Below are 144,179 nucleotides of genomic sequence, written 5' to 3'. Positions count from 1 at the left end.
TTCACTGATTCTCTGCTGTTCGACAAATGAATGAGCAGGGATATCTATCATCTAAATGATTCAATATATTGTCACCACTAGGGGGCAGAAAAGTCCACTAATCATTTCCAAACTAGGGCCGTGATTCTCCTCGTCCGCTACGCTAATTTTTTTTCGTGCAACGGGCTGGGAGAATCACATGGGGGGGGTGATGCGTGGGATTCGTGCGAGAGTTCGCGCCCCACTAGCGTCTCCCAGCGTCGGATTTCCCCAGCGTGGTCTGCATATGGGAGGCGATCGATGGAGCTGGGGGATCCCGCTGCCACTCTGCCATTGCGATCGATGGGGACAGGAGGGAGGCCAGCGATCAGGACAGGCTGGGTATGGGTCTGCCGGGGGTGGGGTGGAGGGGGCAGGTGGAGTCTGTCTGCGGGAGGTGGATTGGCACGACAGGCGGCGGGGGGGGGGGGGGGGGGGGAGGAGGGGGGGCAGAGCTGGAGATCAGGGCAGGCTGGGGGGATGTCAGTCGGAGGGAGGGTCTGTAATCTGTTTGGGGGGAGGGCAGGGGATCAGCATAGCTCGGGGGCGGGGGAGGGGGGGGGGTAACTGTTGTGGGACGGGGAGCTGAAGATCGGGCGCTCCGGCACAGAGGGGGTGTTGGGGCTGGCTCAATTGTTGGGGGGATGCCGTGGGGGAGGGCAGAGGGGCAGCATTGTGGGGGTCGCGGGGCTGGCCAGCAATCGAGCTGGTCAGCAATCAGGAGGCTGACAGTGTTGAGCCATTGAATTTTAAGGATATTCACACTGGCGGCCTCTGCAATGCACAGTGTGAGAGATTCTAGCGTGAACTCACACTGAAAAAACCAGCGTGAATTACTCCAGGTTTTCCACAAATTCAACACTTGGAATTTTTTGGGGAGAATTCCACCCAAAGATTTTCTTTCAGAAGACCAATAATACAGGCTCAATTAATGAAGTTGAATGATTTCTCTATGGTTTGCATTTTACTTTAATTCAAGCCTTTGCAGACAGGATGATGCAAATTGATCGATTATATTTCATACTTTTGAATTTTCACTTAATATTCTCTCAAATAAGAATTAGTCCCAGTCAGAATGCAGGCAGCTCCAAGACCTGATTGGCAAGCAATGTCTTCTTGTATCAGCTGCTTCCTTTCTGGCATATCTTGCTTCACAAGATGATGGATCCAGTCAGACGTTACCTCTAAGCTGCCCAATGCCTTGAGTCCAAAGATGTGCGGGCGAGGTTGATTGGCCATTCTAAATTGCCCCTTAGTGTCCCGGGATGCATAGGTTAGAGGGGCTAGTGGGTAAATATGTAGGGATATCGGGATAGGGCCTGGGTGGGATTGTGGTTGGTGCAGACTCGATGGGCTGAGTGGCCTCTTTCTGCACTGTAGGGATTCTATGATCTATGATCTCTATGATACCACTCAGAGATAGGACTGAACCAGTGCTTAAAGGCCAACGCTTTTAGAAGAATGTTGCTTCGCTCAGCTTTTTTGACTTAATTGTTTAATTTATTTTTAAAAAGGTTATCTCCAGCCATGCTTAACAAAGCTCCCACAAAATGACCAGATTTCCGGTCCCACACTGCTCTCATTATTAATATAAGAACTAAGTTGTTGAGGCCTTTCGGGGAAATTGTATGTTAGCTATGGGGGAGGGGTGGATTTACAAGGACAAAAAGCACAGACCAGGTAACAAACCTTGATCATAGAATCCCTACAGTGCAGGGAGAGGCCATTCGACCCATCGAAATTGCACTAATAATAATCCCACCCAACCCTATCCCTGTAACCACACGTATTTATCCTGCTCGTCCCCCTGACACTATGGATCAATTTATCATGGCCAATCCACCAAAACTGCACATCTTTGGAATGTGGGAGGAAACCAGAGCACCTGGAGGAAACCCACGCAGACACAGGGAGAATGTGCAAACTCCACACAGTCACCCAAGGCCGGTATAGAATCCAGGTCCCTGGCGCTGTGATGCAGCAGTGCTAACCACTATGCCACCGTGATATGCATCATGTCTTCCAACCATTGTCTACACTTCCCGCTGCCTCAGAAAAGCAGCCAGCATAATTGAGGACCCCACGCACCCAGGACATACTCTTTTCCACCTTCTTCCATCGGGAAAAAGATGCAAAAGTCTGAGGTCACATGTAATTTTCTATGGTTCTATATATGGTCCAAGTGCAGGTCAGTGGGACTAGGCAAAAAATGGTTCGGCACAGACAAGAAGGGCCAAAAGGCCTGTTTCTGAGCTGTAATTTTCTATGGTTCTATGGTTCTATACCAGCCAACTCAAGAACAGCTTCTTCTCTGCGACCTTCAGACTTTCGAATGGACCTACCTTGCATTAAGTTGATCTTTCTCTACACCCTAGATATGACTGTAACATTACATAATGCACCCTCTCCTTTCCTTCTCTATGAATGGTATGCCATGTCTGTATAGCTTACAAGAAACAATACTTTTCACTGTATACTAATACATGTGACAATAATAAATCAAATCAAAGAATTTATTGCATTGAAAGGGGCTATTTAGTATTATTAATGTTCCACATGAGCCTCTTCTCACCTTCCATCACCTGCCCCTATCAGCATATCCTTCCATTACTTATCTAACTTCGACTGAAATGCATCAAGGCGCCAGCTACTCTTTGTGCAAACAAGTTCCACATTGTCACTCTAGTCTGTGACTAAAAGAGTCTCTCCTGAATCCCTTGTTGGATTTATCAGTGGATCTCTTATCTTTATGTCCCTCATTCAGGACGTCTGTATTTACTCTAACAAACTCTTCTACAGCTCAATTGGAGAACTGTATCCAGCTCTGGGTGCCATACTTGAGGAAGGATGTGAAGAGAGAATACAGAGGAGATTAACGAGAATGATTCCAGGGATAAAGAGCCATCAGGATAGATTGGAGAGGTTGGGACTGCTTTCCTTGGAGAAAAGAGGGCTGAGAGGAGATTTGATAGAGGTGTTCAAGATTCTGAGGGGGATGGACAGGGTAAATAGTGAGGAACTGTCCCCTCTCAATGGAGCATCAGGAACGAGAGGGCACAGATTTAAAACAATGGACAAAAGGAGTAGAAGTGATGTGAGGAAACAATTTTTACCCAGAGGTGGTTGGAGTCGGGTACAAACTTGCTGAGAGGATGGTGGAGGCAGGGTCGATCGAGGTATTCAGAAGGGAATTGGATAGATATCTGAAAAGAAAGAATGTGCAAGGTTATGGGGATAAGACAGGGGAATGAGACTAGATAGAGAATCAGTGCAGACTCGATGGGCCAAATGGCCTCATTTTGCACTGTAAAGATTCTTAGAACCCCTACAGTGCAGAAGGAGGCCATTCAGCCCATTGAGTCTGCACCGACTCACCAAAAGAGCATCTTACCCAGGCCCACCCCCCTGCCTTATCTCCATAAGCCCATTTATTTACCATGATTAGTTCAGCTAACCTACACATCTTGGGACACTAAGGGGCAATTTAGCATGGCCAGTCCTAACATAACCTGCACAACTTTCAGACTGTGGGAAGAAATTGGGGCACCTGAAAGAAATCCACACAGACACGGGGAGAAGATGCAAACTCTGCACAGACAGTGACTTGAGGCCGAAATTGAACGTGGATCCTGGGTGACAATTCTGTGACCGTCCCGATTGCCAGTTGGTCAACCCTTAATTCTCTTTTCTAGATAAAAGATCCCGAACCCAGACAGCTGGATTCTTTGTTATTATGTCATCCTTCGGTACGTCTTCTTTTGCACTTTCTCTATTCTTCGATACCCTTGTTGTAAAATGAAGAGATGAAGTTTGAACAATTAAAGTTTATTTATTAGTGTCACAAGTAGGCTTACATTAACACTGCAATGAAGTTACTGTGAAAATGCCCTAGTCGCCACATTCCGGCACCTGTTCGGGAACACGGAGGGAGAATTTAGCATAACCAATGCACCTAACCAGCACGTCCAAAACTAAGGGTCATAGTTTGAGGATAAGGGATAAACCTTTTAGAACTGAGGTGAGGAGAAATTTCTTCACCCAGAGGGTGGTGAATGTGTGGAATTGACGGCCACAGAATGTAGTTGAAGCCAAAACTTTGTTTGATTTCAAAAAAAAATTAGATATAGCTCTTGGGGCTAAAGGGATCAAGCGATTTGGGAGGAAGGGGGGGAATCAGGATGTTGAATTTGATGATCAGCCATGATCAAAATGAATGGTGGAGCAGGCTCAAAGGGTCGAATGGCCTACTCCTGCTTCTAATTTCTATGTGGGTGCAATACTCGAGGATGCAAAGGCATTGGAGAGCAAACAGAGAAGATTGCCAAGAATGAATTCAAGGATAAAGAGCTGTAGCTATCAGGATAGATTGGAGAGGTTGGGACTGTTTTCCTTGGAGAAAAGAGAGCTGAGAGGAGATTTGATAGAGATGTTAAAAATCCTGAGGGGGATGGACAGAGTAAAGAGTGAGGAACTGTTCCCCCTCAATACAGCATCAAGATCTAGAGGGCACAGATTCAACCTATGTGTGGGAGGAAACCGGAGCAGCCGGAGGAAACACACGCAGACACGGGGAGAACATGCAGACTCTGCACAGACTGTGACCTAAGCCGGGAATTGAACCTGGGCACTGTGAGGCAGCAGTGCTAACCACTGTGCCGCTCTCTTTAATGTAACATAAAGTAAAACAAAACTTGGTATCGCTGCAGTTCAGTTTACCTGATTTGATCCTGGGATCTTGGGCTGACTGATAAAGTGCCAAAAGAAAACTTGAAGATTCATCACTAACCACCCCCCTCCTCCAAGTGTCTGCATGTGTCGGATAAAGTAACGAGAGACAGGAGATTGTTTCAATGACATTGAGAATGTCCTTGGGCTTTACTCTGATGATCAATGACACCATCCAACTCCTGGAGTGTTGCTGTTCTGTAATGTATTCGGGAACCAGCTTCATCCTGCCAGTGATGTGATTCACCCTGCGTCCAAGCTGGAAATTCTAACCAAGCAGCAGAATCTTAAAGAAAAGAAAAATATCCTGCACTCTGAAAGTATGAGATAAAGGCTGGGATTTTACCAGTCTGCTGGGTGGCAGACAGCTGTGTTGTGCCTAGGGTTGCCAACAATACAAAATAGGCTGACATTCTCCAGGAGTGGAGAGGAGGATCAGCCTCCAGGATACTTGCTGTGTGTGGCCCTGGAGAAATATCATAGGGACGTTAAGGGGCTTCTTTTAAAAAGAAATTGATCATTTCTCTGTCCCAGATATAAATTGTTGAAAATAGAAAACAATGGCCGTTTGGTTGACAGTCAAGCATCATCTGATTGGGTAATGATTCTTCTTGCTTTCCAATTGGTATCAGAGAGCAGTGTGTCACAAGGATGGATGTGTGTACCCTGAAGAATGGTAGGACATTGGGGGGCAAGTCACATGATGAAACCTCCAGGAATACATTTAATCGCAGTTGGCAACCCTAGTTGCGTCAGCTCCCTGAAGTTATGTTATTTTTTAAAATTTAAATTTATTTATTAGTGCCACAAGTAGGCTTACGTTAACACTGCAATGAAGTTACTGTGAAAATCCCCCAGTCGCCACACTCTGGTACCTGTTCGGGTACACTGAGGGAGAATTTAGCACGGCCAATGCACCTAACCATCACGTCTTTCAGACTGTGGAAGGAAACCAGAGCACCCGGTGGAAACCCATGCAGATACGGGGAGAATGTGCAGATTCCGCATGATGCACTATCAATCGAGTCAAGACGAGTTGTGAGCAAGACAAATAGGCTTTTATTAGCAAGAACGTGGAGCCATCCCTGTCAGTGATCTGGTCTGTACTGGAGGTAAGGGGGAGGAGCCACCGCCTTTATACCTGGACCAGGGGGAGGAGACTTGGGCGGAACCGACATGGATGTGCCACATATACAGGTACTGAGAAATACTAACTACGGTGGTTAACCACTACAGATAACAGATAACAGTGGTTTACCACACCGCACAGACAGTGACCCAAGCCGGGAATCGAACCTGGGTCCCTGGCGCTGTGAGGCAGCAGTGCTAACCACTGTGCCACCGTGCCGCCTCATACCATGGTGCTGCTGCTGGATATTTTAGCAGCGGGGGTACTGGATCCAGAGAAGCTGCCAACTCCAAGGAAATGGGGTGGGGTGGAATTCCAAGGAACAGCACCAATCACTGTACGTGACCTCAATCGACATTTGAGCCTGTCAAACACGGAGGCTTATGAAACATCCTGCTCAAATTTGACTGCCTTTAGAAGTTTGTCACTGTTCTTCACGATGACCTGTAAGCTGTGACCCTCACTAAAGGAACCCAGTGCAACCCTTCCCCCTCAACCCTGTCTCAGTGAAAACCAGCGTCAAACTAGGCTGCGTCATCGCACCAGGCCTCTTCCCCATTTTCCTCGCTGCAATGCCTCACCTCCAACAAATTACCTACATTTACTGAGATAAAATAGAATAGGTCGGGAAACATCAGTAGAAAGGGGGCCACAGGCAGCCAAATGGGAGGAGGATGGTGTCTGAGGTAAAAGAGTGGAGGCTTTGCCACTGAGTAATGCAAATTAACCCAATACTTTGAACAATCTCACAAGGAATCAAAGAACGAGACCATTTGGTCCATCATGTCAGTGCTAGCTCTTTGTGAGAGCTATCCTATCGGTCTTCTTCCCCCAGACGTTCCCAATAACCCTCCCAGCTTCTCTCCTCCGGATTCTGACACACTGCAACAACCTCCAGCAGATTTTGTTTTCTCTTTAGTCCCGAATTTTCTGTCAGTGGGTTTTCTGCGGAACGTTCCATTCGATTAGGGAGCTGGACTAAACTATTGCTGCCCTCTGGTGGATTTCCTTGCACATGTATTGTAACATTACTTGAATCGTAAAATCATAGAATCTGTACAGTGCAGAAGGAGGCCATTCGGCCCGTTGAGTCTGCACCGACCACAATCCCACCCAGGCCCTATCCCCTTAACCCCACATACTTACCCTGCTAATTCCCCTGACACGAGGGTCAATTTAGCATGGCCAATGAACCCAACCCGCACCTGATAAATTCATTTTGGCAAAACATCAAAATCTCTGTCACTGCTACAGAAACAAAATAAATCAACTACGTGCCTGCACATGTCCCATGAAGTTCACCTCCGTAGCTTTAACCAGACCATTGGGGAGCACGGTGGCACAGTGGTTAGCACTGCTGCCTCACAGAGTCAGGGATCCGGGTTCGATTCCCGGCTTGGGTCACTGTCTGTGCAGAGTTTGCACGTTCTCCCCATGTCTGCGTGGGTTTCCTCGGGGTGCTCAAGTTTCCTCCCACACTCCAAAGACGTGCTGGTTAGCTGCATTGGCTGTGCTTAATTCTTCCTCAGTGTACCCAAACAGGCGCCAGAGTGTGGCGACGAGGGGATTTTCACAGTAACTTCATTGCAGTGTTGATGTAAGCCTACTTGCGACACTAATAAATAAACTTTTCTTCTTCGAAAGTTCATGTACACATGGCTAGTTATTGCAAATGTTGGCTGCATTTATATAGCCATCTATATGATATAGTAAAAACATCCCAAGGTGCTTCACAGAAGCATTATCAAACAAATAGGAAGCCAAGGACAGAATTTTCCGGAGCTCCCACCCGGTGGTGGGTTTAATGGTGGGCTGTTGGGTGGGGAACAATGTGGCAGAAGCTGAAAAATTGGTTTCCCGCTGGGCTAAAATGACGGCGGGAAATTACACTCCCATCCGTCATGGCGGCTTCCCATTCCCACCAGAGGGCGGCGTGAAACCACTTTGCATCTCATTAATGGGGTTCAGATGAAGCCACGACTGGAATCACATCCCCGACCACTCACCATCGGATATACCGCGCCACTGACATGATATCACGCCAGTTTGGAACAGACACACAAGGTGTACACATGTCAGACTTGCCTGCAAGAAAGCCAGGGGCAGCTTGCGGACAGCTGGAGGGAAGCTGAGGACCCTGAAATGTTTATCCGGCAGTGAGGATACTTCAGTTGCAAGCAACAAAAGTACTAACTTCAGAAAGTGAACCAAAGAAAAAGGTTTAATAAAGAAACTTCATTATTCCAACAGTTGGGTCCACTCCCTGGACCACACAAGCTCCCCACAATTCCCATCTGCTTTCTACTTATACCGGGTCAGCTGACCGCCACATGATTTTACAATTAGTTACATTGTCTACTGAGTCAGCTGACCCTCACAGCATGTTACCATTGGTTACATTACAACATGGAACACCCGGTGCATCAATGAGTGGGTGAAGCAGCTACCAGGTGGAACTTCCATCTGCAGGGTCTACCAGGAGGGTGGATCTTCTCCATTAATGGTAGAGAAGCTGATGCCTGGGCACCTTTGGCCACATATGATAGCGGCCATCCAGCCCATTGCAACATCCAAAACTCAGGAGTACTTAATTAGGCCAGGGTTACACGATACGACACCAATTTCCACAGCCCTCCACAGTGGGGAACATTCCCGGTTCCCACCCCTGCCGTGGGACCTAGTCCTGGAATGGGAAGTTCCACCCCAGGCTGTAAAGGGTTAACATCAAAAGCCCCCATTGCTGATGTAACAATGATGTAAAATCACATGACTGGATAAGTTTAACTTTCAAGGCTTACATTAACACTGCAATGAAGTTACTGTGAAAATCCCCTAGTCGCCACACTCTGGCGCCGGTTCGGGTACACTGAGGGACAATTTAATTTGGGCATTGCCCCTAACCCGCATGTCCGTTGGACTGTGGGAGGAAACTCACACCGACACGGGGAGAATGTACAGACTCCACACAGACAGTGACCCAAGTTGGGAATTGAACCCGGGTCCCCGGCGCTGTGAGGCACCTGTGCTAACAGAGATCCAGAGGAAGGACAACTCCCAGCCTCGTGCAGAATTCTTAAGATGTACGCAGAGCTATAAATAAATAATAATGGTTTTAACAAATTACAGTCTCAAGCAGCTTACTTTGGGAGAACAGACAAGCCTCAAAGGACCCCATTTAGATCCCGAACATAAGACGAGACACAAGGCAATAAAGAGATTTTAGCACTCGTGAGAAAAAGGACAGAATCTAAAGGAGGAGCACAAAAGGAGGCCATTCAGCCCTCCAGTCCTGGCTCTTTCAAAGAGCAATCCAGTTAGTCCCATGCCCCTGTTCTTTTATAGAGTCATAGAGGTTTACAACATGGAAACAGGCCTCCAGCCCAACTTGTCCATGCCACCCTTTATTTTAACCACTAAGCTGTTGGCCCCTATCCCTCTCTACCCACCTTACCCATGTAACTGTCTCAATGCTTTTTAAAAGACAAAATTGTACCCGCCTCGACTACTACCTCTGGCAGCTTGTTCCAGACACTCACCACCCTCTGTGTGAAAAAATTGCCCCTCTGGATCCTTTTGTATCTCTCCTCTCTCGCCTTAAACCTATGCCCTCTAGTTTTAAACTCCCCGACCTTTAGAAAAAAATGTTGACTATCTAGTTGATCTGTGCCCCTCATTATTTTATAGATCTCTATTCGATCTCCCCTCAGCCTTCTATGCTCCAGGGGGAAAAGTTCCAGTCTATCCAGCCTCTCCTTATAACTCAAACCATCAAGTCCCGGTAGCATCCTAGTAAATCTTTTCTGCACTCTTTCTAGTTTAATGATATCCTTTCTATAATAGGGTGACCAGAACTGTACACAGTATTCCAAGTGTGGCCTTACCAATACCTTGTACAACTTCAACAAGACGTCCCAACTCCTGTATTCAATGTTCTGACCAATGAAACCAAGCATGCCGAATGCCTTTTTCTCATATTCCTGCATTCTTTTCCTTTATGTATTTACCAGAATCACCTTTGGAAGCTAAATTTGAATTGGACTTTATCATCTTATCAAGCAGCGTGTTTCAAGTCCAGACCACTCATTTTATAAAAAGATTAGGACAAAGAGGTAAAATTGAAGGGCCATCTTGAAGGACAAGAGGCAAGGAGGCAAATGGGTTGCGGGAGGGAATAGACACGGGCCTCGACTTGGAGGGACGATCTCTCAGATGGTTGTTGGGTTGGAGGGGGATTGCACAAAAAGGGAGGGCTCTGGTCAGAGAGGGATTTGAAGAGGAGGATGAGAATTTAAAAATTGAAACATCGCTGGACCAAGAGCCAATATGTCAGCACGCAGGGGGATAGGTTAATGGAACTTATGGACAGCACGGTGGCACAGTGGTTAGCACTGCTGTCTCACAGCACCAGGGACCTGGTTCAATTCCCGGCTTGGGTGACTGTCTGTGTGGAGTTTGCAAGTTCTCCCTGTGTTTGCATGGGTTTCCTCTGGGTGCTCCTGTTTCCTCCCACAGGCCAAAGATATGCGGGTTGTGTGGATTGGCCATGCTAAATTACCCCTTATTATCAGGGGGACTAGTTGGGTAAATGCATGGGGTTATCATAGAAACCCTACAGTGCAGAAAGAGGCCATTTGGCCCATCGAGTCTGCACCGACCACAATCCCACCCAGGCTCTACCCCCATATCCCTACACATTTACCCGCTAATCCCTCTAACCTATGCATCTCAGGACACTAAGGTGCAATTTTAGCATGGCCAATCAACCTAACCTGCACATCATTGGACTGTGGGAGGAAACCGGAGCACGCAGAGGAAACCCACGCAGACACGAGGAGAACGTGCAAACTCCACACAGGCAGTGACCCAAGCCGGGAATCGAACCCAGGTCCCTGGAGCTGTGAAGCAGCAGTGCTAACCACTGTGCTACCGTGCCGCCCTATGGGGATAGGGGGATAGGGCCTGGGTGGGATGTGGACAGTGCAGACTCGATGGGCTGAATGGCCTCCTTCTGCACTTTAGGGATGCTATGGATTCTATAACTTGCTGTGAGTTGGGTTCACCAAGTCGTGGATGAGCTGAAATCTACTGAGGTTGGAAAGTGGGAAGTCAGCCAAGCGAAGATTGTAAAAGTCCAGCGTAGCGGTAACAAAGGGATAATGTGAAACCTCTCTCCTTTATCCATTGTATAAATGTCTCCCAAACCCCCTTTTATTTTCTAAAATAGCACTTTTCCCCGGATATTTCAGATGGGTAATGTTGAGGTAAATCTACAAAATAAGGATATTAGCTGGTATTTTTCCAAATGGCATAATTTAATTGCCATCATAGTTTCCAGTACAAAGCCATAATTTGCACATTCTCAATTAACACCTCCTATTCCTTTGAGTTACTGGACAAAACATTATTAGATTCCAGTTATGCTCATTCACTGGTGTAGATGGATCTGAATGCTGATTTCTATGTTGAGGTCCAATGATACCAAACCATTCACAAAGTTCACATATCTGAAGTCTCTCATTCGGCAATGGTGAAGTTCTATTTACATAGACAAATTGTTTTGCTAGATCGGGCATCTCCTTCTCCATTACAAAGTAAAGTATTTCCGAGTCGTATTTGATTTGATTTATTATTGTCACATGTATTAGTATACAGTGAAAAAGTATTGTTTCTTGCACACTATACAGACAAAGCAGACCGTTCATAGAGAAGGAAAGGAGAGAGTGCAGAATGTAGTGTTACAGTCATAGCTAGGGTGTAGAGAAAGATCAACTTAATGCGAAGTAGGGCCATTCGAAAGTCTGATGGCAGCAGGGATGAAGCTGTCCTTGAGTCCGTGGTAAGTGACCTCAGACTTTTGAATCTATTTCCCGATCGAAGAAGGTGGAAGAGAGTATGTCCAGGATGCGTGAGGTCCTTAATTATGCTGGCTGCTTTTCTGAGGCAGCGGGAAGTGGAGACAGAGTCAGTAGATGGGAGGCTGGTTTGCATGATGGACTGGGTTTCATTCACGACCCTTTGTAGTAGGATAAAGCTTTTTATTTAACTCCTGTTAACAGTGGCACTGTAACAATTGTACTGTAACATCCCTTCTCTGTAGGAATCAGTGCAGTACTGAATGGGTGCTGTATTGTTGTTGGGCCCAGCTTTTGGGTGAGATGGTAAAATGAGACAGTCCTCCCCCCTCGCTCCCCCACCAGCTATGCTCTCCAGCAAATGTAAAAGACGCCAAGGCAGTATTTTGGAGAGAAGACGACTTCACGCCATTGTGCTGGCCAATATTTACCACTAAAACAGATTGTCAGGTCGTGAGACTTTGCTCTTACTGTGTGCAGATTGGTTGCCCTGTGTCTTACCGTATCATTGGAGCTGCCCTTCAGAAGTACGGCATTGGCGGTAAATCACTTTTGGAGGACCCTGCAGTCATGAAAGGTGCTATACAAATGCAAGTTCCTTCTTCTTGCCATTGAGTTTCCAGAAGCTGAGTTGGGGAAATAATGGTGAAATAACATTGTATTTCAGTGAAATATGCTTCAGCAGGCATGTAATCTTCTCCAATACAATGTCCCCAAAAATCCCAGGTAGAATCATTTTGAAATGATGTGAAAACTAACTCTCAGAATTCAATAGTGACTGACACCTGTCCTTGCTGCAATGCTATTGCGGACATAGGAATGTGGAAATTAGAAGCAAAAATAGGCAATTCAGCCGCTGAACCCGCTCCGCCATTTAATATGACCATGGCTGATCTTATCCTGGTCTCAATTCCACTTTCCAGCCTGCTCCCCATTGCCCTTTATCCCGCTTTCCATCAGAAACACATCTATCTCTTTCTTGAATCTGCTGATTGATTCTGCCCCCTCTGCACGCTGGGGCAGTGAGTTCCACAGATTCACAACCCTCTGAGAGACATCATTTCTCCTCATCTCAGTTTTGAACCTACATCCTCCCACTCTATGGGCAGGATTTTCCGGCTGCGCTTGCCCCGAAACCCGAAAATCCCGCCCGAGGTCAAGCGGACCTTTGCGGGGTCCACCCTCCACCCATTACAATTCCCGTGGCGGGTGGGATAAGAAAATTCTCCCCCATGTCCATGATCCCTTGTTCTGGACTGTCCCACAAGGGGGAAACAATATGTTCCCCTTTGTCATCTTGCAGTCAGCAAGCACTGAAAATTCACTTTCCACTTTAATTCTCAGCCATTATATAATTATATCACCAACTTGAATGTTTGTGCAGGCAAATGAACACTGTGCATCTAAAATAATCCTTGTAATGAAAGAGTCCAAAATTCAATGTGATCCAATGCATCGGTGACTATCGCCAGAACTCTACCGTCTCATCTGCCACAGAGCTGGCAGGGGTCTGACCACGGAAATCTCTGTTGACCTCGGGCAGGAATCTCCGGTCTCGCCCAAGCGAGGCCATAAAATCCCATCCTATGTTTTGCAAAGTTTTATGTACATACGCAAATTAATACAACCGTATCACTTGATCATCTGTCCATATCTGCAGTGAAGCAGGGAACAGATGTGTTTGCATCATTCAGCTGCACTAATAAAGAAATTTTGACCGCACAGATGCATCAGAGAATGAGAACTCACCTGCTATCTTTTGGGTACATGTCACTTCGGTTCCCAGATCTCCTCGTCATTTTTCAGTTAATTTCGTTTTGTCTTTTCAAGGGAACGAGTCCCTCATTTTTTTTTAAACCACTTTTATTTAACTCTTAGGTTGCTGCAAGACATTTGCACCGTGCCTCCAGCTAGATCCTTCTCAAGACTGTATTAAAATCATCCAGTGACAGCGGAAATAACTGCTTTGAAATAAACACGTTCAGGAGATATTCTTGGGAGCCATCTACAGTGAAGTGATGCCATTTGATTTTCATATAGCAAGCAGTCCCTACTGCTTAACGCAAAAAACGGGACTACCAGTGTGCTATGTTCAATTGAATCTTAACCTGGTGACACATGATGATTGCCATGCTGTTATATGACCCAAAATATCATCCCTACAAAATTACTTCAAATTTACAGCACAGAAACAGATCATCACCTAACTGGTCTATGCCAATGATTATGCTCCACACGAGGCTTCTTCACTTCATCCTAACAACATATCCATCCTCCCTCATGTACTTATCTAACTTCCCCTAAAATACATCTGTGCTATTGGCTTCAGCCACTCCATGTGATAGTGAGTTCCACATTCTCATCACAATCGAGCTAGAGAGGTTTCTCCCGAGTTCCTTATTGGATTTATTAGTGACTATCTCATCTTTATTGTCCCGAGCTCGGAACTTCCTACAATTGGAAATTTCCACAGCTAACCCTGTGTAACCCTTCTGAGGAAGGATGTCCTTACTATAGAGGGAGCGCAGCGAAGGTTTACCAGGCTGATTCCTGGGATGGCAGGTCTCTCAAATGAGGAGAGACTAAATCGGTTAGGATTATATCCACTGGAGTTTAGAAGAGTGAGAAGGGATCTCATAGCAACTTATAAAATTCGAACAGGATTAGACAGGGTGGATTCAGAAAGAATGTTCCCAATAGTGGGGGAGTCCAGAACTAGGGGTCACAGTTTGAGGATGAGGGGTAAACCTTTTATGATTGAGGAGAGGAGAAATGTCTCCATCAAGCGAGCGGTGAATCTGTGGAATTCACCACCACAGAATGTTGTGGAGGCCAAAACGTTGTGTGATTGCAAGAAGAAATTTGATATAGCTCTTGGGGTTAAAGGAATCAAGGGATATGGAGGAGTGGGGCGGGGCGGGGGGGGGGTGGTGGAGGCGGGATCAGGATATTGAATTCGATGATTAGCCATGATCAAAATGAATGGCGGAGCAGGCTCGAAGGGACAAATGGCCTCCTCCTGTTTCTATTTTCTATGTTTCTACGAAAGCCTTTTGTAACTTCAAAGACCTTACAATGTAACTCCTTAGTCTTCTCTTTTACAGAGAACCCCAACTGTGCATTCTTTTCTGTTATCATACTTTTATTTTCTACATCTTATCTTATTACTCTTTTTTGTAACTTAAAGGCCAGAATTGCGCTTGGCTTCTAAGTGTGGTTTTAAGAAATTAATTTTCATTTATTGTTTATAATTACCATAATTATTTTCACTACAATGTGATACGGCGGCTCTGTGGCACAGTGATTAGCGTTGCTGCCTCACAATGTTAGGGACCTGGGTTCGATTCCCGACTTGGGTCACTGTCTGCACGCTCTCCGTGTCTGCTTGGGTTTCCTCCGGGTGCTCCGGGTTTCCTCCCACAGTCTGAAAGAAATGCTGGTTAGTTGCATTGGCCATGCTAAATTCTCCCTCAGTGTACCCGAACAGGCGCCGGAGTGTGGTGACTAGGGGATTTTCACAGTAACTTCATGGCAGTGTTATTGTAAGCCTACTTTTGACTCTAATAAACTTTAAAACTTAAAAGAATGCGGGAAGAAGTCATTCTGAATGCGTGCTGCATTATTTGACACATCAGCTGAGCACTGAATGCAGTTTGAATGACAAGAATAGTTCAACTTTTAATCCAGACTGAATAAAGTGCTACTGTTGTGGAGAAAGTACAAACTTGCCTTGACAGAATACCTCAGTCCACGCTCAGGATACCCCACAAGTACTTCACAACCAATCTACTACTTCTGAAGTCCAGTTTCTTTTCTGGAGTCAAATTGTGCCCAGTCTTTGCACAGCGAGAACCCACTACAACTTGTGGGATGTTTCACTTCATTTTTGGCTTATAGTTAATTGAAGAATTTTAGCGAGGCCTCCCAAGAGAATGTCTTCTACTTCTCCATCTGTTGCCATGGGATCTTTGATAACCTTTGCCCCCTCTGTTTAATACCCTTATTCAAAGACAAGACTGCTGATAATTCAGCACTCCCTTAATACTGTACTTAAAGTGCTAATTATACACTCGCTACCTCACGTGAAGCTTAAAACCACAATCTGTTGCCTCAAAAGCAAGGCTACAACATCTAATCCTCTTGATTAAAAGAAAGATTAATTAACTCAAAGTGACAGTCATCTAAATTTATTTTCAGTGATAATTACCATCAACGAGGTGGAAACTTATGTTTCTTAATACAAAGTTGGTGAATAAATGAAAACAAAAATCAAGTTATTAAGGGTTCTACTTGTTTAGATTCATTGGGAATCATTCTTCTGAATGCATAGAATAGAAGCATAGACTTCTGTACTATTCTACAGAATCATAGAATCACACGGCACAGATGGAATTTTCTTATGAGGAGAGGTTGAGTAGGTTGGGCCTGTATTCACTGGAGTTTAAAAGAATGAGAGGCAATCTAATGGAGATCAGCCCTGATCATATTAAATGCTGCGGCAGGCTCGAGGGCTGCATGGCCCACTCCTGTTCCTAGCTCTTATTGTCTTATGTAGGATTCTTAGGGTGCTTGACAGGGTAGATGCTGAGAGGTTGTTACCCCTTATGGGAGAGTCTACGACCACAGGACATAACCTCAGAGGAAGGGGTCACCCATCTAAGACAGAGATGAGGAGGAATTTCTGCTCTCAGAGAGGTAGTGTGGTATTCTTTACCACAGAGGTCTGTGAAGGGGTTAAAAACATTGAATGGAGCAGAGTTCCCCCAGAGATTAAGTACAGCACAGTTCCCTGGGAAGCTGCTGTGGAGATGTTTCAGTGCATTTCCCACACTTACAGCTGAGCATCACAAACAGGCTGACCAGGGGACAGAGGGTGAGATCTCTGATAATCACAAGCCCATAACAGCAGTTGTGAATATTGTAACCATGTAGCTGTACCTCATTAGTAATAAATCATTGTAATTAGACAATTATATATAGGCTATAACTGTTTAACTATATTCACCTATAGAAAGAAAGTAATCAGAACTATTAGTTGCATTTGGATATCAATGCATTCAGCACAAATGTAAACTTGTGATTGGTATATGCAAATTACTTCTAAGATAAGCAAAGATATAATTGTGCATGCCATGTATCACTCAGTAAGTCTGTACACCATCCTGTGGAAGGCAGACTTCCTTACTATAGCACGAATAAAGGCTGATTTAAAATTCTGAAATTTCATCTGTTCTATTGAGGGTGCAAGGTACGGGTTTGCTGGGTGGCGGTGAAATTCTATATCGTTAGGGTTAGGGTTAAGTCATTAAAGTATGTTCAAGCTGAGATAGACACAGTGGTGGCACAGTGGCACAGTGATTAGCACTGCTGCCTCACAGCGCCAGGAAGCCAGGTTCAATTCGGGCCTCAGGACACTGTCCGTGTGGAGTTTGCACTTTCTCCCATGTCTGCGTGGGTTTCCTCCCACAGTCCAAAGATGTGCAGGTTGGGTTGATTGGCCATGCTAAATTGACTCTTAATGTCGGGGGGGTTTGGCAGGGTAAATGTGTGGGGTTACAAGAATAGGGCCTGGGTGGGATTGTAGTCAGTGCAGACTCAATGGGCCAAATGGCCTCCTTCTTTACTGTAGAGATTCTATGACAGATTTTTAATCAGCAAGGGAATCAAGGGTTAAGGCGGGAAAGTGGACTATCACATCAGATCAGACTCGATGGGCCGAATGGCCTGCTTCTGCTCCTACTTCTTCTGGAAGCCATTTAGTCCACAGTGCTGGTACTTTCTTGGTGAGAGCAGACTAAGAGCAAATGGGCTTCCAGGATTCCTCCATTGCAACATTGATCAATGAGAAAGGTTCCTTTTAGGCTGTACGGAGAGTATGAAAGGCACTATACAAATGCAAATCTCTCTTTTACACGGCTTACCAAATAGACGAATGTAAGAGCAACTGCTTGTTCTACGACCCCATGCACGCCTTCTTTCACAGAGTGTCTGACAGCAGTCCCAGCAGCAGATGGTATAAGGATGATCTTTTCAAATCTCATTGAGCACCGCCAGAACATTTTATGAAGGATTCAGCAGCTGTCCTTAACAACTGGAAGAAAAGCAGCTCAGAACCAGGTGCAATCCTCACGGGTCTTTTCCCCAAAGTTCTGGGAAGCGTGCTGAAGCGTGAAAGTGAGAATTTGCTAATGGCACGAGTTAACTAACCAAACTACCTCTGCCAAAAGCAGCTGCGGAGAAATAAAGCACAAAATCTGCCTTGGGGGCTTGGGAGATGGTGAGACTTCTCCCATTTTCTACATCAACACTCAAAAACATGCTTCAAATCTGAATCAACAAGTGGGATGATGCTTGACAACTTATTTAGCATAGTGGGCCATCAGGAGATTTTCCAGTTGGTTAAAAATGGTCCAGTTTGCCTCAAAGCATTGTTACCATCTCCGCAGAGACCTATAACTTTTTAAAAGTTTCGAACTTCCAGTTGACAGCTGAAAGAATGGCATAGCAAAACTTCACTGTTTTAAGACAGTCAGAAGTCTCACAACACCAGGTTAAAGTCCAACTGGTTTAGTTGGAATCACGAGCTTTTGGAGCGTTGCTCCTTCATCAGATGAGTGGAGAGTTAAGTTGACAAACACAGCGTATATAGGGAAAGACACAACTGCAGGATAATTACAGATTTGTAATTATATTGCAATTGTGTCTTTGCTTATATATGCTGTGTTTGTGAACTTACCACTCCACTCATCTGATGAAGGGGCAGCACTCCGAAAGCTCGTGATTCCAAATGAACCTGTTGGACTTTAACCTGGTGTTGTGAGACTTCTTACTGTGCCCACCCCAGTCCAACACCAGCATCTCCACATCATGTTTTAACACTGTTCAAGAGATTAAAAAACACCATTGGCTAAACACTTTTTCTTTTTGTAGGCAACTTGTAGTTCAAACTACAGAGGTGAACTTTCCCCTTTTATACTTGGCGCTCACAACACTTCACAGAATTAGAATCCTTATAGCAAACTGTCCATAGTGGCTCCCAGCTTCCAATGGATTCCCATATCCAACGCCCCCCACCCCCCTCCCCCCCATCCCCTTCACAGAGTTGTAACTTTGAGTGATTGTCTCCAAGTGCTTTCCAAGGCTTCTGGAGAGTTTCTACCACAGGCAGTAAAGCCTGTTTCAATGACTTTTCTTTCCCCTGTCTGTGCCAGAGCAAATTTCCCAGAAGCTTTACATGGCCGCAGGATGGGTTTCTTCGACTAGAGATGTCCCCCTCCCAATTCCAGCTGTGGCAGCTCACGAATGCAAGCAGCATTTTCATTCTGTAGACCATATTGAACCTCTGCCTGTGATATTCATTGATTTGTAGGTCCCTGGTGCTGAGAGACAACAGTGCTAACCATTGTGCCACCATGTCTCCAAATTCGCCCTCAGCTAGGAAGGGAAGCCTGTAACCCGATCTCAAAAAAAGGGTTCTTCTGCCCTTTTCCACATGGCAGTGGAAAATGCCTGTGCATTGAGGGAGAATTTAGCATGGCCAATACACCTAACCAGCATGTCTTTCCGACTGTGGGAGGAAACCAGAGCACCCGGAGGAAACCCACGCAGACACAGAGAGGACATGCAGACTCCGCACAGACAGTGACCCAAGCCGGGAATCGAACCTGGGTCCCTGGTGCTAAGAGACAGCAGTGCTAACCATTGTGCCACCATGTCTCTGAACTCGCCAGTGTCTAGGAATCCCCAGTCCCGCTTCTGTAAATGAAGATTTGGCTGAGCGGTGGTGGGACGTATAAGACTGAAGAATTCTAGTCGCAGATTTTGGGAGATTTAGGATCTGCCCATTATGAAGTTAGAGACCATTGCCATTGTCTCCAAGCATAAATACTACAGCCTCAGCCAGAAGTCATGAAGGAAAATATATATTTATCTCAGCTTGGCTATTTTATAAAACTATTTTATTCTTAAAATAAACCAAGGATGTACCCTAACTAACCATGATTCATACCAGAGGAATTTCTAACTTTCAGAAACTAGCAGGAAGCTCATTATCGTTAGAGGTGCTAATGCTCTTTGTGATTGCAGAATATCAAATTCCAAAGAAATAGAATCACAGACTCCCTACAGTGAAGGAGGTCATTGAGTCTACACTGACTCCCCGAGGGCATCCCACCCTATCCCCATAATCCCACGTATTTACCTCGTTAATCCCCTTAATTTACACATCTTGTGACACTAAGGGGCAATTTAGCATGGCTAATCAACCTAACCTGCATATTTTGGGATGCTAATGGCAATTGAGCACGGCCAATATACCTAACCTGCACATCTTTGGACTGTGGGAGGAAACCCACCCAGACACAGGGAAAACATGCAAACTCCGCACAGTCATTTCAGACGAGAATCGAACCTGGGTCCTGATAAAGTGAGGCGGCTAACCACTGTGCCACCCACCTATTGCGCTTACATTTCTAAGGCAGAGCACTGGCCACGGATACAGTCACTGGAACTCCACCACCTCGCCCGGCGCAGAATCGGAGCAGGCGAGGGTCCTACAACGGAAATCTCCTCGGGCAGGAATTTCCGGTCTCGCCCAAGCGAGGCTATAAAATCCCGCCCAGTCTGTCTACAAAGGGCAAGAGGGACCGGGACTCCTCTGTTAAAAACCTCAAGATTCTAGATCTGCGACAATACATCCTTTGCCCAACACTCAGGGGATGAAGTGGGGGATATAAAACATGACCTCTCCCAAGCTGCTAGCACCTGTAACATTGCTGTGTGAAACTGAACCCAGGCAATCCAACATTATTCCATCTGACAGCTAACAGCAGAAAGAGGTCTGCCCAGGTTAATTGCCTAACCCTCATCTGCACTGTGTACTACTGAAGCATTGGAACTCCTGTATCGATGCCTATCAGCCTCATTCAACTCCAAGTGCCTTCTCCCATTAAGGAAGTCCGCCGATCGCCTTTGCAGCAATTTCAGCCTGCTAACCACTGAAGTAATACACCATTTGATTCTGGGCTCACATGAAACCATAACTCTTATTTTTTTTATCACGGTCTTACCCTAACCCCTTCCGTCCCCTTATTCCTCTTTTATTGTACGAGTGCAAAATGGCTGTAACACTACATTCTGCACTCTCTTGTTTCCTTCTCTATGAATGGTATGCTTTGTCTGTATAGCCCGCAAGAAACAATACTTTTCATTGTATACCAATACATGTGACAATAATAAATCAAATCAAATCAAAAAGGGGCAGATCTTGCAAAACCCTTTCCTGCATTGTGTGCATGAAGTAAACCAAGAACAAAGAACTAGCGACTAGGAGATTTTCACAGTAACTTCATTGCAGTGTTAATGTAAGCCTATTGTGACAAAGAACAGTACAGCACAGCAACAGGCCCTTCGGCCCTCCAAGCCTGTGCCGATCATGTTGTCTGCCTAAACTAAAACCATATGCACTTAGAGTCCGTATCCTTCCATTCCCATCCTATTCATGTATTCGTCTAGATGCCCCTTAAATGCCACTATTGTACCTGCTCCCACCACCTCCCCAGGCTGCACCATCCTCTGTGTAAAAAACTTGCCTCACACATCTCCTCTAAACTTTTCCCCACACACCTTAAACCCATGTCCCCTAGTAATTGACTTTTCTACCCTAGGAATGAGCATCGGACTATCCACTCTGTACATGCCACTCATAATCTTGTTAACCTTTGTCAGGTCGCCCCTCAACCTCCGTCGTTCCAGTGAGAACAAACCAAGTTTATCCAACCTCTCCTCATAGTTAATACCCTCCAGACCAGGCAACATCCTGGTAAACCTCATCTGTATCCTTTCCAAAGGTAGTGTGGCAACCAGATTTATACACAATATTCCAAATGAGGCCTGACTAAGGTTCTGTACAGCTGAACTCTAACAATCAAACACCCAGGCTTAGTGTCAGCCAGAGTGCCGTCATGTGACCCCCTCATTTGCCCCGCAATTTAAAGCTAGTCGCGGGGAGGGGAGGGGAGGGGGGGTGGGGGGTGGGCGGCGGGAGGCACAGTGGTTAGCACTGCTGCCTCACAGCACCAGGGACCTGGGTTCGATTCCCGGCTTGGGTAACTGTCTGTGTGGAGGTAGCACGTTCTCCCCGTATCGGCGTGGGTTTCCTCCAGGTGCTCCGGTTTCCTTCCACAGTCCAAAGATGTAAGGGTTGGGTGGATTGGCTATGCTAAATTGCCTTATAATATCAGGGGGATTAGCTAGGGTAAGTGGAGATAGGATCTGGGTGGAATTGTGGTCAGTGCAGACCCGATGGGCCAAATGGCCTCCTTCTGCACTGTAGGGGTTCTATGATTCTATGATCATTTTTAAAACTTGATAATTGACATGGTGCGGGATGTGTGGACATCCTCAGCTCCCGATCCTCTAAGAATCAGCAGGATTAAAGAATTGTAAGAAATAGGTTTCTATAGAATCCTACAGTGCAGAAAGAGGCCATTCGGCCCATCGAGTCTGCACCAACCACAATCCCACCCAGGCCCTATCCACATGTCCCCCCACTAACCCCTCTAACTTATGCATCCCGGGACACTAAGGGGCAATTTAGAACGGCCGATCAACCTAGCCCGCACATCTTTGGACTGTGGGAGGAAACCGGAGCACCCGGAGGAAATCCACGCAGACACAGGGAGAATGTGCAAACTCCACATAGACAGCGACCCGAGCCGGGATTCAAACCCACGTCCCTGGAGCTGTGAAGCAGCAGTGCTAACCACTGTGCTACCGTGCCGCCTATGTAGCTATGAGAAGTTGCTCAGCAGTTTGCCTGAGCTAATGATCTTGTTACGTAAGGTTTCTCATGGGGGATTTTTATCTGGCCAATGGCACAAATGTAGAATCAGGCCTTTCTATAGGCCTGGCTGGCCCTGATAAAAGGTGAGGGAAGAAACTTCATGGTTCTTATATCGAAACAGACTGCCTTGGAGAAGATAACAAAATGAACATCCAAGAGAGAAAACAAAAGAACAGTCTCATGGCATGAGATCCTAGGTGAGGGAGGGGGGCAATCTTGAGTATCTACTCCCATGTAATTGGACAGTTGGGTCATTGTAATTAAATAAATGATTGACAAGAACGTTCCCCTGGTCCCTAAAATAAAATATATACACGGGCAGTAGAGAAGGGAAGACAGATGGGTGAGAGATCCATGGTTGATTCATGCCAGCTTCAGCTCAAGACCTCAACCAGTCAATGACTGAATAAGAGATCCATTACCACAGGCTGCAAAGATCAAACTGCTCTACCTCCTCATCTACTGATCTGACCCTGCGCCATTCTCACCTGTTACAAGTCACATGTCAGAGTCACAGAGATATACAGAACGGAAACAGACCGTTCGACCCAACTTGTCCATGCAACCAGGTTTCCTAAACTGAACTGGATGGAGTTTGCACATTCTCCTCGTGTCTGCGTGGGGCGGCACGGTAGCACAGTGGTTAGCACTGCTGCTTCACAGCTCCAGGGACCTGGGTTCGATTCCCGGCTTGGGTCACTGTCTGTGTGGAGTTTGCACATTCTCCTCGTGTCTGCGTGGGTTTCCTCCGGGTGCTCCGGTTTCCTCCCACACTCCAAAGATGTGCGGGTTAGGTTGATTGGCCATGCTAAAATTGCCCTTAGTGTCCTGGGATGCATAGGTTAGAGGGATTAGTGGGGTAAATATGTAGGGATATGGGGGTAGGGCCTGGGTGGGATTGTGGTTGGTGCAGACTCGATGGGCCGAATGGCCTCTTTCTGTGCTGTAGGATTTCTAAGATTCTAAGATTCTAAGTCCAAAGATGTGCGGGTTACGTTGATTGGCCATGCTAAAATTGCCCCTTAGTGTCCTGAGATGCGTAGGTTAGAGGGATTAGCGGGTAAATATGTAGGGATATGGGGGTTGGGCCAGGGTGGGATTGTGGTTGGTGCAGACTCGATGGGCCAAATGGCCTCTTTCTGCACTGTAGGGTTTCTATGGTTCTATGGTTCTAACTAGTCCCATTTGCCTGCATTTGACCCATATCCCTCTAAACCTTTCCTCTCCATGTACCAATCCAAATGTCATTTTAATGCTGTAACAGTACCGGCCTCTGCCACCTTCTCTGGCAGCTCACTCCATACTTGCACCGTGTGTGAAAAAGTTGCCCCTCAGATCCCTTTCAAATCTTTCCTCTCTCACTTTGAACCTATGCCCTCTAGTTTTGGATTCCCCTACCCTGGGGAAAAGACCTTGGCTATTCACCTTATCTATGCCCCTCGTGATTTTATAAACCTCTACAAGGTCACCCATGTCTATCATGTCCATCCTCATAATGCATGTTTGAACTCTCAGTCCTCTATTGACCACTTGAGCTCCCCCTCCCTTCCTCCCCTGCCACCCCTTGACCTGATTGGGTAATTTGTGACCTTTGATCAAGTCTTGCAACTCAGCTTGGCATAGCTGGCCACTGAGGTATCTTCTACCTGTTCCATGCCCCATATCTTTCTCAACTGTGCACGCAAAAGATGCTAAGAATTTAATTATTAAGGTTTGGCATTTGAGAGATGAATAGTTTCAATTTTGTTTGTTGACATATTTTTGTGCCCAAAGAAAAATATAACAAAATGTAGTATTTTATCCTTGGTTTGTTACTTATTTAATACTCGATACTCACAATGTCAACTTTTAGCTAGTTCCAATTTTGTCTGATGTTGGAGTGAACTATAACTGTGGGCTATGTGCCAACTTAAATCTTCTAAAACATATTTTTGCTTCCTTCAGAAAATGGAATTTCTGCAAAAAAATATTTGTTGCTGGCTAAAGATTGCAATGAATCACCCCTCCGTTTTAATTCTTGTCATCTTATACCCCTCAGGGCCTCGATTCTTTTTCATTGTTCTGATCCAAAACACTCAAATTGGGTGACGCGGTGGCACAGTGGTTAGCACTGTTGCCTCATAGTGCCAGGGAACCGGATTAGATTCCCGGCTTGGGTCACTGTCTGTGCGGAGTCCGCACGTTCTCCCCGTGTCTGCGTGGGTTTCCTCCTACAGTCTGAAAGACATGCTGGTTAGGTGCATTGGCCATGCTAAATTCTCCCTCAGTGTACCCGAACAGGCGCCGGAGTGTGGCAACTAGGGGATTTTCACAGTAACTTCTTGGCAGTGTTAATGTAAGCCTACTTGTGACACTAATAAATAAACTTTAAAACTTTAAACTGACCAGTCTTCCTTTACTAATGTTTGTTGATCTGTGTACTTCTGACATTTTCTAGTTTTCCTTAAATTACCCAGCATTTCTCATGTTCACTCGTTTGTGTAAACTGGAGTACGACAATGATGCATAAGGGGCTTGAAGATTGTTAGGAACAATGTACAACCAAGTTTACTTTATATTTTTGTTAAGAAAGATGCCACGTGGTTTCAGTTTAATTTCGAGAGCTTGGTGCCAGAAAGTCTGAGGGACCCCTTGCTAAAAGGTAAAGTATTCTGGATTTGTTTAAGAACGTGCATATTTAGTGAGGTTTCACAACCCTTGAAGTGAAGAGATTAGCTGCAAACGGATTAGCAGTTTATTGATTTTCGAGGGGAAAATATAAGGTAGGAAAAAAGCTATACTGTCGCCTAATGACAGGGATACGATGGAGCAGAGATAAACAGGAAGGAGACTCAAGTGTGTATATAAGAAAGGGAAGACATGACCTCTAATTTCCCTGACCAGAAATACTGCAAGGCTGTTGTGGATGGTGTTTAGGGAGCACGTGTGTGTTTTGCAGTTGAAGCAATAGTAAGTGTGGTTTGGGTGTCTTGGAGAGATACCAGCTGGAGAAAAGCATTTAGTGAATGCTCAAAAATCCAGAAGAAAATTGTTTATAACTGAGCCAGTTCAAACTAGAAGCCTTGGTCTTCAGATAGCGGTAAAGCTTCACTGGGTTTTTGTGCCTTTTAAGAGTAATTCTAGGATAAAAGGTTTGAATCATTTTCTGGTGTTTGTATCGAGATCTTTCCAACTCCTTTTAACTGCAGTAATATTGTTCATTTTCCTTCTTGGTTAATACATGTTTTATTCTTTATGTTAAAAGTTTATCATGAATCTCTTGTGAATTTGTTCAGTAACTTTCCTCTAATTTCTAAAAAAAATGTTAAGCTCTATCAAGCCAGGTTTCACCTCAGGATCAGACTTGTCCAAAATTATCAGCTGGAATTGTAACAAGAAGATGAATGCTCATGTCCGGGATGTATTTGTATTGACCTCAATAGTGAATACAGGCAAACATACCTTTTTGAAATTAATGAATTCAATGCTACATAATAAGCTCCCAATTTTAACCTACTCAGCTTCATTGAGTAAAGTCATCTTGGGGAACAGAGATGAGAAAAGCGAAAAAATACAAAACAAGACAGTTGATCTATAGACTGCACCTCTTCTTAAAACATTTATCATGTACAAAGATAGGGTTTGGGGAACAGTATCCCGCACACTTTTTCTTATATTTCCTAAGCATTTTGTATGCTGATGTGACTTTACTAAAGCCCTGTCAGGAGTAAGTTTGCAATGAAATAAATGGGAAAAGTCCAGCTCCTTGCTTTTATGTTGAAGTGGAGATGCAGTGGCAGCTAGCAAAGCATGGCAACGTAATTCTGATACCTACAGGTAGCAGAACTCCCCTACTTTGTAGTATAGAATGTTGTTGACGTTAGGATCAGCATGTTTCTGTAGTCAACAACACTTTGCAGTGGAGAAGCACATTTAGACAGCAGTAGAGTGGGTATGGTAGCAGTGAAGAAAGAATTCTTTCTGGTCGTACCACAGCTTGGTATAGCTCCTGCTTTGTCCAAGACCGCAAGAAACTACAAAGGGTCATGAACAAAGCTCAGACCATCACGCAAACCAGCCTCCCATCCATTGATACTGTCTACACTTCCTGCTGCCTCAGAAAAGCAGCCAGCATAATTAAGGATCGCATGCACCCTGGACATTCTCTCTTCCACCTTCTTCCGTTGGGAAAAAGATATAAAAGTCTGAGGTCATGTACTAACCGACTCAAGAACAGCTTCTTCCCTGCTGCCATCAGACTTTTGAATGGATCTACCTTGCACTAAGTTGATCTTCCTCTACACCCCAACTATGACTGCAACACAACATTCTGCACTCTCTCGTTTCCTTCTCAATGAACAGTATGCTCTGTCTGCATAGTGCGCAAGGAACAATATTTTTCACTGTATACTAATACATGTGACAATAATAAATCAAATCCAATCAGAATCAAATCAAAAGAAGAAACTTAGAAGCTATTGAGTTCCTCCTTCCCACTAGGAAGCCATCCTTACCATAAATTCACAGTACGGCAAATTGATATTTCATCAAATGGAAAGCATCAAATGAATTGGGAGATAAAAGTATAGACTGAATTTCAGCAATGCTCTGCAGCTTCAAGCTTTATAGTGCATACTTGATGAAGAGCAGGAGTCCTAGGTATTCATTCAATAAAACAAACACTAAAGAGATTACCTAATCACTATCCCATTGTTATTTATGGGTGCGGCTATATACAAATTGGCTGCCCCATTTCCGACATTACAATGATGACTACATTTTTAAAAGCATTTCCATCAGTTGTAAAGCACTTTGGTAAGTCCTGAGATTGCGCAAGGCATTATATAAAGCACACACGAGGAAATAGGTTTCGCAAAATCTCAGCGATGCACAGGCAAGGGAAATGTAGCAATGTGGGACTGTGCACCATGTTGACAGCGGCAAAAAAACCCAGCATGGAATAATCTAGAAATCGTACTGGGCAAGGAACAAATGTTGGTAAAAGCACTGCTTATTCATTACTTTAACTATGCTTCACAAAGCTATCAATAACAAGCAAGAGTGCTTCAGAATCATAGCAGCTTCATCCTTCAATGAATGACAACAACACTAATTTAAAATAAAAGAATATGTCTTCCTTGAAATGGGTGGCAGCATTTCAGTTTTAAAAATAATGAATACAATAAAAAAACAGCAATTTTGTATAATGGATGGCATTTACTGATGCATTGCTTATGTCAGAGCCCAGGGGAGACAGCAATACTTCACAGTCCACAGCAAGTGCACAAGACAATTCTATTTATTGATGGAAATTTAAAACGGTATTTTCAGTTCCTTTACCATTTCTAGGCATCTTCAAATCCAAGTGCAAACTTTATTTTTATTCATTCATGGGATGGGGGCGTCGCTGGCTGGTTCAGGATTTATTGCCCATCCCTAATTTAAAAGTCTTTGTTGTGAGTCTGGAGTCACATGTAGGCCAATCCAGGTAAGGACAGCAGATTTCTTTAAAAGTTTAATAGTTTATTTATTAGTCACAAGTAGGCTTACGTTAACGCTGCAATGAAGTTACTGTGGAAAATCCCCTCGGCGCCACACTCCGGCGCCTGTTCGGGCACACTGAGGGAGAATTTGAGCACAGCCAATGCACCCAACCAGCACGTCTTTCCGACTGAGGGAGGAAACTCCGCGGAGCACCCGGAGGAAACCCACGCAGACACGGGGAGAATGTGCAGACTCCGCACAGTGACCTAAACCGGGAATCGAACTTGGGTGCCTGGCGCTGTGAGGCAGCAGTGCTAACCACTGTGCCATTTCCTTCCCTCAAGGGCATTTGTGAAAGAGATGGGTGGTTTTCACAAACCGCTAATGGTCATTAGACTTATTTTTATTCATTCCAATTCTTTTTTCAATTGAATTCAAATTTCACTATCTACCATGGTGGGATTCGAACCTGGGTCCCCAGAACATCTATCCTGGGTCTCTTGAATTCCAGTCTAGTGACAATACCACTATGCCATTGCCTCCCCTGGGTATCACAGGATTAGAAATTGTCATCTTGGGGGTAAATTTTCCAGTCCTGCCCGCCACGGGCATCATTGGAAAATTTGGCAGACCACGGTCTGTTGACCTTGGGTAGGAATTTCTGATCTCAGGGTGGGAGTGAGCAGAAAATCCCGCCTTTCTGTTTTTAACCATGTGGACTGGTATTCATGGCATGTCCGATGGAGAGCACACAATTTTGGTGCTCCCACTTCATTTTCACGATTGCAGTGTGGCCCTAAGCGGATCCTGTGCTGCAGTTTTCTCTCCGCAACACTACCAGCGAACGCTGTGACACAGTGGTTAGCACTGCTGCCTCACAATGCCAGGGACTCGGATTCAATTCCGGCCTTGGGCCACTGTCTGTGTGGAGTTTGCAGGTTCTCCCCGTGTCTGCGTGGGTTTCCTCCAGGTGCTCCGGTTTCTTCCCACAGTCCAAAGTTGTGCAGGTTAAGTGGATTGGCCGTGCTAAATTGCCCCTTAGTGTCCAAAAATTTGTAGGTTAGGGGATTAGCAGGGTAAATGTGTGGGGTTACAGGGATAGGGCAAGGGTAGAACATAGAACAGTACAGCACAGTACAGGCCCTTCGGCCCTCGATGTTGTGCCGAGCTTTGTCCGAAACCAAGATCAAGCTATCCCACTCCCTATCATTCTGGTGTGCTCCATGTGCCTATCCAATAACCGCTTGAAAGTTCCTAAAGTGTCCGACTCCACTATCACAGCAGGCAGTCCATTCCACACCCCAACCACTCTCTGAGTAAAGAACCTACCTCGGACATCCCTCCTATATCTCCCACCATGAACCTTATAGTTATGCCCCCTAGTAACAGCTACATCCACCCGAGGAAATAGTCTCTGAACGTCCACTCTATCTATCCCCCTTATCATCTTATAAACCTCTATTAAGTCGCCCCTCAGCCTCCTCCGCTCTAAAGAGAAAGGCCCTAGCTCCCTCAACCTTTCCTCGTAAGACCTACCCTCCAAACCAGGCAGCATCCTGGTGAATCTCCTTTGCACTCTTTCCAACGCTTCCATGTCTTTCTTAGTGAGTTGACCAGAACTGCACACAATATTCCAAATGTGGTCTCACCAAAGTCCTGTACAGTTGCAGCATAACCCCACGGTTCTTAAACTCAAACCCCGTTAATAAACGCTAACACACTATAGGCCTTCTTCACGGCTCTATCCACTTGAGTGGCAACCTTCAGAGATCTGTGGATATGGACCCCAAGATCTCTCTGTTCCTCCACATTCCTCAGAACCCTGCCATTGACCCTGTAATCCGCATTTAAATGTATCCTCCCAAAATGAATCACCTCGCACTTGTCAGGGTTAAACTCCATCTGCCATTTTTCGGCTCAGCTCTGCATCCTATCAATGTCTCTTTGCAGCTTACAACAGCCTCCACCTCATCCACTACTCCACCAATCTTGGTGTCATCAGCAAATTTACTGACCCACACCCTTCAGCCCCCTCCTCCAAGTCATTGATAAAAATCACAAATAGCAGAGGACCCAGCACTGATCCCTGTGGTACACCGCTGGTAACTGGTCTCCAGTCTGAAAATTTTCCATCCACCACCACCCTCTGTCTTCTATGAGATAGCCAATTACTTATCCAATTGGCCAAATTTCCCTCTATCCCACACCACCTTACTGTCTTCATGAGCCGACCATGGGGAACCTTATCAAACGCCTTACTAAAATCCATATATACGACATCAACTGTTCTACCTTCATCTACACACTTAGTTACCTCCTCAAAGAATTCAATCAAATTTGTGAGGCAAGACTTACCCTTCACAAATCCGTGTTGACTATCCCGGATTAAGCTGCATCTTTCCAAATGGTCATAAATCCTATCCCTCAGGAGCTTTTCCATTAACTTACTGACCACCGAAGAAAGACTAACCGGCCTATAATTGCCAGGGTCATTCCTATTTCCTTTCTTGAACAGAGGAACAACAGTCGCCGCTCTCCAGTCCTCTGGCACTATCCCCGTGGACAGTGAGGACCCAAAGATCAAGGCCAAAGGCTCGGCAATCTCATCACTTGCCTCCCAAAGAATCCGAGGATATATCCCATCTGGCCCAGGGGACTTATCGACCCTCAGGTTTTTCAAAATTGCTAATACATCTTCCCTCAGAACATCTACCTCCTCCAGCCTATCAGCCTGTATCTCACACTCATCCTCAAAAACATGACCCCTCTCCTTGGTGAACACTGAAGAAAAGTATTCATTCATCGCCTCTCCTATCTCTTCTGACTCCATGCACAAGTTCCCACTACTGTCCTTGACCGGCCCTAACCTCACCCTGGTCATTTTTTTATTCCTCACATAAGAGTAAAAAGCCTTGGGGTTTTCCTTGATCCGACCCACCAAGGACTTCTCATGGCCCTTCCTAGCTCTCCTAAGCCCTTTTTTTTAAAGCTCATTCCTTGCTACCTTGTACCCCTCAAGCGACCCAACTGAACCTTGTTTTCTCATCCTTACATACGCTTCCTTTTTCCTCTTGACAAGATATTCAACCTCTTTTGTGAACCATGGTTCCCACTCGGCCATTTCCTCCCTGCCTGACAGGGACATACCTATCAAGGACACCCAGTATTTGTTCCTTGAACAAGCTCCACTTTTCATTTGTACCTTTCCCTGACAGTTTCTGTTCCCATCTTATGCTCCCTAATTCCTGCCTAATTGCGTCATAATTCCCCCTTCCCCAATTATAAACCTTGCCCTGTCGTAAGGCCCTATCCCTCTCCATTGCAATAACAAAAGACACCGAATTGTGGTCACAATCTCCAAAGTGCTCTCCCACAAACAAATCCAACACTTGGCCCGGTTCATTTCCCAGTACCAAATCCAATGTGGCCCCACCCCTTGTCGGCCTATCCACATATTGTGTCAGGAAACCCTCCTGCACACACTGTACGAAAACTGCCCCATCCGAACTATTCGACCCATAAAGGTTCCAATCAATATTTGGAAAGTTAAAGTCACAACTGGGTAGGATGCTTTATCGGAAAGTCGGTGTACCCCTGCAGTGCAGAAGGAGCCTACACCGATAACAATCCCACCCAGGCCCCATCTCCACAACCCCACATAATTAGCTTGCTAATACCCCTGACACTAAGGGACAATTGAGTATGGCCAATCAACCTAACCCGCACATCTTTGAACTATGGGAAGAAACATGCTGCCTCTTTTAAAAAAGGAAAAGTTCAGTCCCCCTCAAAGTGAATCTGAAGAACAAAGAACAAAGAAAATTACAGCACAGGAACAGGCCCTTCGGCCCTCCAAACCTGCACCGACCATGCTGCCCGACTTAACTAAAAACCCCTACGCTTCCGGGGACCATATCCCTCTATTCCCATCTCATTCATGTACTTGTCAAGACACCCCTTAAAAGTCACTACCGTATCCGCTTCCACTACCTCCCCCAATGGATTGAAGGCTGCTGGATAATCATTGCAGAAGATTCTGGCTGAAGGAACATGCCCCAAAGTGCCATGGAGAGGGCTCTCTGATTCAGGGATATAGCCCTGGAGGCACTGGTGATGCAAGTGGAGGCCAGCAGAGACTTATTCAGGGGCAGGAAGCCTTTGATATGCACCCTCAGAAAGGAATGGGGGCAAGGGTGGCTAGTAAGGAAACAAAGCATTGGTCCAGAGGTGATGATAATCACAGAATCTACAGTGCAGGAGGAGGCAATTTGGCCCATCAAGCCTGCAACGACAACAATCCCACACAGGTCCCTACCCCATCCCTGTAACCCCACATATTTACAGTCCCAGTCCCTCTGACACTAAGGGGCAATTTATCATGACCAATCAACCTGACCCACACTTTGGAGTGTGGGAGGAAACCAGAGCACCTGGAGGAAACCCACGCAGACACGGGGAGAACATGCAAACTCCACACCTGAGGCTGGAATTGACCCTGTCTCTCTGACGCTGTGAGACAGCAGTGCTAACCACTGTGCCACCGTGGAGAATAATGTGCAGCTCCGTGGGCCTTGGAGAATGTTAACCTTTGATGCACCTTTACTTCAAAAGCTAGGCTGCAAAATTAAAAGTAGGGCTTTAACCAAAGCGGAAATACAGCCATGACCAGATCGTGGTTTCATTACAGTAAATCGAAACTCGTGTCTGATTTCAGCCAACCGATCAGCTTCAGAATGCTCATTGTAGAGATCAACAGATGAAGCTTGCATCATGTTGTTTCCAAAAGTGAACATGCAAAAGGCATCAGAACAGGCCAACAACACGATAAAAAGATCACCAAAAAAAAAATGAATTCAAGTCTTTGCTGGCACAGTGTGTGGAGAGGGGGATAGTCACAGGTTAGAGAGGTGTGAATTGTCTCAAGCCAGGACAGTTAGTAGAATTTTGCAAGCCCAGGCCAAATGGTGAGCGGTTACATAGAATCAGAATCCCTACAGTGCAGGAGGACGCCATTCGGACCATCGAATCTGCACTGACCACAATTCTACCCAGGCCCCATCCCCATAACCCCATGCATTTACCCTAGCCAGTCCCCCTGACACTCAGGGGAAATTTAGCATGGCCAATCCACCTAACCCGCACATCTTTGGCCTGTGGGAGGAAACCGGAGTAAACCCACGCAGACATGGGGAGAATGTGCAAACCCCAGAGACAGTGACCCAAGCCAAGAATCGAACCCGGTTCCCTGGTGCTGTGAGGCAGCAGTTCTAATCATTGTGCCACCGTGCCGTCCCCATGCAGTGTAACATGAACCCAAGATCCCGGTTGAAGTCATCTTGATACGTGCGGAACTTGGTTGTGATTACTCGGTCCACTCACACTGTCTGTACCTGCAAAGACTTGATTACCTGTAAAGACTCGCATTCCAACCATTCTTCACATTCCAATCTGTAATTATCTTGTAATTGTGTCTTTGCCCAAATATGCTGTGTTTGTGAATCTACCTCGCCACTTACCTGATGAAGGAGCAGCGCTCCGAAAGCTCGTGATTCCAAATAAACTTGTTGGACTTTAACCTGGTGTTGCGAGACTTCTTACTGCGCCCACCCCTGTCCAACGCTGACATTTCCATATCATGATCCCTAGGAAGGAAATGATTGCACTAGAAAGGCTGCAGAAGAGATTCACTCAGCTGTTGCCTGGGCTGGAGCGTTTCAGCTATGGAGAGAGGCTGCTTAGGCTGGGGTTGTTTTCCTCAGAGCAGAGAAGGCTGAGGGGGGAACCTGATTGAGATGTACAAAATTATGAGGGACATTGATAGGAAGAAACTTTTCCCCTTAATAGAGGGAGCAACAACCAGGGGGCAGGAGAGTTCAAGGGGATTTGGGGAAAGCCTTTTCACCCAGAGGGTGGTGGGAATCTGGAACTCACTGCCTGAAAGGGTGGTAGAGGCGGAACCCTCACAACATTTAAGAAGCAGTTAGGTGAGCACTTGAAATACTATACAAAGCTACAGACCAAGCACAGGTTAGAATGAATTGGTGCTTAATGGCTAATATAGACACGATGGGCCTCCTTCTGCGCTGTCGAACTCAATGACTTTAATAATTGTCACAAGAATGTAGACTATTTTATTCAACAATTCCAAAATACTCAACAAAAGTCCAAAGATGTGTGTTAGGTTGATTGGCCATGCTAAATTGACCCTAGTGTCACGGGTATTAGTAGGGTAAATGTGTGGAATTACGGTAATAGGGCCTGGGTAGGATTGTGGTTGGTACAGACTCAATGGGCTGAATGGCCTCCTTCTGCACTGTAGGGGTTCTATGAATTCAAATTATTTTTAAGTGCCTCTCCTTCAGTGACATTTAGCGTCTTGTCACACCATATCAAATGCTAAATTACACTGAAACATAGGAAGGTACCAGATCCATGGAGCCCAACTCGACGCATTCCCATACCAGTCCTCAGTATTTAGAATTGCTCCGCCTGCGTTAGGTTTTGTACTTGGCTGCATCCAATTTGTAGCCCGTATTAAATCCTGGGTATTGACTTGCTTTCTTTCAGAAGTCCAGTAATCACCAGCACCCTTGATCCATGAGCAACTGGAAAGAATAAAGGGCTCCTACACGCAAAACATCAAACCTGCGTCAAAACTGAATATAATGCTTTGCACATAATAAAGAGCAACTAATCAATGATACAAAGGTTTTTATTAACAAAATTTTAATGTACAAATATTATAAACGGATACATCAGGAATTAAACTGCATGGTGTTAAAAAAAAGTCAGGAGTAAGTAAGAGTGCAAGTAAATTGTTCATGATACAAGATATCTTTACAGCCAATGGGAAGAATAATTTGAACACAACACACGATTCTGTTTGCAGAATTTGCCACTGGGACATGGAACAAAACTTCCACCCTGAGCAATTTCCAACTATTTGGTTCAATAGCATATTCTGGATGGTTTCACATGTAAAAGACTGCAACTGTTACATGGTAAGCTACTGTAATTACAATGGCAAATAGATAGTGAAAGTAGACGAGACAGCTAACGAGAGTATCAAATGCTTCATTGGACGCAGCTGCAGGTTAATTTCCATTCCGCTGGCGTAGTTACTTGGATTGGCAAATAAGCATATTTAATAGGGAAAGTCTCCGTATGTGAATGAATCATTGAATCCCTACAGTGCAGTCCATCAAGTCTGCACCGACCACAATCCCACCCAGGCCCTATCCCCATAACCCGATACATTTACCCTAGCTAGACCTCCTGACACTAAGGGGCAATTTAGCACGGCCAATCCACCTAACCTACATTTCTTTGGAGTGTGGGAGGAAACCGGAGCGCCCGGAAGAAACCCACGCAGACACGGGGAGAACGTGCAAACTCCACACAGACAGTGACCCAAGCCGGGAATCGAACCCGGGTCCCTGGCGCTGTGAAGCAGCAGTGCTAACCACCGTGCCACCCAAGACTTTGTGAGCTTTGTAAAAAAAAAAGGCTTCCAATTCAAAACTTGTAACGCAAGTCAATTTTAGTCCCTTAAGAACAAATCTTGCTGCTTTTTCTAAAACGCTAATAGTCACATGGATGGGGAAATTCTGATTTCATTGTGGGAATAGGGGCCAGGAAAGGAATGCACACACCAGATTTCACTAACATATATATGAAATTTTCTGCGCTGGCCTCAACGTTTCAGATTTTTCTTCAGAAAGATTTCAACAACCCGTGGTTTTTGGCCACAGACTCCGTCCTGTCAATGTTCAGCTATGTTAACTGAGAATGCGAAGTAACATCGCAACAGTTACTGCAAACACACTTTGGCAAGTGCATAACTGCATTGTCGCAGTCTTTGCACCTCTCCCTTTTAAAAAGGTTCAAAATGCAATTCTTAAATTACTAGCAGAAGAGTCAACAACTAACCAAAGCTTATTTTTACAGCCCTAGTACATTTGGAAGTGATAATTATTGGTTTTCTAATGCCCATCTTTGTATAAGGGTATTTATAGTTCACTTTTCCTTTGATCACATTTATCCAGGAGTCACATTGCAGATTTCAAACATTAACTAAAATTACTAGGAATTAGCAAAGCCAACTATTATGTCCTTCTAATTCACTAATTGCATGACTGAACCATACTGCGGTGCTAACTAAGTTCATGATTCAACCACAGAATGAGGCTCACCACATAATTTGACCTCAGCCCTATCACGCTTCTCAATCAAAACTGACAAAGCACTGGAAGAAGCAACTATTCACTCTCAGCAGAACAAGATGGAGCGAGAAACTGAGTTATCTGTAGGTAGATATAAAGTCAACAGAGAGAACAGAAAGGTTGAAGATGTGTATGGTCCCATGAATTTCTCACTGCCCAAAACTAGTGGTAGCTTCACAGAGCACACTAAGAATCAGCAAGAAAGCAGTCAGAGGCATCTGCCTCCTGGCAATGACATACCAGAGACGTAAAGCGTGGTGACTAATGGTCCACAGTCCATCAGTGATAACCAAGAATTTCTGGAAATGTCCACTGACATCCAATCATCCAAGCTTTATTCACAGACTGCAGAGGAAGTAACACTGGCAATACAAGAGAAACGCAGAGAGCTGCAAGTTCTGCACAGTTGAATTTCGTGACGGTAGCATATCAAAGTTTTAAGAATGTTTCACTGCATGATTTTACCTCTTTTTCAGCTTCATTTTAGTCAACTTGTTAAAGAGTAAATAAGATAGCAAAAGAAAACAAACATAAATGGCATCTAATGCCAATAACCACTTACTAGTTGGCTGTCTCAAGTGTTTCTCTGCACTAACTTTCAACGTCGGGTGAATATGGCCGCCGCTGTATAACCGACCAAGATGCCCCAAACCCAATAACCCCCGATACCCCTGTCCTCAGTCACCCTGGACTTAGAAAGTGGAGAACCGACTTAAAAATGGTGAAAAAGGAACTCCTTCAATGGAGCCTGACCTAGGCCATATATTTAAAAATCCTTAAAACTTTTATCTACCAATTTTCTCCTTTTGTAGTATTCCCCCAGCTACACAGCCCAGACCATCTCCCCCTGCACTTCACCCACCTATGAAGGTATTATTCAACAGTGATCCATAAGCATCAGCAGATTGTATGGGTGGCAGGAAGCAGCACATCATGCCCAGACTTGGGCTCAGCCGACATTCATATAGATGCACTTCCAGCAGGGACCTGTTGATAGCAACCAGGAGCAAGGACACCGGACAACTTTCCCTTTCTCCAATCTGGAGGAAACACGGGCAAACGCAGTGCTCCGTCAACCCTCTCTGTTCAGTTCAGCTAACTCAGATAAGGCCAGATAGCCCTCCTTAAGAGCCTGCAGGTGATCTATAGCTAGATGTCGGTTGAACCCTGGTCAGGAAGGTGTTTTTTTAAGTTGCACATTCGGAAAATGAACCACCCGTCTTTCATTCCACCCCCCGCTGTGCAAGTTAAGTTTACCCGCATTCCACTTTGGCACTCATCTTGCAACATGTCACCGGCCCACTTTAGAGGGATCCTACAGGTGGGTTAGTTCGACAGATGGGAACAAGTTACTGAAAAGGAGACATTGTTATCCTGAGTGTTTAGTATGGCGATTCCACTATGAATCTAGCAATGGGACAGGAATGAGTTGCTCAGCCTCGAGAGAGATTATTTATAATATTATTATGCCATTCATAATAATCAGTATTGCCGTGCTGCTGTTTTACAAAATATTCTGCAAGAACTGCATACAAAGAGTATAAGCATTATACCTACAAAGCATAATATAGTGTCTATAGTATTACAAAAGATTCACTCATATTGAGGCTGGATAGTAGAGGACAGTCTATGTTAACCGATTTTTTTTTTTCTTAGACTAGGCAACTGAAACCAAAGAGCTTTTGCTTTCAATAGGTTCCATTGTTCTGCAAATTGGCAATATTCCCGTTAGAAATTAAAAAAAATATATCTTAAAAGCAAGTTTTTATATTTTAAAAAAACACATTTGCGATCCATTGTACTCCCTTCCACATTACAGTCTATTAGGGATTCACACAAAAATCCAACAGTTTATAAAGCCCTGTGTCGTATTCCCTGCTGTGTTCCAGAGATTTGCTGTAGTCAAACGTTTTCAGCTCCAGAGGCCTAGAGGAAATAAACAGCAGTAACAGCGCAAACTTAGACGACATGAACGACAGGATCAACATTTGATTGGGAAGAACAAGTATCCCTTTTTATTTCTGGCTTGTTTGATCACAAATTCAAATCTTCAGTGCACCTTAATTCAAATATATCCCAAGATGTTTTAAAGCTTATTTGCAAAAGCCTCTCCAAATAGTTTTTGATACTGCCACTGTTTTTCTTTTAAACAGTCCTGATAGTGGAATATTTGTGCTGGATTACAGGCAACCATATAGTTCATCATCAGTCATATAAGAACTAGGAGCAGGGGTAGGCCATCTGGCCCCTCGAGCCTGCTCCACCATTCAATAAGATAGAAACATAGAAAACTACAGCACAAAACAGGCCCTTCGGCCCCACAAGTTGTGCCGAACATATCCCTACCTTTTAGGCCTACCTATAACCCTCCATCCTATTAAGTCCCATGTACTCATCCAGGAGTCTCTTAAAAGACCCTATTGAGTTTGCCTCCACCACCACTGACGGCAGCCGATTCCACTCGCCCACCACCCTGAGAGAAAAACTTCCCCCTAACATTTCCCCTGTACCTACCCCCCAGAAAAGATCATGGCTGATCTTTTCATGGACTCAGCTCCACTTACCTGCCCACTCACCATAGCTCTTAATTCCTTTACTGTTAAAAAATTTATCTATCCTTGCCTTAAAAACATTCAATGAGGTAACCTCAACTGCTTCCTGGGCAGGGAATTCCATAGACTCACAACCTTTTGGGTGAAACGGTTCCTCCTCAACTCAGACCTAAATCTGCTCCCCCTTATTTTGAGGCTATGCCCCCTAGTTCTAGTTTCACCTGCCAGTGGAAGCAACCTCCCTGCTTCTATCTTATCTATTCCCTTCATAATCTTATATGTTTCTATAAGATCTCCCCTCATTCTTCTGAATTCCAATGAGTGTACCTCACTTATTAAGCAAAATACTTCAGAGACAGTCGTACTGATTGCTGGTGGTTTGACTAGCCCGTGATTATTATGATAAAGATAATGAACCCTTTAAATCATTCAGTGCAAAAGGATACAACCCCAATTCCTGCAGCACTCAGGAACATACAGAAAAGGGAGGACTTGCATTTATACAGCGTTTTTCACCATCATCGAACAGCTCAAAGCACTATCCAACTTTTCCTTCACCAAGGTTCTTAGTTTTAGACAGTTTTTTGAAAAATACAATCCTCAAAATGGAAGCTGTGCATTTATTGAGAATTGAGATACTGAAGGACCCTGCATCAAAAATTTGATCAATACTAATAATATATTCAGTTACCCATCTATGGAGTAGCACATCACTTCACTGATTGGCAACCATTAAATTTATTTATCGTCTAAATTGCTTCAAAACCATTTGTTGAGAATTACCCAAAGAGACCATCTGCCTGAAGGAAATCACTGGACACTGCTCATCAAGCAAGAACTTTACTTTAAAAATGTAACCCGCATTGACCCATGTCACTCCAACACCTGCATAAATTTATATTTTGAGAGATTAGTCTTCCTAACTGATTAAAAGTCACTTTCGACATTTCACTTATTTTGAGAATCACAGAAACATTATTGCACAGGAGACGGCCATTTGGTCCATCGTGACTGCACTGGTTCTCCAAATGAGCATTATGACTTAGTGCTGTTCTCCTGCCTTTTCTCCTGCATATTGTTTCTATTCAAATAATCATCTAATGCCCTCTTGCATGTCTCATTGAATCTGCCTCCTGCACACTGCTAGACAATGCACTCCAGACCCCCCAAAAAAAATCTTGCAACATATTTGCTTCTTTTGGAAATTACATCAGATCTGTACCCTTCTCATTCTTGCTCCTTTTATGAGCTGGAACAGTTTCTCCCCATTTACTCTGTCCAGCCTCCTCATAATTTTGAACATTTTATCAAATCTCCTCTTCGCATTTTTGTAAGGAGAACCCATTCCCAACCTCTCCAATCTATCCTCATAACTGAAGTTTCTCATCCCTGGAACCATTCTTGTAAATGTCCTCTGCATTCTGTCATAGAATCCTGACAGTACAAAAGGAGGCCATTTGGCCCTCGAGTCTGTACCAACCACAATCCCACCGAGGCCCTATTCCCATAACCCCACACATTTACCCTGCTAATCCATGACACAAGGGTCAATTTTAGCATGGTTAATCAACTTAACCCACACATCTTTGGACTGTGGGAGAAAACTGGAGCACCCGGAGGAAACCCATGTAGACATGGAGAGAAAGTGCAAACTCCACACAGACAATGACCAAAGCCGGAATCGAACCTGGTCCCTGACGCTGTGAGGCAGCAGTGCTAACCACTGCGCCACCATGCCGCCCAATGCGTTCACATCCTTTCGTGTGGCTCCCAGAACTGTAGACAATATTCCAGCTAAGGTCTAACTGGTCTAAGTTTAGCATAACCTGCTAGTTGCAATGGCATGAGTTTACCATCGGATTGAGAGAGAGAGACAGACTGAGACCAAGAGCAACAAATAGTGGCTGAATGTGTGCATATTTGGCACTAAGTCTCCTATTGTGGAGATTAAGGTCGTTGTGAAGCAGTGTTTACCACTTTTAGCTTCAGGATCAAAGGCTGTGGACTGAATCCTCAACCTAGAGACTTGAGCACCAAATCAAGGTTGACATTCTAGTGCATTACTGAGGGAATGCTGCACTGTCAGAGACGCAGTCTGATGGGCGAGATATTCGATCAAAGCCCCTTCTACCTTCTGAGATAGACATGGCGTGAATTATGAAGAAGAGCAGGGGAGTTCTGGCAAACATTGATTCCTAAACTAACATCACTAAAACCAATGATATGGCCATTAACACATGCCTGTTTTTGGGACCTCTTTTTGTGCAAATTGGGGGCTACATTTCCGAAGGAACACTGATCATAATTCAAAAGTACTTCATTGGCTGTAAAGCATTTGGGTGTTCCTGAGAATTTGAAAGGTGCTATATAAATGCAAATTTCCCTTTCCTTAAGAAAGTTTTTAAAAAAATACTCAAACCAGTTGCCTTTTATATACACTTTTCTTTTTACATAAACAAGCCAGCAACACAGGGATGCTTGCGCAGAATACAAATTTGTACACAACAAAATACACAGAACATCGTAACATGCAATATAAAAACCGAAATGTTGAAAGACAAAAAAAGTCAAGGGGGTGAAAGCAAGTTAGAAATAAATTTGCTACTCCCCTCACAACATGCAAACGAAAATGAAATGGTAAATGAAAGACAGCTCGAACAAGGGAGTGTAGTTCAGCCACTGCACAATTCTGTAATAAATCCACCGTCCCACTGCAATGATTAGGTGATGAGAAAAGTGCACCGGGAGATTATAAAAATGTCATAGCTCAAAGGTACAAATGAACAAAGAGAAAAAAATGTTTCAAAGACGACAATGGGTGGGTTTTTACGGCCTCACTTGTCCTGAAACCGTAAAATCCCACCCCAAGGTCAACGGAATTTTCCGTGGGCTGCCCCTCGCCCGCACCAATTCCCATGGCGGGCGGGACAGTAAAATTCCAGCCAATGTGTTATTCATCATTCTAGACTTCTGAAAATTTGCTGCATCTACATGGTGAAATTAACATCTTAAGGGAAAAAAAAACTTACAAGGTGAAACCGAACCAGATCACACCACCTCACGGCAAGACTTTGAACAACAGACAACATATCCTCAACAATGTGCAAACGTTTATACATTTGAACACACGGGCTGGAATCTTACCACCGTTCACACCGCCGAGATTTTCCCAACACACCGCACTGAATGGAGATTCGGCTGGCCGCAAAATTCTCCGACTTCGCTGCAGCGGGAGCGTGGTGTGAATGGTCGGCAAGATCACGTCCCAGATCATTCACAAATATGAATTCCATTCCAGCCAACAATTTACATCTTTTTCAGTCATTACAAAAGAAAAAAAAAATGATTTTAACATGAATTAAAGCCTGCTTGTTCCAGCTCTAAAAAGCCAAGAAAAGAAATGGGTGTTGCTAGTGTGATCTGGCCATACATGAAGCTGAGTAAATCTACTCCTAAGTTTAAACAAAAAAAAAACAAGGATTAATACAACTTAAACTTGTGCCAAGGAAAAACAACGAGGTATATTTCCAGCAAGGAAGCTCTGACAAAATGTCACATTTGTGAAAGGAGCAGTATTTAACCTGCGCCAAAGAGGTATGGTCCCCGAATCCCAGCACCGAGGTTTTCTTAGTTCATCGACTGCTATTGCACAATTTTTGTCAAATCATGGATGGGGTTAGCAGATGCTACACTGCCTGGCAAGAGCAGGGAGTAAAGCTGATTGGGCAACTATAGGCTGAGCCCACAGTGCAGAATATAATCAAAGATGCAGGATAAATTATTATGAAGACCATATAAGTGATGGGATTAAATTTCCATGCCTGGTTTATATTGCAATCAGAAACAGAGTGGAGTGTGCACGCTTCTAAAAGATAAATGCTATTCCATGGAACCTCGACAGCACAGGAAGAGGCCATTTGGCCCATTGAGAGTGCACTGACTCTCTGAAGCAGCATTTTTCTCAGGCTCATTGCCCTATCCCCATAGCCCAGCGGATTTACTGTGGCTAATCTACCTAATCTACACATCTTTGGACACTTAAGGGGCAATTTCCCAAGGCCAATCCACTCAATCTACACAACTTGGGGCACTAAGGGGCAATTCAGTATGGCCAATCCACCTAACCAGCGCATCTTAGAACTGTGGGAGGAAACCGGAGCATCCGGAGGAAACACACGCAGACACGGAGAACGTGCAGACTCCACACGGATAATCACCCAAGGCCGGAATTGAACCCGGAGCCCTGGCACTGTGCCACCTATGGTGTCAGTTGACTGCTACTACAGACGGGGTACGAAATAAGGAAAATAATTCTCCCATCCAGCTGATCGGCAAATAGAGAAAGAGGAAGAGCAGGATATCCTGGGTGATGCACAAAGCAAAGACTTCACCAGAGTGAGACCAGTCTACAAAGATAGAAAGGGACAGGTAGTAACAGTGAAATTCCTGGAGGGTGGTCAATTCCTCACTGGCACCTACCATTGGTTTCATCTCTGCTCCACCACCGCCTGCTGATCGCATTGCTTTCCTACTATTGTCCATGAATTCCTAGAACAGAAACAAGACAACCCACTGAAAGTTGGAGATGCAACTGAGAACCACTCGAACTTAAAAAGCCATGAAGAATGCAACCTGAAGAACATCTGATTAGATTTCTCTCAAGTGCCTGTTCACCTAAACAATAAGTCAGTTCATAGAGTCCCTACAGTGCAGGAGGCCGCCATTTGGTCCATCGACTCTGCACCGACCACAATACCACCCAGGCCCTATCCCCGTAATCCCACATATTTACCTTGCTGATCCCCCTGACACTAAAGGAACAATTTAGCATGGCCAATCAACCTAATGTTGGAGTGTGGGAGGAAACCGGAGCACCGGAGGAAACCCATGGGGACACAGGGAGAATGTGCAGACTCTGCACAGACAGTGACCCAAGGCCGGAATTGAACCCGGGTCCCGGGCGCTGTGAAGCAGCAGTGCTAAGCACTGTGCCATCGTGCTGCCCCGATAGTTAACCATTTCATTAAGTTTATGAAAGAAAGAATTTCTGTCCTGCCAGTGCATATCTTTCAATTGCACTATTAAGTCTTACATTTACTAAAATGGATGCAGCGATGTTAAAACATTTTTTGATGTGTTTCTACAAACTTTATGCCATATTTCAGCTCATTAACAATAGTTATCAACTTGCATCCAAAGGAATACTAATATTTTTTGATGGTATTGGAGAGAGAGGAAGACAGCAGCATTGTGGAATGAAAGGTGTAACTTTTTATTCCTTCGTGGGACATGGGCGTCGCTGGCTGGCCAGCATTTATTGCCCATCCCTAGTTGCTCTTGGAGGGCAGTTGAGAGCCAACCTCATTGCAGTGGTTCTGGAATCGCATGCAAGTCAGACAAGGTAAGACCAGGATTTTCTTCCCGAAAGGACATTAGTGAACCAGATGGGTTTTTCCGACAATCGACAATGGTTTCACGGTCATCAGTAGATTCTTAATTCCAGATGTATTTTATTGAATTCAAATTCTACCATCTGCCGTGGCTCAACTTGAAGCACATGGATAGATCTGGGGCCCAGGCTGAAAAACTGCAAACCGCAGGTTGACACAACACGAATCCAAAATTCCCAAAATGGCAAAATCCTAACCTTAATCCAGCATAAAACGTGGCAATGTATTGCCGACACAAAGCTGCTGGCAATCTCTTGAAATCAGGGCACTCACAAGAGTTCCCCATGAACTTACCATTAAACTTTTATCCATGTAATACTCGTGTCCGGGAGACCCATCGTTGTTTTTGGAGTCAACAGCAAAGCAGAGGAAGAGAACGTCCACCACCATCTCGTACGTGGACAAGAAGCAGTGTGACACAAAGAAGGCAAACAGGCAAACTATGATGAGCGGCAGGACCCACACGGTGTAATCACGTTGGTGATTGAGCAGTAGGATCCCAATAAAACCTGTGATTAGCACAATGAGCACCTGGAAATAAAAGGATGAATAACAGCTTACTGAATGGCATTGCAAGTGAACAGTGCAAAAGATTACAAACATTCTGCAACTGTGTCAATTCAGTGTGTATACTTTCAAATGTGGAGGTACTTGAACACAGACAGGAGCTGTCAAACTGTTTATCGGAAAATAAAATCTTCAAATCCTTTTACAGAACTCTCAAATCGCTAGATGGGGCACCAGCTACTCAGTAAAATGGCTGCAGGCAGCACAAATCTTCATTTTAAATTCAAATGATCAGCAAACCTCAAACAACGATGAAGTGGCTCCTTACATGCACTTACAAAATTGGCACCACTGCAGAAACACTAATGGACAATAGAGGCACTGCCCAGAATTTTAAAGAGATACATAAATTGATTTTTAATGTTGCAGTTGACAGAAATTAAAATGGCTGGGTTTGTTGCCCATATTGCGCAGTTCTAGGGTTTTACTCTGGGCAGGTTTAGGAGAATGAATAAAGGAAAAAAAAATGTTCAGGCCAGCATTCTTATTTCCCCGTTTTACTGGTGTTTCATTTTAAAATAAACAAGAACAGTTCAGACCAAAGAACAAAGAACAGTACAGTACAGGAAACAGGCCCTTCGGCCCTCCAAGCCTGTGCCGCTCCTTGGTCCAACTAGACCAATCGTTTGTATCCCTCCATTCCCAGGCTGCTCATGTGACTATCCAGGTAAGTCTTAAACGATGTCAGCGTGCCTGCCTCCACCACCCTACTTGGCAGCGCATTCCAGGCCCCCACCACCCTCTGTGTAAAAAACGTCCCTCTGATGTCTGAGTTATACTTCGCCCCTCTCAGCTTGAGCCCGTGACCCCTCGTGATCGTCACCTCCGACCTGGGAAAAAGCTTCCCACTGTTCACCCTATCTATACCCTATCTATACCCTTCATACCAGTAATCTTATTTCCCCGTTTTAAAGTATACAAGACTAGTTCGGATCAGTATTCTTATTTCCCCGTTTTACTGGAGTTCCATTTTAAAGTACACAACAACATTTTGGACTAGTATTCTTATTTCCCCGTTTCATGCCATTTCGGAGAGTCAGTGCAGACTTGATGGGCAGAATGGCCTCTTCCTGCACTATAGTGATTCTATGTTTCTGTGGCAATAAAGCAGACCTGTGAACCCCCTCTCCCATATTAATATGAGACCTACATTATGACATAGGGTTAATATGAAGCAGAGAACTGAAAGGTTAGTGCATACTGATGAGAAACAGGCCTGATTCTCTTCTCACCCCATTCTCTACTGGGACAAGTTCCATAAACCTGACTTGCAATCCCTGCAGTATAAGGGATAGCGGCTGGGGGAGGGGGAAGAGAGATCTGATTGAGATGTTTAAAATGAGAATAGCAATTAGAATCATAGAATCCCTACAGTGCAGAAAGAGGCCATTCGGCCCATTCAGCCTGCACTGACAACAATCCCACCCAGGCTCTATCCCTAAAATCCCACATATTTATCTCCCTGACACAAAAGGGTAATTTATCATGGCAAATCAACCTAACCTACCCATATTTGGATGGGATAGAATTGGAGAAACATTCGGGAAAGCAGCCAGCATAATCAAGGACCCCACGCACCCCAGACATACTTTCTTCTACCTTCTTCCATTGGGAAAAAGATACAAAAGTCTGAAAACGCATACCAGCAGACTCAAGAACAATTTCTTCTGTGTTGCCATCAGACTTTTGAATGGTCCTATCATATATTAAATTGGTCCTTCTCTAGACCGTAGCTATGACTGTAACACAAAGGGTGCACAGCGGCAGGCACTGCTGCCTCACAGCGCCAGGGATCCAGGTTCGATTTCAGCCTCGGGTCACTATTTGTGTGGAGTTTGTATGTCCTCCCCGCGTCTGCGTGGGTTTTCTCCGGGTGCTCCGGTTTCCTCCCACAAAGATGTGCGGGTTAGGTGGATTGGCCGTGCTAAATTGCCCCTTTGTCAGGAGGATTAGCAGGGTAAATAAGTGGATAGGGCTTGGCTGGGATTGTTGTCAGTACAGATTCGATGGGCCAAATGAGCTCCTTCTGCACTTAGGGATTCTATGATTTTATGACTACATTCTGCACCCTCTGCTTTCCTTTTCCACTATGTACTCTACGAACAGTATGTTTTGCCTATATAGCATGCACGAAACAATACTTTTTTGCTGTATTCCAATACATGTGACAATAAATAAATCAAACCAAAAGTTCTCTCCTCCTCCCAGAAGTGATAACTTTTGAAAAATCCAAACTGGTTGTCTCCTAACCGCTAACTTATTGCATTTTCACTCCTAGACTCACCGCTCAGTGAAGCCTGCACCCTTGCTCTTGCATCCATCATTTAAAATAAACTCTTTAAGAAACCGATTATAGGAATAAATCTTTTGAGGATCATAAGCCATTCGTAAAACAGGGTCAGGCCTAAGAGTCTGCTGAGGTGGGGACTGCTGGAAAACAAAATCATAACGGGAGTCACCATATCAGACTTAAAGATACAAACCTTTCCCAGAAACAGCACAAAGTCACCGACTGTGTTTATAGCGGCCACTTTTAAAGCGTTCTCCACCAGGATCAGTAAGGCGTCCCTGGCGGATGTGCAGAAGCTGGTGCTGTTTATGGCTGTCGCCACATACGCATTCTGTCAAAATAGAACACATTTAAAAGACCATTAACACTCCAAAGAAAATCCCTGGAACTCCTTCACAGAACAATCCTCTGGTTAACCCAAACGCACATGGTGGACAGCAGGGACCACAGCAGAAAACGCTGAAAAATCTCAGCAGGCCTGACAGCATCTGTGGAGAGGGGATAGAACCAACGTTTCAATCCAGATGACTCCCCAACATCCGCAGTATTTTTGCCTTTATCTTAGGGCACAGCAGGCCTTATTCCCAGCAAAAAAATAAACTCATGAGAAAATGTGAAAGTTTTTTTTTTGCAGTGTTTCTCCATCAATATCTAACAATCTTAACCACAAAGGACATACCCCTCAATACTCTAGATAACAAATTCACACAAATGGGCAATTCGAAAGGTCAGGGAGCACTTGGGGAAGCAGTGGCCGGAGTTCAGGTTCACTAAAGCAGTCAAATGAAGGCCAAGAAACTGCGAACATTTCTTAGAAGCTACGTCTAACTTGGTGAATTCGGTCGGTGGGCTATTGCTGTAAAATTATTGGCAACAACCCCAGATTCAGACAGTAAATCCAAAATGGGGCGGCACGGTAGCACAGTGGTTAGCACTGCTGCTTCACAGCTCCAGGGACCTGGGTTCAATTCCCGGCTCGGGTCGCTGTCTGTGCGGAGTTTGCACATTCTCCTTGTGTCTGCATGGGTTTCCTCCGGGTGCTCCGGTTTCCTCCCACAGGCCAAAGATGTGCGGGTTAGGTTGATTGGCCAAGCTAACTTGCCCCTTAGTGTCCCGGGATGCATAGATTAGAGGGATTAGCGGGTAAATATGTTGGGATATGGGGATAGGGCCTGGGTGGGATTGTTGTCGGTGCAGACTCAATGGGCCGAATGGCCTCTTTCTGCACTGTAAGGGTTCTATGGTTCTAAAATCATCTAATGTTCAAGAGGCATCAAGCTCAGAGGGGCAGAACACGAAGGACATAGTTCAGATTATAGAACGACTTGGACAAAGTAGGCAAGTGGACGGAACGATGAGAAATTTAATGCAGACCAGTGTAAAATGCTGCACAAAAGGAAGGGAAGCAGATGAGGCAAGTTGTGGCAAAATGTTTTAAAGTTTATATATTAGTGTCGCAAGTAGGCTTACATTAACACTGAATCATAGAATAGAATCCCTACGGTGCAGAAGGAGGCCATTCGGCCCATCGAGTCTGCACCGACCACAATCCCACCCAGGCCCTACCCCCACATATTTTACCCGCTAATCCCTCTAACCTACGCATTTCAGGACTCTAAGGGGCAATTTTTAACCTGGCCAATCAACCTAACCCGCACATCTTTGGACTGCACTGGAAGTTACTGTGAAAATCTCTTGGTCGCCACATACACTGAGGGAGAATTTAGCATGGCCAACGCACCTAACCAGCACGTATTTCGGACTGTAGGAGGAAACCGGAGCACCCAGAGGGAAACCCACGCAGATACGAGGAGAACGTGCAGACTCCATACAGACAGTGACCCAAGCCTGGAATCGAACCCAGGTCCCTGGTGGTGTGAGACAACAGTGCTAACCACTGTACCGCCCGAAGGAAGAAGTTAAAAGCACCTTGATATTAGAGTTCTAAATGTGTTGAACATGTACAGAATGGCATTAGCAAAACTGAAAGGTTATTGAGCCACATGGAAGAAAAAAAGCATACTTTAAATTAAATGGTGGGAGTTGAACAAGGAGACGCAAGCTCAAATCAGTAAAAGGTCATAAAAGGAAAATACTGCGGATGCTGGAAATTTGAAATGAAGACAGAAAATGAGGGGGGTTCGTATAAAGGGAACAGATAAGTTGGAGCAAGGAGGTTGTTTCCACTGACAAGTGACTAGAACTAGGGGGCAGAGCCTCAAAATTACATTAACTGCTCCCCCTAGCAGATTTAGGACTGAGTTAAAGTTGATCTTTCTCTATACCCTAGCTATGACTGTAACACTACATTCTGAACCCTCATCTTTGCTTCTCTATTAACGGTATGTTTTGTCTGTATAGTGCGCAAGAAACAATACTTTTCACTGTATACTAATACATGTGACAATAATAAATCAAATCAAACCAAAATCAAATCACCCAAAGAGTTGTTAATCTGTGGAATTCCCTGCCCAGTGAAGCAGTTGAGGCTACCACATTGAATGTTTTTAAGGCAAAGATAGATAGATTTTTGAACAGTAAAGGAATTAAAGGTTATGGTGACTGGAGTGGAGTCCACGAAAAGATCAGCCATGATCTTATTGAATGGCTGAACAGGCTTGAGGGGCCAAATGGCCAACTCCTACTCCTGGTTCTTATGTTCTTAAAATGCTGGAAAAACTCAGCTGGAGGCAAGATGGTTAGCACTGCTGCCCCACAGCGCCAGGAACCCAGGTTCGGTTCCTGGCTTGGGTCACTGTCTGTGTGGAATTTGCACGTTCTCCTCATGTCTGCGTGGGTTTCCTCCGGGTGCTCTGGTTTCCTCCCAGTCTGAAAGACGTGCTGGTTAGGTGCATTGGCCGTGCTAAATTCTCCCTCGGTGTAGCTGAACAGGTGTCAGAATGTGGCGACTAGGGGATTTTCACAGTAACTTCATTGCAGTGTTAATGTAAGCCTACTAATAAATAAACTTTACTTTAATTATTAAGGGAGTGAAAGACATTTTCCTAAAGGTAGTTAAACAGCAGGAGCAAGCCAATAGGCAGAAGTCGGCAAGCAGAGCGAATGAGACATGAAGACAATGAACATAGTTGAATAATCAAACAGTAGTCTCAACATACTTGACAAAGGAGGTTAGTTAGGGGTTTCATGGGGGAACAGAGAGTTAACAAAGAAACAGATTACACACAATAAGAACTGGGTAAATTAGCTTGAAACCAAAATAGGCAGCTGGGTAAATTGCACAAAGGAATGAAATAAACAAGTGTGCTGTTGGGAAGTGAACAAGAGAACAGAATGGGGGCATGCAATTCCATAATCAGACATCAGGGGGAGCAGTGCCATTGCAATGTCTGCCGGCCATTATCCAGATTATCAAAACATTAAGTGGCCGTGCCAGAGGTGGTGCCAGATCCCCACTACAACCTGGAAGGACAGACATTTCCTTCCAACAAGTGCTCTGCTGTTTCTCTCTGGATGGGAAAGGCACTCTTAACAGTAGTGTTCAGACATGGGAACTTTTAAAATGCACCTTAATGAGGGCACAGTGGTTAGTGTTGCTGCCTCACAGCGCCAGGGACCCGGGTTCAATTCCCGGCTTGGGTGGGTCACTGTCTGTGCGGAATCTGCACATTCTCCCCGTGTCTGCATGGGTTTCCTCTGGGTGTCCGAAAGACGAATTTGCTATCATAAAGAGCAGTAAACAGCAATAGAAGTGCAATCTGGATAAACAGGCGAGTGAATGGAATAGAAAACTATATTGACGGGGTTAAGAGATAAGTTGTTAATAGGGTTCAAGCTGGCTGCTGAAGTCAAAACCACGAGAGAATCTTTCTTCATTGACTTGTTCAGTCTCTCAGCTATCGTATGAGGAATGGTTGAGGACTCTGGATCTGTACTTGGAGTTTAGAAGCATAAGGGGGGATCTTATTGAAACTTCCAAGATACTGCGAGGCCTGGATAGAGTGGATGTGGAAAGGATGCTTCCACTAGTAGGAAAAACTGGAACCAGAGGGCACAGCCTCAGGCTATAGGGACGATCCTTTAAAACAGAGATGAGGAATTTCTTCAGCCAGAGAGTGGTGAATCTGTGGAACTCTTTGCCGCAGAAGGCTGTGGAGGCCGGGTCGTTGAGTATCTTTAAAACAGAGGTAGATAGGTTCTTGATTAATAAGGGGATCAGGGGTTATGGGGAAAAAGCAGGAGAATGGAGATGAGAAAAATATCAGCCATGATTGAATGGCGGAGCAGACTCGATGGATCAAGTGGCCTAATTCTGCTCCTATGTCTTAAGGTCTCTTCTCCCAGGAAAACCTAATACCCCAGCCATCCCCTATTTATCAGAACCAGGAGACCATAATATAATGCAGATGAGGTAACCACTACATCACAGAATCAAGGCACAGATTTAAATTCCACCAGTTGCTGTGCTGGGATGTGCTCAAAGACAATTAATACCTGTCAACTGTTTTGCTTAACTGTGATAATGTAACTGATTTGAAATGAGGGAGAACTGTGATCATGTGATTAAAACGTGGACCAATCCAATCATATCCAGTAAGCTAAAGACCATTAAAGTATATTAAATCCGGATGTATACATCTGTGGCAGGAGGCACGGCCATATAATGACACAGACAGAAGACTAGAATAGATACACATCTACTCAATAAAATTGCAGTACAATGCCAAATATACTTCAGATAAGAGTTGTACGCTTTTCAGAGTAACAGGCTGTTAAAACGGCTTATGTTTAGAGATCTGACTGTAAAAGTTGAATATTCGTGAAAAATGAATAAAAACATACCCTATTAAGATACGTCAGGCACTTCTCTAAACACCAGAGGCAGCATATACAAGCCTTCAGCATGCATTTTGCAACAGCATTTTCCTAAATGAAAACAAAAAGCCATTAGAGATTCTTCTGTTAATACAACTATTGGTTTCAAATATGATCAGTTGTGGTAAGGTAACGTTGAATTGAAAAAAATTCTACAGGTGCCATAAACAACTTTTACCTTGCCTTTGAGCTGGTTGTGGACATACATGAGGATCAGCCGCGGGATCTTTACTAAAGTGATAATGAAGGAGCCTTTGGCCACTGTTCCTAGATGGTATTTAATCAGTCGACATATAGATGAAAGAATCGGAGTTGCTGGCAAGTCACTCTTGATCCTGCACAAATGGGGATAAAGGCAGCAATTGGAAATTGGTGTCTGATCGTATTAAGAGGGCAAGCATTGCGTCTCAAACATTCTCACGTGCTATAGTGTACATCCAACTGGGACAGAACTTTCCTGGACATTTCCTGCAGCAGCATTCAAGGCTTCAGATCACTTGGGTTGAAGTCACTTACCGTCAGAAAGTAGTCCCTACAGAAAACCTTTTAAATACATTTAAAGTTTAGGAGAACTCAGAATAACTTTGCCGATACAGCAAAGCTCTTACTTGTAGATTCTTTCTCTACACCCTAGCTATGACTGGAACGCTACAGTCTGTACTCTCTCCTATCCTTCTCAATAAACAATATGCTTTGTCCGTATAGCATGCAAGAAACAATACTTTTCACTATACAAATACATGTGATAATAATAAATCAAATCAAAGTAGATGGGAATGATTTTGCATGGCTCTCAGTTTCTCCTCAAATACAGCTTAAGATCAAACAGTGCTTTCAATGGCAGTCCAGACATGGGGCGGGATCCTCTGGTCTCACACATCCTGCCACCGCTGCCTGCGAGAATAGTGAATTTAGCACTCAGTCAAAATCCCACTCACCGCAGTGGGGCAGGAGAATCCCAGCCACGGGCGATGCCGGAGAATTACTTCCATTGCAAGTAGATTTGCACCCTCAACCATGCAGCCACATGAAAGAGGTCCCTCAGCCCATCGCTTGGAGCTACGTCCCAATCGGAACTACTTCCCATTGAAAAACGCTTGCATCACTGGTATAACATTATGATACAAGGTTAAATGGGAGACTCTGTGCTAACTGTTTGTACAGTGTTACAGCTGCCAAGCACATTCCAAATCAAACTGGAGCAGTGACTCAATTCTGGCAAATACCCAAAACCATGAGGGATACATTAAATCTGTCCTTGCCCGCTAATTGGTGTAGAACTTAGTAGAGCCTGTCCCAATGAGACATCAGTGCTGCAGGTAGGCAGATGTAGGCATTGAAAGGTATCATTTTGGAAAACACTACCCAAGAAGTGCCAAGCAATTAAACTACAAACTCTCCTGGCCAACATTCATCTCTCAATCACCGCCAAAAAGAACAGATCACCTGATTATCATATTGCTATTTGTGGGATTGTGCTAAGTGCAAACTTGTTGCTGCGTTTCCTACATGATAACAGCGTGTACATTTCAAAAGGATTTGATTGGCTGTAGAGCACTTTCGGCATTCTGAGGGCGGGTAAACGCGCTATATACATGCAGGTATTTCTTTCTAAAGTGCATTATAAAGGGAAAGCTGTTAAATATATATGGAAAGCAAACCAGCCAGTGACAATCTGCAACAATGTTTGGGGAGGCGATAACCTAGTGGTATTATCACGAGACTATTAATCCAAAAACTCAGCTGATCTTCTGGGGGCCCAGGTTCGAATCCCGGGTTCGAATCCCACCACGGCACATGGAATTTGAATTCAATAAAAAATATCTGGAATTAAGAATCTACTGATGACCCATGAAACCATTGTCGATTGTCGGAAAAACCCATCTGGTTCACTGATGTCCTTTAGGGAAGGAAATCTGCCGTCCTTGCCCGGTCTGGCCTACATGTGACTCCAGAGCCACAACAATGTGGTTGACTCCCAACTGCCCTCTGAAATGGCCTAGCAAATCACTCAGTTCCAAGGAACTCGAACTGCTTGCCCGCCAGTGTTGTGAAGTTGCAGCATTTACTTATTTAATAGTCACAAGTAGGCTTACATTAACACTGCAATGAAGTTAAAAGTTACTGTGAAAATGTCCCAGTCGCCACACTCCCACGCCTGTTCGGGTACACTGAACAAGAATTTAGCATGGCCAATACACCGAACCAGCATGTCTTTCGGACTCCCAGAGGAAACCCACGCAGACACGGGGAGAACGTGCAGACTCCACACAGCCAGGAATCGAACCCAGGTCCCTGGCGCTGTGAGGCAGCAGTGCTAACTGCAGTGCTAACCACTGTGCCACCGGTGGATATGCACTAGCTTTCAACCAAATCCACAACGACATAATGTAAATATGCTCCCAATGCTAATCTCCAAATCATTTCATTCAAATTCAGCAAGAAAACACCTCTGAGGTTAAAATAACTAGAATCATGCACAGGAGAAAAGTTTTGGATTTGCTCCAAAAACAATGTTGAGCAAAGGTAAAACTGCGCATAAAGCATTTAAATCTCAGTTTATTCATAAATAAAGCCCACAGACATTTCCAGCAAGCTGCTTTGAATCTGCAGAAATGGCTGCCAGCAAGGCTAGTTTAACAACTTACTTACTGGAAAGGAATCTTGCTTTACGCAAAATCTCCCTAGCCAAGCCAAAATATAAACACACACGAAAGGCAATGTGTAATCTTGCTTTCACGGACCTGGGTTCGATTCCCGGCTGTGCGGAGTCGGCACGTTCTCCCCGTGTCTGCGTGGGTTTCCGCTGGGAGTCCGAAAGACATGCTGGTTAGGTGTATTGGCCATGCTAAATTCTTGTTCAGGGTGTGGTGGGAAACAAAGGCACCCAACATTCGAAACTGGGCTAACCTACTGAGTTGAAAGACCTGCTAGGCTGCCCTGCCAACTAGTCAGCCCACAAATCGCACCTGAAAAATGCCAAGGCGCCAGGCTTTGCATCCACAAACACTTCCATTCTCTCTTCATGATGCGGAGATGCCGGCATTGGACTGGGGTGGACACAGTAAGAAGTCTCACAACACCAGGTTAAAGTCCAGTAGGGTTATTTGGAATCACGAGCTTTCAGAGCTCGGTGAGTCACCCGAGGAAGGAGCAGCGCTCTGAAAGCTCGCGATTCCAACAAAACTGTTGGACTTTAACCTGGTGTTGTGAGACTTCTTACTGTTCTCTCTTCAATTCGTCTTCCGAAACTGTTAGAAGGTGCAAAACCTCGATAAGCCAGTCATCACTGTCAGTGTGGCAGAATCCAAAATGCCACACTGACACACACAAACATGGAAAAGACCATTTTGCACAAAGAGTACTGCAACGTTTTAAAAAACACTCCAAATTCAAATGTGGAAATGAAAGGAACCTGAGGGAAAGAATTCATTTCCGGTGATTCTCAAAATGTATCAACCACAATCATTCGTAACTCAAAACAACAAATAAACCTAACTGGCGGTCTTTTAATTTTTCCCTTCTGAATTGTATTAAATTATCAGAGCAATGTCCATAGTACGTGGCAGCTTCTCTGCAGATATGGAATAGATGATTTTGCCTTCATAGTCTAATAAATACTTTCACTGGCTATTTGTCTTACAGGCCTTAATCAGAATAAGCACAAAGTTTTGCAAAGAAAATCTTCTAAAATGGTACCAAACAGTTAGGGGAGCTGATGGTCTAGTGGGATTATCGCTAGACTATTAATCCAGAAACTCAGCTAATGTTCTGGGAACCCGGGTTTGAATCCCGCCACAGCCTTTGGTAGAATTTGAATTCAATATTTTTTTAAAATCTGGAATTAAGAATCTATTGATGACCATGAAACCATTGTCAATTGTCGGAAAAGCCCATCTGGTTCACTATTGTCCTTTAGGGAAGGAAATCTGCTGTCCTTTCCCGGTCTGGTCTACATGTGACTCCAGACCCACAGCAATGTGGTTCACTCTCAACTGCCCTCCAAGGGCAATTAAGGATGGACAATAAATGCTGGCCCAGCCAGCGACGCCCCGGTCCTAGGAATGAATGAAAAAAAAAACACCTTCAAAAGTGTTTCAATTTTAATTCTTGCAATTGGTGTCGTACCAGGTTTAGTTGTATTTAGTTTCCCAATGGCTAGTGCTGTGTGTGGTGTTAAGATAAGTCACGAGGGTACCGAGTCACAGAGCAATACAGCAATTCGGCCTAACCGGTCCATGCGACCATGGTGCCCTCCCAGCTAGTCCCAATTGCCTACATTTGACCCATATCCCTCTAATCCTTTCCCATCCACGTACTTATCCAAATGCTTTTTAAATGTTGCTGTTGTACATGCCTCGACCACTTTCTCTGGCAGCTCATTCCATATACACATCACCCTGTGTGTGAAGAAATTGCCTCTCGGGTCCCTTTTAAGTCTTTTCCATCTCACCAAGAGAAATTCAACTGAAGTTACATGACAAAAGTATTGATGTGTATATGAGCATAGATCATTGAAGGTGGCAGGACAGGTGGAGAGAGCAGTTAATAAAGCACATAACATTCTAGGTTGTATTAATAGGGACAGAATACAAGAGCAAGGAGGTCATGCTGAACTCACACAAGACACTATGAGACACCAGCTGGAATATTTTGTACAGTTCTGAGCTCCACACTGTAAGAAAGATGTGAATGCAATCAAGAGAGTGCAGAAGAGATTTACAAGAATGGTTCCAGGGATGAGAAACTTCAGTTATGAGGATAGATGGGAGAGATTGGGACTGTTCTCCTTGGAGAGAAGATTGGAGAGGAGATTCGATAGAGATGTTCAAAATCATGAAAGGGCTGAACAGAGTAGATACAGAGAAAATGCTCCCAATCCTAATCAAGAATGAGAGGGATACAGATTTGAAGTAATTTCCAAAAGAAGTACATGTGATGTGAGAGAAAGCTTTTTCACACAGCAAGTGGTTCAGGTCCGGAACGCACTGCCTGGAAGCGTCGTGGAGCCAGCTTGAGTCAAGGGCATTAGATGATTCATAGAATCTACAGTGCAGAAGGAGGCCATTTGGCCCATAGAGCCTGCACCGACCACAATCCCACTCAGGTGCCATCCCCGTAACCCCACATATTTACCCTCCTAATCCCCCTGACACTAAGGGCAATTTAGCATGGCCAATCAACCTCACCCGCACATCTCTGGACTGCGGGAGGAAACTGGAGGAAACCCACGCAAACACAGGGAGAATGTGCAAACTCCACACAAACACAGTCACCCGAGGCCGGAATTGAACCTGGATCCCTGGCGCTGTGAGGCAGCAGTGCTAACCACTGTGCCAACGTACCGCCTAACAGAATAGAAATCTGCAGGGGTATGGGGAAAAAGCAAGGGAATGGCACTAAGTCAAAGTACTCATTTGGCGAGCCAGCGTTGACACGATGGACCAAATGGCCTCCTTCCGCAATGCAACAATTCTGTACTTGAGTGAACATGCTCCGTAGAGGATAGGAGACAAATTCTCAATATTTGAATTAAATCTTTGCTGTGGCGAATTCTGGAAGTTTGAGTGTAAAAGGAAATGATGATAATTGACCAACAAGGCAATCAGCAACTATTCCTGTTTGCTCCCCAAGCCTCAAATCAGCACCAACGCAAGCACACAAAATATCCATATCCACGACTGCCCAAGAGATCGCTAACAAAGTATATTAAATGGTAAAATAAAATATAGAAATTCAAATGTGGAAATAAAAGATAAATCTTAAAGCTATGAGAAACACACTTATTAAACTTAAAGGTTCTATTTTCCAAAAATGTCTCAATTCATTAATAAAACGTAGAGGACTCTGAAATCTCTCTCTCGAACTTTGCAACAACTTGGGAACTGACTTTGCATAAGCCCAACATCATAAAGTCGCACGAGGCATCACTGACCATGTTTCTCACCTCACATTGGCTTCTGTTTTTTTTTATTCATACATGGTTCATGGGCATCACTGGCTGGCCAGCATTTATTACCCATTCCAAGTTGCTTGCTAGGACATTTCAGAGGGCAGTTGAGAGTCAACCACATTGCTGTGGCTCTGGAGTCACATGTAGGCCAGACCGGGTAAGGACAGCAGATTTATTTCCCTAAAAGGACATTAGTGAACCAGATGGGTATTTCCGACAATCGGCAATGGTTTCATGATCATCAGCAAATTCTTAATTCCAGATATTTTTTTACTGAATTCAAATCCCACCACCTGCCCTGGCGGGATTTGAACCCATGCCCCCAGAACATTTGCTGAGTTTCTGGATTAATAGTCTCACGATTATCCCACTAGGCCATCACATCCCCATAGTGCAAATCACTTTAAATCTGTGCCCTCTCGTGCTTGATCCTTTTACAAGTGACTGGGCTGGCACTGGAGGGCACAGCGGAAAGTATATCAGTCATAATCGAATGGCGGAGCGGACTCGATGGGCTGAGTGGCCTAATTCTGCTCCTATATCTGATGGTTTTATGGGACAAAATACACTTTCTACTTACGCTTAAATTATAAAAAGCACAGGGCGCGTTGCAGGAAATCTAGAAAAAGGAAGATTCATTGCCCTTCCAGAAATTAATGAGCCAATCTTGTACACTGGAAAGAGAAAATCGCTTCGGAATTAGTCTGAATGAACAAAAGCTCAAACGAAGATTTGTGGCAGTGTGCGCTTAGCTTTCTCTGAACCAATATCACAATACCACCACCAGGTGGTGCTTTGAATGTAAAGTCTAATCTCTGTTATTGTATCAATAATCAGTTTAGACAATTAGATTGATCTTGCTGAGATTACCATTAACATATCATTTACTTCAGGGCTAGATTCGGGTTATGCTCTTAATTGGAGTCTCAACTTCTCTATCAACCAAAGTGTTCTGGTTACATTTGGCAGCAATTTAGTTAAATAAGCGCCCTTTCCTCAGAAGCACAACACTGCTTTTCATATTACCTCCCTGAAGTACAGATGTTTATTATTGAAGTGCTTGGACAGAGATTAGAACATGCAACATTAGAATCATAGAATCCCTACAGTGCAGGAGGCTGCCATTCTGCCCATCGGGCCTGCATCGATAACAATCCCACCCAGGCCCTATCCCCAGAACCCCACGTATTTACCTTGCTAATCTCCCTGACACTAAGGGGCAATTTGCCATGGCCAATCAACTTAACCCGTACATCTTTTGGACTGTGGGAGGAAACCTACGCAGACACGGGGAGAATGTGCAAACTCCACAGGGATGGTCACCCGAGACCGGAATCGAACCCAGGTCCTTGGTACTATGAGGCATCACTGCTAACCACTGTGCCACCGTGCCAGTTACAAAGTGGCACAACAAAATACATTTCCCTGCATCAGTATCATTCTGTTTAACACTATAGATCACAAGTTACACGGAGAAACATTGCTCATCGGAAGTACCAACTTTCCATGATATGGTGGCACAGTGGTTAGCGCTGCTGCCTCACAGTGTCAAGGACCTGGATTCGATTCTGGCCTTGGGTCACTATCTGTGTGAAGTTTGCACGTTCTCCCCATGTCTGTGTGGGTTTCCTCCAGGTAGGGTGTTCCAGTTTCTTCCCACAGTCCAAAGATGTGCGGGTTAGGTTGATTGGCCATGATAAATTGCCCCTTAATATCAGGGGGACTAGGAGGGTAAATATGTGGGAGTTAAGGGGATAGGACTTGGGTGCAGGCTCGATGAGCTGAATGGTCTCCTTCTGCACTGCTGGGACTGTATGAATTAATTCTTCTGGATCAATCAAATCAGTTACACAGCCGAAAAATAGTTAGGACCTCTCGAGAGCTGTTATGTAATACACAGCAAGGAACATAGGATTTACTAGGATGACATCAAAACTAGGGGGGGGGGGGTTTATAAAGGTTTACAAGGATTATGTCAGAATTAAAGATTATAACTATTGGGAGAGGTTGAAAGGACTGAGGGTCACTTGTAAAAAAAAAAAAGACCAAGGGACGACCAACATAGATCCTTAAAATTAAGAAGGGGATCAGTAGGGCGAACATAGAAATGTCTTTCAATTTTAGTCCAAAACTAGGGGGTTACATTCACAAAGGCAGTCACAAATAAATACAATAAAGAAGTCAGTAGCTTCTTTACACAGAGAATGGTTGGAATGTTAAACTGGCTACTGTCTGGAGTAACTGATATGAACAGCATAGATGCGTTCATGGGGGTGCTAGATAAATGCGAAGGAATAAAAATACATGTAGATAGGGTGATATGAACTAGGGGTGAGAGGAGACTCATGGAGTATAAACAGAGGCAGAGACCCATTGGGTTAAATGGTCAGTTTTCAAACATATAGTTATCAGGATAGATACATTTCTCTGCAGCCAAGAGTATGAGGCCCAATAACTGTGTTGCCTGTCTGCTGGCCTTCAGGTTGATAACATAACCGGGAACCAGGCTGAGTATAGAAGATTCCCAGGGGAGGTGAAAAAGCAAATATAGGGATTTTGGAAAAAACCTGGCAGCAAACATAAAAGGGAACCCTAAAGTCTTCTATAGACATATAAACAATAAATGGTGTTAAGAGGAGTAGGGCCAATTAGTAACCCAAAAAAGGGGATTTACATGTGGATGGAGACAGAGGGCATAGTCGAGAGATTAAATGAACACTTCACATCAAGCCTTTTCTGAGGAAGATGATGTTACCCAGGTAATGGTGAAAGGGGAGGTCATTCAAACACAAAGTGCTTAGAATTGATAAGGGGGTACTGGATAGGTTGCACTTAAAGTGGATAAGACACCAGGACCAGATGGCATGCATCCAAGGATATTGAGGGAGGCGAGAGTAGAAATTGGATAGACCATAATTTTACAGTCCTCCTCACACCCAGGGGTGATGCAATGGGACAAGTGATACAGCCTTGTTCAAAGATTGGAGTAATGATAGGCCCAGCAACTAGTGGCACAGTGGTTAGCACTGCTGCCTCTCAGCGCCAGGGTTCAATTCTGACCATGGGTGTGGAGTTTACACGTTCTCCCCATGTCTGTGTGGGTTTCCTGCGTGTGCTCTGATTTCCTCCCACACTCCAAAGATATGCAGGTTAGGTTGATTGGTCATGATAAATTGCCCCTTCATGTCAGGGGGATTAGAAGAGTAAATACATGCAGTTATGGGGATAGGGCCTGGGTGGGATTGTTGTTGGTACAGGCTCGATGGGCCGAATAGTCTCCCTCTGCACTGTAGGGATTCTACGGATTCTATGAACTACAGGTCAGTCGGTTTTAAGGTCGGTGGTAGGGAAACTTCTAGAAACAATAATAGTAATAATAATTTTGGACAACATTAAAAGTCATGAACAAACGTGGGTTAATTGAGAGCCAGCATGGATTTCTGAAGGAAAAGTTGTGTTTAACTAACCTTAGACTTGTGTGTTTGAAGAGGTAACAGGGGGTTGTTGAGGGTAACACCGTTCAGGTGATGTACATGGACTGCTGAAGAGGACAATACAGTGCCGCACTACAGAATTGAGAGCCAAGTTATAGCTAATGGAATAAAAGGGGGAGCAGATGAAATCGGATACAGACTGGGGTGGGAGGAGGATCATCCGCAGTATCAGCATCTACAATACTTTCCGTTTACTATTAGGGATATGAAATTGTTTGAATGACAGGAAACAAGAGAGTCGTGGTTAATGGATGTTTTGTGGGCTGGAGGGAGGCTTGCAGTGGAGTTCCCCAGAGGTCAATGTCGTGGGGCTTGCTTTTCCTGAGATATATTTAATGATTTAGACCTTCGGGTAGAAGGCACAGTTTCAAAGTTTGTGGATAGTATGAAAGCTGAAAGCATTGTGAACTGTGAGTACCGTCGTATAGAACTTCAAAGAGATGTAAACAAGTCAGTGAAATGGGCAGACATAGACATATAAACATAGAAGATAGGAGCAGGAGGAGGCCATTCGGCCCTTTGAGTCTGCTCCGTCATTCACCACGATCATGGCTGATTGTCCAACTTAGTCGCCTCAGCTAGAGCATTGCATCAAGATACAAGGGTGCAGCATTTTACAAAAGGTGTCAAGGCATTGGAGACAGTGCAGAAAATACTCACAATTTTCACAAACACCGTGGGGTGGCACAGTGGCACAGAGTTTAGCACTGCTGCCTCACAGCGCCAGGGACCCAGGTTCAATTCCAGCCTCGGGTCACTGTCTGTGTGGAGCTTGCACTTTCTCTCCCATGTCTGCGTGGGTTTCCTCCGGGTGCTCCAGCTTCCTCCCACAGCCCAAAGATGTGTGGGATGGATGGATTGGCCATTCTAAATTGACCCTAGTGTCAAGGGGATTAGCAGGGTAAATGAGGGTTCTGGGGATAGGGCCAGGGTGGGATTGTGGTCAGTGCAGACTCGATGGGCCTCCTTCTGCACTGTAGGGATTCTATGATTCTAATAGTAATAATAATTCAGATTGAGGAGCTTCAGTTATGATGGTAGATCTGAGAAGCTGAATCTATTTGACAGAGGTATTCAAAAATCAAGAGGAGTCTGGACAGAGTAGATGGAGCAAAACCGTTCCCACTCATGAAAGAGTTAAGAAATAGTGGGCACAGATTTAAAATAAATGGCAAAAGAAGCTAAAGCAATGAGAAAAATACTTTCTCGCACCAAGTGGTTCGGGGTCTGGATTGCGCTGCCTGAGTGCGTGTGGTGGAGGCAGGGACAATTGAGGCATTCAAACGGGGAATTAAACCATTATCTGAAAAGGAAGAATGTGCAAGGAAAAGGCAGGAGAACTGCAAAGGCACTAAGCTCATTCGGAGAGCCGGTGCAGATACAATGGGCCAAATGGCCTCCTTCTGCGCTTTAACAATTTTGTGAATTTGATTCTGTGAAACACACTTGTAGGATTCTGCAAATGGGACATGAACGATATAATAAACTGTTACTGCTCCAAAGCATCAAGATGTTAAATGTCCTCTGACAGCACCTTTCAAACCCACAAACTCTACCACCTAGAAGGGCAGGGGCAGATGATGTCTGGGAACACCACCACCTGCAAGCTCGCTGTCAAGTCATCCTGACTTGGAACTATATCAGGTGAACTATTTACAGGCGATGGCCTAGTGGCATTATCACTAGACTATTAATCCAGAAACTCAGCTAATATCCTGGGTTGGAATCCGATCACGGCAGATAGTGGAATTTGAATTCAATAAAAAATAAAATCTGGAATTAAAAATCTACTGATGACCATGAAACCATTGTTGATTGTCGGAAAGACCCATCTGGTTCACTAATGTCCTTTAGGGAAGGAAATCTGCCATCCTTACTTGATCTGGCCTACATGTGACTCCAGAGCCACAACAATGTGGTTGACTCTCAACTGCCCTCTGAAATGGCCTAGCAAGCCACTCAGTTCCAAGGGTAACTTGGGATGGGCAATAAGTGCTGACCCAGCCAGCGACGCCCATGTCCCATGAATGATTTTTTTTTTTATCACCGGTTTCTTCACTGTCACAAGGTCAAAATCCTGGAACTCCCTCCCTAACAGCACTGTACCTACACCACATGGACTGCAAAGGTCAAGGCAACGGCAATTAATGATCAGCAATAAATGCAGTGATGCCTACATCCTGTGAAAGAATAAAATTAATGCAATTATAAGTTAGGTAATTCCCCAAAAACATCATACCGTGTGAAATAGTAGGTTACTACAGCTCCAGCCACGGTCATCTGTTGACAGGCCAATATGAATTCACTAATCCAGATCAGGCCAACAAGATGATAAATCCATGTATACTGCAAGGGGCCAGACATCCGAAACTCAACATTTCCATCGGTATTTTTTGAAGGATATCCTACAGGAAGCGACAAAAAAAATCAAAGATGCGCATCTAGGAAAAATATAAAAATCAAATGCTTGGCCACTGACTAACCGCAATGCGATAATTTGTTTTTTTACGTGAAGGAAAGACAGGCATCCATTTAGCCTTTTGCATTAGCACTGGACATTTCAGAGTGCTTTACAGGCAATGGAGTACTTCTGGAGTGCAGCCACTGTCGTAACAGTGGGATGCAACAGCTAATATGAACACAGCAAACTTCAATAAACGACAATGTGGGGAGTGCGCGTGGGGGGGAGGGGGTTGGAGAAGGGGGGGGAGGGGGTTGGAGAAGGGGGTGTGCGTGTATGGGAGTCTGCCTCTGTGCGCACTCACACGCACAGAGATAATCGTCATCACGATAATGTGAAGGCAGTAAAACAAGTAATAGCATACATATTATTCCTTGACACTGTAATCGATACATTCAAAGATCAAGTTTGTAGTCACACAAACATAGAAAATAGAAGCAGGAGTGGGCCATTCAGCCCTTCGAGTCTGCTGTGCCATTCATCTTGATCATGGGTGACCAGAATTATTATCCTGATGCCTCTCGTCCCCATATTCCTTGATTTCTTCAGCCCCAAGAGCTATATCTAATTTCTTCTTGAAATCACACAATGTTTTGGCCTCAACTGCTTTCTGTGGCAGCGAATTCCACAGGTCCACCACTCTCTGGGTGAAGAAATTTCTCCTCACCTCAGTCCTAAAAGGTTTACTCCTTGTCCTCAAACTATGGCCCCTAGATCTGGACTCCCCTGCCATTGGGAACATTCTTTCTGAATCTACCCTGTCTAACCCTGTTAGAATTTCATAAGTTTCTATGAGATCCCCTCTCACTCTTCCAAACTCCAATGAATATAATCCTAACCGACTTAGTCTCTCCTCATATGACAGACCTGACACACAAGTTTCAACATCATTGAACTTTAATACTCTCTTGGTTTCAGAGATGCATAGTAATTAATTACTGGCCTCGTTTCATCTCGACTATGGTCTATACTTTGCGTTTTGGTAAGGAGGTAATTCTATCATTTCTCAGAGGCTGTAAATCTAAAGGATAGAAAAATATTCCTAACACGTTTAATGACCTGCACCAAGATTTTCAAAACACTCCCCTTAAATATGGGATTAAAAAAGCAGGTGGAAAAAAAACATTGTGAGACTAATGTTTGTCAAAGCTAGCTGAAGAAAGGTAAATTACACAGATGCATTGACATACCTGCCGTGCCCAATAAAAGTAAGACTGCAACCCAATAGACCCAGAATAACGCCAAGGCTATGAAAGTCCAGAGTGGCTGCAAGACGAGAAGTGGCATTGCAACGAACACTTTCCCCGCCACATGGAATAAGGCAATCGTAAGAGCCACTCGCTTCCTCATTATTAGCATCAACAACAGTAAAATGACCTGCAAAATAAAATGTTCAGACATTACTTTCCTTCCATCACATTTTTAGATATCAGAAGCAGTTACAGCAACCACGATACCTCGGGATTTTTTTTTCCATTCGTGGGACATGGGCATCGCTGGCTGGCCAGCATTTATTGCCCACCCCTAGTTGCCCTTGAGAAACAGTGCATTGCTCCAGTGTGCTAAAAGTTAGTCTGCAACATTGTTCAGATTCTTTTTCAAATGAAGTTGGGCAAATACTTCTTGGAGGGATATCTTCAATGTTTGATTGTGGAGACTTGAGAACTCAGCTGGCTGGCTGAGGAAAGGCGGTGTCGGAAATTAAATAAAAGCAGAACATTTGCCGAACAAAAGGGGCTTCTCAGATGACAAAGAAAACAGCAAATGTGAACATACACTTTTACAAATTAAGTTGGTTGTTTTAATGACATCAAAACTGCTTTCACGCAACTGTCTCTCTCACAGGCGATTGCACGTCGGAACTTTCCTGGCTAGTCACGTGTATTGTGACAGAAAACCAGACGTCCATTCAGTGCCTCCCGCTCACTTTCTCTGGCAGCTTCCCGATGGTGCACCATTTCATTTCCTAAGCCAAGCTTCAAGCTCCATTCTAACCATTTTGGAGATCATCTGTCTTCACCACTGCACACTTCAGTGGCATGCCTGCTTCGCCCTTTTCATCCCCAGACTTAATTACCCCAACATTACGTCTGCCAACTTTCCATGTATAACTCTTTACACAACATGCCCTTGTCGACCTTCATCGATTTCCTTCCTCCACCACACCCACCCCCCAACTCATACATATCTTTGCCCTCAAATGCTGGTCCCCCAGTCACCTCTTGCCCATCTGAAAAGACTTTGTCATACAGAATTGCACATGCCATTTTCCTTCCAACTCTGGCCTTCCTTTGCTACACTTGACCCACATGCAACCACACATGGTTCCTCTCTCAACTTTTTGCCAACATACTGCAGACTGCAAGTTGCTGCAAGTACTACAATACACATTTATTTAATTAAACAGATCCTGGTTCGTTCGATTGTGACAATCATGCTAACAGGAAAGCAAATATAGATCATAACACTAAATTTAACATGGACGTGAGAATTAAAACATGCTGCAATCATTACATTTGATTGGGCTCTCTTACAAATAACGAAAGAAGCAATATTCATTCACGATTACCATCTACATTATGCAACAGATTTTACCCTGCAAGATCTCACTGTCGGCCAGATTATTTACTTATTTGTGTCACAAGTAAGCTTACATTAATACTCCCATGAAGTTATTGTGAAAATCCCCTAGTCGCCACACTCCAGCGCCTGTTTGGGTACACCGAGGGAGAATTTAGCATGGCCAATATACCTAACCAGCACATCTTTGGAATGTGGGAGGAAACCGGAGCACCCGGAGGAAACACATGCAGACACAGGTAGAACATGGAGACTCCGCACAGACAGTGACCCAAGCCGGGAATCGAACCTGGGTCCCTGGCGCTGTGAGGCAGCAGCGCTAACCACTTCAAGATGCAACAAGTTAGGAGACAGTTCTGGAAGGCTATGGGTGATCCCAAAGCCATCACAATAATGTTCACAGAACATATGAAAATTCTTTCCCTACGGTAGCTTGCTAACAGATATGATCTTCAAGGATGGAGCCATCAGGTAAACGCTTCATTTGTTGCTGCCAAGGAAATATTTTTCTGGACCAGAGTTTACAATGATAACGTCAAGTAGTAAAAAACCATTTGTAGCTGTTTGTAAGGCGAGGAAGGCAACCCACCTCCCCACGCCCCAGCCATTAGTTTCATGCCACCTATACTTCAACCTTGTCCACATGGATTCGAGAGAAAGATATACGCAGATTATTGTCACCAGGCTCTCACTCAAAGTATTGACAGCTCAGGATCAAACCATTCAGCCCAAGAGGTCCATGCTAGCGTTAATGTTCCACACAAGTCTTCTCCCACCCTCTTTAAAATAGCCCCAGCGTATTCCTCTGTTTGTTTCTCCATCAAGCTTACCCCTTGAATGCAGCTATACTTTGCACCTCATGTGGTCACTTCCTCTGGGTGCTCCGGTTTCCTCCCGCAGTCCGAAGACGTGCGGGTTAGATGGATTGGCCATGCTAAATTGCCCCTTTGTGTCGGGGGGGGCTGGCTGGGGTACATTCATAGGGTTATGGGGATAGGGCCTGGGTGGGATTGTGGTCAGTGTAGACTAGAGGGGCTTCCTTCTGCACTGTAGGATTCTAAGTTCCACATTCTAACCGCCAACTAGGTCAAAGAAACATCTCCAGAAATACTTATTGGATTGATCAGTCACTAACTATATTTGTGGCTCTTAGTTATGACCTTGCCTGCAAGATTAAGATATGCCTTCCATATCAAACCTTTTCATAATCCCGAAAACATCTATCAGAATCACCCCTCAGTGTTCTCTTTCCCCAGAGTAGAGAGTTCCAGTCAGTTATAATCCATAGTTTCCCTGCCATTCCAGTATCTACATTTAAAACAGTAACAATCACTCTTAAACACATTTTAGGTGGAGCACTCACCGTGACGACTGTCGCGACAATGGCATACACCAAGAGAGCCTTCACATTATCTTCTGCCACATTATTTTCTATCACACTCTTGTCTTTAGCTGCTTTTTCTGTGGCATATAACCACCAAAGGACAGCTGTACCTCCTGTGCATGGAAAAGGGGAACGTTGGCCGTGAAATGGTCAAAGACAAAACGTTTGAAAACAAAAAGGGAAACTAGAGGAGCGCAGAGATTTCAGCGGAGTGTGGAGCTGGAGGAGGCCACTGAGATAAGGGGAAGGCCAGTCTTTGAGGGATTTGAAAACAGGGGTGAGTATTTTAAATTTGAGGCATTGATGAACTGGAAGCAAAAGCAGCTCTGTGAGCATATGGTCGATGGGACTTGGTGCAAACTGGAATACGGAGATGGTGTTTTGGGGTCATTCAAGTTTAAATTAAGCAATGATGTGGAGATGTCGGCGTTGGACTGGGGTGAGCACAGTAAGAAGTCTCACAACACCAGGTTGAAGTCCAACAGATTTATTTGGAGTCACGAGCTTTCAGAGTGCTGCGCCTTCATTGAGTGAGTGGAGAGGTAGGTTTCATAAACACGGCACACATAGGTACAGGCACAATTGCAAGATAATGGTTGGAATGCGAGTCTTTATGGGTAATCAAGCCTTTACAGGTGCCGACAGTGCGAGTGGAGAGAGGGCTAATCACAGGTTAAAGAGGTGTGAATTGTCTCAAACCAGGACAGTTAGTCATCTGGGCTTGCAAAATCTTACTAACTGTCCTGGTTTGAGACAATTTACACCTCTTTAACCTGTGATTATCCCTCGCACTACTGGCACTGTTTGCACCTGTAAAGACTTGCATTCCAACCATTATCTTGCAATTGAGTCTGTGCCTATATATGCCCTGTTTGTGAACCCAACTCTCCACTCACCTGATGAAGGAGCAGCACTCCGAAAGCTCGTGATACCAAATAAACCCACTGAACTTTAATCTGGTGTTGTGAGACTTCTTACTGTAAATTAAACGAAGCATGGGAGGATAAGCAAGGGGGCATTGAAATACTTCAGTCAGGAAGTGACAACTGCACGAAGAAGGGTTACAACAGCAGAAAAGGTTGAGGACGGAGCAGGGACAGGTGATGCTAGAGGTGATAATAAGCAGTCTCTGTGTTGGACTGGATACAGTGTTAGAGGCTGAACGCAAAGTCAAAGTGCATGCGGTGGTTGAGTGTGAGAAATTATCATGGATATTGTCTACCGAAGGAGACAGAATAGGTAGGGAGAGAGCGGAACTCATAACGGGGACTGAAGATAATGGCCAGAATTTTACCAGCATGCCCAGCTGATGGAGTGGTAAATCTGACTGACATCAGTGTGTATGTGGAAACTAAACCACGGAGCGATTCTCCCAAAAAAATTCTAAGTGCCGAATTCACGTCAAAACTGGAGTAAATCCCACCTATTTTTTTAAGCAGGATTTTCAGAATAGCTCTCCCACTCTGAGCACTGCAGATTGTTCTAGCAAGATTCAGACTGAAAATCTGTGGATGGAGCCTATTCCCACTGGAGAGGCCGGCAGCACAGTGCTGAGCGGGCCACTGCGCATGCGCAGTAGCCCCGCACTGCCGACCTCCCGGTCGCTGCTAGAGCAGCATAGCGGGTTGGGAGAATCGCCCCCCCCATGTCTTTGGATGACGTCACCAAGGGTTAACATCCTGGTAAGAACAAAAAAAAGAGGGAGGTTCCAGGATTAAATCCTTGGATAAACGCGAAATACTGCAGATGCTGGAATCTGAAACAAAAACAGAAAATTCCTGGAAAATCTCAGCAGGTCTGACAGCATCTGTGGAAGTCTCCCACCAGATTAAAGTCCAACAGGTTTATTTGATATCACGAGCTGCTGCTCTTTCATCATTCACCTGATGGACTTTGACCTGGTGTTGTGAGACTTCTTACTGTGCCCATCCCAGTCCAATGCCGGCAACTCCACATCACAGCGTCTGTGGAGAGAGAGTAGAGCCAACGTTTTGAGTCCAGATGACCTTTCGTCAAAGCTCTGATGAAGGGTCATCTAGACTTGAAACATTGGCTTTAAATCCTTGGACATCTCCAGTGGTGATGGTGTGGGTGCGAGAAGAGATATCATGCTGGAGATGGTTTTGATTCAAATGGATAAAGCAGAATGGAATCAAGTGGGCTGGGCTCGGAGGAGATGGGTTGAAGGAAAATGATGCGGATGGCTCCAGTGAGGGCAGGAATTGAGAGAAGCAATGGTACACCAAGTTCGCAGTCTCAGATGATTGATGTAATGTGACTTTGATTAAAATGATTTTAGAACAATGGAAGGGGCTGATACCATTAAATTACATCCAAAATGAAACACTATTGTTGCATCAACAAATCAAGGACCTTTTTTTCCTTCTTCTGGCATCTAAGGGGCGGCACGGTGGCACAGTGGTTAGCACTGCTACCTGACAGAACCAGTGTCCCGGGTTCAATTCCAGCCTTGGGTGACTGTCTGTGTGGAGTTCTCCCCGTATCTGCGTGGGTTTCTTCCAGGTGCTCTGGTTTCCTCCCACAGTCCAAAGATGTGTAGGTTAGGTGGATTGGCCATGGTAAAATTGTCCCTTAGTGTCCCAAGATGTGTGGGTTAGAGGGATTAGTGAGCTAAATATGTGGGGTTTAAGGATAGGGCACGGCTGGAATGCTCTGTTGAGAGAATCAACAGAATCAATGGGCTGACTGGCCTCCTTCTGCACTGTAGGGATTCTGGCCGGAACTCTACCATCTTGCCCGCCACAGAATCGGCACGGGTGAGGGTGCGACAACGGAAATCTCCATTGACCTCAGGCGGGAATTTCCGGTCTCGCCTGAACGCGGCCGTAAAATCCCGCCCTCTATGTTTCTAAGTTCATTCCGGTAATTATCAGAGCACTATATCTGAATCACTATATCCTTTACTACAAGGAACTTGAAAGTTATATATACATACAAAACCCAAATGCTTAGCACAGTTTTAAAAAGTTCTCGTCGCTTACTAGAGTCAACTTACCAATCGAACAAAGGATGGTGAGAATTGCAAGGATCCAAACAAGTACTCGAGAGATGTACCTGATTACAACCATTAACAGCATCGATAAAGCTGTGAAAATATAAAAAGGATTAACACCAAATAACATGCAGAATTGAATTTTAAAGGAACTGCATTACTGATACATAGGGTTCGAATACAAACATTGTATTTGGCGGCATGGTGGCACAGTGGTTAGCACTGCTGCCTCACTGAGTGTAGAGTATCAAAGTTTGCTGATGACACGAAGATGAGTGGGAAAACGAATTGCGTGGAGGACGTGGAAAGTCTGCAGAGAGATTTGGATAGGCTGAGCGAGTGGGCGAGGATCTGGCAGATGGAATATGACGTTGGCAAATGTGAGGTTATCCACTTTGGAAGAAATAATAGTAAATTGGAATATTATTTAAATGGAGAAAAATTACATCATGCTACTGTGCAGAGGGACCTGGGGGTCCTTGTGCACGAATCGCAAAAACTCAGTCTGCAGGTGCAGCAGGTGATCAAGGCGGCGAATGGAATGTTGGCCTTTATCGCGAGGGGGATAGAGTATAAAAGCAGGGAGGTCTTGCTGCAACTGTACAAGGCACTGGTGAGGACGCAACTGGAGTACTGTGTGCAGTATTGGTCCCCTTGTTTGCGAAAGGATATATTGGCCTTGGAGGGAGTGCAGAGAAGGTTCACCAGGTTGATACCAGAGATGAGGGGTGTAGCTTATGAGGAGAGATTGAACAGATTGGGTCTGTACTCGGAGTTTCGAAGGCTGAGGGGTGATCTTATAGAGACATATAAGATAATGAAGGGGCTGGATAGGGTAGAGGTAGAGAGATTCTTTCCACTTAGAAGGGAAACCAGAACTAGAGGGCACAGCCTCAAAATAAGTGGGGGCTAGTTCAGAACAGAGTTGAGGGGGAACTTCTTCTCTCAGAGGGTAGTGAATCTCTGGAATTCTCTGCCCATTGAAGTGGTGGAGGCTACCTCGTTGAATGTGTTTAAATCACGGGTAGTTAGATTTTTGATCGCTAAGGGAATTAAGGGATATGGGGAGCAGGCGGGTAAGTGGAACTGATTCGCTTCAGATCAGCCATGATCTTGTTGAATGGCGGGGCAGGCTCGAGGAGCTAGATGGCCTACTCCTGCTCCTATTTCTTATGTTATGTTCTTATGTTCTCACAGCGCTCGGGACCTGGATTCCATTCCCAGTTTGGGTCAGTGTCTGTGCAGAGTCTGCACGCTCTCCCTGTGTCTGCGTGGGTTTCCTCTGCGTGCACCTGTTTCCTCCCACAGTCCAAAGATGTGCGGGTAAGGTGTATTGGTCATGCTAAATTCTCCCTCAGTGTACCCGAACAAGTGCCGGAGTGTGGTGACTAGGGGATTTTCACAGTAACTTCACTGCAGTGTTAGTGTAAGCCTGCTTGTGACACTAATAAATAAACTTTAAAATTTTACTCAAAAATGTAGAGGTACATTTCTGAACAATTTGAGGACCAAAATATTGTGATTTTGGCAGCAATAGAACAGCAGGTTAGTAGTACACTGACTTCTCCCTTCTGGGAACCTGAACTCCAGACCAGGCCAGAAGGATGGGAAAAACATATCTATGTCCTGCTGCCTCATGGAAGCTTTCACCCAGATCAAGGTTCCTACATCAGAGGCCTTTGACAGTGGAGTCTCCCAAATGGATGCAACAAAAAAGTTGGGGAAAAAAATGGAGTAACTAAAATAAACTTTATTATGGACGGCACGATGGCAGTGGTTAGCACTGCTGCCTCACAGCTCCAGAGACCTGGGTTCGATTCCCGGCTTGGGTCACTGCCTGTGTGGTGTTTGCACGTTCTCCCCGTGTCTGCGTGGGTTTCCTTCAGTTTCCTTCCACATTCCAAAGATGTGTGGGTTAGGTGCATTGGCCATGCTAAATTGCCCCTTAGTGTCCCAGGATGCGCAGGTTAGAGGGATTAACGGGGTAAATATGTGGGGTTACAGGGATGGGGGCCTGGATGGGGTTGTTGTCGGTGCAGACTTGAGTGGTCTCCTTTTGCACTGTAAGGATTCTATGGATTTTATGAAATTAAGGCACTCTATTGGTAAATACAATCAGGCCACATTTTTAAACAGTTTGAAATTTTTGCTTTCTAGCTCTGTTTTGGATACGAAAAATTAAAGTCATAAGAAACAAAATGATGGGCAAAATGACTTCTTACAGTGGTTTAATTGGTTCATCCAACTGGTCATGTTTTCCCTCAAGTTCTTATGCTTCTGAATCAAATTTCTGCACATTCATAGTGCTTCAGCTTTGATTCACAGGTTTATTGTGAACCAACTGGACACAACAGGAAGAGCAAGGGACGTGCAATATTCAACACATTCCTATGAGGTACAAGATGCACGATTATAATATGCAATGTGGAATCCATCAACATTCGCAATTTGCAATGACAGGACCTGCATTTATACGAGTGCGCTTCTGCTATTTTATTAAATTGATGAATACTTGGTCGTCAAAGAGAGGCATGCAGCACAGAAAAAGGCCGTTCAGCCCATCGCATCTGCGCTGGTCAAAGATAAACCACCCAACTATTCTAAATCCTATTTTCCAGCACTTGGCCCACAAGTCTAGCATGCCTTGGCATCTCAAGTGCATATCTAAATGCTTCTTTAAATGTTATGAGGGTCGCTACCTCCACCACCCTTTCCAACAGTGAGTTCCAGATTCCCACCACCTGCTGGGTGAAAACGTTTTTCCTCAAATCCCCTCTGAACCTCCTGTCCCTTGCCTCAAATCTATGCCCCCCGCCCCCCCCCCTCCACCCTAGTCATTGATCCCTCCACCAAGAGGAACAGTTTCACATCATGAGCCACAGGAAAAGATAGACAAGTGGAAAGTGCATCAGAGTAACAGGTATTTAAGTTGGTTCGAAGGTCACGATGGGAGAGCATGGGGATAGGCTGAAAGCCTTTGTTGGTCCCAACCCCAGAATCTTTAGGACAACAATATGGTATGGACACTTAGTACATAAACTGGTTTCTGAGATAAGTCGTGCTTATACAGAGCTTGAAGTAATCCTGCCGTGTTGTGCGCCCCAGTCTCGAGCTACAGCAACGTTCCCACAGAGGGGAGCAGTTATGGCGATGCGGTTTCCAGGTGAACTTATGGGCCCACTAAGACCACCCCAGCAGCAACACAGAGATGAGAAAGACTGACTGAGAAAACACTAGAAGTAGGATCTGGTAGAGACAACCAAGGATCCTCACGTAAGAGAAATGATCCTTAATGTCCTGAGTCACGTCATGTTGTTTAGACCAGTGCCACCTAGTTTAAAGGCTCAGATAATTGTGGGCGGCACGGTGGCACAGTGGTTAGCACTGCTGCTTCACAGCACCAAGGACCTGGGTTCGATTCCTGGCTTGGGTCACTGTCTGAGCGGAGTTTGCATGTTCTCCCCATGTCTGTGTGGGTTTCCTCCGGTTTCCTCCCACAATCTGAAAGACGCTCTGGTTAGGTGCATAGGCCATGCTAAATTCTCCCTCAGTGTACCCGAACAGGCGCCGGAGTGTGGCGATAGGGGATTTTCACAGTAACTTCATTGCAATGTTAATGTAAGCCTACTTGTGATTAATGAATAAACTTTAAATAGGCTAATTTAAGCATGATCAAGGTACATTGGTTTGCATCAAATAGGAGATTCACAGCCTTCATTTGCACACACCCTTTTCCCCTCTATATGGCCTGTTCCCAAATAATGACAGACTCCAGGCCTTCAGATTAGCATTCTAAAAAAAAACTGACCTTCTCCATATTGTTCCTTGATCCCAGATGCCGAGACCCCCAACCATATCCAAGTGCCTCCACACCAACGTACTCTCTTCGCTCATGTTCCCCAGACTCTACCAGTTTAACCAGTGTTTCTGAAGCTTGCAATCCCACCCCTCCCCAGTTGAGAGCATAGCTGCCACACACTGCACCACCCTCCTGATACTCCCAGATCCACACATGGGAAGGGGCTAACGAGAAGCCAGATGGAAGGTAGGATTTACCCAAAATGGGAAGACTGGATACAAGTATTGAAATCTTTATATCGATTATACATTTATATTACATAGAGACCCTTTGGCCCATCGAGTCTGCACAGACACGCGAGAAACACCCAACCTCCCACATTTACTAGCACTTGGCCCATAACCTTGAATGTTAATAGAACATATATGCACATATTAATGAACAGAATCGGAATTATTTTAAATTTACTTCAACTTTTAGCTGTCAATGAGCTAAAGTTGCTACAACTTAACCGTGAGTTCATTTGAGTTGCCATTAGCTAATAAGTTACAAAAGAGGAGAGAGATCAGAGCATGGACTTTAGCTCCAGTGGGAGTTTAACCTTGATTGTAAGAAGTTAATAAGCTTGTTTATTGGAAGTTTGCTACTGGTTGAAAGGATTTAACCCAATTAATTAAGAATATGAACCTTTGCCAAGAACAAGACAGCAAAAGGAGAAACACTACATGCAGAAAATAATGCAACTAGCCTTGCGGCTGCTTTTGTATCAAGCTAAAACTTTGAGACTGCTTCTTTCAAGCTGGGAAAACACTAGCACATATACATTAATTGATCCTCAATAGTTAGCACTGCTGCCTCACAGTGCCAGGGACCCGGATTCAATTCTGCCCTTGGGTGACGGGCTGTATGGAACTTGCACATTGTCAGCATGGGTTTCCTCCTGGAGGCCCGGTTTCCTCCCAGAGTCCAAAGGTGTGCAGGTTAAGTGGCTAGGCCATGCTAACTTGCCTCTTAGTACCCCAAGATGTGTAGATTAGGGGGATTAGTGGGGTAAATGCATGGGATTGTGGGCATAGGGCCTGAGGTGGTAAGATGCTCTGTCAGAGAATTGATGCAGACTCAATGGGCCAAATGGCCTCCTTCTGCACTGTAGGGGTTCTACGATTCTATGAATTATCAAAAGATTGCCAAAAAAGCTGGTAACATACATCAAAGGTTAGTTTGTCCCTAAATTTCTCTAAATTTAGCCTCTAGTTGAAGAGAGGTCAGACCTTGCGGTCATTGATCACGAGAGTAGAGTTCTTAGATCAGAACTCCTCATGCTTAACCGAGCCAAGATAAAACTGTGCTTTATACTTCTATTGCGAGTATAATTTTAGTATATTGTCTGTTCGTGATATCCTATTTTTATTTTTTGGTGCATTTGTTATTCTGCATTTTTTTCAGGTGCATTAGATTATTTTACACATTGTAATATTGCAACCCTTACCACAATCTAATTTAAGCTTAAATCTTTAAAAAATCACATTGAGTCTACAACTTTTACACTCTTTACATCTCAGGACCTGAACTTCCCCAGAATTCTTAAAAAGGGGAATTCTATGTACTGAGAGTAGTTAACGCAGGTGCTATTCTGGCTATAATATACCTATCAAGTATATTTTATTCAGAGCTGTCTTAGATTAGCATAAATACTCCCCTGCGAGGGAGGATATTCTATTTTAAGACCAAGTCTAGAACTAGTATAGCTGACTAATCTCTCTCACTCATTTAAAGTCACCCCTAGTCAAGGATTAAGAATAAAGAAATTCGGCTGATTAAATTTACCGTGGAGGATAAAAATAGCAGAACGGTTGCACATACTGATATTATTTAGATTCTTAAAGCTAGGCAGCAAATAAATGTAGGAGTAGGAAACTCTTCTAATGTGGTGTGCAATAAATGGGCTATTATTGATACTCTGCCGATCAAGGAAAGGGCATTTGCACTTAATATCAGAAGAAAAAAAATAGTGTTTTTGGAACAGCATACCTCACATCAATGAAGTGGGAATGTTTCTGGATAACATTCCAAAAAGGCAGCACACTCAGGAGCAAGGAAACTGCAAGTTATGGAACTGTCCAAAAGTTAGCGTTGGACAAGGAGGTTGTGGACAGTGATAGCAGTGACTCCATTCAAAAGGGAGGTGACCCTGAACAACAATGCAGCACAGTGGAGCAAGGACCTTTAACAGGGCAAAAGGTCGATAGTCTGTCAGAAGTAGTAAGGGATGGTGGCACACTGCTGCCTCACATCGCCAAGGACCTGGGTTCGATTCCAGCCTTGGGTCACTGTCTGTGTAGAATTTGCACTTTCTCCGTGTCTGCGTGGGTTTCCTCCCACAGTCCAAAGATGTGTAGGTTAGATAGGTTGGCTGTCGTAAATGCGCAGGGTTATGGGGATTGTGGGGGGGGGGGGGTCTTTCGGAGAGCCAGTGCAGATTTGATGGACTGAATGGCCTCCTTCTGCACTGTAGGGATTCTGTGGATAGTTTAGGTATCCTCATCGGAACATAGGACCAGAAGTAGCCCATTTGGCCTTGCAAGCTTGCTTCAATTATTTGCAATTGTTGCAGGTATCAGTCTTCCCATGTCCATCCAAAGGAGAACATTATTTTTGTTCATTCATGGGATGCAGGAATTGCTGGTTAGTCCAGCCTTTATTGCCCAATTAGGAACATCCCGAATTGCTCTCAAGGTGGTGGTGGAGGGCCACCTTTTTGAACCACTGCAGTCTATGTGGTGTATGGACATCAACAGTCTGTTAGGAAGGGAGCTGCAAGATTTTGACCCAGCGACACTCAAGACATTCAATTCCAGGTCAGGATGGTGCGTGACTTGGAGGGGAACTTGCAGGTGGTCGTGTTCCCATGCATCTGCTGTCCTTATCTTTCTAGATGGTAATGGTCATGGGTTTGAAAGATGTGTGAAAGGAGCCTTGTTGAGTTGCTGCAATGCATGCGGTAGATGATGCACTGATTTTCAATGACAGCAGTGTTGTATTTCACAGGAATTGAAGAATTTGAACTATAAGCAACGCCCGAACAAGAACTTGAACCCTGAACTCTCTAAGGTGATAGACAAGTGGGCCGCTATGTCCTTGATGGTGTTGAGTTTCTTGAGTAGTTTTGGAGCTGTATTCATCCAGACAAGCGGAGAGTATTCCTTCACACTCCTGACTTGTGTCTTGTAGATAAGTGGTCAGACTTTGGGGAGTCAGGAGGAGAGTTACTCGCCTTAACTGAAAAGCTGGAAAGGCAATGATAAACTTGGAAGTCATGGTGCAATGCCACAGACATAAGTGCATTTTGAAATTTAAAAAAGAGTTAAGTATTAGACTGGGAAACAAGATATCAGGAGTGATCATCTCCAGTTTGCTACATTCTGAACAGGGTAGAGGGGAATAGTTTGACGACAGGACTAGTTGAAGAGGAAAGGGTCTGCTTATTTTTAGGACATTGAGGTAATTACTGCAACAAGTCATGGTCACATCAAAGGGAGAGCAGCAGGTCCATTTTAATTCCTTTAAATAGTACAACAACCTTTCCTGACAATCTGCACTTCCTCAGCTTCGATTAACCTGCAAGCTTCGAATTTACACATCAACTTGCTTTGATTATAACTAGTCTCAAAATGTATTATAACATTCGGTTTCAAAACAGGAACGTTTAGAGGAACTATAAAGAAAATGGACATTTGTTGAAAATCTGAATATAATCCAAGGAGCAGGGACATTCTCCCTGGTGTCCTTGCCAACATTTATCCCTGGACCAATTCCACAACACAGATCATCTGGTCATTATCATGTTTCTGTTTGCACAAATTTGCTGTTCACAAATTCATTGCTGTAGTGTAGAAAATGCAGCAACGACTACACTTCAGAAGTATTTAATTATTAGCCAAAACATGAGGACTATCTAAGGTTATCGAACTGCAGAGAGAAAGAAATCTTTACATTTTTATTTTAGAGAAACGTAAAGGACTGGAAAATGCTCGGCAGGTCTGGCAGCATCTGTGGAGGAAGAAACAGAGTTAACGTTTTGTGTCCAATATGACTTTTTCTATTCCAAAGTAGAGTCATATTGGACTCCAACTTTTAATGGCTTCTCTCTCTCCACAAGTACTGCCAACCAAAGATTTTTTCTTCAGCAATTATGGTTTTATTTCAGATCTCCAGCATCTGCAGTATTTTTGCTTTTACCATTTCTCTGTTCTATCTCTACCACTATCTCTAATAACATAAAATCGGGCATCAATGAATAATGCCACGGGAAATGTAGTCTCAAACGTAATGAATTCTGGCTTTGATTTTTGCCCAGTTCTATCAGCATGCTGATCCATCCTACTCTACAGGTAGTTATCAGACAAGAGCTCAAGTTGCAATCGACATCTCTACACCACGTCAATCATTTGCTGGTTCCACATTTCCATTCAAAATGCCCCAAGTAGTACAGAAATCACATTTATGACAAATGAATAGGAAACATAAACAGTAAATAAAAGTGGAACAAATGGCTTCTGGGTTAAAGATACAAGAAGAGAATACATTTATTGAATGCCTGCGGCCATTCATAAAAAACTTTCAATCAGTTGAGACAGTCATTCCTAATATCAAACTAACATTTGTAACGAACGACAGAATGCAAAATAAACAGGGTGTACATTACTTGGGATAATATTAGTTGCAAAATATAATTAAAGCACTTAAGTTAAATTTAATTACTCAATATTGCAACTCCGGATTCAATATTGTTTTCTTTATAATAAAGGATGTATTCAAGAATCATTACCTAGAGATAAAAAGCAAAGTCCCACTATAATTTCTTTGCTGGTCATTACTCCAGTAATCACTCTCTGCAAGATACTATTGTCACTGATGAAGTTGGTGAGGGCTTTAATAAACTTTTCAAGGCAGCCAGTTCCATCTGGGATACAACGATGGAAGTATGGGATAGGTTTACTGGTGTAAAACAAAAAGACAAAAAAAATGGAATGTCAAACCAATATCAATAATGGAGATGACTGACGGCAGTGATAAGGCACAAGTACACTTCTAACAACAATGTATTTAATAAATATTAAACCTGTAACTGGTCCTCCACATCATTCCTTATTAAATTGCAAAATATTCAGCAAATTCAAAATGAGCTTGCATGTTTTGTTTTCCTTGAACTCCGTTTTCATTTGTAGTGGGAGCAATAAAATTGCACACAGCGTAACATCTTATAAATCCATCATAAAGCATGTTAATGCAGTACAAAATAGTCCATCATATTTTCTCCAAAGGAAAGTTTCAAATAATGAGCCCATTAATATGTTAATTATCAACCTAAATGACTCAAGAGGCACCGGAGAGAAGCAGCTCATATCTCCAGTTCCATGCTTCACACTGCCTACAAGATGTGAAACAGTAACCACGTGGCACTCATTGAACTCAGTACGATTCGAATGACAAAGATTTTTGATGGCTTGTTTTTGTAGTAAAGCACCTCATAAATTGGATAAGTCGAGCGTTATACCACCAGTCTGTCCTCTATACAATTCTCATGGGTAATTAGCTCACCTGCGAATAAATCCCATTTGAGCCTCAATGCTTAACCCTGATTGTGTTGTATTAACCACCCTTCCGAGTAGACTAGTGGGCTTCCCACATGGTCTCAGATGCACGCCATGATTAAGCAATAATTGTTGGTCCCTTGGCATATTATTGCAGTTACAACATACAGACAGACAGGCGCATGGTTCAGATCGCATGAGAGTCTGCTGGCGGCATCATTTTGTCATCAAACACAATTTGAGCTAATTGGTTTCTGATCACAGCAAAATATTAGGTCAGAAGAAAGTCTAAGTCATTACAGGGATGGGAGGTCATTGATGTGGAGAATGGACAATAAGAAGTCTCACAACACCAGGTTAAAGTCCAACAGTCCAATAAACCTGTTGGACTTTAACCTGGTGCTGTGAGACTTCTTACTGTGTTTACCCCAGTCCAACGCCGGCATCTCCACATTGAGAATGGACAGACCAGGAGAGATGAAAGAACCCGCGGGGAATTACTGAGTTAATTATAACAAGAGTCAGAGGATGACTCATCAACTGCATGTAAATACAATGCAAGGGAAACTACTTGGGCATGAACACAATTTTGGGAGAAAGATCTTATACTAGTAAATGGTCCTGGCGTTGTCAAAGATGATGGCAAGTGGATTATCAAACCAGTCAGCACGGGTTTTGGAGATACATAACAAGGGTAAGATATTTATTTAAACAGAATAACTAAAACAGAAGTGGCTTCGTGGCAACGAAAACATTCAAATAAGGAAATAGCTATTTGGGAGTTGATAGCTTTGTTAGCTAACTCTGAAAGGCAATAGGACAGTGGCTTTAAGAGTAGGAGGTCCACTTGGTGATGGAATAAATGCAAACTAAGTTGCAAAATCCAGGGAAATGGCTCGGTAGAAGATTAACCAAACTGAAATTCAGAAGGCATGCATACCTCAGCAACAGGGATATCATCGAGGCAATCAACATGATTAGGGTGGCACGGTGGCCCAGTGGTTAGCACTGCTGCCTCACAGTGCCAGGGACCCCGGTGCAATTCTGGCCTCGGGTCACTATCTGAATGGAGTTTGCACGTTCTCCCCGTGTCTGCGTGGGTTTCCTCCAGGTGCTCCGGTTTCCTCCCACACTCCAAAGATATGCAGGTTCGGTGGATTGGCCATGCTAAATCGACCCTTAGTGTCGGGGGACTAGCAAGGTAAATAGGTGGGGTGACAGATATAGGGCCTGGGTGCGACTGGCGTTGATGCAGTCTCGATGGGCCAAATGGCCTTCTTCTGCACTGTAGGGATTCCCGTGATTCTGTGATAACAGAATGCAGAGTGTGGAAAATCCAACACGTGAACAACACTATCATTGGTCATAGTAAAACATCAGAGCAAAGTAGTGGCGTCAAGATTTGTGTCAGAGTTTCATAGAATCGCTACAGTGCAGAAGGGAGGTCATTTGGCCCAATGATGTGCCCCTTAATAATAAGTACTCCTGTCTGAGTACTACTGGGGTGGACAGCCCACCTGGGGGAAGCAGCGGTGGCAGTGTCTCTGGAGCTGAGCCTGGCCCAGTAGTGCAAAAGGGTAAGGAAAGGAGGGTAGTGCTAATTGGGGACTCTACGGTGAGGGGGTCAGATAGGCGTTTTTGCGGACACAGACGGGACTCTCGGATGGTGGTTTGTCTCCCTGGTGCAGGGGTCCGGGATGTCTCTGGTCGAGTCCCAGAAATCCTGAAGGGGGAGGGAGAGGAGCCGAAGGTCGTGATGCATATAGGTACTGCTGACATAGGTAGGAAGAGGGAAGGGGTCATGAAAAGAGAATATAGGGAGTTAGGTAGACAGCTGAGAAAGAGGAATGCAAAGGTAGTAATCTCGGGATTGCTGCCTGTGCCGCGGGAGAGTGAGAACAGGAATCGGTGGAGAATGAATGCGTGGCTGAGGGACTGGAGCAAGGGACAAGGATTTGGGTACTTGGATCATTGGGACCTCTTCAGGGGCAGGTGTGACCTGTTTAAAAAAGACGGGTGGCACTTGAATCCCAGGGGGACCAATATCCTGGCGGGAAGGTTGGCTAAGGCTACTGGAGAGACTTTAAACTAGAAAGGTTGGGGGGAGGGAATCGAAATGAGGGGACTGAGAGCGAGGAGGTTAGCTCGCAAATAGATAAGGAATGTAAACAGGGTAAGAGGGAGGTTAGACGAGTGATGGAGAAGGGAAGTGCTCAGGCTGAAGGTCTGAGATGTGTCTATTTTAATGCCAGGAGTGTAGTGAATAAAGTGGATGAGCTTAGAGCGTGGATTGCTGCTTCGAATTGTGATGTGGTGGCCATTACGGAGACTTGGACGTCTCAGGGACAGGACTGGGTGCTTCAGGTGCCGGGTTTTAGATGTTTCAGGAAGGACAGGGAGGGAGGCAAGAGAGGGGGGGGGAGTGGCACTGTTGATCAGGGATAGTGTCACGGCTGTAGAGAAGGTGGACGCCGTGGAGGGATTGACTACGGAGTCTCTGTGGGTGGAGGTTAGGAACAGGAAGGGGTCGGTAACGTTGCTGGGTGTTTTCTATAGGCCGCCCAATAGTAACAGAGATGTTGAGGAGCAGATGGGGAAACAAATCCTGGAGAGATGTAGGAATAACAGAGTTGTCATGATGGGAGATTTTAATTTCCCAAACATAGATTGGAATATCCCTAGGGCTAGGGGTTTGGATGGAGAGGAGTTTGTTAGGTGTGTCCAGGAGAGTTTCCTGACACAGTATGTGGATAAGCCGACTAGAGGAGAGGCTGTACTTGATCTGGTGCTGGCTAATGAACCTGGACAGGTGGAGGATCTCTCGGTGGGTGAGCATCTTGGGGATAGCGATCATAATTCTATCTCCTTCACGATAGCATTGGAAAGAGATAGGATCAGGCAGGCTAGGAAAGTGTTTCTCTGGAGTAAAGGGAAATACAGTGTCATCAGGGAGGAAATTAGACGGGTAAATTGGAAGGAGGCATTCTTGGGGAAAAGTACCGAAGGAAAGTGGAGGATTTTCAAGGAATGTTTGTCTGGAGCTCTGCATGACAACGTTCCGATGAGACAGGGGGGTGTTGGTAGGGTACGGGAACCGTGGTGCACGAAGGTTGTGATGAACCTGGTGAATAAGAAAAGAGAGGCGTACAGAAGGTTCAGAGAGCTAGGAGGTGTTAAGGATTTAGAGGAGTATACGGGATGTAGGAAGGAGCTTAAGAAGGAAATTAGGAGAGCGAGAAGGGGTCATGAGAAGGCCTTGGCGGGTAAGATTAAGGAGAATCCCAAGGCTTTCTACAAATATGTCAAGAGTAAAAGGATGAGATGTGAAGGCATAGGACCCTTAAAAGGTGAAGGGAGAAAAGTTTGTGCGGAACCGTTAGAAATGGCGGAGCTGCTTAATGAATACTTTACCTCGGTATTCACGGTGGAAAGGGATCTGGGTGGTTGTACTGCTGGTTTGCGGTGGACAGAAAGGATCGAGCATGTGGACATAAAGAAAGAGGATGTGTTGGAACTATTGAATGGCATTAAGGTTGGTAAGTCGCCGGGACCGGATGGGATGTACCCCAGGTTACTGTGGGAGGCGAGGGAGGAGATTGCGGAGCCTTTGGCGATGATCTTTGCATCGTCGATGGAGACGGGAGGGGTTCCGGAGGATTGGAGGATTGCAGATGTGGTCCCTATATTCAAGAAAGGGAACAGGGACAGCCCGGGAAATTACCGACCGGTGAGTCTAACCTCAGTGGTTGGTAAGTTGATGGAGAGGATCCTGAGAGACAGGATTTATGATCATCTAGAGAAGTTTAGTATGATCAAAAGTAGTCAGCACGGCTTTGTCAAGGGCAGGTCGTGCCTTACGAGCCTGGTTGAGTTCTTTGAAAATGTGACCAAACACATTGACGAAGGAAGAGCGGTGGATGTGGTCTATATGGACTTCAGCAAGGCGTTCGATAAGGTCCCCCATGCAAGACTTCTTGAGAAAGTGAGAGGGCATGGGATCCAAGGGGCTGTTGCCTTGTGGATCCAGAACTGGCTTGCCTGCAGAAGGCAGAGAGTGGCTGTGGAGGGGTCTTTCTCTGCATGGAGGTCAGTGACCAGTGGAGTGCCCCAGGGATCTGTTCTGGGACCCTTGCTGTTTGTCATTTTCATAAATGACCTGGATGAGGAAGTGGAGGGATGGGTTGGTAAGTTTGCTGACGACACCAAGGTAGGTGGTGTTGTGGATAGTTTGGAGGGATGTCAGAAGTTGCAGCGAGACATAGATAGAATGCAAGACTGGGCGGAGAAGTGGCAGATGGACTTCAACCCGGATAAGTGTGTGGTGATCCATTTTGGCAGATCCAATGGGATGAAGCAGCAGTATAATATGAAGGGTACCATTCTTAGCAGTGTAGAGGATCAGAAGGACCTTGGGGTCCGGGTCCATAGGACTCTTAAATCGGCCTCGCAGGTGGAGGATGCGGTCAAGAAGGCGTACGGCGTACTGGCCTTCATTAATCGAGGGATTGAGTTTAGGAGTCGGGAGATAATGCTGCAGCTTTATAGGACCCTGGTTAGACCCCACTTGGAGTACTGCGCGCAGTTCTGGTCACCTCATTACAGGAAAGATGTTGAAGCCATTGAAAGGGTGCAGAGGAGATTTACAAGGATGTTGCCTGGATTGGGGGGCATGCCTTATGAGGATAGGTTGAGGGAGCTTGGTCTCTTCTCCCTGGAGAGACGAAGGATGAGAGGTGACATGATAGAGGTTTACAAGATGTTGAGAGGTCTGGATAGGGTAGACTCTCAGAGGCTATTTCCAAGGGCTGAAATGGTTGCTACGAGAGGACACAGGTTTAAGGTGCTGGGGGGTAGGTACAGAGGAGATGTCAGGGGTAAGTTTTTCACTCAGAGGGTGGTGGGTGAGTGGAATCGGCTGACGTCGGTGGTGGTGGAGGCAAACTCGTTGGGGTCTTTTAAGAGACTTCTGGATGAGTACATGGGATTTAATGGGATTGAGGGCTATAGATAGGCCTAGAGGTGGGGATGTGATCGGCGCAACTTGTGGGCCGAAGGGCCTGTTTGTGCTGTGGCTTTCTATGTTCTATGTTCTATGAGTCTGCACCGATTCATCGACAGAGCATCTTACCCAGGCTCACCCCTATCCCTGTATCCCCATAAACTGCACAAGTGGGACAGCACAGCAAGTGGTTAACACTGCTGCCTCACAGTGTCAGGGACACGGGTTCGATTCCCGGCTTGGGTCACTGTCTGTGCAGAGCTTGCTCCTCCGCCCCATGTTAGAGTGGGTTTCCTCCGGGTTCTCTGGTTTCCTCCCACATTTCGAAAGACGTGCTGGTTAGGTGCATTGGCCGTGCTAAATTCTCCCTCAGTGTACCCAAACAGGCGCCAGAGTGTGGCGACTCGGGGATTTTCACAGTAACTTCGTTGCAATGTGAATGTAAGCCTACTTGTGACAAATAAACAAACTTTAGCTTTATCTTTGGACACTTTGGACACTTAAGGAGCAGCTTAGCGTGGCACGGTCAAATCCACCTAACCTGCACATCTTTGGACTGTGGGAAGAAACAGGAGCACCCGGAGGAAACCCACACACATACAGGGAGAACATGCAAACTCCACACAGACAGTGGCCCAACGATAGAATTGAACCTGGGTCCCTGGCTAGTTTTGTGCTTTTGCAACATCTATTAGCCCTTCAGAACACAGGAAATTTTTAAACTGCTTATAACAAGGCATCAACTCACTGAAGCACACAGTACTGCATATTTGAAAAGTTATCCAGGATGGACACTTTTTTTTATTCATTCGTGGGACGTGGCAGTCCAGGATTTATTGCCCATCCCTCGTCGCCCTAGGAGTGCAGTTGAGAGTCAACCACATTGCTGTGGCTTGGAGTCACTTGCAGGCCAGACCAGGTAAGGATGGTAGATTTCCTTCCCTAAAGGACATCTGTGAACCAGATAGGCTTTTCTGACAATCGACCCCTGTTCATGGTCATCAATAGATTCTTAATTCCAGATATTTTTTTTCAAATCGAATTCAAATTCCACCATCTGCCGTGATGGGATTCAAATCCAGGTTCCCAGAACATTAGCTGAGTTTCTGGATTAATAGTCTAGCGATAATGCCTCTAGGCCATCACCTCCCTAATATACAACTGCTCAGTTAGGAAATATGAATACACTTCAGTCATATGAAATATCATCAAGTTTGAATGAGGAATTGCTCAAGTTTTAATTCTGTTGGACATGCAGACTCAAATATAAACTCATATCATTCGATAATCCAGCTTCTGGAGAATCTTCACATTTACCCATGGCACAAACACATTTGTTTGTAGAAGTGATTTTTAAAGTTTAATCACTGAGGTTATGTACATTGTAACTTGCAATTTCTTAAACAGATCGTCTTAATTTGCCTACCTGGATTTAACAGGAAGCTTAGGACACAAATTCTGACCGGCTGATGTATACTTTTCTACGTCCACACTATAATCACACAGCTTCGATCCTAAAATAAAGAGAAGAATTGAAATTTTTTAAACATAAGTTGATGACCTGCATCTACGCTGTACATTAGGAAAATCAATGCTGAAACCTTATTCATTAATATACACGCCTCAGGGAAACTATCATCCTGACATTCACCTGAAAAATGGAACCAGGTGGAAATGGCTACAAACAGTTCTGTACAGAAACATTTTTCATGACATGGCGAACATGGTCAGCTTGTTTAGAACACCGTGTAAACAAAAATAGGCAGCCACGCAATTTACTGAAGAGATCCAAAGACAGAGGCAGAGACAAATGCACACTCCTCAGAAAACATCTATTTGGCCCAAATTTCTAACCTCCCAAACTCACCCCACTTCAGATCTCCCTTCAAGGTCTACAACCCAGCCTAATTCCTGCCAAGCATCAATACTCCCTCAATTGATTAAGTGGCACAGTGGATAGCACTGCTGCCTCATAGCGCCAGGGACCCAGGTTCAATTCCCCGCTCGGGTGACTGTCTGTGCGGAGTCTGCACGTTCTCCCCGTGGGTTTTCCTCCGGGTGCCTCCTACAGTCTGAAAGATGTGGTTAGGTGCATTGGCCGTGCTAAATTCTCCCTCAGTGTACCCGAACAGGCGCTGATGTATGGCGACTCGGGGATTTTTACAGTAACTTCATTGCAGCGTTAATGTAAAGCCTACTTGTGACACTAACAAACAACTTTTAAAAAAGCTATCACAGCCCAAACTCCTTCCAGGCCCAATTCATTTACGTCCTCAGACCAACACCCATGACCACTGAGTTCCAGTCCATCTGTCCACAGTTGGTGACCACTCAAAATGAATGACCTTGTGTCTTCCTGGCCACGACTAGCTCCTCATTCAGTACTCCTTGGTGAAGCACCTCATTGCTCTAGCAACCTGCTCGTCTTCCATCTCCCTGAATGCACCAGCTTTTCAAAAGGCTAAAGATGTCAAATAAGGGACTACATACGAAAGCCAGGCAGCGATTCAGAAAGAAAGGAGACATTGATGATAAAGAGTGAGACAGAGGTGGGAGAAGTAAAGACAGTTTCTTGCAAAAAGTGCAGTCAAGAATAGAGGGACAATCAGGCTGAGGAAGAAACTGACTGGAATTTTGTAAGTTCATTAAGTTTGGGAGCTGTTAAGGACTCGAAAACAGTTTATATAATCTCAGCATTAATAAGGCACAATGGAAACTATAGATCAGCATATTAAATATCTGTATAGAAGGTCTCCAAACAATTTTCAGGAATAAAGAATGATCAGCTGAGAAGGCATAATTTATTGAAGAGTCAACATGTAGTAGGAAAACATAAACATTGATCACTCTGGTCTTTGGGGTATCAAAATTCAGCTATTCGAGATTTTTCATTGAGAGAATGGAGATACGACATTGGACTTTTTTTTATTGATTCATGGGACATGGGCGTCACTGGCTGTCGAGCACTTATTTCCCAAACCCTAATTGAGAGTCAACCACGTTGCTGAGAGTCTGGAGTCACGTGTAGGTCAGACCAGGACGGCAGATTTCCTTCCCTAAAGGACATTAGTGAACCAGATGGGTTTTTCCGACAATTGACAATGGGTTCATAGTAGATTCAGTAGATTCTTAATTTCAGATAATTTTATGTTGAATTCAAATTCCACCATGTGCTGAGGCAGGATTCAAACCTGGGTCCCCAGAACATTAGCTGAGTTTCTGCATTAACAGTCGAGTGATAATACCACCAGGCCACCGCCTCCTCATTATTAATGATGTTATAAGCAGGGCACTTGGATAAGCTCAAGGTAATCAGGCAGAGTCAACATGGTTTTGTGAAAAGGAAATTATGTTTAACAAACTTATTGAGGTTCTTTGAAGAAATAATCTGTGCTGTGGACAAAGGAGAGCCGTGGATGTACTCTACTTAGATTCCAAGAAGCCATTTGATAAAGTGCCACATCAAAGGTTATTGTGGAAAATAAAAGCTCATTATATAGGTGGTAATGTATTGGCATGGATAGAAGATTGGCTGGCTAACAGGAAGCAGAGAGTTGGCATAAATGGGTCTGATTCAGGTTGGCAAGTGGTGTGCCACAGGAATCAGTGCTGGGACTCCAACTGATTACAATTTATATAAAGGACTTGGATGAAGGAATTAAAGGGACGGTTTCCAAATTTGCTGATGAAACAATGACAGGTAGGAACACGAGTCGTGAAGAGGACACAAGTAGATTACAAAAAGAGGTAGGTTATGTGAGTAGGCATAGATCTGGAAAATGGAGTATAACTTGGGAAAATGTGAAATTGTCCATTTTGGCAGGAAGAATAAAAAAAGAGCATTTATCTAAACGGTGAGAGATTGCAGAGCTCTGAGAGGCAGAGGGATCTGCGTGTCCTAGTGCATGTTCCACAAAAGGCGAGTATTCAAGTACAAGTAATTAGGAAAGCTAATAGAATTTGTTGCGAGAGGGATTGAATACAAAGATAGGGAGGTTATTCTTCAGTTGGACAAGGCACTAGACCACATTTAAAGTATTGTGTACAGTATCGAAGATTTTATTTAAGGAAGGTTATAAATGCATTGAGAGCAGTTCAGAGAAGGTTCAATAGACATAAACCATGGAAGCGGTATGTTGTCTTGTGGGGAAGATTGGGCAGGCTAGGCTTGCATCCACTGGAGTTTAGATGGGTAAAAGGTGACACGCAGATCCTAAGGAGTCTTGACAGGGTGGATGTGGCCTCTTGTGGGAGAATCCAGAATTAGGGGTCATTATTTAAAATTAAGAGGGTGCCCATTTAAAATGGAGAGATAGTGAAGTTTTCTCAAAAAGTTGAGTTTCTTAGGAACTCTTTCTGGAAAAGTGGTGGAAGCAAAGTCTATGAATATTTTTAAGGCAGAGGTGGATGGGTTCTTGATAAGCAAGGTTTAAAGTTTATTTATTAGTGTCACAAGTAGACTTACATTAACACTACAATTAAGTTACTGTGAAAGTCCCCTAGTCGCCACATTCCTGCACCTGTTCGAGTCATGCTGAGGGAGAATTTAGCATGGTCAATGCACCTAACCAACATATCTTTCGGACTGTGGGAGGAAACTGGAGCATCCGGAGGAAACCCACACAGATATGGGGAGAATGTGCAGACTCCACACAGACAGTGACCCAAACCGGGAATCGAACCTGGGTCCCCGGTGCTGTGAGCTTTTGTGCTAACCACTGTGCCACCATACCAATCACCGGGGGTGAGTGGTTATGGGGGGGACTAGGTGGGATGCAGATTTAAGGTCATCAAGACAGCCGTGACCTTATTAATGGCAGAACAAGCTTGAAGGGTCAAATGGCCTGCTTCTATTCTTTGTTCAGAACTGAAAGAGATTGCAGAGGGGCCAGTCATGAACCCTCACATTCAATCTGAAGGTTATACCATCTTGCTCTGGATCATTTCAAAACTGAGCGAAGGTCACACTGTAAATAAAAGGCACTCTAAACTCAGATTCTGCTCCTCCCATTCCACTCCCACGACCAAATATTTAGTCTTACCATTTTCTTTGGCAAAATTGTAAATTTCCCGGAGTGTGTTCAGGTCAGTGTATGGACATTTAGCTACACATAGAGCCTTGGATTTGATCCTGAACGCAGTCGTATCCATGTCACAAGGATCCAAGAAAAAAACATACCTGAGGAAGAAAAAAAAGTAAACAAAGGTTCTCATGGAAAACGCATGTCTTCAGCCTTATTTTTCAATTTCCATCAACTAAAATTGAATATTGGAACCAATATATTCTCCACCCTTATTTTAAAAGCCCCCCCCGCCTTTCTCCTTCTGTGACCTCCTCTCAGATCGCAGGAATACTGTGAGGTAATTCCAGTTATTTAAACCCAGAAAAGGGGAAATAACTGTTAGAGGAACATTGCCACCTCTTTAGTCAGAAGGAGGGAGAGGCGAGTCTCTCACATAGAATCCTGCAGTTTAATTTATGTCTTCATAAAACTTATCATCTACAGTCGGAAAGTAGACCAACTCGGAAGGTGTGTCAGACCTGAACAGCAAGGACCTTCAAGACTTTTAATAAGTGCCTGGTATTATTCGCAGTAAGAAGTTTAACAACACCAGGTTAAAGTCCAACAGGTTTATTTGGTAGCAAAAGCCACACAAGCTTTCGGAGCTGCAACCCCCTTCTTCAGGTGAGTGGGAATTCTGTTCACAAACAGAGCATATAAAGACACAACCTCAATTTACATGAATAATGGTTGGAATGCGAATACTTACAACTAATCAAGTCTTTAAGAAACAAAACAATGTGAGTGGAGAGAGCATCAAGACAGGCTAAAAAGATGTGTATTGTCTCCAGACAAGACAGCCAGTGAAACTCTGTGGGGGTTACAAATAGTGTGCCATGAACCCAATATCCCGGTTGAGGCCGTCCTCGTGTGTGCGGAACTTGGCTATCAGTTTCTGCTCAACCTCAAACAGACCATTGTCCGCAGCAAACTACCCAGCCTTCAGGAGAACAGTGACCATGACACCACACAACCCTGCCACAGCAACCTCTGCAAGACGTGCCGGATCATCGACACAGATGCCATCATCTCACGTGAGAACACCATCCACCAGGTACACGGTACATACTCTTGCAACTCGGCCAACGTTGTCTACCTGATATGCTGCAAGAAAGGATGTCCCGAGGCATGGTACATTGGGGAAACTATGCAGACGCTGCGACAACGGATGAATGAACACTGCTCGACAATCACCAGGCAAGACTGTTCTCTTCCTGTTGGGGAGCACTTCAGCGGTCACGGGCATTCGGCCTCTGATATTCGGGTAAGCGTTCTCCAAGGCGGCCTTCGCGACACACGACGGCGCAGAGTCGCTGAGCAGAAACTGATAGCCAAGTTCCGCACACACGAGGACGGCCTCAACCGGGATATTGGGTTCATGGCACACTATGTGTAACCCCCACAGAGTTTCACTGGCTGTCTTGTCTGGAGACAATACACATCTTTTTAGCCTGTCTTGATGCTCTCTCCACTCACATTGTTTTGTTTCTTAAAGACTTTATTAGTTATAAGTATTCGCATTCCAACCATTATTCATGTAAATTGAGGTTGTGTCTTTATATGCTCTGTTTGTGAACAGAATTCCCACTCACCTGAAGAAGGGGCTTGCAGCTCCGAAAGCTTGTGTGGCTTTTGCTACCAAATAAACCTGTTGGACTTTAACCTGGTGTTGTTAAACTTCTTACTGTGTTTACCCCAGTCCAACGCCGGCATCTCCACATCATGGTATTATTCGGACAGCATTCTATTGGGGAGTTTATTCAGTTTGTTAATTGTTTTAATAAGGTTGTCACCAATTTTAAAATAACGACCTGTCATTTGTTCATGATAGAGTGTGGCAGACCCTGCTTTAATTTACCTAAGCTAATAACTTCTACTCCCACACACACTTTAGATAACGAGGCGAGGTATATCCCTTTCATAGAAATCATAGAATCATAGAAACCCTACAGTGCAGAAGGAGGCCATTCGGCCCATCGAGTCTGCACCGACCACAATCCCGCCCAGGCCCTACCCCCACATATTTTACCCGCTAATCCCACTAACCTACGCATCTCAGGACTCTAAGGGGCAATTTTTAACCTGGCCAATCAACCTAACCCGCACACCTTTGGGTGGTTCCAAAATCACACAGAGGGAAACATCACCTCCGCATACAAATGTTAAGCTCCAAGATGTTCTAATCATTGCACACGCAGTTTGCAGAAGGGTTACTTTTCCGCACTTGGAATATAGTGTTCAATTCTGGTCGGTCGCCACACTACCAGAAGGATGTGGAGGTTTTGGAGAGGGTACAGAAAAGATTTACCAGGACGTTGCCTGGTATGGAGGGCATTAGCTATGAGGAGAGGTTGGAGAAACATGGTTTGTTCTCACTTGAGCGACGGAGGTTGAGGGGAGACCTGATAGAAGCCTACAAAATTATGAGAGGCATGGACAGAGTGGATAGTCAGAAGCTTTTTCCCAGGGTGGAAGAGTCAATTACTAGGGGGCACAGGTTTAAGGTGCAAGGGACAAGGTTTAAAGGAGATGTACAAGGCAGATTTTTTACACAGAGAGTGGTGGGTGCCTGGAACTCTTTGCCGGGGGAGGTAGTGGAAGCGGATACGGTAGTGACTTTTAAGGGGCGTCTTGACAAGTACATGAATAGGATGGGAATAGAGGGATTATGGTCTCCGGAAGGGTAGGGGGTTTTAGTTAAGTCGGACAGCATGGTCGGTGCAGGCTTGGAGGGCCAAAGGGCCTGTTCCTGTGCTGTAATTTTCTTTGTTCTTTCTTCAGTCCACATTCTAGAGCTCTGGAAGCACAACCAGTAGCAATATTTGAAGTTGAGGAGACAAGAAGTTTTCATGTGGAAGCGGAGAACCTGCCATCAGGCCACAATCCAACTCCCAATTCCCCTTCTCCAAAACTTTACCTCATTTGCAATGTTTAAAAGACAATTTTAATTAAGGGTTCATGGAGCTTCAATATAATGTTTAGGCATCTCAGCTGCTACATTCAGAAATGAAGTTCTGCATTTTTCATTACCAAACTACAAATTCACATTCCAAATAATATGCCACACACCAGATTGCTAATAAAATCGAGTATGGAAAAGGATGGGTTCTAGCATGTTCTATAACACAAGAGTACTGCCTCCTCATTATTAATGATGTTATACTAGGGCACATGGAAAAGCTCAAAGTAATCAGGCAGAGTCAGCATGGTTTTGTGAAAGGAAAATTATGTTCAACAAATTTATTGGAGTCCTTTGAGGAAATGAGCTGTGCTGTGGACAAAGGGGAACCAGTGGACTTAGATTCCAAGAAGCCATTTGATAAAGTGCCACATCTATAACATATCACCCTGGAATGCTGATGACATAGTTACTTATTGTGTGTGTGATCAAGGCCACTCCATTTTTCTCCCTCCACTTTGGTGTTCTTTTGTCCGCAAATGTTTCCATAAGTATCATAGCCAGAAATCAGCCTCAGTGCTGCTCCAGAAGCTATTGCAAAGCCACATATGACAACCTAAAACAGAACATATCAAAAGCTTAGTGTCAAACCTGCATTATGGCACTACAATATAAACTGCTTTACACAAAGAAAATTGCAGTTTAGACAGTCACAGCAAATCAAAAGTACATCAGTAATGCCCAATTTGAGCAGTTTAGGGCGCACGTTTGTCAATTTGTTCACCTGTATTAGAATCCCTACAGTGCAGAGAGAGCCATTCAGCCCATCTAGTTTGCACCAGCTCTCTGACAGAGTATCTTACTCAGGCCCTTTCCCCCACCGTATCCCTGTAACTCCACAAATCTATCGTGACCAATCCATTTAACCAACACATCTTGGGACACTATGGGGCAATTTAGCATAGTCAATCCACCTAACCGCACACCTTTGGACTGTGGGAGGAAACCGGAGTACTCGGAGGAAACCCACGCAGACACGGGGAGAACGTGCAAACTCCAGAGAGTCACCCAAGGCCAGAATTGAACTCAGGTCCCTGGAGCTGTGGGGCAGCAGTGCTAACCACTGTGCCACCAAGCCGCCCTTATACTATAATTGTATATCAACTCTGTTTAGTTATGCGCAGGGGAAGGGCATTAATTAGCAATTCATTTGAACAAATATATACACTATATACACATATATATGGGTGGCACAGTGGTTAGCACTGCTGCCTCACAGCGCCAGGAACCCGGTCCAATTCCCAGCTTGGGTCACTGTCTGTGCGGAGTCTGCACCTTCTCCCGTGTCTGCATGGGTTTCCTCCGGGTGCTCTGGTTTCCTCCCACAGTCCGAAAGATGTGCGGGTTAGGTGGATTGGCCATGTTAAGTTGCCCCTTAGTGTCAGGGGGACTAGCTAGGGTAAATGCATGGGGATAGGGCCTGGGTGGGATTGTGGTCGGTGCAGACTCGATGGGCTGGATGGCCTCCTTCTGCACTGTAGTGATTCTATGATTTTATGACACTTTGAGGTGCTCGGGTTAGGAGGTGAATGCTTGTAACGTTTCAGCCTGTAAATAAATGTAGGTTTGAATAAGATTGGCTGCGGTATCATCCTTCTTCACCAACTTGCCTTCTCAAGTAGAACAATCTGTACGTGAATAGACTAGGGACCCTCAAGGGCCACACCGTGGAGGTTTTGGACTTTTAAGTTCATGGCTATCTGTGCCAGTACACCATGTTTTTGGGTTTGGGAAATCTTTCATCACTATTTATTCCTCTTAAAAATCTTTTCAACTTCACGGCTTTTAAATGCAGTGTGGGAAGACTCAGGTTTATTGCCCAACTTGAACTAGCTGTTGATATCAGCCAGGACAATAGAGGTACTGAGGTCCATCCCTGAATTGGGGGAGGGAGAAGGTGGTAGTTGCTGGCAGGAAGGAAATATTCTTCCAGACTCTATCATTGTCCAGAGATCACAAATGGAAAATACGCACTTGTGGACAGCAGAATGCACAGTATCAGGCTGAGTTTATGATCATGCTCTATTCACAGTGGCACAGTGGTTAGCACTGCTGCCTCACAGCGCCAGGGACCCGGGTTCGATTCCCCGCTTGGGTCACAGTCTGTGCGGAGTCTGCACATTTTCCCCGTGTCTGCGTGGGTTTCCTCCGGTCCCCCCCCCCCCCCCCCCACCCCAACAGTCCGAAAAGCATACTGGTTAGGTGCATGGGCCATGGTTAAATTCTCCCTCCGTGTATCCGAACAGTCAGAGTTTGGCGACTAGGGGATTTTCACAGTAAACTTCTTTGCAGTGTTAATGTAAGCCTACATGTGACACTAATAAATAAAGTTTGAAAACTTCACCCACAGCCAATCAGTCTGCAGACATCAGCTGTTTAGGTTTAAAAGGTGAAAATCCTACTTAAGACACACCCGTGAATTGTCGACACATGTGAACTATGACCCCACAGCTGGTGTATCTGCCTTGGGAACAAGACAGGGATGGGGGAAGGAAGCGAGAAGAGGAGTTTTTTTTTGTTTTTTGTTTTTATTCCAATTCAATCAAATCAAGTCCAATTCAGAGTCTCAACAAGTTGGGACGTTCCCGATCCAAGCTGACAAGACAGGGCTCTCACCTCCTGTCTTGGGCTTGATCTACATGATCCAAGCTGATTGGAGTAGGCATAGCTCCTCCTCCAAGGCTTGATCTCATTTCCATCTTAGCCAAAAGGCTGAGATGCCGCTTTTAAAAATTGCTTCAAATGAAGCTAAAATGTAACCTAATGACTGAAACCAACCACAGCATGTCGATACTACACTTGATCTTAGCCAAAAGGCCAAGCGAGAAGAGGAGTTAAACAACAAGAGAAAAATAAAATCAGAGGGACCCTGAGAAGTAGCAACGCTCTCAGCTTGGTGAAAGCACAGGACTGAGGATGATGATGCAGTTAGATCATGAGCAGACACGCACCAGCCCATACACTAGTCACACTGCTTGCACAGAACTTCCAGTCAATTCATTCAGGTGTTCAGGAATGCTGCAGAAACTCAGCCTTGCGTAATTTCCCCTCAGACGAGGCAGAAGGAATTAATGCATGGTCGGTTTGGTTCTCTCAAGTCACGCCTTTGTACTACATTAACATATGCCTTCCTACTCGTTTCTACTTCTGAAAGCAGTATGACACAGTTGTTGGCAATAGGCCAGAAATACATTACAAAGAAAGAATGGCCTGAAAGAATAAACACAATTCTCCCTTCAGCCCAAACAGGAGTCCTCAACAGCATATTCCTCCAACTAAGTTTAGGATTGGGAGAAGGATGGGAAAGTATGCCTGTCCAGGAATTTGCTAATATTCTTTATTTTGTTCTGTCATGGGATGTGGGCATCACTGGCAAGATCAGCAATTGTTACCCACCCCCAATTATCCTTGAACTGAGTAGCCTGTTAAGTCATTTTAGAGGGCTGTTGAAAGTCAACCACATTGGAATGGGTCTGGGGTCAGATGTAGACCAGACCAGATAAGGATGGTTAATGTCCTTCAGGGAAGGAAATCAGTGAACGAGATGGATTTTTTTTTTTTAAAGACAAACAATGATAGCTTCATGGTGACCATTACTGAAACCAGCTTTGATATTTCTTGGATATATACTTGGAATATAGTGTTCAATTCTGATCACCACAGTACCAGACGGATGCGGAGGCTTTGGAGAGGTACAGAAAAGATTTACCAGGACGTTGCCTGATATGGAGGGCATTAGCTATGAGGAGCGGTTGGAGAAACTTGGTTTGTTCTCACTGGAACGACGGAGGTTGAGGGGCGACCAGATAGAAGTCGATAAGATTATGAGGGGCATGGACAGAGTGGATAGTCAGAAGCTTTTTCCCAGTCAATTACTAGGGGGCATAGGTTTAAGGTGCAAGAGGCAGGGTTTAAAGGAGATGTACGAGGCAAGTTTGTTTTTTACACAGAAGGTAGTGGGTGCCTGGAACTCGCTGCCGGGGGAGGTAGTGGGAGCAGATATGATAGTGACATTTAAGGGGCATCTTGATAAATACATGAATAGGATGGGAATAGAGGAATATGATCTCCGGAACAGTAGGGGGTTTTAGTTAAGTTGGGCAGCATGGTTGGTGCAGGCTTGAAGGGCCAAAGGGCCTGTTCCTGTGCTGTAATTTTCTTTGTTCTTTATTTCATATTTAATAACTAAATTCAAATTCCACCAGCTACCATGGTAGGATTTGAACTAATGTCCCCAGAGCATTAGCCTGGGCCTCCGAATTAGTAGCTGGGTATCTGAATTTGTAGTCAGAAATCTGGATTAGTGGTCCAGCGGCTCTCTATCACCATCACCCGGATATTAAAATCAAGGTTACCACAAGCGCCACAAGACAGCATGCTCAAAAGACCACAGTGGGGAAATAGGACATTTAATTTCTCTAAAGCACGATTGATCTTGATCAGTTGGGCCAGTGGGCTGACGAACGGCAGATGGAGTTTAATTTAGATAAATGCGAGGTGATGCATTTTGGTAGATTGAACCAGGGCAGGACTTACTCAGTTAATGGTAGGGCATTGGGGAGAGTTACAGAACAAAGAGATCTAGGGGTACATGTTCATAGCTCCTTGAAAGTGGAGTCACAGGTGGACACAGTGGTGAAGAAGGCATTCGGCATGCTTGGTTTCATTGGTCAGAACGTTGAATACAGGAGTTGGGACGTCTTGTTGAAGTTGTACAAGACATTGGTCAGGCCACACTTGGAATAGTGTGTAAAGTTCTGGTCACCCTATTATAGAATGGATATTATTAAACTAGAAAGAGTGCAGAAAAGATTTACTAGGATGCTACCGGGACTTGATGGTTTGAGTTATAAGGAGAGGCTGGATAGACTGGGACTTTTTCCTCTGGAGCGTAGAAGGCTGAGGGGTGATTTTATAGAGGTCTATAAAATAATGAGGGGCATAGATCAGCTAGACAGTCAATATTTTTTCCCCAAAGGTAGGGGAGTCTAAAACTAAAGGGCATAAGTTTAAGGTGGGAGGGGAGAGATACAAAAGTGTCCACAGGGGCAATTTTTTCCACACAGAGGGTGGAGAGTGTCTGGAACAAGCTGCCAGAGGTAGTAGTAGAGGCAGGTACAATTTTATCTTTTAAAAAGCATTTAGATAATTACATGGGTAAGATGGGTATAGAGGGATATAGGCCAAATGCGGGCAATTGGGACTAGCTTTGGGGTTTTAAAAAAAAGGGTGGCATGGACAAGTTGGGCTGAAGGGCCCGTTTCCATGCTGTAAACCTCTGACTGACTGTTTGCAAAACTAATCAGCTGAAGGACATGATTTTCACACGCGCAGGACTTTTTGCTTCCCACTGGGTCAGCTTGGGGCTCCATTTTAGCCGATTGCGGATCTACCAGTGCTTTCCCACCCTGAGGCTTTATGGGTTTGTTGGCGCAACCGTAAACGGGCCGAGTGAGCCTTGTTCACGGCAGCGTTGATGGTGAAATCTATGCAAAATCCACTGAATAGCCCAGATTAGCAAATGAAATCAAATTATCACGCAAGTGTCTGGTAATAAGAGAGAGCAATCCTTTTGGATTAAAAGGCTTTATTTCTAGGAGGGATAGAATTGAGAAAACGTGTGAAGACGGGAATGGGTTAATGAACTTTGTAACACTTAAGCATTGAGACCTGAACTCTGTGATACTTAGAGATTTTGTGAGGATTTTGTAGAGCTCATGCTTTCATTAGAGCTCAGTGTTTTCATGTCTGTGGAGCTTGTTTTCATGCATCCAAGCCAGATAAGAGAAGCAACTGCTGTGTACACATTCATGACTTTTCCCAGCTAATTTTGTATCAGGAACGTGGCTAAGCTAGTATAAGCTAAGCAGAATCAGCTCGAGTCCATTTTATGTTATATTATGTACCTTTGTTTAACATGGTGGAACTTACATGTATACCTTCTGTGATCATATACTCATAGATTCATATATATTCATTATATACTATTCATCATTAACAATATAAATTGCTATATAGGCCCCTGTATTTTAGTCAACCCGTTTATGCAAACTTGTAATCTTGTGTAATAGATAAACAACACACAGGTGGAGACAAAACAGATATTCGCAGCCTTGAGATGGCCACGGTTACACGGGAAAGACGGGACTGCCGAGACAGCAATAATCGTGGGAAGATGAGGACGTGACCAGGGGTGAAAATATATGTATTAATGTTTGCTCTTGACCTGTATTCAGTAAGAAGTCTGAGACCGTGTTAGGGATTGGACTTCTTCCACAATTGTGAAAATAAACCACTGTGCTTTAACTCACGACTAGTCTCAGAGGTATTATTTACCGACAACAACTTGGATAGTTATGCTAAATCTATATCAAATCTTGGTAAGAGCATACTTAGAATCCTGTGCAGCATTCTGATCACCATGCCATCATGAAAATGCAGCGACATTTGAAGTTTATTTATTAGTGACGAGTAGGCTTACATTAACACTGCAATGAATTTACTGTGAAAATCCACCACAATCCAGTGCCTGTTCGGGTGCACTGAGGGGGAATTTAGCATTTCCAGTGCGTCTTTTGGACTGTGGGAGGAAACTGGAGCACCCGGAGGAAACCAGCGTGGACACGGGAAGAACGTGCAGACTTCGCACAGATAGTGACCCAAACTAGGAATCGAACCCGGGTCCCTGGCGCTGTGAAGCAGCAGTGCTAACCACTGTGCCATCATATGAGAGAGAGAAGTGCAGAGAAGATTTACAAGGACGAAGCCAGAAATGCATGTTCATACGCATCAGGAGGGGATGGACTAGACTGCGTCTCCTTTCTCTTGAAAAATGACGACTGAAGGGCGACCTAATGGAAGTATCGAACTTTACAAAATGTTATGCTTGATTGATGCAGAGAACGTTTCCTTTTGTGGGAAAGGGCAAAAACCAGAAATCAACAGTATAAAGATGGTCACCAAGCAGGAAATGGGAGCCAACTAACAAACGTCTTGATCTAGAGTGGTGCGAATGTGAAATTCTCCACCATAAGACGTGGTTGAAGTGATATTTTTGATGAATTCACAAGGAGAATCAGCACAGTGACACAGTGGTTAGCACTGCTGCCCCACAGCACCAGGGACCCAGGTTTGATTCCGGCCTCAGGTGACTGTGCGGAGTTCGCACTTGCTCCGTGTCGGGATTGTTTTTTTCCCCCCGGGTGATCTGCTTTCCTCCCATCGTCCAAAAAAGATGCTGGCTAGGCGCATTGGCCGTGCTAAATTCTCCCTCAGTGTAGGTTCGGGGGATTAGTGGGGTAAATATGTGGGCTTACAGGGAGAGGGCTGATTCTTTGTCACAGAATTGGTGCAAACTCGATGGGCCAAATGACCTCCCTTTACACTGCTGGGATTTTATGATTATATGATAAACATGATTGGAGATGCCGGCGTTGGACTGGGGTGGGCACAGAAAGAAGTCTCACAACACCAGGTTAAAGTCCAACAGGTTTATTTGGAATCACGAGCTTTTGGAACGCTGCTCCTTCATCAGGTGATAAACACCAGGGAGAAGTGAATTGAAGGTTACGATAAGACTTAGATGAGGGAAGATGGAAGATGTACCATGTGACCACAGGTGCTAGCATGGTGCGGTGGGCCAAAAGACCCATTTCAGTGCTGTATATCCTACGCCATATCTAATGAACACCAGGCACCATCCTTTTGTCACCAGCCATAAAATCCAAATCAAGAAAATAGTGTTTCTGATAAACGAGAACCTTCAACAACAAAAAAAAACTGAAGCTGAACTTACCATGCCAATGGAGAACAAAATAATAATCACCAGCCACAGGACATCTGTGCAGCTGCGTTGCTCGAGTGGCTTCCATTGTCTCGTGGAGTCCTAAACAAAAACAAATAACCAGCTGGACTGAATGGGGCTGTTCTCTTCAGGAATAACAACGCAACAAAGTCAGTTGGCTCAAATTTAACAGAGCTGTAATTATTCAAATTGTAGAAGCCATGTTGTCAGTAAATAAACATTTTTTTCTTCAGGGCAGCAATTCTCAAAATGGGGCCCAAACACAGGGCATCCGCAGAAACGTTCTTCCAGGTTGGGGGTGTGGAGGGAGGGGGGGCGGTGGGTGAGGCAGGGGTGCGGTGTGATGTGACGAGGAAATAAGATGAAAGCTCTTTCTGAGCAGTGCTGTCTTACAAGTGGGTGACGTGTGGACAACCCACCCCAGGATGCTGTGGACAGGTCGCGGCTCTCCTTCTTGCCATCAGTCACTCTCAGGAGCACCAGCCCCCGATCCGTTGACTCTGTCTACATTTCCCGCTGCCTCGACAAAGCAGCCAGCATAATTAAGGACCTCACACATCCCGGACATTCTCTCTTCCACCTTCTTCCGTCAGGAAAAAGATATAAAAGTCTGAGGTCACATACCAACCGACTCAAGAACAGCTTCTTCCCTGCTGCTGTCAGACTTTTGAATGGACCTACCTCGCACTAAAGTTGATCTTTCTCTCCACCCTAGCTATGACTGTAACACTACATTCTGCACTCTCTCCTTTCCTTCTCTGTGAACAGTATGCTTTGTCTGTATAGCATGCAAGAAACAATACTTTTCACTGCATACTAATACATGTGACAATAATAAATCAAATCAAATCTGCTCCCTGACTTAAGATGCTGAGATTTTATGGATTAAAGCACTGCGCCAAGCGATACTGCAAACGTTAACCGCATCTGCGGCCTCCAACCCTTTGACCAATTTGTCAATTCTTGTCTGAGCCTTTACCAGACTGAGTAAATCAAATTCTATTTCGAATTACGTGGGATTTTGATGAGTATTTTGGGGAACCACATTCTACAATTCAATCAACTTCGTGAGAGGAAACAAATACATATTTTTTTTTTTACATGGAATGATTTATGGATGTCATTCTGAAACACAGTCTAAGACTGCAGTGAGATGGAGGTGTACCATCTCACAGGTACCAAAAATCCCGTTATCTTAAAAACATTATTAAAATTCTATGCAGCATTTTCATATTGACTATTTTATAATGTTATTTAGATGGCGCAGTGGTTAGCACTGCTGCTTCGCAGTGCCAGGGACCCGGGTTCGATTCCCGGCTTGGGTCACTGTCTGCGTGGAGTTTGCACATTCTCCCCGTGTCTGCGTGTGTTTCCTCTGGGTGCTCCGGTTTCCGAACATGTGCAGGTTATGTGGATTGGCCGTGCTAAATTGCCCCTAGTGTAGGGGGATTAGGGGGTAAATATGTGGGGTTACGGGAATAGGGCCCGAGTGGGATTGTGGTCGGTGCTGATAGGCTGAATGGCCTCCTTCTGCATGTAGGGATTCTATGATTCTAGATGGGGTGTTCATGATTATTAATCCATTCAAACAGGGGTCTTTCAACTAAAAAAGGTTTGGGAACTGTTCCTCGAGCTTGCACGTTTTGTTAAAAGTCAGCATCTCTCACACTGTCTCATCCCTCCCTTACTCTCCTCCTGTACTCAAGGACAGATACAACTTTGCAAAATAAATGCAGGTTAAACTGGATACATCGAGGTAAAGCCATCGACGTCAAACTATAATTAACCAGAATTCTGCTCTCGCACACACACCAATGTCTACTAAATTGTGAAATACCGCAAGTAGGTAGTGTGCCTCTGTGCATTAGGTTGTAGTGAATGGAAATACATCAGCTTTATGACAAGCTTAATGGCCATCAGAATCCAAGTCTGTTCCCACACCAATCTTAATTTCTGGAATTTTATGGAAAAGAATAGTTTATGGTTACGGTGATTTTTGGTTTGATTACATTCAATACATTAAAAGAATTGAAATCGGGATCATCGCCCAGAGATTTTGTGGATCGTGTACGACACTCAACTTTCAATCTTTTTCTCTGTTAGCTTCAGGTCAGTTAACATTCTTGCTGGCTGTATGTTTTAACGAGCTCACCAGATACGAGCTTTGTTGGCCATTCCTAAATGACCTTGAAAAGGTGGTGTCGAGTCACTTTGAATACAACTGATCAAACTGCTTGGCCATTTTTCTTTATTGGGACATGGGTGTCGCTGGCTGGCCAGCATTTACTGCCCATCCCTAGTTGCCCTTAAGAAGGTGGTGGTGAGCTGCCTTCTTGAATTGTTGCTGTCCATGTGCTGTGGGTTGACTCACAATACCGTTAAGGTGGGAATTCCAGGATTTGGACCCAGCAACTGCGAAGGAACAGCGATATATTTCCAGGTCAGGATGGTGAGTGGCTTGGAGGAGAACTTGCAGGTGGTGGTGTTCCTATTTATCTGCTGCCCTTGTCCTTCTAGATGAAAGTGGTCATGGGTTTGGAAGGTGCTGTCTAAGAATCTTTGGTGAATTGCTGCAGTGCATCTTGTAGATGGTACACACTGCTGCTACTGAGCATCGGTGGTGGAGGGACTGGATGTTTGTGGATGAGGTGCCAATTAAGTGTATTGCTTTATGCTGGATGGTGTCAAGCTTCTTGAGTGTTGTTGGAGCTGCATCCATCCAGGCAAATGGGGAGTATTCCATCACACTCCTGACTTGTGCCTTGTAGGTGGTGGACAGGCTTTGGGACGTCAGGAGGTGAGTTACTTGCTATAGCATTCCTAGCCACTGTGTTTATGTGGCGAGTCCAGTTGAGTTTCTGGTCAATGGTAACCCCAAGGATGTTGACAGTCGGGGATTCAGTGATGGTAACACCACTGAGTGCCAAGGGGCGGTGGTTAGAGTGTCTCTTACTGGTGATGGTCATTGCCTGTGCGGCGCGAATGTTACTTGCCACTTGTCAGCCCAAGCCTGGATATTGTCCAGATCTTGTTGCATTTGAACATGGACAGCTTTAGAGGGCAGTTGATCGTCAACCACACTGTTTGAAGTAACATACAGGGCAGAAAGAGAAGGACCAATGTTCCCATTAAAATTTTAAGCGAGTGCAGGTTGATTTATTTAATTGTGTGGACCCTTGATATGTATTAGCGTGGCCGCACTTGCATAGGAAAGGGGCTGGCTTGTACACAGCCTGAGTGGGGACTTTCAGATCACTGCATACTTTACAGGGAACACTGGTAAGTACAGCAGGTTTTCTTTCCCTAAAAGTTATCAGTGAACCAGCTTTATTTTTCAAACAACAATCCAGTAGTTTCAGTCACCAAGACTAATGCCAGTTTTTTTGTTAATTCCAGATTCATTTAATGAAATTTAAAATTCGCTCACTGCCGTGCTGGGATTTATGCTCATGTCAAGGTCTCTGGATAATTAGTTCAGCAATGGAACAATTATCCTACCATGGCCCACAGTGGTACATCCTAGTAAATAGGAGCACTGCAAGCATTTGTGCAGTTGTTCTGGGCACAAGCTCATGCGTGTAGCTTCATCCAGCTACCGACTGGCTATAAAGTCAATTGAACATTCTTTCCGACAATATGTAGGTGACAGATCACCAAAATGGGAGGGCATTACTTTAAACTACACGCTTCCTGCACACACTAGCTTGTAATTTTCTTAGAAACTACACGCTGCGCACATATGAAAAAGCAACCACAAAATTATAAATAGGTGATTTTCACAAAAGGTGTCTTACTCCACATTATGAGTCAGATCTGCATTTATTTAGCTCCTCAGCGCATCTTGCAGAAAACGTCCCAAAGTGCTTCGTACACACGGGACAAGTTCATGGTTCCAGCACTTCAGGGAGGGAGCAGAACTTGCAGGTCCGTGGCCCATCATTTTCTGTTCATCACTTCCCAGTTTCCTGACCTGCTTTCCCAGCAAGAAGTGGAAATGGTCAAGAGCTTCAGGTTTCGCAGTGTCCGGATCACCAACAACCTGCCTTGGTCCCTCCATGCTGATGCTATAGTTAAGAAAGCCCACCAACGCTTTTACTTTCTCAGGAGGCCAAGGAAATTCGGCATGTCCATTACAACTCTCACTAATTTTTTACAGATGCATCATAGAAAGCATTCTTTCTGGATGTATCACAGTCTGGTATGGCTCCTGCTCTGACCAAGACCACAAGAAACTACACAGGGTTGTGAATGCAGCCCAATCCATCACGCAGACCAGTTTCCCATCCATTGACTCAGTCTACACTTCCCGCTGCCTCGGAAAAGCAGCCAGCATAACCAAGGACCATATGCATCCCGGGCATTCTCTCTTCTACCTTCTTCCGACGGGAAAAAGATACAAAAGTCTGAGATTACGTACCAACCGACTCAAGAACAGCTTCTCTGCCATCAGACTTTTGAATGGACCTATCATACATTGAGCTGATCTTTGTCTTCACCCTAGCTATGACTGTAACACTATATGCTGCACCCTCCCCTTTCCCTCTCCCCTATGTACTCTATGAACGTTATGTTTTTGTCTGTATAGCATGCAAGAAACAATACTTTTCACCATATCCCAATCTATGTGACAATAATAAATCAAATCAAATCCGACAGAGCACCAAATTGCAAAGCCATCTTTAAGGATGAGAAGAATCCAAAACTAGCAGTGATAAATATAAGATAGTCACGAATAAATCCAACAAGTAGTTCAGCAGAAACTCCCTTACCCTGAGAGCGGTGAGAATGTTGAACTCACTGCCACACTGAATAGTTAAGGTGAGGGGGGGATATACAGATAAATGCATGAGAGAGATAGGAATAGAAGGTAATGCTGATAGGGTGAAACCAATTCAGGTTGGAGGAGGTTGATGCAAAGCATAAATTACAATTTGCAGCTTCATTAACTCTTTGTAATCCCCACCAATCAATTATTTTCAAACATCGTGATTTATAAGCAACTATGTTCACAGCAAGATCACAAACTGCAGTCGGATGCATGGACAGTTAATCTCTCTTAGTGCCACTGGTTAATTGTTGACTGGAACTCAAGAACTCTCTGCTCTTCAGATTGTACCACGGAGTGCAGATTACGTGCATTGGCCATATTACATTGCCCTATATCAAAAGATATATACATTAGCTGGATCGGCCATCGCAAATGAGCAGGGTGACGAGGATGAGGGGACTGAGCCTGGGTAAAGATGCTCTTTCGAACAGTCAGGCTCAATGGGCCAAATGGCCACATTCTGCACTGTAGGAATTCTATAGGATCTTCAATCGCCTCCTAAATGAATGGAACAGGTGGCATCATAGAATCCCTACAGTACAGAAGGAGGCCATTCGGACCATCGAGTCTGCACTGACCACAATCCCACCCTGGTCCTATTCCCATAACCCCACATATTTACCCAGGTAATCCCCTGACACTAAGGAGCAAGTTAGCATTACCAATCCACCAAACCTGCACATCTTTAGAGTGTGGGAGGTAGCCGGAGCACCCGGAGGAAACCCACGCAGACACGGGGAGAACGTGCAAACTCCACACAGACAGTGACCCGAGGCCGGAATTGAACCCAGGTCCCAGGTGCTGTGAGGCAACAGTGCTGTCCACCGTCCCACTATGCCGCCCACAAGGTGTGGCATCTTCCTCAACACTATATCTTAAGGACAGCATCCTTGACAAAGCAGCTGTCAGTGCAAGATCAGAGTGCGAACTTAATGATTGTCAAACAGAACTTGAAATCCCAAGTCCTGACACAGAAAGGTGCTATTTCCTGAGCTTGCTCAAAAAGATGCAAGTAGTGCAATGTCGCACCAGTTGCCACTCAGCTGAGCCACGAATGGCTTCCCTCCTCCACTATTTCCAAAGAGTAATACCATTGTAGAGCCGTAGGCCTGAATTGACAAGATTCTGGTGGGTGGAGGGTGTCAACGTTTTGAACATTCCAGTTCAAACTTGTGCTGTAGCAAACACAAGGGCCTCTCCCGAATGGATCAGGATTCTTGGTTTAGTCTGGAGTCAAATGCTGATAATTAGTACTTTCAGTCCATGTTTAGCAACCACATCCAAGAGAATGCAGCCGTGAAAAAATCCACTGACTAGAAGAGAACTGATACAACCATGATGAAGCAAATAAAGTTTAGAGTTTATTTATTATTGTCACAAGTAGGCTTACATTAACACCACAATGAAGTTATAGGGGAAGGTGGTGGCACAGTGGCATTGTCACTGGACTGGTAATCCAGAGACCCAGGGTAAGACCTGGGGAACCAGGTTCAAATCCCACCATGGCAGATGGTGAAATTTGAATTTGAAGGTGGCACAGTGGTTAGCACTGTTGCCTCACAGCGCCAGGTACCCAGGTTCAATTCCGGCCTTGGGTCACTGTCGATGCGGAGTCTGCACATTCTCCCCGTGTCTGCGTGGGTTTCCTCCGGATGCTCCCGTTTCCTCCCACAGTCCAAAGATGTGTGGGTTAGGTTGATTGGCCATGCTAAAATTGCCCCTTAGTGTCCTGAGATGCGTAGGTTAGAGGGATTAGCGGGTAAATATGTAGGGATATGGGGGTAGGGCCTGGGTGGGATTGTGGTCGGTGCAGACTCGATGGGCCAAATGGCTTCTTTCTGCACTGTAGGGTTTCTATGATTCTGTAGGCCCAAAATTCCAGTCACTATTTTGAATCAAACTAAAGGCTGACAACAAACTGAAGCTTCTATAGGCAAGTCATTGACTTTTTTTTTTCATTCGTGGAATATGGGCATCGCTGGCTGGCCAGCATTTATTGTCCATCCCTAGTTACCCTTGAACTGAGTGGCATTTCAGAGGGCAGTTGAGAGTCAACCACATTACTGTGGTTCTGGAGTCACATGTAGGCCAGGCAAGGACGGCAAAGTTCCTCGCCTGAAGGACATTAGTGAAGCAGATGGGTTTTTCCAACAATCGGCACCGGTTTTATGGTCATTAGATTCTTAATTCCAGATATCTTTTATTGAATTCAAATTCCACCATCTGCCATGGCAGGATTTGAACCCAGGACCCCAGATCATTAGCTAAGTTTCTGCATTAATAACCTAGCAAGAATACCACTTGGCCATCGCCTCCCCGATTACAACATAGTGCACCAAGGAAGAGAAGTTCTTACTAACTAGAACAGGAAATGAAGGAATGTTCCATTTCTCGACTCTGAGTCACAAGGTCCCCGGTCCATGACCCATCCCAAAGCCACAAGCACAACAATCGAGACTGAGGCTGAAATGCAGTGCTTTAAGTCTGGTGCCACCCTTTTAGTTCCTTTTACTGAGCAAGACTCCTCCAAGGTTACAACACGGTGCGATTAAATGCAATTGGATTATCTATGAGGAGAACTTGGCTTAATTACGACAGCAATTTACAGCAGCCCAGATGATAGGACTTACGAGCAGCCAGTTAGCCAAGATGGAAGGTTACTGGTATGAATCACCACCAGACAAAACTTCCACCTTCAATTAATAGCTCTAATCCTGAAGTACAATCCTGAATAACCAGCTGTCAGTATTTTCACACAGGCTTTGACTTATAAATACACGCAAGGAGTTAAAACCCTGCTGTGCGTCAAACACTCCGGGAGAGTTCCAACTTTTGAAATCTTACTATGGCACCTGCGAGGTGTATTTGAGCAAGTCTGCGATAGCAAGGTTAAGCAGCTTGGCTAGTGGACTTCACTTTGGCAAACATACAGCAGTAAGTATAATCCTTATCCCTGCTACATCAAACTCTGTACCTTTCACATCCCTCCCACAGTAAAGCTGGACAATCTTCTATCTGCAGCTTAACAATTCACATCATTCCCCGATCCCTCTTTTCTATTTCCCGCCTCCATTAGTAAAAATTAAACATTGGATCCTTCTTGATAGAATCCCTACAGTGCAGAAGGAGGTCACTCGGCCCAATAAGTATGCACTGACCAAAATTCCACCCAGACCCTATTCCCATAACACCACAGGTTGACCCTGCTAATCCCCCTGCCACTAGGGTTAACCTAGCATGGCCAATCAACCTAACCTGCACATCTTTGGACTGTGGGAGGAAACCGGAGCACCTGGAGGAAACCCATGCAGACACGGGGAGAACGTGCAAACTCCACACAGTCACCGGAGGCCAGAACTGAACCTGGGTCCCTGACACTGTGAGGCAGCAGTGCTAACCACTGTGCGACCATGATATCTGAAGTGAACCATCTACATGAAAGAAGGCTCCAAGCCCAGCCCAGAAATCAATTCAATTTGATGCAGATTTTCTAAGTAACAAACACAAACAAGCGATACATCTATCCTGCAGATAATTCACTGGGGAAAATGAGCAGTTCCCATCCAGGTACTTTCTTATATGGAGTTCCCCAACAAAACCCTTCATTACATACATATATCTAAAAAACACATCTACTCATACATCTCTTTGTCCAAACCATCTTCATTATGATGCAGCAGGGGTCAGGTTACTAGCTTTGACACAAAACTATGGGAACCCAAGTGTCCTAATTCTTAACAGCACTACTCAGCATTGTGGAACCCTTGAGTTTTCAGTATCCGAGTTCATCTGTTTCCCTTGGTTCATTACATTTCCTGAACTATGCTATGTTTAAATTGCAAATATGCTTCGTTAGCTGAATTTCATCTTTTGTTTGCCATCTGTTTTATACAGTGTTCAATCACGGTGGCACAGTGGTTAGCACTGCTGCCTCACAGCGCCAGGGACCCGGGTTCAATTCCAACCTTAGACCGCTGTCTGTGTGAAGTTTGCACATTCTTCTCCCCCGTGCCTGCGTGGGTTTCCTCCGCGTGCTCCGGTTTCCTCCCACATTCTGAAGATGTGCAGCTTAGGTGGATTGGCCATGGTAAGTTTTCCCTTAGTGTCCCAAGATGTGTAGGTTAGGTGGATTTGTGGGGTAGAGTACGTGGGGTTATGGGGGTAGAGCGTGGGGTCAGTGCAGACTTGATGGGCTGAATGGCCTCATTTTGCACCGTAGGGGATTCTATTCTATGATCATGGAATGAAACACTATTTTCTACCAATGCTAACTTTATCTTTCACTTTTACATACACGCACACAGACTGGAAAATCCCACTCGTAGGCATGGTGTGTGTCCTGCCCACTATGATTCCCATCATGGGCGGATAGGAAAATTCTGCCCTCTGACTCAGAAACAGGTCAATTTTGATGATTCTTTAACTGCAGTCTGACAAATCTCAATACTTGTATACTGAAGCAGGCCTTTTCCTTGGAAACCTAAACTGTTCTTCAATGTCTTTCTTGGTCATCAATCATTTTTGGGAACAGTGAATCTGTCCCTTGCTCTTTTGTAATGTGGTTCTGCTCTAAGTTACTGGACCATTGCTTAGATAGTACACAGTCATCTTATCAAACAAGAGCAGAGGAATGCCACTGCTGCACTATCGCACTTTACTGTCATTGGCTTTTGGCCACCCAGTATAGGAGAGAAATCAGTGGACCATTCCACGGATTTGCTCCTGTATCCAGCCAAAGTGACTGCTTACAGATCCTGGTTACAAGGAATTGGGGGGAGTGCTCACTCTAGCTGCCTCCCTCTCTTCCGCATCTTTGCTTGCACCCAGGTGGTCCTTGAGAAATGACGTGGAGATGCTGACGTTGGACTGGGGTGGGCACAGTAAGTAGTCTCACAACACCAGGTTGAAGTCCAACAGGTATATTTGGTATCACAAGCTTTCAGAGCACTGCTCCTTCATCAGGTGCATGAAGAGTTGGGTTCACAAACACGGCATATATAGACAGAGACTCAATTGCAAGATGATCTTCTGGTTCATCATGTCCCTCAAACAAAAACGGTGCCACTTCAATGTGATCACACTGGAGGTCAACTTAAGCTCTTCTTTTGGCTCAACTTAGAAGGCATATACTAAACTTCGTCAGACTGACAGAATACTTACTAACGTTGCCATGGCGAACCCTTCTCACCTTCCCATTTAGTAACTCAACCGCTCACTTTTAGCAGATGTATATCTGAATCTCAATTTTTTCTGTTCCGTTTCCTTCTAAAGTTTTACCACGGGGTGTAAATAGAACAGAAGGCAAATGCAAAACTAAAGCTGTGTGTCTGGCCCAACCTGTTTGATGAGTATTCAACGTGAGCAGTAATTCTAAACCCACGTGTCCACGCTATTTTCATAGCCGTTAAGTCCTCATTTTAAACTAGTGTGAGATTTTGTGACAAGTGGGTAGCATTCCTATCCCTGGGCCAGAAGTTTCAGATTCAAGTCCCGCTACAGAACTTGATGGCCATGGAAGGGGTGTTCATAATGTGGCCCAACAGGTTGTAAATCCTTCCAATATGCCTGATGGCAGGCAGCAAGAGCAGGAGAGCTCCCTGGTCAGCCTTTTTTTTGGTACCTTTCGATACTTTTATTCCAACCAAAAAACCTAATTCAAATTAAATCCAATTCATGGTTCCCATATAACAAACATACAAGATCCAAACTGACAAGACGAGACATTGAATCCCTTCTTGGGCTTGATCAAATAAGATCCAAGTTGACAGGATGAGTCTTTGCACCCCATCCCGGGCTTGATCTAATGCTTCATCTTCTTCACAGTGCCACAGTGGTTAGCACTACTGCTTCACAGTGCCAGGGACCCAGGTTCAATTCCCGGCTTGGATCACTGTCTGTGCGGAGTCTGCACGTTCTCCCCACGTCTGCGTGGATTTCCTCCGGGTGCCCCAGTTTCCTCCCACAGTCCGAAAGACATGCTGGTTAGCTGAATTGGCCATGCTAAGTTCTCCCTCAGTATACCCGAACATGTGCCGGAGTGTGGCAACTAGGCTGATTTTCACAGTAACTTCATTGCAGTGTTAATGTAAGCCTATTTATGACTAATAAATAAACTTTACTTTTAATCTTAGCCAAACAGCCAAAATGCAGAAGGCAACAGCAAACCACTGCAGTAGTTTTAAGCATGAACCAATCCAAAGGAAGCCCATGGTTGCCAACATCTTCTTAGGGCAAGGTACCCAGAAGCAGAGAAATATATTAAATGGTTTATGATCTCTGCTCCAATCGCTAACTCCAGTCACACATTCTGCAACCTCAGAACAGTGTGAAAATGAGTGTTGTTTCCTATCGCAAACATTTTCTCTCGCATCTGTGGTCCTTTCTTCTAAACCTTTAGACCCTGGAAACAGTCCATTTCTGCCCACTCCTTTACCAATCAACTCGTCACTCACTCCTCTGTTCTTTTGAGAACAACACCAGTTTTTGATTCGGTCCTTATATTACTGCATAGCAGACCCTGTACTAGTGAATCAGTGTTCCAGCCATGCCAATGTTTCAATGTTTTCTGTGCCGCCAAGCACAAAAGTAGTTTTAGACGTAATTTTCACGTACCAACCGACTCAAGAACAGCTTCTTCCCTGCTGCTGTCAGACTTTTGAATAGACTTACCTTGCACTAAGTTGATCTTTCTCTACACCCTAGCTATGACTGTAACACTACATTCTGCACTCTCTCCTTTCCTTCTCTATGAATGGTATGCTTTGTCTGTATAGCGCGCAAGAAACAATACTTTTCACTGAATGTTAATACGTGACAATAATAAATCAAATTAAATCTCTTCCCTGCTGCCATCAGACTTTTGAATGGACCTACTATATATTAAGCTGATCTTTCTCTACACCCTAGCTATGACTGTAACACTACATTCTGCACCCACTCCTTTCCTTCTGTCCTATGTATCTTATGAATGTTGTTTTGTCTGTATAGCATGCACAAAACAATACTTTTCACTGTATCCCAATATATCTGACAATAAGTCAAATCATTTCTCATCAGCATAAAGCAAAATACCTGTTTTAATAATTATAACCTTTTGTTTTAACCTGTATGTACCACCTCACATTTACTAACATCAAGTTCCACCTGCCACTTTCTTACCCATTCTATCATTTCAGCGAGTGATGTTTAGAATTATTTATGATGCATTTTATTTCAGAATCATCTGAAAACTATTCTCTACAGCCCTATATCAAAATCATTGAGATACAAAGTGAACAGAAGCAATACAAGAACAGAACCCTGTGGAGACACGACTATCCGCTTCTATCCATTTAAACTCCCTTGAAATCCTAACCTCATTCCCTCAGTCTTACCATGTTTTAATCCAGATGTACCACCCTCCCCTAGTTTCATATCCTTCGACAGTATTATCATACTTTATTGGTTGCTTTCTCAAAGTCCACATAAAATGAATCCACTGCATTTCCCCAAGTCATGATGTGGAGATGCCGGCGTTGGACTGGGGTGAACACAGTAAGAAGTCTCACAACACCAGGTTAAAGTCCAACAGGTTTATTTGGTAGCAAATACCATAAGCTTTCGGAGCACTGCTCCTTCGTCAGATGGAGTGGAAATGTGCTCTCAAACAGTGCAAACAGACACAAAATCAAGTTGCAGAATACGGATTAGAATGCGAATCCTACAGCCAGCCAGGTCTTAAAGGTACAGACAATGTGGGTGGAGGGAACATTAATGTGGAGATGCCGGCGTTGGACTGGGGTAAACACAGTAAGAAGTTTAACAACACCAGGTTAAAGTCCAACAGGTTTATTTGGTAGCAAAAGCCACACAAGCTTTCGAGGCTCTGAGCCCCTTCTTCAGGTGAGTGGGAATTCTGTTCACAAACAGAACTTATAAGACACAGACTCAATTTACATGAATAATGGTTGGAATGCGAATACTGTATTCGCATTCCAACCATTATTCATGTAAATTGAGTCTGTGTCTTATAAGTTCTGTTTGTGAACAGAATTCCCACTCACCTGAAGAAGGGGCTCAGAGCCTCGAAAGCTTGTGTGGCTTTTGCTACCAAATAAACCTGTTGGACTTTAACCTGGTGTTGTTAAACTTCTTACTGTGGGAACATCAAACACAGGTTAAAGAGATGTGTATTGTCTCCAGACAGAACAGCTAGTGAGATTCTGCAAGCCCAGGAGGCAAGCTGTGGGGGTTACTGATAATGTGACATAAATCCAACATCCCGGTTTAGGTCGTCCTCATGTGTGCGGAACTTGGCTATCAGTTTCTGCTCAACCTCAAACAGACCATTGTCCGCAGCAAACTACCCAGCCTTCAGGAGAACAGTGACCACGACACCACACAACCCTGCCACAGCAAGCTCTGCAAGACGTGCCGGATCATCGACACGGATGCCATCATCTCACGTGAGAACACCATCTACCAGGTACATGGTACCTACTCTTGCAACTCGGCCAACGTTGTCTACCTGATACGCTGCAGGAGAGGATATCCCGAGGCATGGTACATTGGGGAAACCATGCAGACGCTACGACAATGGATGAATGAACACCGCTCGACAATCACCAGGCAAGACTGTTCTCTTCCTGTGGGGGAGCACTTCAGCAGTCACGGGCATTCAGCCTTGGATCTTCAGGTAAGCGTTCTCCAAGGCGGCCTTCACGACACACGACAGCGCAGAGTCGCTGAGCAGAAACTGATAGCCAAGTTCCTGGTGTTGTGAGACTTCTTACTGTTTTCCCCAAGTCACCATATCTGTCACCTGCTCGAGTTTGGGAAATAAAATCTTCGTTCGTTCCTTGTCATTTATCCAATATCGATATAAATGTTATGCCTAACTTAATTATCCAAATGTTCCCCACTGCAGAGGTTAAGATAACTGATCTTGTCCACGTTCGTGTGGAAAGTGAGTACTATCTTGGTCACACTCATCCTCCAACAAACAAAATGTTGGACAATAATTTTATTACTCATTAGGCTTTCCCATTTCCTTCTGGGTCCATGGATGTGCTTCATTTGGTCTCAGAACCTCATCTGCATTTCTTCAGCTTAAACTAGCTTTTCTATTTTTTTTGTTTTTAACCAATTGTAAATTAAGTGAACTCTCTCAAGCATTAAGTTCTCAAACATCTCTAAACTGTGAACTAGCTTAAGCAATACTGTGACTAAGCTACATAATTAAAGCAAAGATTAACTCTGTTTTGTTAAGCAAAATGATTTTTAAATTGGTGAAGTATGTCCAAATGGTTGATGTGATGTGTTTAGTGTGCTCCGCGCTGTGTGTGCGCCAGTTTGCTTCTCATTTTCAGCTTAAATCTCTCCTAAGTACACAGCCTCTCCAGCGGCAAGTCTTCCACCGCGCCTGATTGCAGCGACACAGAAACTGGGTCCCTCACCACCACAGGTTAAAGCTTCTGAAGAACTCCCAGAATCATAGAATTTTACAGCACAGGAGGCCATTCGGCCCATTCATGTCTACACCAGCTTTCAAAGGAGCTACCCAGCTAGTCCCATTCTCCAGCCATCTAAATTCATCACTTTAGTCTAGCCATAATACCACTAAGCCATCACCTTTTTCGGGGAGATGATGGCCTTATTGCTGGACTATTAATCCAGAAACTCAGTTAATGTTCTGGTGACCTGGGTTCGAATCCCGCCATGGCAGGTGGTGGAATTTGAATTCAATAAAAAATATCAGAAATTAAGGATCTACTGATAACCATGAAACTATTGTTGATTGTCGGAAAATCCCATCTGGTTCACTAATGTCCTTTGGGAAGGATATCTGCCATCCTTACCTGGTCTGGCTCCAGATCTACAGCAATGTGGTTGACTCTCAACTGCCCTCTGAACAAGGACAACTAGGGATGGACAATAAATGCTGGTCAGCCAGTGACGCCCATGTCCCACGAATGAAACCTCCACCATTCTCCCAGGTAGTACATTTCAAATCCCAACAACTCTCTGAGTAAAGAAGTTTCTCTTCATCTTACTCCTAGCTCTCTTGCTGGCCATCTTGAAATTGTGATCCCTAGTCACTGATATACCAACTAGTGGAAACAGAATATCCTTCTTTATCATTTTGAATACCTCAAAAGGTCACCTCTTAATCGGGCGGCACGGGAGCACAGCGGTTAGCACTGCTGCTTCACAGCTCCAGGGACCTGGGTTCGATTCCCGGCTCGGGTCACTGTCTGTGCGGAGTTTGCACATTCTCCCCGTGTCTGCGTGGGTTTCCTCCGGATGCTCTGGTTTCCTCCCACAGTCCAAAGATGTGCGGGTTAGGTTGATTGGCCAAGCTAAATTGCCCCTTAGTGTCCCAGGATGCATAGGTTAGAGGGATTAGTGGGTAAATATGAGGGTTCGAGGGATTAGCAGGTAAATATGTAGGAATACAGGGATAGGGCCTGGGTGGGATTGTTGTCGGTGCAGACTCGATGGGCCGAATGGCCTCTTTCTGTACTGTAGGATTCTATGGCTTCTATGGATTCTAACCTTCTCTGCTCCAAGGAGAGCAAGCCCAATTTCTCTAATCTTTCCTTGTACGTAAAATTGCTCATTCATGGGATCATTCTATTAAATCTCCTTTGCACTCTCTCTAGAGCTTTAATATTCTTCCTTAAATAAGGTGCCGAAAACTGAACACAATACTCAAAATGTGGTCTGAGCAATGATTTGTAGAGGTGTAGCATCACTTCCTTACTTTTATACTGTCTGCCTCGATTGATAAACTCAAGAAACATAAAAGCCTTCGTAACAACTGTTTCATCTTGCCTGGCCACAATCAAAGGGTTATACACTTGAACCAAGGTCCCTCTGCTCCTGTACTCCCCTCAAAGTTGTACCATTGAGCCTGTATCGTCTCCTCATGCTTCTTCTACCAAAATACATTACCTCACATTTTGTTGCATTGAAATTCATCTGCCAGGTATCTGGACATTTGACCAACTTGCCAATGTCCCTCTGAAGTCGCTCAGCGTCATCCTCATAATGTACTATTCTCCCTAGCTTAGTATCATCTGCAAATTTAGAGATTTTGCCTTCAACACCCACCTCTAAATCACTTATATCAGAAAAGGCGAGGGTCCTTGGGAAACACCACTTTCAACTTGTCTCCAGCCTGAGAAATGTCCATTTGCACCGACCGTCTGTTTCCTATCTCTTAGTAAGAAGTCTCACAACACCAGGTTAAGTCCAACAGGTTTATTTGGTAGCAAATACCATAAGCTTTCGGAGCACAGCTCCTTCGTCAGATGGAGTGGATATCTGTTCTCCAACAGTGCACAGACACAGAAATCAAGTTACAGAATACTAATTAGAATGTAAATCTCTACAGCCAGCCAGGTCTTAAAGGTACAGATAATGTGGGTGGAGGGAGCATTCAACACAGGTTAAAGAGATGTGTATTGTCTCCAGACAGAACAGCTAGTGAGATTCTACAAGCCCAGGAGGCAAGCTGTGGGGGTTACTGATAATGTGACATAAATCCAACATCCCGGTTTAGGCCGTCCTCATGTGCGCGGAACTTGGCTATCAGTTTCTGCTCAGCGACTCTGCGCTGTCGTGTGTCGTGAAGGCCGCCTTGGAGAACGCTTACCTGAAGATCCAAGGCTGAATGCCCGTGACTGCTGGAAGTGCTCCCCCACAGGAAGAGAACAGTTTTGCCTGGTGATTGTCGAGCGGTGTTCATTCATCCGTTGTCTTAGCGTCTGCATGGTTTCCCCAATGTACCATGCCTCGGGACCAAGATCGAATCCATATCATGACTCCTATCTCTTAGCCAACTTTCTAATCCATGCTGCCAAGGACCCATCAATCCCAAACATTTCTAATTTGCTAACCAACTTGCCACGTGGCACCGAATCAAAAGCTTTCAGAAAGTCCAAATATACAACATCCACGGCACTCCCCTCATCCACTGTCTGTGTCATCTTGTCAAAGAATTCAAGTAAATTTGGCAGACATGACCTGCCCTTGACAATGCCATGGTGACTGTCTAATATTAACTTATTTTTCTCCAAGTGTATATTATCCTGACGAAGGGTCATCCTGACTCGAAACACTGGCTCTATTCTCTCTCCACAGATGCTGTCAGACCTGAGATTTTCCAGCATTTTCGGTTTTTGTTACCTCTCTCCCTCTTCTAAGGCACGCAGTGGAGAGTCGCTGCTCCAAAATCAGCCGCATGTTGTTCACGGACTGCTAACCTCTGGCACTTCATGTAGATGTGACTCTCCCGGATGTCTAGTGGATTCAAAATTGCCCACATCTTGCCTGCCACACACATCACACGCTTTCTCAAAGTCCCTGCCATCCTCACTGATCAAGACGATGCACACTGCTAAAGCTCTGCTGTTCCTAAGCCACAAACAATTATCTAACAGCCCGTCTCCTCTCTCTCTCTCTTTGCTTTGGCACTTTTTTTACTCCAACCTAGAAAAGCTATTTAAATTGAATCCAATTCATGGACCCCACGTGAGGGACAAACAAGATCCAAGCTGACAAGACAAGACAAGACATTGCATCCCTCCCGAGTTTGATCTAACACTTCATCTTAGCCAAAAGGCTGAGATGGCTTTGAAAAGTTGCAGCAGGTAAAGACTCAGTTTAACCTCATTGGCTACCTGGATCCTTTACTCCACCCTAGCCCGGGGCAGAGGAGGGAGGGAAACACTACAGCAATGTAATGTTTCGGGCTTTACCATTCATTGACATTGGGTCCTCTGCGATCCCCTTGTTAGTTATGGTGTGTGAGCCAAATTCTCCCAGAATCATCCTCCGTCACTTCTCACTGCCGTCCTCTGTTGGATGCTCAGATGCAGTTTGTTCCCCACCTCCACCCCATCAAAATATATGCATGAAAGCCCACCAGTATAAAATCCTACAGTGTAGAAGGCCGCCATTCGGCCCATCGAGTCTGCACCAACCACAATCCCACCCAGGCTCTATCCCCATAACCCCGTGCATTTACCCTAGCTAGTCCCCCTGACACTAAGGGGCAATTTACCATGGCCAATCCACCTAACCCGCAAATCTTTGGACTACGGGAGGAAACGGAGCGCCCGGAGGAAACCCACACAGCCACGGGGAGAATGTGTAACCTCCACACGGACAGTGACCCAAGCCGGGATTCGAACCCAGATGCCTGGTGCTGTGACGCAGCAGTGTTAACCACTGTGCTGCCCTACGTAGACTGTATGTGGACATGGCCTGGTGCTCATGTGCCAAATCTTCAGCTATAGAATCCCAACAGTGCAGAAGGAGGCCATTCGACCCATTGAGTCTGCACCAACTCTCCGACAAAGTATCTTACCCAGCCCTATCCTCGTAACGCCACACATTTACCATGGCCAATCTACCTAACCTGCACATCTTTGGACTGCGGACATAAAGCTTGCTGAAACTTTGGCTGAGCCAAAGACTAAGAGTAAACTGACAGGTAATCTGGAATGGAGCCCAAAAGCAGATTGATGTCTAAATGTATCAAGTTTGGTGAGCTCCAACAGCCAAACATAAAATAACAAAAGACATTCCAATACTAAAAAAAATCCTGTTACACAATGCAACCAAAACATCTATAATTCAGTATATGAGGCACAAAGTAACAAGTCATAAAACCCGCTATTTTATTTCTAAATACAAATAGAGGAGCTTGGTTACTTTACTCATCTAAATTGATGATATTGAGCTCCAATGTGGGCTCCATGTAGAAGAGAGGCGGATATAATTTATAGTTTAGTGGAATCAACCTTATGGCAGATGTGACTCAAGTTAATTCACTTTGTGCATTACATTGAAGATTGATTAGAACAGCCAGCAGAATTGAAATACAACTCCTCCTGCCTTGTGGACTATTAGTCTGCACCACAAACATTTCCAACGAGATCTGCAATGAATGGGTGTGGTTCCTACATATAGGAGTGCCAAATGCTGCATGGAGTATATCAGCAGACATCATATTGCCAGACGCAAACACAGAAATTGAATATTTTTATTGCATCAGAACCCTCCCCCCAAAACAACTATTTCATGTGTCAGCGGCTCTCAAATTTGACTTCTTCTTGCTGTTCCGAAAATGGCACAATGTGGGTTTTTTTCCCTCTTGCAAGAGTGACAACACTTCAAAGAATTTCAAGGGTCGAAATGCACTTTGGGATATCCTGTGGTTGTGACAGGTGCTATCTAAATGCAGGTCCAAAACGCATATGGCTGTGGACAACGAAAATACTTCAAAATGGTGAGAGTGTGGGTGAGGAATCTCAGTCAGTGGAAGCAAAAACAGGGGAAAGTAAGAGAAATAAAACAGACTAATTGCAAAGTGACAATGCTATGACGATTCAAGAAGGCTCAGCTTCAAGATCGCAATTGAAATGGGGAAAGGGAAACTATGCAAAGTAGTAAAATGCACCAGTGAATCATAAGAATCTGGTGAACTTGTGCGATGACAATATTCTCTCTAATCTCAACAAAACAAAGGAGATAGACAACTTCAGCAAGCATAGTGGAAGACACACTCATGTCTACATCAATGGGGACGAAGTAGAAATGGTCGAGAGCTTCAAGTTCTTAGCTGTCCAGATCACCAACCTGTCCTGGTCTCCCCATGCTGACACTATAGTTAAGAAAGCCTACCAATGCCTCTACTTTCTCAGAAGACTAAGGAAATTTGGCATGTCAGCCACGACTCTAACCAACTTTTACAGATGCACCATAGAAAGCATACTTCTGGTTGTATCACAGCTTGGTATGGCTCCTGCTCTGCCCAAGACCACAAGAAACTACAAAGGGTCATGAATGAAGCCCAGTCCATCACACAAACCAGTCTCCCATCCATTAACTCTGTCTTCACTTCCCGCTGCCTTGGAAAAGCAGCTAACATAATTAAGTACCCCACGCACCCCAGACATACTCACTTCTACCTTCGCCTGTCAGGAAAAAGATACAAAAGTCGGAGGTCACGTACCAACCAACTTAAGAACAGCTTCTTCCCCGCTGCTGTCAGACTTTTGAATGGATCTACCTCGCACTAAATTGATCTTTCTCTACACCCTAGCTATGACTGTAACGCTACATTCTGCACTCTCTCGTTTCCTTCTCTATGAACGGAATGCTTGGTCTGTATAGCGCACAAGAAACAATACTTTTCACTGTATACTAATACATGTGACAAAAGTAAATCAAATCAAATAAAGAACTGCTTACTACGAGCAAGAACTGTTCTTTTGGGCTCTTTAAACTTGAGCTTATCCAAAACTATACTTGTGTCATAATACACCAATTACCTTCACCCATTATCAAACCATATATTTTGCAATTTTCAGAACACCCAAATAAAAATCAAATTCAAGTGGAGCTGACAGTGTAACACATGGGATTAATGTAGTCTTTTATGATTCTGTTGCTCTGAAATGTGTACCTATTTAAGTATTCCATTGCTGCATTTTATGGTTGGCAGTATGATGCCGGACGGTATATTCCATGTGCAGCAGTTGTCACTGGTAAGCTCGTGCACACAGCTTCACCAACTCCTGGTCCAGTTGTGTCTTGATTTCAAAATTTGCACCCTTGTTTTCAAGTCCCTCTGTGATCACACCCCTATCTACCTTTGCAATTCCCTCCAGCTTCATAATCCTCCAAGATCTCTGCACTCCGCCAATTCAGGCCTCTTTGCAAGTACCCAATTTTAAGTCACCCCACACTGCTGGGGCCTGGCCCTCAAGTTTTCGAATTGCCTCTCTAAACCTGTCTGTCTCTCTTTGCTCCTTTAAGCCATTTCCTTAATATTGACCTCTTTATCCAAGTTTTTGGTCATCTCCCGAATATCTCAGTGTTAAGTATCATGTTTTTGTTTGAAAAAGCTCTTGAAAGGTCTTAAGGGACTGACTTCATAGAATCCCTACAGTGCAGAAGGAGGCCATTCGTCCCATCGCGTCTGCCACAATCCCACCCAGACCCTATCTCCATAATTACCTTGGCACTAAGAGGCAATTTAGCATGGCCGATCAAACTATACCGCACATCTTTGGAGTGTGGGAGGAAACCGGAGCGCCCAGAAGAAACCCACACAGACACGGGGAGAACATGCAGACTCTGCACAGACAGTGAACCAACCTGGGAATCAAACCCAGGTCCTTAGCATTGTGAGGGGGCAGTGCTAGCCACTGTGCCATGTACTTAATTGTTTTGTGTGCTGTGGTGGTAAAGAACTAGCCAGATAAGTTTTCTTCAGTTTAACAAAAATAAGTAATTTATTTTATCACACTGAAGTCAATCCCAGTGTGGACTGGGTATTCACATGTACATAGGAAGTAACATGTCACTAGCATGGGATTCTTGACTGTCCACTCTAACCACCACCACCCACACCACTTCCCCCCAAACACGCACACTGCCCTGCAACATGGGCAGACACACAGCTTATAAGAGCCGCTAAGATTATTGAATAAACCCTTCTGCTGGTTAGTTAACCATTGTGCTAACCACTCTGCCACCACAGTTAAAGGAGTTGCAGATGATACAAAAACTGGGGGAGTAGTGGATAGTGAGGAGGGTTGTCAGAGGATACAGCAGGATATAAATCGGCTGGAGACCTGGGCCGAAATATGGCAGATGGAATTTAACCCGGACAAATATAAAGTGATGCGATTTGGAAGGTCTACTGCAGAAAGAAAATACACAGTAAATGGTGGAGCCCTTAGAAATATTAGCATACAGAGGGATCTAGGCATGCAGATCCACAGTTCCCTGAAGGTGACAACTCAGGTGGACAAGGTGGTCAAGCAGGTGTATGGCATGCTGGCCTTCATAGGTCAGGGTGTTGAGTATAGGAATTGGAAAATCATGTTGCAGCTGTATAAGACTTTGGTTAGGCCGCAGTTAGAGTGTTGTGTACAATTCCGGTCACCACAAGACCAAAAGGATGTTGATGCTTTGGAAAGCTTCCAGAAGAGATTTACCAGGATGTTGCCTGGTTTGGACTATGAAGAAATGTTGAACAAACTTGGATTGTTTTCATTGGAGCTCCGGAGGATGAGACAGGATCTGATAGAGGTTTACAAGATTATGACTGGCTTGGATAGAGTGGATAGTCAAGAATCTTTTTCCCAGCGTCAAATTACTCAGGGGCATAGGTTGAAAGTGAGAGGGGGAAAAGTTTAATAGAGATGTAAGGGGCAAGTTTTTCCACACAGAGGGTGGTGAATGCCTGGAACGTGCTGCTGGAGGAGGTGGTAGAAGCAGATTCTATAACAACGTTCAAGGGGCATCTGGATAGATACATGAATAGGCAGGGAATAGAGGGATAGGGACCATGTAGAGGCAAGAAAATATTACAGAGGCATCTGTGTCGGCACAGACTTGGTGGGTCGAAGAGCCTGTTCCTGTACTGTACATTGTTCTTGCAGTTCTAAGGTTTTAAACTGGTGTTTCAGAAGCAAGATCCCTACTCATTTTTTCTATGAAAATTAAGTTAATTGCCTTGGTTATTATGCAGCACAGCTAATCTTGTCCATTACTGTTCCAGCAGAAAGGAGCCTTCTCTGCCAACATGTTTCTCACTCTAAATGTCTTCCACGCTTTTCGCTTTATAGCCGTCAGTGTTTTCACTGCGCTGTGTCTAATTATTTTTTTTTCACTATTTATCTCACGATGCAAGTCTCCCCATCACTATCTCCTCCCTTGTCAATCTCAGTCAGCCTTTATGATGTTTTAATATGTATGCAATGTGTTCCCTTTTAAAGAAACACACCAAGGTGATGAAAAGCTATAAGCAGCTCCGGCTGTCTGCTACGAGTGGCACAGTGGTTAGCACTGCTGCCTCACAGTGCCAGGGACCCGGGTTCAATTCCGGCCTGGTGACTGTCTGTCTGGAGTCTGCACATTCTCCTCGTGTCTGCGTGGGTTTTCTTTGGGTGCTCTTGTTTCCTCCCATAGTCCAAAGATGTGCGGGTTAGGGTGGATTGGCCATGTTAAATTGACCCTTAGTGTCCCAAGATGAGTAGGTTGGATGGACTAGCCATGGTAAAATGTGGGGGGTTACGGGGATAAGGCAGAGGAGAGGGCCTGGGTAAGATACTCTGTCAGAGAGTCAGTGCAGATTTGATGGGCCTATTGGCCACGTTCTGCACTGTAGGGATTCTATGATGAACATTCTAGATTGCAACTCCACCCAGCTTCAGAAGACTTTTGGAATGATGCGATTGATTACGTCCTCTGCTACTTGCCAGTTTTAAATGGATAGCTGCTGGAGTCAATTAAAACGCAGATGTTTCAGCTGATCACCCAGGCTGGGAATTAGAAGGACCTTTCTCACCCAAAGACTGACGAAGCTCTGCAATAAGTTCATAAGATATAGAAGCAGAATTAGGCCATCTGGCCCATCGAGTCTGCTCCATTATTTGATCATGGCTGATATGCTCCTCATCCCCATTTTCCTGCCTTCTCCCCATCACCCTTCAACCCATTCCCAATTAAACATCTAACTCCTCCTTAAATTTACTCACTGCCCAGCACCCACCGCACTTTGGGGTAGCGAATTCCACAGATTCACAACCCTTTGGGAGAAGTAGTTTCTCCTCAACTCTGTTTTAAATTTGCTACCCCTTATCCTAAGACTATGACCCCTCATCCTAGAATGCCCCACAAGAGGAAGTATCCGCTCCACGTCTACTTTATCCATACCTTTTATCATCTTGTATACCTCAATTTGATCTCCCCTCATTCTTCTAAATTCCAGAGAGTATAGGCCTAAACTGTTCAATCTCTCTTCATACGACAAACCCCTCATCTCTGGAATCAATCTAGTGAACCTCCTCTGAACTCGGGGGCGGGGGTTGATTAGGTGAGGTGGTCACAAAGGAATTTCCTGGCCTAAGTCGACCTGAGTTTTTAAATTCGTGGGTTTTTCCTCCTCATCCAATGCACATGGTGCGAGATGGACTGGAGAGGACAGGTATTGTGGTATACAAAAGGTATCAATTTTTGGGCTAGATAGACCAGACATTCGCTCCCTATTTATCACTGTTCTTCTGTATCTCATCAAGAATGCATTGTACAATCGCATAGTGGCCGTCTTTCCTGACTTGTAATCCAGAGAACAGTTTCCAACTTTGCTGTCTCAAGACACATCCTCGGCATGCCTTGGCAGGACAAGGGCATCAGGTCCTGGGGCATGGTCCATCATGTCCTGGAGCATCAGGTCCATCAGCACACATGGATTATTAAGCCAATGATGTCTATGCTGCCTCGGCCACATTCATCAGATGGATGACAGCTAGCTACCCAAAGACCTTCTGTCTGGTGAACTGACCACTGGGCACTCATAACCGGGACACCTGCAAGCGTGATAAGAAAATGGTGGACAATGACACTAGCAACTGCGAGACAATTACCAAGGGCCATGACCGCTGATGGCTGACTGTTTGGAGAAGCCAAGCAGCTGACTGAGGTGGTATGGGGTTCTGCTTTCCTCTGTTTTCATTGGGCTGCCCTCCATCAAGACAGAGTGGGGCTCCTGAGTCACACCAAGCAATGATTAACACAGTGCGGACCAACACAGCGCAGACCTCCTGAGACTGAAGGCTGCCAATAAGTCTGGAAGCCTGGACTAATAATCTCAAGACACAAGTTCAAATCCCACCATGGCAGCTGGAGAGTTCAAATTTAATTAGCGGAATAAATCTGAAATATAAAGCCACCTGCTGGATTGACATAAAGACCCACCTGGTTTATTAATCCTTTTAAAGAAGCAAATATGGCTTCCTCACCTGGCCTGGTCTACATGTAACTCGAGACCCACCACAATCCAGATGGCTCATGAATTCTCCTAGTGAGCCAGTGTATTCAAATAGTAAGAAGTCTCACAAAGCACGGTGAAAGTCCAAAAGGTTTATTCGGAATCACGAGCTTTCGAAATGCTGCTCCTTCATCAGGAGGGTCACCTGATGAAGGGACAGCGCTCCGAAAGCTCGGATTCCAAATAAACCCATTGGACTTTAACCTGGTGTTGAGAGACTTCTGACTGTGCCCATCCCAGTCCAATGCCGGCATCTCCACGTCATGTATTTAAATAGGACAGCTTCACACCATGTTCTAAAGGGCAATTAGGGACATCTTTTGTTGAGGACCTGTAATGCCCACATCTAACTAATGAATAAAAACTAATGTTACACCCAAAACCTGATTGAGAACAGTAAACATTACTTGATGTAGACACTGCCTTCATCTGCATATCAAAACTGAATAATTCTATATGTTGCAGGTGCAACATAAAAATTTGCAGCACTTTCCCTTCAAATACAAAAGTTGCATTTTAAATTAAAAAAATCCACCTGAAATTAGTAACTGAAAGCACTGTTTTATAAATAGTGAACACTCTTCACTCACTCCTCACTGACACAGGGCCCTATAAAGCCATTGACTGCAACCATCGATATCAGTGGGAAGTTGCTTCAAACTCCAGCCATAGAAATACAGTTGACAGAAAATTATCCTCCCTCTCTCTCTCGTTCCGCCTAATAACGCCTCTCCCAGCACAACGACCATCATTCAACCACAGCTTGCAAAAACACAAATGAAATAGCCCTTTGTTTCAATGAATTCACAATGTTTCTAAACCAAATCATCTCCTCACTTGCTGCTAGCAATTGTGTGTGTGTGTGTGTGTGTATACGTACTTGTTGTTCGAAAACATTTTGCATTTCTGAAGGGCTGGGAATCTAACCATTTTTCCTCCCCCTCAAATCAGGAAGTATGTGGAGGATTTTCCTAATGCACTGCCTCAAAATTAATTGACGGCTTTCCCTCCAGTTTTCATCAGGTTACAATTTTGCTGGGTTTCGATCAGAACTTGTCCACAGAAAGCACTTTCACTTTCACAAACATTCATTCATTGTCAAATCGCCACTGAAGGGACCTGACTAATTATAGTGTCATGGTAGACCATTAAATTTTTCTCTACAATTAAATCCAAGTGCAAAACAAAACACCCAACCGCTGCAAGTTTGAAGGAAAACAATTTTTAAAAACAGCTTTTATGCAGGTCCTGAGATTTTTTAAGCGGGTGGGATAACAGTGATGTAGTTCATTACTGATATTTTGAAAGGGATTAGAGAAGCCAATCTCACAGAAAGGGAGAGGGAGGGGAAAATTGGTAACAAAGTTATTAAAGCTCAGTCACAAAGTATTGAACCCTGGACAACATTTCAGCTACATTATTGCACTCTAAAGTCTCACTCACCTCTTCACAGCCACAGCAACCCATCACTGGCAAACATCAGTCCTCCAAAAAAAACCTAGTAAATAAATTACTGCAGGGTAGCATTCAGTGAAGAAGGACTGGAACTACATACAGCCGCACCCTTCACACAAACCCAGAAGAGAGAGAGAGAAAATGTGTGTCACAGTCAAACCACCACTGACTCCCCTAGTGTCACACTCTAACCAGTACTGACTGGATATTCAGTCTGTGCTTGGCCTGCTGGAAATTTGTAGTATGATTTTTCTCCCCCCTCACCCCAGCATTTTCTGCATTTCTTTTAAATCTCCAACATCTGCAGTATTGCCCTTTTGTGTTTCATGTGATGTAAATATTAGTTGCAATCTCTACTCTCAAGTGAGTGCCAGGTACTGTGTACTGAACCAAATTGATCAGAGATGAACTTTATGTGATTGCCACAGCTCCATTAAGTTAGAGCGTACTTTTGCAAGTATTGTGTGTAAAGTCTATTTATATGGGGGGGGGGGGGGGGAGTGATTATAAAAATGGATTCCCTGAACTATTTCACCAGTGGCGCAGTGGTTAGCACTCCGCTGGCTGCTCCAGTTTCCTCCCACAGTCCAAAAGGGGTACTGGTTAGGTGCATTGGCCGTGCTAAATTCTCCATTTTGCCGGTGGCACAGTGGTTAGCACTGCTGCCTCACAGCGCCAGGGTGGTCGCCATTAACCTAATCACTGAAGAGGACAGGCGGACAGTGCGTGACATTGAATCATTCCAATGAATGTGGCCGATTTGATCTGATTTCCACACAGTCACCCGGGTTCGATTCCCAACCTCGGGTGACCGTCTGTGTGGAGTCCGCACGTTCTCCCTGTGTCTGTGTGGGTTTCCTCCGGGTGCTCCAGTTTCCTCCTACTGTCCGAAAGATGTGCCACTTAGGTACATTGGCCATGCTAAATTCTCCCTCAGTGTACCCAAGGAGGCGACTAGGGGATTTTCACACTAACTTCATTACACTATTAATGTAAGCCTACTTGTGACACTAACAAATAAACTTTAAACCAACATTGACTGGACAGGACCATTGAATTAAGTGGTCAAAATCTAGAGACATTTTATCAACTGGATGTCATAGATATTGAATTGTATCAACAAAACAGAATAAAATTATTTTTCAATTTGATACTTCATTTTGATAACTTTATTTTTCCATAGCCATCTAAAACAAAAAATGTTGTTACTTTATTTTTGTTTAGGGTGGCGTGGTGGCACAGTGGTTAGCACTGCTGCCTCATAGTGCCAGGGACCTGGGTTCGATTCCCAGCTTGGGTGACTGTGTCGAGTTTGCACATTCTCCCCTTGTCTGCATAGGTTTCCTCAGGGTGCTCCGGTTTCCTCCCACAGTCCAAAGATGAGCTGGTTTGAGGGATTAGTGGGATAAATGCATGGTGTTTCGGGGATGCAGCTTGGGTGGGAGGCTCTGTTGGAGAGTTGGTGCAGACTTGATGGGCCAAATGGCCTCCTTCTGTACTGTAGGGATTCTATGATTCCCTATGCGTTCCAATGAGCCAACTACATGTATTCCTGGCTAAGGAGAGCTTTGAGGCACCCGGTAGGAAGTTAGGGTTAAGATTGGTTCCAATATGAGTGACAGACGTGTGGAGCAAAATTGCCTTTTTCACTTCTTAGGTTTCCTACCATGTCATCAGCTTGAGCTGTATCATACAATTATTCGAAGCATCAACGCAAGCCACTTCATGAAATTGTTTTTTGTTTTGACTGTTTTTTAATTATATACAATGAAATGTCAGTCATTTTACAGCAACTTAAATAGCAGTTATCTTAAACTCGCGGCAGTGGATTACACACCACAGGCCAGATGTTTTCATCTTTATTTTAATTCCTTTATGGGATGTGGGCATCGCTGGCTGCAGCAGTATTTATTACCCATCCTGGGCTGCCCTTTATTTCAGAGGGCATTTGAGAGTCAACCACATTGTGGGTCTGGAGTCACATGTAGACCAGACCAAGTAAGGGCGGCAGATTTCCTCCCCTAAAGGACATTACTGAACCAGATGGGTTTCTCTGACAATCATCATTAGGTTTTTAATTCCAGATTTTATTCAATTCAAATTTCACCATCTGCCATTGTGGGATTCGAACCCGAATCTTGCCCTGGGTCTCCAGATTACAAGTCCAGTGACAACACCACTACGCCACTGCCTCTATTACCTGGAGAGGGAGGTTGTCATCACTGGTCGGCCATATTTTTGGACAGTTCCCCCAACACAACCATCTTCCCTAACTCGAATCACCTCAGCCAAATAAATAAGTTTTTCCCCATCTCAAAATTTTTTATACTCAGTAAACAAAAATGCACATTTAATTTAGACGTCACCTAAAAGAGAAATTCTCGCAGTAATGTCCTGAAGGTTGATCATTCATTCTGGACATTCCAAGGGAACTCTGGTTTTGGGGTTGGACAGATGTGTGTGTGTAAGGGAGGGGGCGGGGGGGAGGGGCGTGTTGGTGGCAGGGAGGAGGGAGATGCAGGTGTGGAAACTTTCCATTAACTCTTCCCATGGGATTTTTTTTTAACATTAATTGACCAGCCCAGAACATGGGCAGGGTCAGGTGCGTGCATGCATTGGATACTCTGGTGTGTCTTAAACATGCCTGGGGTAACATCCTACTTCCGAGAATCAACCTCATAGCCTGAAAAATGTGCAAGGGTTGCCCACTCTTTAGTGGAACTCCAATCCATTGAATTGCCTGGCCCATGAATTCCTTCCGTATGAAAAGTTATGCCTATATAAATATCTTCTATAACTCACTTCAAATATTGCAATGATTTGTTGTATTGGGTTCTGAAAAATGCTTAAATGTGCAGGTGATTGATCTATTGATTTGACTTGTTCTGTGTATATTTCATTTTACACCCTAAAATGTTTGTAAGTTAACTTGGACTATGTGACCAGTTTTTCGATCCATTGGAAAGTTCAGATCCATTGGAAAGTCCTGGACAGTGCATATCATGCTGGGGTGCACTGCCTTCTATTCTACACAGGTTGGTTAAGTCTTGGCTTGTAAAATCGGTGGACCTGCTCATGGGAGCTGCCTTTGTGTAACACGTTTAATAAATGTTCGGAGCACGGCTGAATTACGGTGGCACAGTGGGTAGCATTGCTGCCTCACAGCACCAGGGACCCAGGTTCGATTCCTGGCTTGGATCACTGTCTGTGTGGAGCTTGCACATTCTCCCCGTGTCTGCGTGGGTTTCCTCCAGGTGCCCCGGTTTTCTCCCACAGTCCAAAGATGTGCGGGTAAGGTTGATTGGCCATGCTAAATTGCCCCTTAGTGTCAGGGGGACTAGCTAGGGTAAATAGATGGGGTTATGGGGATAGGCCTGGGTGAGACTGTGGTCGGTGCAGACTCGATGGACTGAATGGCTTCCTTCTGCACAATAGGATTCTATGATTTATCCTCATCAAGATTATAGATTAGCAAAAAATAATCAATGCTATTTCCCATTTATATGCTGTCCTTCAGCAACAACAGCTTTCCACATGCTTGCTGAATGAAGCCAACTCTCTCACTCCCACTTCTTTCAACCCTGTGAATGGTCGCCAAATTGTCAGACTGCTTATCCGACATCCAATACTGAATGAGCAGAATTTTCTCCCAAACAGATATCGGGAAAACTAAAACTGTTGCCTTTGGTTCCAGCCATAAACTCCATTCTCCAGCCTCTGGCTCCATCAGTCTCCCTGGCAACTGTCCGAGGCTGAGCCAGGCTGGTCTCAGCCTTGGTTCGTATCTGACCCGAGAATCATACATATCATAGAAACCCTACAGTTCAGAAGGAGGCCATTTGGCCCATTGAACCTGCATCAACAACAATCCCACCCCAGCCCTATCCCCATAACCCCATGCATTTACCCTGCTAATCCCCCTGACACTAGGGTCAATTTAGCCAATCAACCTAAGCGGCATATCTTTGGACTGTGGGAGGAAGCCGGAGCACTCAGAGGAAACCCACGCAGACATGAGGAGAATGTGCAAACTCCACACAGACAGCAACCCAAGCCAGGAATCGAAACGGGGTCCCTGGCGCTGTGAGGCAACAGTGCTGACCACTGTGCCATCTTGCCACCCTGAGGTGATTTATCCTTACCTGGCATATATATGACCCCCAGCTCTCAGCCATGTGGTTGACTGCCCTCTAAAATGATCTAGCAGGCCACTCAGGTCAAGGACAATTAATGATGGGCAACAAATGTTGGCCTTGTCAGCGATGCTCATATTCCATGAAAGAGTGAAATGAATTGTATCTGACACCTAGGGCAGGATTTCACGGCCTCAGTTGAGTGAGACCGGAAATTCCCGCCCGAGGTCAATGGACATTTCCATTATCCGCCCCTCGCCCGCTCCGATTCCGTGACGGGCAAGGCGGTAGAGTTCCAGCGCCAAAATGGAATCAATGCCTTACAAAAAGGAAGGGAGGGCAAGAAGCTGGGGGAGTCTGTGCGTGCATGCATGCTGGATGCATGCGCGCGCGCGTGTGTGTGTTATTAAATTTAATTGATCCCAAAGTAGAGAGGCAAAGTAGATAACATGAAAGATGCTTATATTTGGAGAAGTTGAATTCAAAGAGGTGTTTGAGGGAAATGGAATTTGAGATGAAAGGGGAAGACACTATGAAAGGGGGGATGTTTAACTGAGTGTGGTGGCTGTGGGGGTAAACTCTGAAAACCTTTGTGTGTGAGCAGCTGTGAAAGTTTCAAATTGGAGGCAGGCACCCAGTGTAAAGCCAGAAGAATCTTTGTTTGTGAAAACAGTTTGTTTCTGAACCTCCTTCGGAATTCCACATCAGAATGGAAGTGTTGGAGAAATCACGCGATATTCCTTCACTAAAGTGACAACAATTCCTTGACTTGGAATAATGTTACTAGATTTTTACAGTTGAAAATCTATAAGTGGGTTGTTGCCAAGAAGGTGATTTACTTGTGCACTTTTGACCAAATATGTTCGTTTGGCGGTTATTCTGTAAGCCCGATTTAACTGTGCACATTCAATTTTGTTGCTTAAGTGTTTTTTTTCCCTTTTAATAAATCTTCTAATCTTTAAAAGTCTGAAGGAGTTCTATGCTTTTGAGATCAGTAGCTCTTCCTCCTCATTTTCATAATAAAAAACATTTATGATCAGTGAGACAGACCTCTGACTTGCTGAGCAATAATATCTGCTGTGATTGTAACAAATGTGTATCAGCAATTTAAACCTGGAAATTTATGCGTTGCATACTTTCCTATTCAGGTAAATAACTCCATTTTCATGTCCTCATAATTGACCTTATTTAAGTTTAAAATACCAGACTTGGGAACCCTCTTCTCTCCCTCAAACTGTTCTTAACTTCCTCTCTTTCCTAAATGTCACAAACCCTTCCAACGTTTTAGTTAAGAAAGCCCACCAACACCTCTACTTTCTCAGGATGCCAAGGAAATTTGGCAAGTCCGCTATGACTCTCAACAACTTTTACAGATGCAGCATAGAAAGCATCCTTTCTGGATGTATCACAGCTTGATATGGCTCCTGCCCTGACCAAGACTGCAAGGAACTACAAAGTGTTGTGAACATAGCCAGTCCATTGTGCAAACCAGTATCCCAACCATTGATTCTGTCTACACTTCCCGCTGCCTCAGAAAAGCAGCCAGCATAACCAAGGACCCCACGCACCCCGGACATGCGCTTTTCCATCTTCTTCAGTCGGGAAAAAGATACAAAAGTCTGAAGCCATGTACCAACCGACTCAAGAACAGCTTCTTCCCTGCTGCCATCAGACTTTTGAATGGATCTCTTTACATTAAGTTGATCTTTCTCTACACCCTAGCTATGACTGTAACACTATATTCGATACCCTCCTTTCATTCTCTATGAAGGAAAGGAGAGGGTATCGAATGTAGTATTACAGTATGTATTTACTGTATAGCGTGCAAGAAACAATACTTTTCACTGTATACTAATACGTGTGCCAATAATAAATCAAATCAAATCAAAATATTCAGGTCCCAGTCTGTGTCATCCTGTATTTTTGCCTCTGTAATAGCTATCCCAGGCATTGTGAAGCAGCAGTGCTCACCACTGTGCCACAATGCCACCCGATATGGAACTTCAAAGGCTGACCCAGACCTTCTTCAGGGAAGTTGCAACTTTTTCGCCCCACCTTGGTCTAGACGTGTTCTCGACTGACAAACGTTTTGCTGGCATCACAGAGAATCGGGCAAGGGGACAAAATTCTGATTGGGCCTTCACCTATACTCCATTAGTGGAATACAATATTAGTGGGGTGCAGAGGCGATTTACAAGGATGTTGCCTGGATTGAGTGGCATGCCTTATGAGGATAGGCTGAGGGAGCTCGGTCTTTTCTCCTTGGAGAGACGTAGGATGAGAGGAGACCTAATAGAGGTATATAAGATGTTGAGAGGCATAGATTGGGTGGACTCTCAGAAGCTTTTTCCCAGGGTGGAAATGGCTGCTACGAGAGGACACAGGTTTAAGGTGCTGGGGTGTAGGTACAGGGGAAATGTTAGGGGGAAGTTTTTCACAGAGAGGGTGGTGGGCGAGTGGAATCAGCTGCCGTCAGTGGTGGTGGAGGCAAACTCAATAGGGTCTTTTAAGAGACTCCTGGATGAGTACATGGGACTTAATAGGATGGAGGGTTATAGGTAGGCCTAAAAGGTAGGGATATGTTCGGCACAGCTTGTGGGGCCGAAGGGCCTGTTTTGTGCTGTAGTTGTCTATGTTTCTAATATGGTTTCAAGCTACTCCCCAGCGGGAGTCTCAATCCACCATGATGGGCAGAATTGTAAGGTCCCATTGCAATTTCAAGACGGTGTGAAATCGATTTTGGGGCCTCCCGTGATATTCCCCCCCCCCTCCCACCTCCACCTCATCCATCATTGACCCCACCAGTGGGGACAGAGGAGAATTCCATCCCTTAACTCCGTCTTTCTCTCCACAGATGCTGCCTGACCCGCTCAAGAGTCTTCTATTTTCCTTTTGTGCCAATAGCCAAGATGATAATATGTATATAAAACTTGTTTAAGCCTAAATTCAGCTGGATTGCCGCAGTCTTCATCCTGAGGACATTAATGGCTGTCAGAGTTAGCGTCAAGTAACTGGCTCATCTTTCAGGATTCTAAGCCTTGCGTTGTCCTCACTTACCTGAAATCAGCAAATATGTTGACACTGCTGTGGGTTTTGAGAAAAAGAAGCACTGCTATTGCAATACGGAAGTTGGTATTCATCTTAATGTTGCGAAATATTGATCTAATTATACTTTCAAATGCTAATTAGAGATAGAATTGCATGGTGTTTCCTTAACAAAACTGAAAGAACAGAAAATGGTACTAAAAGGAATCAGAATTTCTTCTAAAACATGGCAGCAAAGCAAAAACAAATGTATCAAAATTATCAATATTTACTCTTTGATCATGACTGTCTCACATCATTGCAGGGAGGTTGATTTAAGATTTGTTTGAATTGTAAATCAATAAAAAGTACGCAAGAAGCCCACAAAAAGCACAAAGAAAAGGAGTTTAAGTTTATTTATTATTGTCACAAATAGGCTTACATTAACATTACAAATGAAGTTACTGTGAAAATCCCCCAGTCACCACACTTTGGCATCTGTTCGGGCACACTGAGGGAGAATTTAGCATGGCCAATGCACCTAACCAGCACATCTTTTGGACTCTGGGAGGAAACCGGAGCACCCGGGGGAAACCCACGCAGACACGGGGAGAACGTGGACTTCACACAGGCATGAACCCAAGCCGGGGATCGAACCCGTGTCCCTGGCGCTGTGAGGCAGCAGTGATAACCACTGTGCCACCTGGTGTCTGATCTCATGCAGAAAAGAGTTCTAATGTGGATAATGAATGAAACGATCTGAGTGGAAATAGATTCTCAGCAGCTTCTGCATTAGGAATTGGAGCTTCTTCATATTTGCCCACTGGAGTAAAAACAGCAAAAACTGGAAAGAAGCATGTTCCCTGTGGTCTTTGAGGTTCTTCTGTGCATAGTTATGGTCTGACTACCGTGCTGGTCTATGTACTCAATACTGTTTTTTATATTAATTCGTTCACGGGATGTGGGCGCGCAGGCTGGGCCAGCATTTATCATCTATTCCTAATTGCCCTTGAACTGAGTGGTTAACTAGGGCTACTTCAGAGGGGAGTTAAGGTTCAACCACATTGCTGTGGATCTAGAGGCACAGGTAGGCCAGGGTAAGAATGGCAGATTTCCTTCCCTGAAGTACATTCGTGAACCAGATGGGTTTTTACAACAATCAGCAGTGGTTTTTAACTATTGAATTCAAATTTCAACATCTGCCATGGTGGAATTTGAACCTGGGTCCCCAGAGCCCTGGGTCTCTGGATTACTAGCCCAGCGATAATACCACAATGCCACTGCCTCCCCTGCTGTGCACTGTGCATTGTTGTGCTCTGACTATGGACATAGTTCTGGTCTGCATGCATATTGTACATAGTTCTGGTGTGAACATTTTTGAAAGTCCCATAAATGCAACATCAACTCTGCTTATCGATCCTCTCCATCACTTCAACAAAGAATTAAATCAAATTTATCAATCGTGATTTGCCTTTAACAACTCTGCATTGACATTCATTCATTGACCCATACCTTTCCAAATGCTAATTAACTTTGTTCCAGACTAATGTCTCTAAACGTTTTCCCAAATTCAACAAAAGGCTGGATTGCCTGTAATTGCCAAGTTTATTGCTTCCCTCATTTGTGCTATCCAGCAGCACCTAAACACTAATCACCTGCTCACTGATGCTCAGTTTGTGCCCACCAGGCCTACATGGCTTCAGAACTCGTCACAGCCTTATTCAAAACAGGTACAAAAGAACTACAATCCAAAGGTGAGGTGAGAGTGAGTGCCCTTGACATTGATGCAGCCTTTGACTGAGTGTGGAACCGAAGCATTCTAAAAAGAATAACCTGAACTTTATGACAATCAGGAGCAAAACGCAATGGTGGCTGGACTCATGATTGGTACAAAAGAAGATGGTTGGTGATTCTTGAAGGCTAATTATCACAGTGCAAAGGACATTGCTGTAGGGGTGTCTTATAGTGCAATGCCTGAACTGCTTTATCAATGACCTTCTTTGCATCAGAAGCTGATCTTTACTTAGTCTTCAGCTCCGTTTGAAAGTTTTTTTGGCACAGTGAATAGCATCTGTGCCTCTTGTAATAAGTCCTCGGGGGCAGAAGTCCCTTCACCAAAATCTCTTTATTGACAAGTCAGTGTTGTGGGAAAAGTACCACTAGGTCAGTCAGGCTTGAAGGTTATAGAATACAGTTTTATTTTAACGAAGCTTCGTGGAGAAAAGGCACTAACAAGCAGCAAAACCTTCTCTCAATGAGACAATAGGAGCAGTCCATCTTTATATCCTTTACACAATAGATGGACCGGCATCTAGCCATTATCACATCGTTGTAATCAAGTAGGTGATCGATCGTTAACACATCGTTATAGACAAATACAGACAGATACAGACATGAACATGATAACATTGCATTGTCTTAGGAATGGATACATTTCCTACATCAGTGGCTATCAATGGTTTTTAGTTTCGGCCTATTCATATAGTAATTTACAGTAATTGGTTTTCCTGCAGTTATGTATTCCCGATCCCACCTGTAGTTAATTTTGTTATCTTCCCCTATTGTCCTTATCTTTAAGCCCTGGCTGACTTCCTGTAGGATTTGATTCCTGCATGTTTAACTTTGGATAGCTGTCTGTCCTTTATGTTTTAATCTCAGGTGGCTGTCTGTACTGAAAGTCAGTGCCCGTTTAATGTCTCTTTCCCAGGTGACTGTTTGTGTGCCAGGCCACCATCTTATGTGTACCCATCTGTATATTTTTCCTCCTTCACCTGGGATGAAACTCTGGCTATAGTTGAATAGTCCTAGCACCTTTCTGACCCCTCTTACGGTGACGGGTCGTGGCATTTGTTGTATTGCCTTCTTTTGGTCCGTTGGCATTTCTTTAAGTCCTTGGGATATAAGGTGTCCTAGGTTTAGGACCTGTGTTTTCCCGATTTGTGCATTTTTGGGGCTCACCTTTAACCCTGCAGCTTTTAATTCATTCAGTACTAAATATAAGGCTTCTTGATGTCCTGACTTGGACTCTGAAGCTATCAGGTTATCGTCTACATATTGTAGGATTGTACTACCCTCTGGCAGTTCTACCCTGTTCAGGATGTCACTCATTGCTCGATGGAATATAGCGGGGCTGTTGTGGAATTCCTGTGGTAAACAAATCCAAGTGTACTGCTTGTCTCCCACTGTAAAGGCGAATTTGTCTTGGGATTCAGGATCCAATGGTAAGGACCAGAACCCGTTGGCTATGTCCAATACTGTGAATATTTTATGCTCCTGTGACAGTCCATTCAGGATTGTCGAAGGGTTTGGTACAATGGGATGCAATTTGGACGTGACTTTATTGAGCCCGGTGTAATCTATCGTGAGCCTATAGTTTCCGTCAGGCTTACTCACTGGCCATGTTGGGGAGTTAGTGGTGCTTGTGGTTTCTCTCAGAATCTCCCTTTCCACTAACCCTTTAACTATCTCCACTACAGCTTTCTCTGCCTCTGGTTTGGTTGGGTATTGTCGGTGTGGCTTATGATCCGGTCCCGGTACCTTTATTGGGTCCGTTTTAGTCAAACCGGTATCTAACTTCGTTTTGGCCCATACTCCAGGGACGGAGGCACAGATGGCTCCGAACCCTCCTGTTTCTAATTCCCAATTTCTGGTAATGACTGTGGCCACCCTAATAGTTTTGAGGTGACTTGTAAGTTTCCCTATTCTCGTTTTCCGACCGTCCTGTCTTGGCCAGATTAATTCTCCCTTTCCACAGTCTATCAGAATCTCATATTCTTTCATCAGATCATTTCCCATTATTGTACCCTCGTTATTTTTGCACACATAAAACCTCATTGGTATATACAGATTATTTATCTCTACTAACATGGTCTCGCTCAGGTAGGCGGGTGTTTTGTTCCCTCCTATCCCGGTCAGGTAAATCATTTTATTTGTAGTGGGTAAGGGTAGGCCGGTGACAGATATGGATACTCCTGTGTCCACCAGCATCTCACATTGCCTGCCCCCTACTAGTGCTGACACGTAAATCCTTCCCTCCTTCTTACCCTTGTGGATGGGGGCTGCAGACTGTCAATCTTGCTGACCCCGGAGGTCCTGTGGTTCCTCCGGTTCTGCTGTGGTCGTGGATCGGGTCGGGGGTTTCCCATGCTTATTCCAACACACTGCTTCCGTGTGTCCATATTTATTGCAGTGGCTGCAATGTTTCCCACTGTTCCCAAATCTGTTCCCTTTCCGTGGAGTCCCGCAATCCCTCGCAAACTGTCCTTGCCGTCCACAATTGTGGCAAGCCAGTTTAGACTTTGTTCCATTCCCATTACTGTAGGCTGCTACTCTTTCTAGCCTTGTTCTTGCCTGGGATTTATCTTCTCCCGGTACTCCGTTAGCCCACTCTACCAATTCATCATAATCTTGGGACATAATCACTCCCATTTTTAGGATGACCTGGTGAGCCCTGGGGGGTCCATCCTTAAAAGCCTGGATGAACGCTCGATCCCCTCGACCTGGGTTCCCTTGTCCTGAGCACTCTTGATATACCTGGAACAACCATTCTCCGTACTCAGAAGCTCCATCCCCTTTTAACTGTTTTGTTGTGGTAATTCTGCTCCAGTTAGTGGGAGCATTCCCTAATACCCTCTGAATCTCTGTTTTAAACTGGGTGAAGGGTGCCTGTTGGGCATCTATCTCCGATGTTAGGGCGACTGCATGTGTCCACCGTCCCCCATTATAATCCTGTGCTGGAGGAGTGGCGGGTCCACCTGCTACCTGCCTCCACTTATCCGCTGGACAGGCTACCCTGACCAGCTGGTGTATGTCTCTCAGGTGTAATTGGTGTCCTACCCAGATTGTGTCTAATTCTTCCCAGAATTTAGTGTTTGCGCTTCTAGGTTGTAATTTACCCAGGGAAGCCATTATCTGTTGTCTCTCACCTGGGGTGAAGGGTTGATAAGTTGCCTTTGGTCGTGCATTTGTTCCATCTCGGGTTACTGGTGCTAAGTGGTTGGTTCTTGCTGTGTGGACTCATAAGGAGGTAGAGGAACAGTTTCCCCTCTCCATTGCTTTTCTTCTAAAATCTGGTTTTGCTTTTCCAGTTCCCTCACTCGGGATTCTAATTCTCTAATCCTTTCTTTATCTTCTCTCCACTTCTTAGTAGAGGCGACTACTTGCTCAATTAGACCAGCTAACTGATGTGTTAACATTACTCCTGTCTTCTTTGTCTTGTTTCTCTTTTCTTTATCTATCCACTTTCTCTGCTGCTCTAAGGTGTAAGAAGTATCCCAGCCATCCTTTTGCATTCTCTTTATTCACTCTTTCCTGTCTGTCATGTAAATTTCAATGAGGGATCCTGCAGCTCCCCTTTTAACTTCATTATCTGCCATTTCGCAGACTTCACTAACCCCGGCCACGATTACTCCCTAGTATAGTGTGCTCTCTACCGTAGGGGCTTCACTACCCCCGGCCACTATTACTACTCTAGCACCGTGTTTCAGGGTTTCAAGTTATAATCACGGCTTCCACTATTATCACCTCAGCAAGGTGCTTCTCCACCGGAGTCCGGTTTAGGTCAGAGTTGATCAAGCTCCTTTTCCGCCCCACTTTTCACAACATTGGCAGTACAGTTCCCAACTTTTCAAACTTTCAAGCAATCAGATGGCAACTCTACGTTTGTTCGCCACGACAGAGTTTGATGTTAACCGACCTCTGCCACTTGTGCTTCACAATCCTAAGTGCCCTTGGTGTCTCTTTACCCACTTCAATCTCCTGACCTTCGCGTGGGAGGTCCCTCCTCTTAACAACCGGTCTAAGGCAGGGTTTTGAGACAGGCACGACCTTGTCCTCTTGTCGGTCAGCACAAGCAACAGTTACTTATCACTATCAGCAGTATGATATCACGATATCATATACAACAATACTTATTACTACAAATACCCCTTAAGTTTAACCCCTTAAATTTAACCACTTGCAAACTGTATTCTTGACCTTGCCTGACTCTCACAGATTCAGTGATCTCTACCCCGGCTCCGATCGTGGCCAATCGATCTCACCAGTAATAGGACCCTAGCCGACTACGCCAATTGTTGTGGGAAAAATATCACTAGGTCAGGTTTGAAGGTTTCAAGAATACAGTTTTAATTTAACGAAGCTTCGTGGAGAAAAGGCACTAACAAGCAGCAAAACCTTCTCTCAATGAGACAATAGGAGCAGTCCATCTTTATACCCTTTACACAATAGATGGACCGGCATCTAGCCATTATCACATCGTTGTAATCAAGTAGGTGGTCGATCGTTAACACATCGTTATAGACAAATACAGACAGATACAGACATGAAAATGATAACATTGCATTGTCTTAGGAATGGATACATTTCCTACGTCAGTGGCTTTCAATGGTTTTTAGTTTCGGCCTATTCATATCGTAATTTACAGTAATTGGTTTTCCTGCAGTTATGTATTCCCGATCCCACCTGTAGTTAATCTCGTTATCTTCCCCTATTGTCCTTATCGTTAAGCCCTGGCTGGCTTCCTGTAGGATTTGATTCCTGCATGTTTAACTTTGGATAGCTGTCTGTCCTTTATGTTTTAATCTCAGGTGGCTGTCTGTACTGAAAGTCAGTGCCTGTTTAATGTCTCTTTCCCAGGTAACTGTTTGTGTGCCAGGCAACCATCTTATGTGTACCCATCTGTATATTTTTCCTCCTTCATCAGACAACAGCATACAGAGTGCTTTCAGTCAGCAGTCTACACTCGGAGTCCCAGAGGAACTGACATGCCATGTTTAGTACAAAGCAAGAGGCTCCCTGATTGGCCCATCAATTTGGCCCTTAATCAGAGAGTTCATATTCTAACAGGCCCACCTCCATTGCCTGATTAAAGTCGTTACACTTCTGAACCAGAAGCTTCTGGTTTAAGTCCCAGGATTTCATGGCTCAGGAAGGTTCATTTGTAATGTGGCCAAACAGATTGAGCATCTGCCTGCAAGTTCTTCCAACACACATCAATGGCAGATGGTAAGAGCAGGAGATTCCTGGTCAGCTATGCAATGGAAAGAACTTTGGAGGCTTTGCCATCACTACTCATCGCTCCAGATTCCAACAGGCCTGTAAAAGTTGCTGTTGCCACAGCAACTCAGACTTCCTGAGTGAACTGTAGCCAACGTCACGAATTCCATTTGCAATTTCTCAAAAAAGCGAAGCAGTCCATGTCAGCATGCATCAAAGACTTGGACAAGATCCATGATTGAACTAATAAATGGCAAGTAGCACATGTGCGACACAAGTGACAGGCAATGACCATCGCTGACAGGAATCTTAAACACCTAGCCCTGACATTCACCATCACCAGATTTCCCACCATCAACATCCTGGGGGTCCCAAGTGACCTGAAACTCTTCTGGATTAGATACACATAAATGACATAGCATTGTGCTGTTCATGGGCAAAATGTTTAGTGGTGACAATTGAAGAATCTATCATCATGCAGGCATGACCCATCGATATCATAGTAAGTGCAAGTACACTGCTGAACTATGACAGCAACCTGTTGATGAGGTAATTTGATCGGTGAAGCTTTGCAAGGGGTCACATTCCCTCCTTCCTTACAGTGGTTGTTGAACCCCGGAATTACAGAAACAAAATACATGCAGCAAACAGGATTTGGTGCAACCTTGAATTTGTTCATTTACTGAACCCACAAAAGCATGGTGAGAGATCATATGTATGCTTAGCCCTGTTTGCTTCAGAAATATCATTTTAAGATATTTCTGCCTATGCAACTAACTCTGCTAAGCTTAGAAAAATTAACGGCTGACTTGACTACATGTAGAATCAGAAGGCTAAAGGTTAGCTAGAAATTGACTGCATTCCTGAAGGGTTCACAATTCAGGCAAACAACAGCATAACAGCAGCTGCAAGGATTGGTTTTTGAAGATGGAGACAGCCTGAGGAAAATGTTTCCAATGACGAGGTAATGGTCAAAATATAGTTGGGTTTTAGTGTATGTTTTCAGTTTGTTTCAAGCTCAGTTCATTGTGTTCAGTAGAGGGGCTGGCAGTAAAAGCCAGTCCCCAAGGTTGCTTTTCTTTTTCTTTTCTGCTTCTGTAATGATAATAGTTTAAGTTCTGTTCAATAAAAGAAAAGTGAATGAATGGACCCAACACATGGTATAAACCACTTTGATTGAAACTTCCACAGGACAAACCCCTTTCTGATTATGATTATGAGGAAAGGTTAAACAGGTTGGGACTCTAATCATTGGAATTTAGAAGAATGAGAAGTGACCTTGTTGAAACGTAGAGGATTCTTAAGGGACTTTACAGGGTAAATGCTGAGAGGATGTTTCCTCTCCTGGGAGAGTGTAGGACAAGAGGGCATAGTCTCAGAATACTAGGGGGTGCCAATTTAAGATTGAGATGATGAGGAATTTCTTCTTTCAGAGGGTTGTGAGTCTTTGGAACTCCTTGCCACAGAGAGCAGTGGGGACAGAGTCCTTGGCCGGAATTCTCCATCAGTTCACGCCCCGTCGCCCCTTTCAGAGAGGACGTAGAATTTGGCACTCAATCACTGCAGCGGGACGGGAGAATCCCATTGGCGTGAGTAGTCCTGCCCATGTGTATTGTTAAGAGATAGGTAGAATTTCGGTCAGTAAGGGAATCAAGGGTTGCGGGAAAGGGACAGGAAAGTGGACGGGAGGAATGTCGGATCAGCCATGAGCCTATTGAATGGTGGAGCAGGCTCAAGGGGCTGAACAACCTACCAATGTTCCTACTTCTGATGTTCTTATTGTTACAAAGTGAGGTTGATCCCTTTTTGAGAAGCCAAGCCAAACTCCCCAAAGAGGACTATCTAACTTCGTGATCTGCTAAAGTTGTTTGGGAAGGTATCAACTGTCCTTCATTAATGTTTAGAGGTTTATTAACAGAAATACCTGACACTAGCTTTAGGTGAAAATTAACAAGTTATTTATTTAACCAACTGGGAACTTTAACTAAACAAGTAACATATGGATTAAAGTAAGATACTTCTGGAATGCTGTTCAAATAAGTACGAAATCCATTCATTGCCCAAAACAAAACTGACAACAGAAATTTAGTCACTCTCAAAAAAATACACAACTGGGTGTCTTGGCTTTGGAAAATCTTTGGTGTTCTTCTGTTGATTCTGCTATCTGTACACTCTTCCTGATTTTGGTATCCTTTGTTAGAAATATGGGGAGTTCTCTTAAGCGATATTTTAAGTTTGCAGGAGTCACTCTTGCCCTCTTTAGGTGTTTAGAGGTGGCAGCTCTTCAGCTCAGCTCAGCTCAACTGAACTGAACTGAACTCAAGGCAGGCAGTTGAGTTCCTCTTTATAACTCTGATGATCTAATCATTTTCCTACACCAGGCTTGGTCGATGGTGTCAACAAAAGTCTGAGGTCATGTACCAATCGACTCAAGAACAGTTTCTTCCCTGCTGCCATCAGACTTTTGAATGGACCTACCTTGCACTAAGTCGATCTTTTCTCCACACCCTAGCTATGACTGTAACACTGCATTCTGCACTCCCTCATTTCCTTCTCTATGAACAGTGTGCTTTGTCTGTAAAGCGCGTAAGAAACAGTACTTTTCACTGTTAATACATGTGACAATAATAAATCAAATCAAATCAAATCTTTCAGCATACAGGGAGACTTCTTTGAAATGATTGAGTGGGACATTGCTTTGATTCTACACAACACCAACATACTGCATCATACTGAAAATCTTCTCATTTTTAGAATCTTGTAATGTATCTGGAATTTATTCCTTAACGACTTTAAAAAGATCAGTTTGAATTTATGTCAGACAATTAACCATTAAGGTAGTTGGAGAACAGGGAAGCAATT

General features: G+C 44.5%; 1 protein-coding gene across 2 annotated transcripts; it reads right to left on the bottom strand.

Moving 5' to 3' along the window:
- Positions 1 to 34,725: 34,725 nt before the first annotated feature.
- On the bottom strand, positions 34,726 to 127,296 carry LOC144494771 (choline transporter-like protein 1). Of its 2 annotated transcripts, none has more exons than XM_078214084.1 (16): positions 127,153 to 127,296; positions 101,042 to 101,131; positions 93,660 to 93,802; positions 90,267 to 90,403; positions 86,651 to 86,738; positions 79,460 to 79,629; positions 70,836 to 70,925; positions 67,799 to 67,932; positions 65,046 to 65,232; positions 63,634 to 63,799; positions 52,126 to 52,282; positions 51,915 to 51,998; positions 47,305 to 47,442; positions 44,549 to 44,785; positions 43,284 to 43,352; positions 34,726 to 38,178 (listed from the first exon to the last, which is right to left on the bottom strand). In XM_078214084.1, exons 1-16 carry the CDS (start codon positions 127,174 to 127,176, stop codon positions 38,155 to 38,157), a joined length of 1,938 nt encoding a protein of 645 aa, XP_078070210.1. In that variant the 5' UTR covers positions 127,177 to 127,296; the 3' UTR covers positions 34,726 to 38,154. The 2 variants fall into 2 exon arrangements, with proteins under 2 accessions (XP_078070210.1, XP_078070212.1); XM_078214086.1 differs by lacking the exon at positions 34,726 to 38,178 and adding an exon at positions 40,102 to 42,256.
- Positions 127,297 to 144,179: the final 16,883 nt, after the last annotated feature.

Source organism: Mustelus asterias, chromosome 6 (assembly GCF_964213995.1).
Source record: "Mustelus asterias chromosome 6, sMusAst1.hap1.1, whole genome shotgun sequence".
NCBI lineage: Eukaryota > Metazoa > Chordata > Chondrichthyes > Carcharhiniformes > Triakidae > Mustelus > Mustelus asterias.
This window is presented reverse-complemented; position numbering and strand designations above follow the sequence as displayed.

Coding starts and splice junctions, on each gene's coding strand:
- LOC144494771 (XM_078214084.1), bottom strand. CDS start 127,176: ATGGGTTGCTGTGGCTGTGAAGAG. Junction 70,926..79,459: donor ACTTTGCTTTTTATCTCTAG/GTAATGATTCTT, acceptor ATATTTTCACAG/CTTTATCGATGCTGTTAATG. Junction 52,283..63,633: donor GTAACCTACTATTTCACACG/GTATGATGTTTT, acceptor CCATTTGTGCAG/GATCAAGAGTGACTTGCCAG.